The sequence below is a fragment of the Biomphalaria glabrata genome, chromosome 13 (assembly GCF_947242115.1).
Source record: "Biomphalaria glabrata chromosome 13, xgBioGlab47.1, whole genome shotgun sequence".
Lineage (NCBI taxonomy): Eukaryota > Metazoa > Mollusca > Gastropoda > Planorbidae > Biomphalaria > Biomphalaria glabrata.
This window is the reverse complement of record NC_074723.1, coordinates 20,277,262-20,421,440: the sequence shown is the minus strand read 5'-3', so window position 1 is coordinate 20,421,440 and position 144,179 is coordinate 20,277,262. Positions and strand designations below refer to the sequence as shown.

At 34.4% G+C, this 144,179-nt stretch overlaps 6 protein-coding genes and 1 long non-coding RNA gene across 19 annotated transcripts in view; 4 read left to right on the top strand and 3 right to left on the bottom strand.

Moving 5' to 3' along the window:
- The window catches only part of LOC106073038 (D(5)-like dopamine receptor), an 18,290-nt gene extending 7,282 nt beyond the window's left edge, over positions 1-11,008 (top strand). Inside the window, exons 2-4 of one of the 3 annotated variants that reach the window (XM_056007342.1) lie at positions 858-1,443; positions 2,555-3,717; positions 10,305-11,008. In XM_056007342.1, the coding sequence (XP_055863317.1) occupies positions 2,648-3,706 (1,059 nt within the window). In that variant the 5' untranslated portion in view covers positions 858-1,443; positions 2,555-2,647 and the 3' untranslated portion in view covers positions 3,707-3,717; positions 10,305-11,008. Of the gene's footprint in view, positions 1-335; positions 457-857; positions 1,444-2,554; positions 4,808-10,304 lie in introns of those variants that run through there. The other 2 variants (XM_056007343.1, XM_013233511.2) reach the window with 2 other exon arrangements.
- An 11,783-nt stretch (positions 11,009-22,791) lies between these two features.
- Positions 22,792-29,390, bottom strand: LOC129922274 (uncharacterized). The gene is made up of 2 exons (XR_008774242.1): positions 25,615-29,390; positions 22,792-23,430 (listed from the first exon to the last, which is right to left on the bottom strand). It is a non-coding gene; the product is annotated as an uncharacterized LOC129922274 (long non-coding RNA).
- A 1,968-nt stretch (positions 29,391-31,358) lies between these two features.
- On the bottom strand, positions 31,359-74,310 carry LOC106057473 (rho guanine nucleotide exchange factor 10-like protein). 7 transcript variants are annotated; one of them, XM_056007548.1, is made up of 26 exons: positions 74,236-74,309; positions 70,667-70,730; positions 67,058-67,133; positions 62,644-62,886; positions 61,315-61,634; positions 60,840-61,014; positions 58,331-58,455; positions 57,182-57,280; positions 54,238-54,393; positions 53,484-53,561; positions 52,553-52,726; positions 51,099-51,215; positions 49,487-49,579; positions 48,545-48,784; positions 47,581-47,666; positions 45,777-45,928; positions 45,044-45,177; positions 44,568-44,686; positions 44,240-44,447; positions 42,525-42,679; positions 40,938-41,054; positions 38,858-39,015; positions 36,225-36,367; positions 34,939-35,113; positions 34,130-34,256; positions 31,359-33,435 (listed from the first exon to the last, which is right to left on the bottom strand). In XM_056007548.1, the coding sequence occupies exons 3-26, from the start codon at positions 67,116-67,118 to the stop codon at positions 32,436-32,438; spliced, it is 4,455 nt and encodes a 1,484-aa protein (XP_055863523.1). In that variant the 5' UTR covers positions 67,119-67,133; positions 70,667-70,730; positions 74,236-74,309; the 3' UTR covers positions 31,359-32,435. The 7 variants fall into 7 exon arrangements, with proteins under 7 accessions (XP_055863523.1, XP_055863525.1, XP_055863522.1 ...); XM_056007550.1 differs by having other exon boundaries at positions 67,058-67,129; positions 70,666-70,730; positions 74,236-74,293; XM_056007547.1 differs by lacking the exon at positions 70,667-70,730 and having other exon boundaries at positions 67,058-67,129; positions 74,236-74,310.
- A 168-nt stretch (positions 74,311-74,478) lies between these two features.
- Positions 74,479-84,047, top strand: LOC106057475 (short-chain dehydrogenase/reductase 3-like). Its single transcript, XM_013214676.2, has 7 exons — positions 74,479-74,971; positions 75,248-75,370; positions 77,864-78,004; positions 78,549-78,687; positions 79,123-79,228; positions 79,472-79,597; positions 80,914-84,047. Exons 1-7 carry the CDS (start codon positions 74,771-74,773, stop codon positions 81,005-81,007), a joined length of 930 nt encoding a protein of 309 aa, XP_013070130.2. The 5' UTR covers positions 74,479-74,770; the 3' UTR covers positions 81,008-84,047.
- Positions 84,048-92,989: 8,942 nt separating this feature from the next.
- On the top strand, positions 92,990-110,712 carry LOC106057471 (uncharacterized). 3 transcript variants are annotated; one of them, XM_056007840.1, is made up of 6 exons: positions 92,990-93,672; positions 97,442-99,415; positions 100,121-100,254; positions 104,009-104,204; positions 105,830-106,045; positions 106,707-110,712. In XM_056007840.1, the coding sequence occupies exons 2-6, from the start codon at positions 97,465-97,467 to the stop codon at positions 107,012-107,014; spliced, it is 2,805 nt and encodes a 934-aa protein (XP_055863815.1). In that variant the 5' UTR covers positions 92,990-93,672; positions 97,442-97,464; the 3' UTR covers positions 107,015-110,712. The 3 variants fall into 3 exon arrangements, with proteins under 3 accessions (XP_055863815.1, XP_055863816.1, XP_055863817.1); XM_056007841.1 differs by having other exon boundaries at positions 92,990-93,676; XM_056007842.1 differs by lacking the exon at positions 92,990-93,672 and adding an exon at positions 96,910-96,927.
- Positions 110,713-111,122: 410 nt separating this feature from the next.
- On the bottom strand, positions 111,123-129,271 carry LOC106057472 (ATPase family AAA domain-containing protein 3-like). 2 transcript variants are annotated; one of them, XM_056007844.1, is made up of 16 exons: positions 129,125-129,271; positions 123,969-124,101; positions 120,345-120,421; positions 120,023-120,184; positions 119,504-119,573; positions 119,217-119,382; positions 118,706-118,775; positions 118,252-118,407; positions 117,004-117,060; positions 116,788-116,913; positions 115,609-115,733; positions 114,428-114,479; positions 114,262-114,332; positions 113,399-113,566; positions 113,171-113,279; positions 111,123-112,318 (listed from the first exon to the last, which is right to left on the bottom strand). In XM_056007844.1, exons 1-16 carry the CDS (start codon positions 129,140-129,142, stop codon positions 112,061-112,063), a joined length of 1,818 nt encoding a protein of 605 aa, XP_055863819.1. In that variant the 5' UTR covers positions 129,143-129,271; the 3' UTR covers positions 111,123-112,060. The 2 variants fall into 2 exon arrangements, with proteins under 2 accessions (XP_055863819.1, XP_055863818.1); XM_056007843.1 differs by lacking the exon at positions 129,125-129,271 and having other exon boundaries at positions 123,969-124,307.
- Positions 129,272-139,979: 10,708 nt separating this feature from the next.
- The window catches only part of LOC106057476 (SPRY domain-containing SOCS box protein 1-like), an 8,409-nt gene continuing 4,209 nt past the window's right edge, over positions 139,980-144,179 (top strand). Inside the window, exon 1 of one of the 2 annotated variants that reach the window (XM_013214677.2) lies at positions 139,980-140,185. The gene's annotated coding sequence lies outside the window, so the exon portion shown is untranslated. Of the gene's footprint in view, positions 140,186-141,892; positions 142,692-144,179 lie in introns of those variants that run through there. The other variant, XM_056008137.1, reaches the window with a different exon arrangement.

Below are 144,179 nucleotides of genomic sequence, written 5' to 3'. Positions count from 1 at the left end.
TAGACCAGAATTGTTAATTTTCTTGATGTATATTTAGAAAGATTTTTACTACGTTCATACTTTACGTTTTGCTCTATGGCCCTATTATTTGTCTGAACCAGTTGGGAATAGGGGAAGGGGAGAGCGAAGAAAGCTGAAGGTGCTACCGTGATCGCTTTTGAAATGCATCAAAAAAAACTTGTTAGCTCAAGGCTCAAACCTCCTCAGGGGGAACTAATTCAACGAATACCACCACATCTGTTAAGTACGATTTCTTTCCCTTGTTCGATACCAAACATAATAATAAATGAATAATAGTTAATTAATTTTTTTTTTTATGATTTTGGTTTTGTCAGGTACAAGAAATAATTCTGCGAAATTTCTACTTCATCTGAGATTGGGTGTGGGAGAAAAAACGTGTAGAAATCTCTAACCAGACAGACAGACAGATTGAGTTGATAGAAGCTTTGTAAAAAAGTAAATATGCTTTTTATAACACCATATTTCTATAAGGAAAATGATGTAAAGATCATCTGTTTCTGTGGCCCTCCAGGATTCAAACCCGGGACCCTTAGGTTCGGAAGCCAAACGCCTTACCACTCAGCCACCGCGCTTCAAGCAAAGGTTAAAATAATAAATTAAAAACGAACAAAAAAGTAAAAATAGAACAAAAGCTTTGAGTGTGTGACTTTGACTTCAACTCAGACTAAACTCACCCAACGTTTTATTTAACCTCTTGTTATTTATTATATAATCTGAAAGTTGTTTTTTCTTTTTATTATTTTAAATTAGTTTTGGTTACAAATTTGATGGTTCTAATTTTATTCTTTCTATTTCGTGACATTGCCTAATATAGATCTATTTTTTTCTTTCTTTAGATGTTCCTAGAATGAATGAACATAAAAGAAGATAATTAGACTGCTTTTTTTTTAAATCCCAAAGCTACAAGTTCAACGACAATCTACAAATAAAAAGGAAAAACTTAATGAAAAGCCATTCACAGAGACAGATAACTATAATGTACTTTTCATTCAAGGGAGATAGATTACATTAGAAAAGTCTCGCTGTATGGAGAGTCATAGTTATTACCGATGAACATGGCAGCGAGATCTCCATCCGCTCATTTCAAACTGTGGTGCTGAGCCACTCAGTGTGCAGAATTCCTCTGGTCGTGATTAATTTTACAGCAGCACGAACAATTTGTGTTCACGTGAGCAGTGATTAGCGTTGAATTAGTTCTAGGAACACAACCAAATCTACAACAAAATCGATTCAAACAACGGAGTTCGATGACTGACATTCGATATAGCGCCTCTGTCGGAAAGTTGTCAAAAGAAATATTTGTTTTTGACTAAACTATTGAGGTTGTCGTGATAATGATAAATTCTAAAATGTAGTCCCCATCTTGTGAGCACCTGATCAAGTTAGCTCCCCAAGTAACACAAGGATGGCATATAAATTACGGTAAGTCATTGGTTTTCATCATCATCACATTTTTAAAAAATAATTTAATTGCTTTTATGATACTTTTGGTTGGGGGTAGAGCAGAAATATAGTCAAATGTAATTAGTACAAGTATTTAAAAAACAACTCCATTCTATTGGATGATTGATTTCAACTGTTGGGACAAATAGGAACTCAACTTTTTTTGTCGTTATTATTTTTAGAACTAAGACAAGAGAATGAGAGAGATAGAGAACTAAGAAAAGAGAATGAGAGAGAGAGAGAGAGCTAAGACAAGAGAATGAGAAAGAGAGAACTAAGACAAGAGAATGAGAGAGAGAACTAAGACAAGAGAATGAGAGAGAGAACAAAGACAAGAGAATGAGAGAGAGATAAGACAAGAGAATGAGAAAGAGAGAACTAAGACAAGAGAATGAGAGAGAGAACTAAGACAAGAGAATGAGAGAGAGAGAACTAAGACAAGAGAATGAGAGAGAGAGAGAGAAATGAATAAGTGGGAAGGAGGAGACAGAAAAGGAGAGAAATGAAAAATGAGTTGGAGAGCAGGGCCGGCTTTATAAATTGTGGAGCCCAATTTATTGGATACTTGCAAGGCCCCAATTCTATTATTTTTTCTAACTATAACTATTACTATTCCATAGATCGTTATATCAATGTTTATAAATACATCATACATAGGAAGCAGCTCGAACACAATAGGCGCAAGTGGGTTAATTAAAGTTACGATATTTGTAAGATACACTGGATATATTAACCGCCTACATCTATTATAAAAGCCTGTGACAATAGCCATGACTAATAGTGATATCTTAAATGTAAATTTCGGGGCCTTTGCCAGGCGCGAGGCCCAATTAGAGCAATCGGTCAAATCGGCTTAAGGCCGGTCCTGAGTTGGAGAAAGTGTAATGGAGTGCAAGAAAATGAAACTGAGAGAAAGAGAGAGAGAGAGATAGAGAGAAGAAGAAGAAGAATTACGAGACTGAATGACCAAACTTCGCAGAAAGGAAAACGTCTGTCCCATGATATAAGAAAAAGTGAAAAAGTTAATACATGAAAGAAACCTGTTATATCATTATGAAAATTACTCATATATAAATATTGTTTTTCACAGTGACCATGTCCTCCCATAATATCAACTAGACATTATCTCACATAATGAAGGCAGGATTCAACTATTCGAGTTAAAAACAAGAAAACAAAAATCATGAACAATACAACGGCGTATGGTCAATACTCTACAGCCAACAATTCTTTGACTAGCCTGTATTTCATCCTGACCTGTTTGTTTCTTACAGCGCTGGTGGTCACCCTCGTAACGAACATCATCACGGTCATCGTGATGGTCACGACGGCAGAGTTACGCACCCGGACCAACGCCTTCATCGTTTCCCTTTCAATCAGCGACATCCTTTACGCCGGCTTCATGATTAGCCTGACTGTAGTCACCATCATCCGATACTTTGTTCAGCTTAGCGTGGACAACGTTGCGTTTCAGATGGCCACAACCTTTGCCTGGGGGATTCAGATTCATGGGAGCAACGGAAACCTGCTCCTGGTCTCCGTGGAGCGCTGGCTCTACATCACGCAGCCTTTTCTTTACCAGAGATATGTGACCACTAGAACGGTAGTCCTCAGCATCGCAGCTACTTGGACAGTCTCCCTGGCCGTGAACATCCCTTACCTTTCCTTCGGCAGGAACGACCTTTTCTCCACAAAATCCTACTTTATCATCTCCCTGGCCTACGTCAACCCGGCCATCCACACAGCATGCTGCATTGTGCTGGTGGCAATATACACTCACATCTGCGTCATCACATTGCACCATCTGAAGAAGCTCTCCAAAGTGAAACATCTCTCCGTCCAAGCTCCCAAAAAAGGAACTCGGGGGTCAGTCCCTAAGATTTCATCCGTCCACGCGGAAAACTGGAAGTCCATCAAATTGCTCATTAGCATATGCGGTATCTTCTTCATCTTCGTCAGCCCTTACGCATACTTTGTGGCCTACACGTCGGTCAATACAAGTCTTGGGTCATCGGTCAGCACCTGGCTCATGGTCTGTCTACTTCTACTGACCTTCTTTCACCTTTCGAACTTTTTTGTGTATTCCCTTGGCATTCGTCTCTTTAAGAAGGTCATCAAGAAACATTTATACAGACTAAGGTGCTGGAGGGGTTCTCGTGTTGGACACGTAGGTAGCACTTCGACGGGGTCCGCCTTAGACATGGAAACTAGAATACAAAATATTTCATATATTTCAAGTTAAAAAAAAAACAGGTAAATACAATTAACACAAAAAAAAACTGTTGAACAATATCTTGATTTTAAGACATACGAAATGTGTATTCCTATTAATAAAAACCTCAACTTTTGTGGTCAAAGATAAACACAATCCTTCCCTCTGAACTCAAAGCCGGTCTGTGAAGTCCGATCTTCACTTTGAAAAGCCGATCATACAAATGGCGCGATTGATTTTGTTCTGTTTCAATAGTGCCTGGTCTGGCTTTTCTTTCTTTACAGACGACTATCATCTTAGATTCGAACCGTGAAACACCAGAACTCATTGTACCAAGCCACTAGGAGATATCATAAGTTATTATGTCCCTGTACCAAGCCACTAGGAGATATCATAAGTTATAATGTCCCTGTACCAAGCCACCCACGAGGAGATATCAAAAGTTATTATGTCTCTGTACCAAGCCACGAGGAGATATCATAAGTTATTATGTCCCTGTACCAAGCCACGAGGAGATATCATAAGTTATTATGTCCCAATCGAATGTGTTCGTAATATATCCTTTGAGAGGAGTGTATATTAAAAGGATTTAAGTAAAATATTAGCTTATATCAACTCAGTCTGTCTGTCTGTCTGTCTGTCTGCTTGGTAAAAGGTTTGTATACGTTATTTTTCCGAAACCCAATCTTGGATCATCTGACAACACAAGAATCAATTTTAAAAATTAAACAATTATTTAATCAAAATCGGTAATAAATTATTTTTATTGGTATCTCGAACAATAGCGCTAAACAAAAGAATTGTTAAAAATAATTCTAATCGCACAGCTTTATTGTTGTTGGTCTAGATTTATTATAGATTTAATTACCATGATTGATCGAAACTAATTGATACAATTACACTTCATATAAGTGTTTTTTTTGTTTTTTTTTAAGTATTTTTTAAGTTTTGTCTTGCTTAGTAACAGAGATGTGTGGCAGAGTACGCTTGGCTTGACTATCAATCATTGGGGCTCGAGGTTTACTGAGCGCCTAAAGGCAGCACGGAAAACCTCTCCAAGATAGCACCTTTCCCCAGCTGGTTCACAAAAGTGATTGGACCATAGCGCCCTTCACTTCCAATAATCATGCAACTCGCCTCGTTATTCCATTGGTATATAGCCTCGTTATTCCATTGGTATATAGCCTCGTTATTCCATTGGTATATAGCCTCGTTATTCCATTAGTATATAGTCTCGTTATTTCATTGGTATATAGCCTCGTTATTCCATTGGTATATAGCCTCGTTATTCCATTGGTATATAGCCTCGTTATTCCATTGGTATATAGCCTCGTTATTCAGTTGGTATATAGCCTCGTTATTCAGTTGGTATATAGCCTCGTTATTCAGTTAGTATATAGCCTCGTTATTCAATTGGTATATTGTCTCGTTATTCAATTGGTATATAGCCTCGTTATTCTGTTGGTATATAGCCTCGTTATTCAGTTGGTATATAGCCTCGTTATTCAATTGGTATATAACCTCGTTATTCAATTGGTATATAGCCTCGTTATTCAATTGGTATATAGCCTCGTTATTCCATTAGTTTATAGTCTCGTTATTCAAGTGGTATATAGTCTCTTTATTCCATTGGTATATAGCCTCGTTATTCCATTGGTATATAGCCTTGTTATTCCTTTAGTATATAGTCTCTTTATTCCATTAGTATATAGCCTCTTTATTCCATTAGTATATAGTCTCATTATTCCATTGGTATATAGCCTCGTTATTCCATTAGTATATAGCCTCGTTATTCCATTAGTATATAGCCTCGTTATTCCATTGGTATATAGCCTCGTGATTCCATTAGTATATAGTCTCGTTATTCCATTGGTATATAGCCTCGTGATTCCATTGGTATATAGCCTCGTTATTCAATTGGTATATAGCCTCGTTATTTAGTTGGTATATAGCCTCGTTATTCCATTGGTATATAGCCTCGTTATTCCATTGGTATGTAGCCTCGTTATTCCATTGGTATATAGTCTCGTTTTTCTATTGGTATATAGCCTCGTTATTCCATTGGTATATAGCCTCTTTAATCGGTTGGTATAAGGCCTCGTTATTCAGTTGGTATATAGCCTCGTTCTTCAATTGGTATATTGTCTCGTTATTCAGTTGGTATATAGCCTCGTTATTCAGTTGGTATATTGCCTCGTTATTCCATTGGTATATAGTCTCTTTATTCCATTGGTATATAGCCTCGTTATTCCATTAGTATATAGTCTCGTTATTCCATTGGTATATAGCCTCGTTATTCCATTGGTTTATTGCCTCCTTATTCCATTAGTATATAGCCTCGTTATTCAGTTGGTATATAGCCTCGTTATTCAATTGGTATATAGCCTCGTTATTCCATTGGTATATAGCCTCGTTATTCAGTTGGTATATAGCCTCGTTATTCAGTTGGTATATAGCCTCGTTATTCCATTGGTATATAGCCTCGTTATTCAGTTGGTATATAGCCTCGTTATTCAGTTGGTATATAGCCTCGTTATTCCATTGGTATATAGCCTCGTTATTCAGTTGGTATATAGCCTCGTTATTCCATTGGTATATAGCCTCGTTATTCCATTAGTATATAGTCTCGTTATTCAATAAACTCGCTGAAGGCCAAGCGTTCCCTTACTCTGTCTTTATATTTCCACATGAGATTAAATTTCCTATAACATCTTTCGGAATGTTTACTTTCCTTCTCTGACCTCTATGATCAAAACCTTCTGATTGATGAAACAAAGATGAGACAAATTAAAACTTAACCAAGCCAAGAAACAGCGGGACTGGTTTGAAAGATGTCCCTCGAAAAGTAATGCAGACGTAGGTTTAAACGTTTTTTGAGAGGACGAGAATTAAGTGTAATTCTGCACGATTCGAAACAAAATTTTGAACGCTTGGAGCAGAGATTTTTAGCTTTAATTAAGTTACGCATGACTTGATATAATAGCATCGAGATTAGATTTTTTTTAAGTTCAATTTTTCATTTTGTATAGTAACAACTTGGGGAAAAAAGTAGGTCACATCTGGGTCTTTGTTATACGAATAGCACTGTTCTCGTTCTTAACCTTTAAACTTCAAGACAACGTCTTTCTATCACTAGGTAATTTGCATATTTTCTGTTTTGAAACTTGAAGAAGATGCTTAAGGAAAACATTGGATGAAAAATTTGACCAGCTGTGCATTCTGTGGAGATATTCTAGTGTGCAGCCCCAGGCCTCACGCCTTGAATGACGGCTGACCATGAAGTGAAACGGAACTATTTCTCTGTAACTTTATTTAAAAAGTTATGTGAACGTAATTGTAAGTTCTTGGGAGACCATTGGGAGTAAACTTTGTATAGTTGCAGCCTTTGCCATTATTACCACACAAGCCCAGACCAACAACTGAAACTGAAACTTACCAAGGACAATGTACATGATGGAAGCGATGTTACATCAACAACACTCTGTTGTCAAGATTCAATTGCAAAAATCTAGAAATTAATTTAGTATACCTGCTCCTCCCTTACCTGCTCCTCCCTTACCTGCTCCTCCCTTACCTGCCCCACCTCCTTTACAAACTTTTTTGTCTGTTCATTTTAGCAAAATTTGATAACAAAATAACAACATGAAAAGCCTTGCTTGATTTTATACAAATAATATCATTTTTTTTCTCTTGTTACTATCTACGTAGCATATTAGTATCCGTGTTACGTGCAAGTACCCTGTCACACTATTCGGTGTAGCGCTGAGAACAGACAACGAGCGATAACTGGCCAGTCAGGAAAAGAAAAACACTCTGCTATTTGAGACGTTCAAACTTCAAACTCAAAACATTGGCAGTCACTCGTGATAACTCTTTTCAACGTATTTCCTATTTATATTTCTTATACTTTTGTATTCACCCGTTCACCCAGTACCAATAATTGACCTCAGAAGGAAAAATATTAAACTGGTACTAGCATGTTATGGTAACCCGTCGTGAGCTGGGAAAGAAATGACCATGTCTATCAAGCGACAACGTGAACACTTCTGTATGATTCTGTTTCCTTCGCATTGAATTTTTTTTACAAATAGTTAGTCGTTTCTCAGTATTTACACATTAGGCCTATAGTAAAATTATATATATATATGTGTGTGGCTCCTTGTGTCTCGGAGGACAATGAATGGATGTTAGCCTCTTTGGCTTAGAAGATTTCTGTCAATAATAGTTGCTATAGCTATAAAATAATGGCTTCTTGAAAAAACAAAATCACAATCTGGGTTCTGTAAACACAAAATAAATGTTTTTAATTTTGTGATTGAATAATCTTCTTATCATATATAATACAGACGTTACTTCAAAAAAGAAGATGATTACGTCCTACGCGTCATGCATTTAGTCATGCATATTTACCAATGACCTAATTTCTGCCAAGTCTCTGTTGTTTTTTTTCGGGCTGGCTCAGGCAACCCATTCCATGCTTTAATAGCACTAGGGAAGAAGGAGCATTTGTATAAATTTGTATATGGAACGAGGAATGTGCCTTTATCTTTGTGTCTTTCTGAGTATTTTATTAAATTTTGTTTTTGTATTTGAAGATTATGGATCAGTGTTTTATGTATAATTGCTACTTTAATTTTGAATCTTTTATCCTGATAGCTTTCTAAATTTAGTGATTTTACTAAATGTGTTACTCTAGTCAAATGTGAATATTCGTTTGTTACGAATATCACTGCTCTATTTTGTGTCTGTTCAAGTTTCTGAATGATTTCTTGAGTAGAGTTCTCCAAATGGAGGACGCATATTCTATTATTGGCCTAACCAAGGTTAAATAACATTTTAGTTTTATTTTCTTATTTGATTTATAGGAATTTCTTTTTAAAAAAATTAGTATAAAAGATCTAAATAGAAATTTAGTTATACGACAAAACTAACATTTTTTTAAAAAGCTTTAGATGACTATATTGTTCAATTACCAAATAAGATTAGAATCATAGATTAAACATTCAGATTTCTTGGATTTCAGCATACTAATAGCAATTATTTAAAAAGTCATAAAAATCTATTTTCACTTTTGTTATTAAATTTATTTATTGTGTGTGTGTAATTTAGCGTGTCCGTAGAACTGTGACCTAAAGGTGAAATACAACCAGAAGCGTTTTTCCTTCTTCGCGTGACGTAAAATCCGAGAACAAGTAAAAATGTTTGTGACGCATACAAGAATCTCGAAGTAAATAAAGTTGTTTTCTGGACCGTGTTATGATGGATTGGTTTCTTTTACTATTTTTGTCTTGATCCAAAAGGTGTGTTTGTGTGTCTTTATCTAGCGTCGTTTTGTGTTGTTGTTTTGTTGTTTTTTTTGGAGGGGGGGGGTATTAGTGTATATGCGTGCAAACTAACAATTTTGCATGTTTACACAAAAGCGTAGTAACATTTCTAGAAAGATCTTTTTTAGCGGCTCCCGAAAGGGGAAAAGACGCTACTAGTTTTGTGTGGCCCGTCTGTTCGTCTGACCGTCCCGTTTAGATCTCAGAAACTAGAAGAGAAAATGAAAATCGGACATCATGATATTTTAGATCATTCGAAGTTCTGATGCAACGGCTATTTTTTTCTTTTCCGAAAGTGAACCATTTAATTTTAAATATTATTTATGCAGGCAGATTTTTCAACAAAAAATTGTGACGCATACAAGAAGTTCGAAGTAAATAAAGTTGTCTTACTGTCCGTGTTATGATGGATTGGTTATTTTACTATTTTTGTTTTTACCCACTTCTACAACTATTCACTATTAATAGTAACAAACACGGTAGGCTCTTTAGTAAGACAGTCGACCATTTACCATATTTTTAACACATTTATGCAAATGGTTTTAGATTTTTTTGTCAAAAAATATTTTTTTTACATTTGTATTGCTACGTTTAGTAAGTTCTGTCATACTAACTATTTCATTTGCACACAAAAAATGTTTACTTTTTTTTTTAAAGAAAAAATCTATTTAATATACATATAAGCTACACATAATTTCAAACAACAATTAATTACTAGTTTTTTATATTATCGCGTGAACTGCAGCGTACTGTGGTTGCTAGAGAGCAGAACACTTAACTAAAGCTAAAGGATTTTTTTTAGGATTTAAATAAGAGATTGACCCTTTACAAAACAATCAGATCAATTAGATATTCATTATAAGACATCAGTTAGGCCGGGTTCACATCTTACTTCACATTCACTTTCACCTATCCTTTAGTCTGCTGGTCTGCTGTGGCACCACACAAGATCTGTCAACCTTCTTTCTCCATTCTTCTCTGTCATTTGTCTTTGATAGAATTTCATTCTGATGTTCTTTCTGAAATTTTTGCAACCTGCCTTTTTACCTGCCTGGGTGGAACACTTCGGGGGCCGATTTTGAGTTTGTGTTTACATACAGTAGTGCTTATTTTGTCGCATGATAGACATGGTCATAATTGTTTACAAACTGTATATCTAATAACACAAAAGAGGAGGACTATTTTGTTTTATAGTGTAGGCTACTGGTTGAGGCTCTTAAAATGCCCAAGTTGGGTTGTAGATACCAGGGTTTCTTGTGACCATAAACTCACATTTTTTTAATTGTATTTTTTTATTTTCACAGTGACGCTTAAAATGTTGAACCTATATACAGAATGGGAGAAAAAAAGAAACAGACTGGAACAAGAAAGAGAACATAGGAAAAGAAATGATCTATTCTAAATATAGATCGCACTGCTACATGACTCCAATGAAATCCTAATGAGTAAAAGACTTAAGGTCTGAATTGACAGAAAATCTGTGCTGGATTAAATAGCATACTACAAACCAGGCTCAGATGGGAAATCAACCAATTGTATTCGCCATGTTCAGAAAAGAAAAGAATCTCTTTAAAACGTTCCACAGAATGGAAGACAGAGTGCTGCTATTATGAGATAGGTCTATACAAAAACTGTCATTAACCATATAATGAATATATTTTAATGTAAGAAGTGCCCAATTAGTAAACTAGACTGGACATGTGATGTCGTGAACATTTTACAAAAAAGGGTGTAAAGTAGTTATAAGAAGAAAAGTGTTGTTTTTTTTTCAACCCTAACCTATGTAACATATAATTTAATGTTGACATCTAGATCTAGTAGACCTATCTGAACATCGAAAATGTGATCACTCTCGTCTCATAATTATTTTGCAATTTTTAGATACATAATCTAGAAAGATCTATGCTATCAATCTATTTAAATGTTCATAAGATGATTAAAATCAACAGACGTGAATTATTTCCAGGGCCGCCGGTTTTGGGGCGGACAAATTATTATTCAAGGTTGCTTTTTTTTTTTTTAAATGTTTGGTTTAATAACAAAAATTGCAGTATTACTTAAATATTTTATACTAGACATATGTTACCCGCGACACGCGGGTCTTTATTTGCGCATTACTGTCGATAAAGTCACTGAGTGTTTTGTAAACAACTAAACGAAATAATAATGTAATAAGTAAAGCGAATGTGTCAATGTAAAAATAGTGTGAATGAAGCTATCAAATCAAAATAGTTAATCTACTTAAATCCATTTTTCAAATTAAAACATTTGCTTTTAGGCCTACATATATTTGATTAAAATTTGAGATGAATAGACTTAATTTTGTATGTTCATGCGTTAAAGTATAAAGTAGATCTTGAGTTAGACATAGATCTAAATCTACACTAATCTAAAGTTAAAAATTGGCTTTTATACAGTTCATTCTGTGTTGCGCATGCGTGACCTTTTTTCATGAATGAATATTAGGTATATCTCAACACGGCTACGCAGCATTAGCGAACGAATGTATTTAAAATGCTTTAGAAAAACAAATTTGAATGTTAATTTGATTAAAATATGAAATGAATGGACAATAATTAGTATGTTTATGTGTTAAAGCATAAAACTATCTTTGCGAAAAGAAGTTTTATCATCTTAGAGTTCAATAAGAGTTTTAGACTTAGGCCTAGGAATAGACTCAGTAGAGAGATGTGTTAATGTGTAACCACTTGGTAATGTCTAATGAAAGAATGTTCGCCAGGAAATCTGTAGTCACAGATATCAGGAACTAATTTATGTAAATAATGCTTTTGAAACACAAAATTGAAGGTTAATTTTATTATGTAATGAAATCAATGGATCTTCTTTTGTATTTTCATGTGTCAAAGTAAAAAACTATCTGCCAAAGTGTATTTCTTAAAATTAGATCTAGGTCTAAATCCTTTCGATCTTTTCTCATGTCAACATTGTTAACCATGGCCTAGATCCATAAATACTATAGCTTTAATAGAGTCGGACAACTTTATTTTTTTTGAGGGTCTTAAGTTTGTTTTAGGGCTACAATACATACACTACGGTCTAAGTTAGTACCCAAGGAACATTCCTGCCTAGTTTTATCAAGATTGGTCAAGCGGTTTTGATGTCTATAAGTAACATACATACATACATACGCCTCACATTCTACTTTATAATATAGACTAGACATATGTTACCCGCGACCCGCGGGTCTTTATTTGCGCATTACTTTCGATATAGTCACTGAGAGTGTTTTGTAAACAATTAAACGAAATAATAATGTAATAAGTAAAGCGAAAGTGTCAATGTAAAAATAGTGTGAATGAAGCTATCAAATCAAAATTGCTTATAGGCTTAAATCCATTTTTTTTAATTAAAACATTTGCTTGTAGGCCTACATATATTTGATTAAAATTTGAGATGAATAGACTAAATTTTGTATGTTCATGTGTATAAAGTATAAAGTAGATCTTGAGGTAGACGTAGATCTAAATCTACACTAATCTAGAGTTCTGTGCTGCGCATGCGTGACCTTTTTTCATGAATGAATTTATATAGGCCTATCTCAACACGGCTACGCAGCTTTAGCGAACAGCGAACGAATGTATTTAAAATGCTTTAGAAAAACAAATTTGAATGTTAATTTGATTAATATATGAAATGAATGGACAATAATTAGTATGTTTATGTGTTAAAGCATAAAACTATCTTTGCGAAAAGAAGTTTTATCATCTTAGAGTTCTATAAGAGTTTTAGACCTAGGCCTAGGAATAGACTCAGTAGAGTGATGTGTTAATGTGTAACCATTTGGTAATGTCTAATGAAAGAATGTTCGCCAGGAAATCTGTAGTCACAGATATCAGGAACTAATTTATGTAAAAATGCTTTTGAATAATCTAGTGGATAGGATTTAGATGTATGTTAAACGTAGCTAATGATCCTTTCACGTTATTTCTCTTTCGCTACGAAAATAAAATTAGTTTTGCGAAAATGGGTTTACCCGAAGTCGATACATTCTTATCTATTAAAAGCGAAAAGAGCGATAGCTTTGTTAAATGAATCTATATCATAAAGTGAACAATTAAACGAAATAATTTTTAGTTCGCGATTCATGAATGAATATAGATCTAGGCCTATCTCAACTCGGCTTCGCAGCTTTTGTGTATGGATGTAGCTTTAGAAAACCAAATTTGAATGTTTATTTGATCAAAATATGAAATGAATGGACTTTAATTAATATGTTTATGTGTTAAAGTATAAAACTATCTGTGCGAAGAGAAGTTTTATCCTCTTAGAGTTGAATTAGAGTTTTAGATCTAGGGATGGGATTATAAAGTAAACAATTAAACGAATTAATATTTAGTACGCGATTCATTACGGTATTGTCTAATGAAAGAATGTTCGTCAGGAAATCTGTAGTCACAGATATAAGGAGCTAATTTATGTAAAAAATGCTTTTGAAACACTAAATTGAAGGTTAATTTTATTACATAATGAAATCAATGGATCTTCTTTTGTATTTTCATGTGTCAAAGTAAAAAAAACTATCTGCGCAAAGTGTATTTCTTAAAATTAGATCTAGGTCTAAATCCTTTCTATCTTTTCTCATGTCAACATTGTAGACATGGCCTAGATCCATAAAATACTATAGCTGTAATAGAGTCGGACAACTTTATTTTTTTTTTTTGAGGGTCTTAAGTTTGTTTTAGGGCTACAATACATACACTACGGTCTAAGTTAGTACTCAAGGAACATTCCTGCCTAGTTTTATCAAGATTGGTCAAGCGGTTTTGATGTCTATAAGTAACATACATACATACACCTCACATTCTACTTTATAATATAGATAAATTCTAATAATTCCACTCATCTTTGAAAACTTACGAGAAAAAAAGATATTCATACAATAAGAAGTTATTTTGAAAACTTAAAAAAAATAAATAATAGAAATAGTGCGTCGTGTGTATGGTCCCATTGGATTAATAAATAGGGCTTGAATTTTCGCGGGCTGTTTGTAATATTTGTTTCGAGTCAAATACAAGTATTTACGACTATTGCACTTCCTTACAGTGACTACCTTTGTGTGACAAAAAGGTCTGCGACAGAGACCTCTTGCTTAACAAGAATATTTTTTTAAAATATCACTCCTATTACAGACGTTCGTGCGCAATGTTGGCTTAACTAGAATGTCCCTCGCCAGTGGCGTAGCATCCATGGCGCGAAGGGGCTCAATGAACCCGGGCCCACGACCGATAGGGGCCCACTGCGCTTGGGCCCATGATTCTTGACTTGTTGAGAACTTGGGGGTGACACCATGGGCGTAGCCAGGATTTTTTTTCGGGGGGGGGGGATTTTTTTTCTCCCCCCCTCCCCCCCCCCCCGCGGAAAAAAAAATATGTATTTATGTGTGTGTGTGTACATAATCTTTATTACATTATGACCCTTCATTCTTTCGGAAGACGTTTATTGTGCCCTAGAATAGGTTCTTCCATGAGTTAGTGGAAAAATTGTAGATTTCCCTCTATTACTAGCAAGGGGTCTGGGGGAGCGCTAGAAGCTCCCCCAGCGCGGGGCAAAGCCCCGCCGCCAAGCACTATTTCTGATATTGAAAACCAACAAAATGCATATTCTGAGGTATCTACAGTGCATTTTCCTGCTATTAAAAAGTTCTATTTCAAAAACCTAATGTGCTATTCTTACTGACTTAGACCCTCCCGCGCCTTTTGGCGTATTTGGCGGCAAGATGTTTCCACAAAAATCTGTCACTGGCAATGTCTGAAGCCTCTTCCCACCTGCTCTGAAGACCTCCATGAAAGTGTGGCGCTAAATTGTACTAGGATATCATTGCAACTCTTCTTATGCGCAATTCATTTTGTCAGAGAACATATCCAGCAAACCTCATGCGTCGCTCTCGCACAATCTTACTAAGGGGTCGACTCCCAGTTCGGCATAGGAGTTCCTTGATTTAGACCCGATCTCTATAACTGACTCCTAAAATCTGTCTTAGCCATCTTTGTTGAGCCATATTTAGTGTTTTTCAATTTCGGGAGATGACTATTCACTGCAGTTTATTAATGGAGCCCAGCCTCTGGTAAAAATGTGTGACTGCAGTTTGCTTTAGATTTTATATCGAAAAGAGAAATTTTATCGTCAAAATCATCTGTTGGGGGTTTTCCACCAAAAATGCTCTTTAGGGGGATCTTAAACTCAAAACCATCTGGAGGGGTTTTAAACTTTAAAAAAAAAGCCATCTGTAGAAGAGGGGTTTAAACTCAAAACCCCCGATTGGATTGGCAATGCTCAAATAATTTTAGTGTGTAATTTGCTTTTTTTTTATATTGAAGAGGTATTTTTAGCATCAAACCCCTCTGAATGGGGGTTTAAACTCAAAACCCCTTTTGGCAACGCTCATAACATTTTGAGTGCGTAATGTGCTTTTTTTTTTCTTACACTGAAGATGTATTTTTTATCCTCAAACTCGAACCCCTCTGGTAGGGATTTTAAACTTGAACCCCCCTTGGTAGGGGTTTTTAAACTCGAACTCCCCTGGTAGGGGGTTTTAAACTCAAAACCCCTTTGGTTGTGCTGGGGCAAGTGATGGTTTAGTATTAAAATCTCAACTAATTAAACAAAATCAAAGCAAAAAATAAGTCACTAAATTTCGACTCCCCCCCCCCCCCCGCGGGGGGGAATTTCATTTCGGGGGGGGGGGGGGTTTGAACCCCAACCCCCCCCCCCCTGGCTACGTCCATGGGTGACACTAAAGTGAAAAACTAAATTCACTTTTGTAAAAACCGATTAAAGAAAAAAGAATTTAAAAAGCTTCCTCAAACTTTCCTGTACGTTGTATTTATTCAATATCACTGTGAACTTCAAAACCGAGTGTTTGAAACTTTAATGTAAGGATTTCCTTTGCATCAGGTTTTGTAAATTGTAATGGTGGCTAAACCTAACCGTGCGTTTAGGGTTTAGCGTTTCCATATCGTCCTATTCTTTTTTTTTTCTTGTCTGTTCATAAAACCATTGGTAGTATTACAGGAATGGAGAGGGGAGGGGATGGGGAGAGTTTGGTTAAAAAACATGGATAGTCCTGATTGTCACTAATTAAAATTTCGATACAGCTGCAAATTATTCAATTTTTTCAAAGCTCAATATGTTTTTATTTTCTTTTGTATTTAAAATATGTATTATAAATTGCTTGTTTCTTATTGATATAAATATTTCTTCCCATCTTAGCGTTCAAGCTGATCAGTCAGCTGGTAAACGCACCAACAAAATCATTAACTATCAACAACTTTGGATCTTCGCTCTTTGTAATGAACATGAAAATCTGATCTTGTTTTGACCACTCGCTAATGCTCCTTTATCTGCGACTATGACTTTATATTTGATGAACTGCAGCGGGTATATTACAATGAACAGTGTATTTGATCATGAACTATATACAACTTCTCAATAACCTTGACTGCTCAACGTTGATGCGTTAACCTGCTTGTCTTGTTTGCTATTGTAAGTGAAAGTATAATCTGGTAGTCTGTCCAAAAAAAAATTAGTCCGACATAAAAAATGTGTCTGACATAAAGAAAAATTAGCCTGACATAAAAAACAACAACTATTGAATCCGAAGTTTACATTGTGATATAGTGTAAGACATTCAATCAAGACGATGTGTCCTCGAAAGTCTTCATGGCATTGTTTTGTTGTCATCTGTATTGTATACAAAATGTTAATGTAATCATTATATCATAATAATGATTAGATGAAATCTAAACCAAATAAAAATAACATTAAACATTTAGCAAGTCAAAGAAACATCAGAGTGTTAACATGGGAATAGTTAAATTTGAATAGGTTTGTACTATTGCAATGAATGAGGAAACTTGGGGAACAGGTTTATAACAAGATCTAGAAGATAGACAGATAACTAAATGTATCATGGAATAGCGTCTTTCACTGACCAATGCTTAGTATTTGGTTGAAACTTGGTTCATTGCTCTTAAAGAAATTTAACGCCATATATTTATACGAAAACATCAGAAAATTGCTATGAATGTTCAAATTTGACAGGAAATCAAAGCCCAACAGATTCAAAACGAGATCATAGACCTGTTGGGCAAAGCCGTTCTGGAAAAAATACCGGTACTATAGGATATCAATTCTGTACCATTTGTCTCTTTCATTGGTGGCAGCGCTCAAGACAAATAAAAGTTGATATCAAATTCGTATTATTTTTTTGATACTGTTCCGTTGACGGAACATCCAAAAGAAATAGAAATGAGTAATTTCTAGGTTTTCATATATGTGAGTATCAAACGTCAGCAGACTTTGCTGAACAAATGCTCCAAGTAATTAAAAAAAAAACAACAACATTTATCCTAAAATAAACTACTGGGCTAAAGCTATGAAGGTGCTTCCAATATGATTGGATACTAGAATGGCTTTTGGGCATTGTTTCTTCAGAAGAAGCCGCTCGCGCATTAAGAAATAGATGCACTGGTTTCTTACTTTGCTAAGGGGTAAGGGGGTACCGGTATCTGGGAGATGGTTTTCCATGCTACCTGTAGGCGCTCAGAAGATACACCCCCTTATTGAGGGAGGGCGCCCACCAATATAATCTTGAACCCTGGCCCACGGGTATCATGCTACGCCACTGTTCCTCGCATAATATTATTGGCCAGGTTAAAATTAGACTTTCTTTTCATTACATTAAAAAAGGCATAGGGGCCTAGTTAACATTGAAAATAAAACATCTTACAGGACATGGTGATACGAAAGCAATGCGAATATGAAAGGGAAAAAAAAGGAATGGTCTATAAAAATGGATTTAAATAAAAGAGCGCTTTTGGTCTTAATAAATTTTTTTTTTCTAAAAACAAAAAAAAAGGGGGGGGGCGGTATTTTAAAATTTTGCCCGCAAGCGGCCACAACCCTCGCGGCGGCCCTGATTATTTCTAAGATTTTTTAAACATTATCTCAATGGAAACTAACTGTAAATGGCTTTAATATATTTGTGTGAATAAATAGTTCTGTGATTAATAGCTCATTCTAAAGAAAATCCGAGAAATGATTTTGCATTATTTCTAAACTTTGAAAACTAAAGATCATTACTTTTCTAAGATATATATATATATGTGTGTCTATGAATTGATCAGTCGCAGATAATAATTAATTAGTTTTCGTTTTCCAGTCTAGATTTAGTATATATAGGTCTGTCATTGACACCTTTCAACTTTTGACTATTTAATGACAAAGTGCATTAAATACAAGTTGACATTGTGTTGTTGTTTTTTCTTTACCCGATTTAAAGTTAGTGTATAAAAAGCAAATTGTGTCAGTGGCTGTGTGTCACCCGAATCATGATGTAGCGAAGAGTTTAGATTATTTGAACATAAGTTTCATTAGTTTAAAGAAGACACCTATGACAAGCCCTTAAAGGTCGAAAGCGAAGAGGCCGCATCATTAGCAGCTTATTCTGTCATCACAGAATGCCTATCATTACGGAAGGCTACCAAACAACAATGTGACAGCTACAGAACACCCTGTGTGGAAAGCAAGCCAGAACAAGAAAAACTTGTTAAAACAAACACCTCATTTCTCCATCACATGGACACACGACTGAATAGTACTACGGTCATGTTGACTGATAGACTCCTGCTGGATCCTAGAGTACTATCCCGGTTCTCTTTGTCTGCTGCTACAGAGCAATTAGATTCCTGAATACCTGGTTACCAGGATCGTAGTTCGACTCCTAGATACTAAGGCTAGAAGAACCCAATTTCAACTCCGTGACTGAAGAAATGCGCTTCTAGATCTATATGCACCGGCTAAACACCTGGCTTCTAGATCTGTATGCACCGGCTGAACACTTGGCTTCTAGATCTGTATGCACCGGCTGAACACTTGGCTTCTAGATCTGTATGCACCGGCTGAACACTTGGCTTCTAGATCTGTATGCACCGGCTGAACACTTGGCTTCTAGATCTGTATGCACCGGCTGAACACTTGGCTTCTAGATCTATATGCACCGGCTGAACACTTGGCTTCTAGATCTGTATGCACCGGCTGAACACTTGGCTTCTAGATCTGTATGCACCGGCTGAACACTTGGCTTCTAGATCTATATGCACCGGCTGAACACTTGGCTTCTAGATCTATATGCACCGGCTAAACACCTGGCTTCTAGATCTGTATGCACCGGCTGAACACTTGGCTTCTAGATCTGTATGCACCGGCTAAACATCAGGCTTCTAGATCTATATGCACCGGCTGAACACTTGGCTTCTAGATCTGTATGCACCGGCTGAACACTTGGCTTCTAGATCTGTATGCACCGGCTGAACACTTGGCTTCTAGATCTGTATGCACCGGCTAAACACCTGGCTTCTAGATCTGTATGCACCGGCTGAACATCAGGCTTCTAGATCTATATGCACCGGCTGAACACTTGGCTTCTAGATCTATATGCACCGGCTAAACACCTGGCTTCTAGATCTGTATGCACCGGCTGAACACTTGGCTTCTAGATCTATATGCACCGGCTAAACACCTGGCTTCTAGATCTGTATGCACCGGCTGAACACTTGGCTTCTAGATCTGTATGCACCGGCTAAACATCAGGCTTCTAGATCTATATGCACCGGCTGAACACTTGGCTTCTAGATCTGTATGCACCGGCTGAACACTTGGCTTCTAGATCTGTATGCACCGGCTGAACACTTGGCTTCTAGATCTGTATGCACCGGCTAAACACCTGGCTTCTAGATCTGTATGCACCGGCTGAACATCAGGCTTCTAGATCTATATGCACCGGCTGAACACTTGGCTTCTAGATCTATATGCACCGGCTAAACACCTGGCTTCTAGATCTGTATGCACCGGCTGAACACTTGGCTTCTAGATCTATATGCACCGGCTGAACACTTGGCTTCTAGATCTGTATGCACCGGCTGAACACTTGGCTTCTAGATCTATATGCACCGGCTGAACACTTGGCTTCTAGATCTATATGCACCGGCTGAACACTTGGCTTCTAGATCTATATGCACCGGCTGAACACTTGGCTTCTAGATCTATATGCACCGGCTGAACACCTGGCTTCTAGATCTGAACCTAAAGAAGTATTCAAGTTTCCACAACTGTATTTCTGAATGAGGTCATCAATGTCCCCTCCTTGTTCATCACGAGTAGCTTGTGTCAGCCTCTGTTTCAGTATTTTCTTTATAGGAAGGCCTGGCGAATGATCAGATACAAAGACAGTTCAAATCTCATTGGTCGGAGCACAAGTCACTATCGTTGTCTCGCCCCATAATGTATACCCACGCTTACAGGCTTGATAAGCTAAGGCAACCAAGACAGGATAAACTGCTAACATAGAACATACACTGGGCACTGGAAGAACGAGCCAAGTTAAGGAAACAATAGGGTCGCACATATCTATAGCCTACTATCAGCAGCAACATTCGTGTGAGGAGTTCAGAACTAGCAGAAGATAAACTCTTCGGATTGATAGTCGTTTGTCGATCACTCTGCTTTATAAAAATGTTTCCAAACTAAGTTTGTAAAATATCATTATCCCTAAATAAATCATTCAACCGAGCGGTCACCAGGTATTATTTATAATAATTACAATTTTTACTTACAGCAGAGCTAGAGAGGAAGATCCTAGCAATGGAATTGAGATGCTACAGAAAGATCCTAGGTATCACATTTAAAGACCGCATCACAAACCAAGGAGACATGGTTGTTACAGCGATTGGACCCCGCGATGACCTGCTAACATTGTAAATAAAACGCAAAATAAAAGTCTATGGTGGTCATATTACAAGGTGTTTGGAGCTTCATGGAACAGTACCTGGAAAAGAAGAAGAGGCAGACAGAGAAAGCGATGGGAAGACAACATAAAGAATGGACGGGCCTGCCTTTGAAAGAGGTTCTCTCGACGGCAAAATACGGAGAAATGGAGAAAGACGGTCAACAAATCTTGTGTGGTGCCCCACGGTCCAACATTCTAAGGGATAGTTAAAGGTGACTTAATATCACTATTCATTACCATTTGAAACGAGAGTTTCTTAAGTGTCCCTTCAGACTAGAACAAAAAACGTTGCACATGACGAGTCATTTTACATTGCAGCTTTTGCGAAAAACTATTGGCACATTTAAGGCTTGGAAGAAAGTCTTTGCAGTGTAGCTTCTCAAAAGCTTACATTTAGACGTTTAATCTAAGAACATTTAATCAGAACATTAAAGCAGAATATTTGTCCTGCTCCGTATTCATTCTGGCTTTTTGAGAAACTTCTGAATTTCATGATACAAGATACAATTTACATGATATATAGTTTCATCTAACATCGAATGATGCCAAATCTCGAGGTTCTAAAAGTAAAGCTATGATCTATGTCTATTGGTAAAACGTGGACTCTGTGACAAATGAAATTGTCACACTTTTTAGGCCTCGACTTGAAAACGTTGCCTTGGTATTTTAAAGACAATGGACGCAATCATCTTCTTTATTGAAGTAACGTCTGTACTTTATAACATTAGATAAAGAAGGTTTCATTAAATTCATTTTCGGACATAAAAGTCTTGAGCAGTATTATAACTGTAAATGTAATTAAAACTTTGAATTATAATAATTTACTATTAAAATAAAATAGTATACTTCATAATAGGACTATGTTAGTTTTACTAAGCAATCTAAACTGAGAATAGTTAGTCAGATACTGAGAAAAGAATACTTGACATATTAGATTTATAACTCTCATCAATTTGCTATAAAAATTCAAATCCAAGTCTCAATACCTTATGAGGTCACAATAAATTCTGATAAGGGTGCCAAACTCAGTTGAACCATTTATCGACTACATATGGTTTTTTTTTACATAGGCCTAAAGGTGAAGCAAGTCATACAAATAGCATATTTTAAAACCATTTAAATCAATCATACAAATATCCATAATTACGACGTCTAAGCGCATAGTTTTTCACTTCTTCTGTTTATTTGTATAAATATTTGGCTACTTTTAAAAATGAGCATGCATCAGCATTCTATAATGTATGTGGTGTGTGGCTGAATAACAAAACCGCCTAGCTACCAATCAACGGGTTCAAGTTCCAATCCTGATTCAGGCCGTGACCTCCTCATATCACGTTGGCTGTGCTCAGGCAGAGCTGTGTTTGCTGAGAGCTTAAGGGCAGCACGGAAACCTACTCCCAAATCCCCCCCCCCCCCGTCCAAATAAGTGATTACACCATAGAGCTCTGAGCATGCTATAAGCATGAAAGTTGCGCTACCAAAAAGGGTATTCTCGATTGAAGTATTAAAGTGAAATTCATAAATATTTGTCGCTTTTAATTTATACCGGAGCTTCAACAATGTCTAAAAAAAAAATATATATATATGTTTCCACTTTCAAAATCTACTCACACTTTTTTTTTTACCTTTATTTTTGCTCTTGAAACTAAATACAAACCTTTTGTTGTTTTAGCTCTATCGTACGTGCACCACTCTTACAAACACTTATTATTGAAGAAATAAAATGAACTAAAATTTGCCGAGATGTATTTGATTATTGTGTTGTGCGTATTCAATAAATTGTCTTCACTTTATGAGCCGTTTTTTTTTTGTTTGTTTTTTTGTGTGACTTTTACTTTTGGCAAATAAGATTATTAAAAGCTCCAGTTTGTTTATTTTTTTAATCTAAATGTGACAGACAGACGGACACTTTGTCACAAAACTATTTGCAGTTTTTTCCCTTTCGTCGGACGCTTAAAAAAAAAAAAAAAGAAAAACAAAAAATAAACTGGGTACATGGAATTTAATTTTTATCTTTACATAAAATTATCTATTGTATGATGGAATGTTTCAAAATGTCAACACAGTGAATATATAAACATAATATAGGCACAAGAATGTTGGTGAAAATTCAGAGTAGATAATGAAACTTAAAAAGTGAGTTATATAGGAAAATATTACAATGCTAAAATAGTAGTTACATCTAACCTAGTGTTAACTCAAAGATTACAATTCTTCAAAAAACATTTTTCTTAGCACAAACTACCATAACAACAACAATGTTATTGTTATGAAACTTTTGTGTGTGCTATATCCCACTGAATTGAACAATTTTTTTTTGTTCTGAAAGGTTTCATTCAGTTTACAGTTTGAAACATAGCTCCTGCATTCTTAAACTATTTTTTACTCCCCCACGATCAATTCTAGTTCCTTACCTGCCAGTCTGATCTGTCAATCATTGTTTCTAATTTCTCATTTCCAGCCATGTCTCAAACACACAGCGATTGTTCTTAAGTTTAAAATAACTCATTTGCCCATTTCTAATAGTACTTGAAGTACATTGTTTTCTAACATGACGGACAGTTTAATATTTGTTACACCTGTGTCTTTACCCTAAGTGTTTATGAAGCATGTACACAAGCCACCTGAGTGAAGCATGTACACAAGCCACCTGAGTGAAGCATGTACACAAGCCACCTGAGTGAAGCATGTACACAAGCCACCTGAGTGAAGCATGTGCACAAGCCACCTGAGTGAAGCATGTGCACAAGCCACCTGAGTGAAGCATGTGCACAAGCCACCTGAGTGAAGCATGTGCACAAGCCACCTGAGTGAAGCATGTGCACAAGCCACCTGAGTGAAGCATGTACACAAGCCACCTGAGTGAAGCATGTACACAAGCCACCTGAGTGAAGCATGTACACAAGCCACCTGAGTGAAGCATGTACACAAGCCACCTGAGTGAAGCATGTACACAAGCCACCTGAGTGAAGCATGTACACAAGCCACCTGAGTGAAGCATGTACACAAGCCACCTGAGTGAAGCATGTACACAAGCCACCTGAGTGAAGCATGTACACAAGCCACCTGAGTGAAGCATGTACACAAGCCACCTGAGTGAAGCATGTGCACAAGCCACCTGAGTGAAGCATGTGCACAAGCCACCTGAGTGAAGCATGTGCACAAGCCACCTGAGTGAAGCATGTACACAAGCCACCTGAGTGAAGCATGTACACAAGCCACCTGAGTGAAGCATGTACACAAGCCACCTGAGTGAAGCATGTACACAAGCCACCTGAGTGAAGCATGTACACAAGCCACCTGAGTGAAGCATGTACACAAGGCACCTGAGTGAAGCATGTACACAAGCCACCTGAGTGAAGCATGTACACAAGCCACCTGAGTGAAGCATGTACACAAGCCACCTGAGTGAAGCATGTACACAAGCCACCTGAGTGAAGCATGTGCACAAGCCACCTGAGTGAAGCATGTGCACAAGCCACCTGAGTGAAGCATGTGCACAAGCCACCTGAGTGAAGCATGTGCACAAGCCACCTGAGTGAAGCATGTGCACAAGCCACCTGAGTGAAGCATGTACACAAGCCACCTGAGTGAAGCATGTACACAAGCCACCTGAGTGAAGCATGTACACAAGCCACCTGAGTGAAGCATGTACACAAGCCACCTGAGTGAAGCATGTACACAAGCCACCTGAGTGAAGCATGTACACAAGCCACCTGAGTGAAGCATGTACACAAGCCACCTGAGTGAAGCATGTACACAAGCCACCTGAGTGAAGCATGTACACAAGCCACCTGAGTGAAGCATGTACACAAGCCACCTGAGTGAAGCATGTACACAAGCCACCTGAGTGAAGCATGTACACAAGCCACCTGAGTGAAGCATGTACACAAGCCACCTGAGTGAAGCATGTACACAAGCCACCTGAGTGAAGCATGTACACAAGCCACCTGAGTGAAGCATGTCCACAAGCCACCTGAGTGAAGCATGTGCACAAGCCACCTGAGTGAAGCATGTACACAAGCCACCTGAGTGAAGCATGTGCACAAGCCACCTGAGTGAAGCATGTACACAAGCCACCTGAGTGAAGCATGTGCACAAGCCACCTGAGTGAAGCATGTACACAAGCCACCTGAGTGAAGCATGTACACAAGCCACCTGAGTGAAGCATGTACACAAGCCACCTGAGTGAAGCATGTACACAAGCCACCTGAGTGAAGCATGTACACAAGCCACCTGAGTGAAGCATGTACACAAGCCACCTGAGTGAAGCATGTACACAAGCCACCTGAGTGAAGCATGTACACAAGCCACCTGAGTGAAGCATGTACACAAGCCACCTGAGTGAAGCATGTACACAAGCCACCTGAGTGAAGCATGTACACAAGCCACCTGAGTGAAGCATGTACACAAGCCACCTGAGTGAAGCATGTACACAAGCCACCTGAGTGAAGCATGTACACAAGCCACCTGAGTGAAGCATGTACACAAGCCACCTGAGTGAAGCATGTACACAAGCCACCTGAGTGAAGCATGTACACAAGCCACCTGAGTGAAGCATGTACACAAGCCACCTGAGTGAAGCATGTACACAAGCCACCTGAGTGAAGCATGTACACAAGCCACCTGAGTGAAGCATGTACACAAGCCACCTGAGTGAAGCATGTACACAAGCCACCTGAGTGAAGCATGTACACAAGCCACCTGAGTGAAGCATGTACACAAGCCACCTGAGTGAAGCATGTACACAAGCCACCTGAGTGGAGCATGTACACAAGCCACCTGAGTGAAGCATGTACACAAGCCACCTGAGTGGAAAGATAATGAAGGGATGATGATTTCCAAAATGACTAATGTAAACCCCTGCCAATGTTTAAATTACTCTGACCTAAAGAACAGATAGAAGAGAGGACAATCTTGAGCTTCTCCTGATCAACTAAGAAAATTGACAGTGTGCATAAGAAACTAAAGACGTAAAAAAAAAGCAAGGCTCAGTGCTTGTAAAAACAAATGTATATAAATGTATGTCAACTCAAAACAAATATGGCTGCTTATTATTATTATATTGTGTTTCATTCGTTTCAGTATAAAAAAAATTGTACCTTAAGTTGAAAATTAATAAAGACAATCTCAATTTATCAGGACACTTCTTTGATGGAAAATAAAACAAAATTCCTAGGAATCATATTCTTCTAAATTTAAGCTAGTACAGCTTGACATACAAAACATTGATCTATCCTCACTACGACAAAACCCAAATAGAGTTTCACTTGAAGACATTTACGCTTCATAGATTCATTTAAAAATAGAATACGTCTGTGATGGCTTAAAGACATAAATGAGGTGTCAATATGTCTCAAGGGTCATCCCCACGTATGTACTTTTTCTAGAAAAGTCAATGACACTAAAAAAACAGGTTTAGTTTTTCTCACAGAGCTAATTTTAAAATTTATAGAGAGATTACATACACATCATAGGTATAACTACATCACTATATTAAAAAAAAATCAATTTTATAAAAAATTTTACAAGAACATCTTTTTCCAGCATGAAAATAAAATATGTAAGAAAAAAATACACCAAAGACTCATGTAGGCCTACAGATATCTGAACTAGAGTAAAAAAAAATAATGCAAGCAAAAAAAACCAGCAAAACAACACACACACACATTTAAAAGTTGCAACCCTATCATGTTAGAAACTTGTAATTCATCAAAACTTGTATTTTATAGAGTAAAACATTTTCAACAACTTTATATTTGGATGTTCAAGTGCATAGATATAGTGAATGGTACCTAAAGTTATTGGCATTAATATTAGTGTTGTTTGGATGCTGTCATAGTGACAATGATGCTGTGTTGATATATAGGTAAGTTGCCTTGCACTCCAATATTTACTAAGTTTGTATTTAGCCACACATCATAAACAGTTCAAACAAAAAACTTATGTTTTGGCATTTGAATACAAAATATTTTATTTGGGATCAAGGCAATAAAACCATTGTTTTATTTTGTTCATTTGTAAAAATCTGTTTAAATAAAAAAAAATGGATTTCATGTTATTTGAAGGAATAGAATAATTAATACTTTTTTACTTAGGGATTGTCATTTACACACTATCAGAAAATAAAAAAGCACAACTTAACCTTTAACCAAATACTAGAAACTCAGCAGAGGTAAAGGAAGGGTTAAAGTGGGTATGAAATCAAACAGATATGAAAGGCTACTACTAATACATGAGGTTGTTTAAAGCCAGCAGTTCAGAATGAGCAAAACAAAAGTGTTCTCAAGGGGGGATCATCTACATACTCAAAAAACAGCACAATGGATTGTCATTTCAACTTTTTTTTGACCAAATAGAGACATTTTTTTAACACAAAGACTTTATAATAAGACCAAATGATTTTGGCTTAAAGTCCCTGCAAGTACAAGTAATTGGTGCTGCTGGCCTTTAGATCTACTCTTCACACACAACAGAGACCACAAATTAATGACAGTTGTACAAGTTTGTTAACTGTTGGCCAGAGAAACAGATGAACACAGCATCATCTGCCCTATAGATCACAAGGTCTGAAAGATGAACTTTACTTTTTAGTTGTACAAGTAGTAGTGTACAGAAGGCCTCAGAGAAGAAAGAACACTGAATGTTACAGTAATTATTAATTCCTAATATGCATAAAGGGGTTTAGAGATTATTCCTCAGATCACAGATTTCAGTCAACCCTTAAGTAATTCTGATAGCTATATTCTAGCTCAACTTAATTAATGTAAAGGATTTTTGTATTTTTAGAAATATCCAAGGGCAACAAATACTTAACAATATCAATTGTGAAAACTTTATTCATAGTCTGGCCTTTTGTTTAGAATGTAAAGACCATTGAAGAAAATGAATTCTTATAAATGTAGTTTTTTTTCCCCTGGCATCTTTTGATCCTTGGCTGTCAAACAATTTACAGATTAATGTCAAATAATATCCAGAACACAAACTTTGAAAAATCCCAGACCAAAAAAAAAGAAAGGAAATTTCAACTGTACATTACATTTTTAGATGCAGCATTATGTGTTTGTATTTGTACAAGCTCATGTTGTTTTTTTTTAGTTCCCAAGAATAAAGTTGTAAACAATGAATAAGCGATACTTCATAAATGTTGTTTGTTTTTTTATAGAAAATGAAAATTAATGGACAAGTGTACAGAAATTATATCTTCCTGGCATTCCCTTCAAACAAACAGCAATCATACATGGACATTTTCCAAGTACAAATAAATATTTCACTATCATTTAAAGCTAAGGTTATAAACATTTTTTTTAACACAGCCAGCAATCAGCAATAACACGACTGATAGGGGAAAAAATGGAATTTTTCAGGAATTAAAATAAATAGAAAATGAAAAGGTTATAAAAAGTACATAGAACAGATTTCAGCGAGAAAGAAATGGGCAAAATTGCAACCAACAAGATGGAAGTTTTAACAACCAAATGGACCAACAACAAAGAAATAAATTTAGTTCTTGTTTGTTTTAAAAGACAATATAAAGTTACTAAGTAATAAAATAAAAATACATTAATAGTACTAATTAATATCGCTTTTCACAAAAAAAGCATAAGTTTATTATCCAAATAAATCAAACGAAACATGAATAAATATATGATTCTGATGTATTACGATGAATCATGTAAATGTGGTTTCCTAGATCAAGATGCTGAGTGTTGGAATTACAACTTCTAATTAGTACAATTAAAAGTCTCAAGTAGATAAACATGGAGTGAGTGACATGAAATGAAAATAGAATTATTGTGAATGGAGTTATTTACATCAAAAAGAAACAATATCACCAGTATTCACAACCATGAAACACAAGTAATTAAACATGGTGAAAAACTAAAAACATCTGTAAATGTCTTTCCAAAATATTTTTTTCTGCATCAAAAACAAAAACATCCTAAAGAAAAGATTCTGAACATTTGTAGAAATCTCAATAAATTATTGAATTTTTCAGGTGGATCTTAATCAATTAAAGTTATATATTATTCTATTGAGATCTCACAATCTCAAAATTTTCTCTAAAGCCACTTTCGCTTGGAAAATTAATGACCAATTTTACTAGTCAGCCGAAATTTGTGTTTTTTCCTCACAAAATAAAGATCCTACTTTAAAGTAACATGCAGAATTTATACTTCACAGCAATGTTGAAACTATAAAAATAAGCCTTTAGTATCAATAATGCATAATATCTTCTTTTTTTTTTAACAATGATTCTCATAATACAGTTTTTTTACTAAATTGTGAAAAAAACAACAACATTTGAGCTAATAGTGAGAAGGAGCAAGTGAGCAAAACATTTTGAAAGTTTATTGGCTGTTTCATGTCACATGGGATGTTAGCATCTTTTTTCTTTTGTTTTCTAATATTAAATCATTACATTGTAACTATCATCTACTTATAATAAATCTTACCAGTGAAAGAAGAAGAAAATGTTTCCATGGCAGATCTCATTTTAATAGTGATATTTATAGAATATAAAACATTGTTTTCAAATATCAATTAATTTAGAAAATATTTCCTTGATATATATATATATATATATATGTGTGTGAATTTTTGACCCAGAGAGCTCAGAGGGTTAGGGTAAACAATGTTATATCTAATGAACGCATAGTTAACACAGGGGCGCCCCAGGGGGCTGTAACATCGCCATTGTGGTTCATTTTGTACACCAATGATTTTCAATCCGATAGTTCTTGTTGCTCCTTCACAAAATTCGCTGATGATGCGGCTCTTCTTGCCCTGCTCTCAGAGAGCTCAGACGTAAATGAGTATTTCAAAGAACTAGAACACATTGAGGAATACTGTAAAGATAATTTTTTATTATTAAATGTAAAAAAAACCAAAGAAATGATAATCGATTTTCGTAGGGACAAGAAGGGAAATGATATTGTTTCTGTAGCTGGAGAGACTATTGAAATTGTGCAAACCTTTAAATACCTTGGTACTATCCTAGACAATAAACTAAATTTTACTGCAAATACTGATTATATCAGCAAAAAAGGGCAGCAAAGATTACGACTACTAAGAAAACTGTCCTCGTTTAATGTTAACGAAAAGGCCTTGGCTATGTTTTATCACGCTCACATCTGCAATATTTTAAGTTTCAATATCACTGCCTGGTATGGCAATCTGAGCATTAAAAATAAAAATAAACTTAATAGAATCCTAAATGCTGCTGGCAAAATCATTGGCAAAAAACAAACCCCATTTGGTCAGTTTTTTGAGACAAACATCTATAAAAAAGCTAACAAGATCCTCGAAATAAAGAATCACCCTTTGTGTCAGGATTTTGTGATTTTACCATCACAAAAGAGATACAAGACACCGATAGCAAAGACAAACAGACACAAACACTCTTTTGTTCCCCTGGCAATCAAATCATTAAATAAGAACAATCTGGTATAAACTTTGTCACATGTAAATTATGAGTGCGTCTGGTGTGAATGTACACTTTGGTTTCTTATAGTTATAATGTTTTTTGTTTGGTGTAATGCACAAATTGTAAGACAAATTTCCTTACGGATAATAAAGATTATTATTATTATTATTATTATTATTATTATTATTTGCTGTCTTTATTTAAAAACAAAAACATGAAATGGATCTACTTAACATATTTAGAGAGAAATTAGAATTTAAAAGTATTGCTACAGAAAAAAACATCTTTTTTTCTAAAGTAAATTTAACATTATAGCCCACTAAAGGAATTATTTTTAACCGATGTAAGTTAACTGGTCAACAATAAAATATTAAAAGAAACAAAACAAAGAAACAAAATAACTGTTGAATGAAAATCAAAAGTCACAATTACATGACCAATTTACCCACAAAAAGCTGTAATTATTAATATGTATAATTCAGGTTGTAAATAAAACATGTATGATCACCAAAAAAATTAGAGACCTACCCACATAATAAAAAAATACAAATTGGCAACTGCTAAAAAAAAATCAATAGAAAATAAAAGATGAGCAAAGAACCAAATATTTAAAGAATAACTTTTGAAAACAATAAAAATGTTACAAAAATGATCATTTCTAAAATGGCACATTACAGAAACCAGTGGCCAGGCTTTTAGCCTATGTAAAAAAAAACAAAAAAAAAAGCTTTAACACTTAACTCCATTTAGAATCAAGACTAAGATTTCTGGACCTGTATAATAATCTCAAACTGTGACATTATGTCATCTTTTGTTTCTATACCTAAAATGAAGAAAAATTGTTATAAACTTTCTGAAACATAAGAACTCCATCACAGTGAAGCTAGAAATGGACTTATAGCTAAAAACTAATGAATCTCACTACACGCAGAATGATCCTGATAAGGGCAGTTCTATAACCTAAGCTCTACAAATCAGTGAGAAATATTTGCTGCTCTGTGACAATTTGTAACAACCTTTTTTTTCTATAACAGAGGTTTTTCTGTTATAGTATCAATTAGCAACTCCTTGCAATTAGAAGTTGGTGGATAAGTTTGGTGCTTGCTAGCCCATTATTTGCTACCCTAGCCATAAAAAAACAACTAAAGGTTTTCTTAAGAAACATATGTTACAGAATGTTTTATTTTATAATGAACAATTCACAAATTAAGGCCAGCACTTAAACATTTACTTGGTCTTCAATTTAAGCATTCACATATTCCTTTACAAAACATGGTTGCCAGTAGCAGGAAATATGGAAATAATTTTTATTTTTTTTAAGATAACTGGAATACAAAAAATAGTGAAAGGCTCAGAAAGCAACAAATAGGGAAGAAAAACCAATAAATTAAAGAATAATGGCAATGATGAAACAACAATTTTAACAGAGAAATGTGCCATTGAGTGCCAATATCAGTTAAGACATAAACAAGTATATGTTTTGAAGTTTCTTATATGTACAATTGATAACCTTTCCACCAGCCACTTTATAAAAGCATTTAAATATTTTTTTACAATCCACAGCATTTCCACAGGAAAAAATAAATCAATAAGCGACACCTAGTGGAGACAAACCAACGATATAACAGATAAGTCAACTGAAATTTTTGTCTGAATAAACAATAAAAGAAATCAGTAACCCAAATAAATGCATAACATTCATTTAAATTTTAACAAATTTTAGAGGTTGTATTAGATAAACCAAGTACAAGTAGAGTTTATTTGTAAACTTTTATTTTAAATATGACCCATAACAGCCATAAAACAGACAAGATCTCTGCATTCTTTTAAACAGCTCTGTTGGAATTAGTTCCATTGTACTCAGACAATCATAAAATGGTCTCTCACTGTATCTGTAAGTGTGGTTTATTATAAGATTAACTTAGTTACAGTTCTCCTCTGTCTGTCTCTGACATCTTGCAGGCTAAAACCTTCTATATCATTTCAATTCAAAACTTTATCAACAACTCAACCCTCATCAATTACAGACTAAATTATTTTCAGTGAATTATCAAATAATGAGTATAAAATATTATTATAAAAAATTATAATATATTGCATTTGCTTTGATTTTTAAGATGACATTATATGTACATACAGAGGACTGTATTTCATAGCATCAGTACAGTCATAATAACACAAAATATTGGGAAAATATAATATCTAGTATTTGTAGATCCAAAGCATTACACTGGCGCAGTCTGTTTTACTCTGGCTTCTAGAACAGTCTAAATCACAACAGCCATCTCCTCCACTCAGTACGATCACAGCATTATTACTCACCTTTCGTGACAAAGTCCTTTTGAGACTTGTGCCCCTTTTCATTCCAGATGTGCCCAAATCTGTTGTTTCTTTTGAGCTATTGGTTGAGGATGTTGAGCTGGATGGGCTCAGGGTGACGGTCTTTGAGGAGGGCAGGGATGAGTCTGGGGACAACAAGCTGACATGATCCCCAGCAGTGCTCTCTGAATGTCTTTTCAAGGCTTGTTCACTTCCTGTAGCTGCACTGGATGCCTCAGGACTTTCATGTTCTTCTGCTCTGCCCATGCCCTCCTCCATAAGAACCTCATATAGCATTTCTACTTCATGTGGTTTTTCAAGAGATGGCAAATTCTGTTCACTTAAGTCCATCTTTTCACTAACCACTGAACCTGCTGACAGCCTCTTCTCTCCTTTCTTAAGACTATAGCTGCTCCTTTTCAAAGTAGACAAACTTTCTTCAAAAGATGTCTTTTGGTTGAGTTTACTACTCCTTGTGGTTTTCTTATCCTCTGAAGAATTTAGTTCCTCCCACTCCTTTATTGCCTCTGCCTCAGCATCTGTCAGCAAGTTTAGTGGTCTTGACTGATTGCTCAATGTGCGCTTTAAGCCCACCTTTGAAAAGTCGTTCATTTCATCTGTTGCTTTTGGGGGTGAGGGCTTGGTGCTGGCACTTGGCTCAGCATCTTCTGGCATTGATGGTTCCCTCTGCGCATTCTCTTCAGCCCTCTCTCTTTCCAGGTTCCGTCTGCTAGACCTTGTTCTCAGGACAGCCCTGAGAGAGCTAGCACTGTTCAGCTCCATTGTGCTGGTAGAGCAGTTCAGTGAAAGCAAAAACCTGACTGAACCTTTGTGGGCATGCAGGGAAATATTGGGCTTGCCTCTGTACAGAGGAACACCATCACTGTGAAACAGTAAATATGTGAACTTTAAAAAAACACTCCACACCAGAATAATCATAACCATAACCATAATTGTTAAGTGAAACTTGGGTGGTATGAACTCTGGACTGTCAACTTCATGATACTGAGTTTGAACCCTTCAAGCGCCACCCCCCCCCCCCCCCCAACTTGGAGGAGGTTTGGGCTCAAATGTAGTATTTTTCAACTCTCAAGGAACATAGAAGCAGAAAACATTACAACATGAGTTGCAATAAATAACATTAGTTGGAGGCCTACTTTTATTTCTGAGAATACGCATTGCAGCCAAATCAATTGCAAAGATGCTCTCAGATCTGATTTAAACTGGCCATAGTTGGCAGATCAATGCTGGCATCATTAATGCTTTAAAATATTTTTTGTCAAGTATGTTTTTAATTGCTTAAAAAATTTCACTTGATTATTTTCCTTTGCAAACATTCCAGATTTTCTTCTTTTTACAGAAATCCGAAAGGACATTTTTAAAGAGTGGGGGCATACAAATTAATTTGGGAAATAGTTCCACATTTTTTATGGACTGACTTAACATCATTGAAACAAACAACTTTACATCATTAAAACAACTTTACATGCGTGTCCAGAACTATGTCCTCCATCTAAGTCATAAATATGTTTCATTGTCTTAAGAAATGATTCAAACAAAAGTTGGTCACAACTCACCTCAGCCTGGGCAATGGCACAGTAAGAATCAATCCAGTGCTGGTTCCTATCCACAAAAGACCTCTGCTGATAGCTAAACAAGTAACCACCAAGTTTTCTGTTGCACCACTCAGTGACCAAAGCCGCTCTATTCAGAAGAAAATTAAATGATTAGCTTTTTTTTGTAAATGCATACTCTATTATCTCACTACAAGCCTGATCGTCTATTCAAATCAACTCTAGCCCAACTTCAAGAAATAGTGTTTTATTATATGTTACTATTTTTTTTAAGCATAACCAAATTTGTCCAAAATGTTTTCACAAAATGAAGATGAAAAAATATATGTGAGCATAATTTATCTCAGCATTGAGCTATTACAGCATAGATCTACAAGAGTCTTCAATCTTCTCATGAACTAAAATCTGTAAATAATTGTTTTGAGAAACACACAGAAATTATACTGAATCAGATCAAATGCTTTGATTGACAAGATGCAAATATTGTTAAGTGCACATTGAGAGTTTCTAGAACAGACAATAAAAAATAAGTCAGAATATTCAATCCATTTTAGTGAATCATATAGTTTTGTACAGCACATTTTGTATTTTCATTGGATTGTTCAATTGGATTCAATATTCAAGTCTAGTAAACTATACAAAAAAACTACACTACAGTTCATATTTTCTCATTTAATATGTGTGTTTACAAGATCAATTCAAAACTCACATTATGATAAAGAGATAAGACTACAATTATAGATCTACACATAACCCCATGTGACAACAACTTCACAACAAAAATGACTGAGAACAGAATGAAATGAACTCACCTGAACGTATTCTGTTAACAAAATTGCCCACACTCAGCTCCTGAAGGTTCTCCATGCTCTCAATGTGAAACAGTTTGATCACAGCACTCTCCTTGAAGGACACCCAAATGCCCACACCAGATTTCACAACAGTGTCAATGTCTGATTTGTTCTCTGTCATCAACACATGCCTGGCCTGATTGACACAAATGAGTACCATATTACTGACTTTCAATGAATGTTGCTGTGTACTAAACTCCTTTATAGCTCTTTTGCAAAATTATGGTAAACAATACTAATTTAATTCTTAATGTCCAAGATTTAGAGGAAATGAGAAGCTAGCTAAATATGATGCTGTCATTCATCAAAGTTCTCTATGTGTCTAGTTCAGATAACATTAGCTTTTAATAAGAATAATATTAGTACCTAGGAGATAGAGAAACATCCTTCAAAAACTTTGTAAGACACATAAACTAGGTTTATGAGGCCAAGCATTCAAATGTAAAGCTATCAAAATACCTATCATTTAGGCAGTTACAATGTTAATTGACTAGATGTACCCCCACAAAATATTTGTATTTATTGAAACCAAAACATCTGAGATAAATTTCAGAAGAAACAAGAAAATATACTAAATACTTTTTTTTAAAACCAAAGTTTATATTAAGCAGCATTGTATCAATTAGTTTGGATCAGTCATGTAATTCAATTTGTAATAGATCTAGACTAAAAATAATAAATCTGTGAGATTATAAATATTTTTACAAATAGTTTTTGTTTAGCGCAATTTCATGCTTTTAGCTTTCTCAATATGCTATGATCCTATCACTTGTCTGGACCAGTTGGGAAAGGGTGGGGGGAGAAAGAAGGGGTTATCTGGGTGAATATTACCATGATGGCTTTTTAAATGCATTTATTTTTAAAAATGTTAAAAGTTGAATGACCTGGATTCTGACTCGAGGGCTCTAGCCTCCTCATGCCAACTCAATAACCACAGTACCAGAGAAGTGCTTATGAAAATAGAAGATTTCATAGTTATCTCTTGTTAGTTTCAATTTTTTAAGCAAAGTATAAAGGGGACTAATTCAACATCAGTCAAGTTATATTTCTTTACTTGTTCAATACCAAACAAAATAATTAATTACCAATAGTTAATTAACTAATTGGTTAATTATTTTTTTTTTTATTGTATAAGTTTGCAAAATTTCAGCTTGATCCGAGATAGGGTGTGAGAGAAATAATGTGTACAAACCTTTTTCCAGACAGACAGAGTGAGTTGATATAAGCTTTGTAATAAAAAAAAACACCTTTTGTTGTAAGCTGTCTATCTCCATCAAGAATAGTTGATTTTCACAGGACAGGTATAAATCCTCTTCATGTACAAAATGAAACTTGACTTGACTGGTGCCAAAGTGAAAGACAGCAGGTGTAAGGATATCCCAATTGCCAGCTTAGAGAAAAGGTATTTTAAAATTATAAATTAATATCAAGCAATGCATTAATAGTACATTCCTACTAAGCAGGTCATATTCTGCACACTAAGTGTCCAAATCAATACAGCAGTTAGATTAACTTTATTCCAGAAATTTCAGGTCAACTATAAATTTCACATTAGCCACATGTTAATTAATAATGAACCATCAGATATTGAGGTCAAATCAATAAAGTAGGTGATGTCGGTTCTAGAAAATGAGAGAAAGGAGTAGAATCGTGAAAAGAGGATTCTGGAAGATAAAAATGAAAAAAGTATAATAGACATAGGTCAGAGTAGTAGCAAAGGAATTGGGGATTTAAAGTTAAAATTTTTTTTCCTTTTTTGTGGATCTTATGAAGGAATATTGAATAAACTATTTGCGTTTTTGTTCAAAGGAATCTTATTTAAGTGCTAGAATTATATGCTGGAGTTTCTTGAGTGCTTTATTAATTCATCAATCCTCAGCATACCTTTGTAATAGGGTAAATACACAGGGTAAATAAGAGTGGTTCTATATAAAAGCCAATTAGCATCATTTGAAGATATTGTTTCATGATCTCCAATGAAAGAATATGCAAAGAAATAGCAATCAGAGAGTCATTTCTAGATTTTCTGCAGATTTGGCTTACCAAATACTTGAACTAATAAAAAATCACCATTTCTCTGTAAATGGCCATGCTATGACAATGCTTCCCATATGATTGGACAGTACCAAAAAACCTTCAGGCATCGCGGCAGCAAATGCAGCATCTTGTCCATTTTGTTCATTGTGCTAATCACAACTTAAATTTGGTTTTAAATGATTCCATTAGCTGGGTTCAAGAAGTTTCAGATTTTCTTACTTGGTACAAAATATTTATGAGTATTTTTGCTCACAGCATATCAAGATGGGCGTTTCTGGAATCCAATAGGGAAAGCATAGTTTATAGGACCCTCACAAAAATTGTGCTCTACAAGTAGTCATCATTAAATAAATCTAGAACAGTAAAGACATTCAGATATCTTGATGTACTAAAAATTGATTTATTGAAGATGTTAATACAAATTACTTTGTGTTCCCCAAAGGAAAAAGAATGCCTGGATGCTGCAGCACATAAGGGAATATTAGAAACATTCGAAATTAGTGTTCTGCTTATTGTCAAGTGCAAAATTCTAACGTTGTGTCAAAACTGTTGGAATATGAGCAGCAAGATCTACATCAAGCTGTGAGTGAACTGAAGAAGATCTATAAGGTAGCAAGTCATTTGCTAAATGGCTTGGAGAGTATAAGAAATGAGACTGCTGGATTAACTCAATCTTAAGCTGTTGATCCAGTTTCTAGCTCCATACACTGAGGAACGTTAAAGGACAAATTGATGTGTTGATCTCTGTGAAGAGAAAATTCAATATGCCGATAGTACTTTCAAAATCAACATATTTTACCGAATTATAGACGTCATTGTTTCTCAATTACATGACATTTCATTACAACAATTGTCAACATGCTTCAGTCATTTATCCCCAGTCACTTTGCCTGTCACAGTTATTCAGCAGAGGGATCACTCTCCAAGTTTCCATTGTTACAAATTATTTAAGAAGTTCTATGACACAGAGCAGGTTCACTTGTTCTTTCCATTGAACCAGACACACACCCCTGGTCTCTGACTTTGCTACTCAGAAAGCCAGAATAGTACAATTGTAGTAAATAAATGCTAAATGTGAACTAGAACTGTGAACTGATAGACATAGAACTAGATTATAGTTTTTATCATAGATGTGTTTTCAGAAAGTTAAATTTTTATAAAGGGTAAAAGAACTGTAACATTTGTTTGTTGAGTTTTAAGACACTATTAGTTGTACAGAATAACATTATGACATTATTACCTACAAAAAAAAGGTACAGTGCTTGCATTGGAATGTCTTTTGGTAAATGTACTGATACATACAAAATACTTGATTTGTCTTATTGGTGGGGGGGTGGGGGGGGGGGAGCACCAACAAAATATTGAACCCAGGACCACAGGCAATGTGCTATGCCACTGTGTTTTGATAAATACTTGAAAAGCTGTATTATAATTTAAAAAATTCAGCTTTGAACTAAAAGCTTAAACATAGAAAAATATTTTTTCATTTTATTTCAAGAGTCATGGGAGGTAAATATTTTCATTACATATTTTTTCTCAATTCATGAGCTTCTACTTCAACTATATTAATGACATGAACTTCTGCTTCTAGTACTAGTTAAGTCCCCTTTAAGAAACCGCGGTCCATGCAAAGTATGGCCAACACAATCATCACTTACTTTATATCCTGGTTATAAGTTTGGTTACATTTAGGGGATGTTTTAAAATTCTAAAGTATTGTACTATTCAATTGAAACTAAACATATTCCATTTGTATAGGGGAAATGTGCATGATATATGATTAATAAGCATTAATAAGCTAATTGGAATTGAGCTTTAGCCATGGATTTAGAAAGTCACTTGCCTTCACTGCGAGAGAAGATTAACACTACGCCACTGTCCAGGCCGCAGAAAAATCTTTCATCAACAAATTTTAGAGATATGGCCGTTGATGGCAACTTGATTGTTGCAATAACTTGCCTGTGAGCTCCATCAATGTTTGTCAATGGAAATATCAAAATCCTGGCAAACAGTTTTAAAAAAATATATGTCTGTATAAAAACACAACATCAGGGCAATCGATTTTGTAGAAATAAACCTAAGTCCTTGGTTCATGATTTAAAACATATATAATAAAGATTATAAAACTGCTAATTATAAGCAAGTGATAAAAAGTAAAGCTGGTATAGTAACAATTTAGAATTTCCATTTGAAGAATCATTATTTAATCCCTCCCCCCCCTTTTCCCTAATGCACAGTCATAAAAGTCTCTATGATGTTGAAATGTCAAAAGTATAGACAATCTGACTTCAACATCTTCTTTTATCATGATTTATTTAAATAATGCTGAATGTATGATCTATTGAAGGCATGATCCTTTGTTTTAAATTAATACGCATATTTTACCCTAATATAAAAAAAACACTTTAATAAGACAAACGAAAAACAAAGCAAGTTTTCTTATGCAAATCTTAATTAACTCATATTACACTTCTGTCTCCACTGATTGAAAATTTATACATTGGCTTCTTATGGTAACTTTTCTTTCAAATGTTTATCTATACCTATGTACTTAAACTATTTCTAAAAAAAAAGCTGATAATGAGGAACTGGGGCATAAGATAGCCTAAAATGTGCTGATGTGCCAAAAAATCACAAATCACATGAATAACTGTATGGACTCCATATAAATAAAGGTTGTTACTATTATTGTAGTTCATCAGAAACATTAACACTTCTGGCCTAATTTTTATTTCATTTGATTCATCTTTTATTAACCCCATATTAAAACACTGAATATGTTTATATACAAAATAGAAACATATCCTTTCATACCATTACACTATCTATTAAGAATCATAAATTGTAACAACTGCAAAGCCTTCAGCCTGCACTAAGTATTTTTTAGTGAAAATTGGCTTTTGCATAAACCTATAAAGCATGTCTTCAAGTCAAAAGATTAATGAGGGATGCAGTATTTCCCATGGTTACGCAGCCCCAGCTTGGCCAGCCTAGGGCTAACCATTGTCCGCAGGTTGTCGATTAAGATATTTTTTCGCCATCTACATCTGTCCTTGGCTTCGGAATTTCTTTAGGTCTCAAATGTGTATCCTGCAGCTTTTCTAAGTGACCTCCAGCTGTCTCATTCTGAAGCCACATGCAACCAGGTGCTCTTTTCTATGTTAGTGTAAGCAAGTTGGTGTCTAAGATAGACTTGAAAGCGTTTCTGTGGGGCATCTCTGTTACATCGACCACCTTTCAGCTCACCAAAAAAAAGACTGCTTTTGGCATACATTCGTCCCCCTTACGGGATACGTGCCCTGCCCAGCGTAACTGTCAGACCATAAGAAGTCCTGCAATACTGTCCATACCGGCAATCACAAGGACATCACTGCTTGTAGTGCAGTCTTGCCACCATATGTCCATGATGGAGCACAAGCATCTTTCCTACACCTACACAAGAGTAGTCTTGATAATTAAGCCTATTGTGGACCAGAACGTTGCCTGCCGAGTTTGTGACAATGCAGAGTTAAAGGGGATGGGGGTTGAAAAGAAAAACACAGAAAGGTTTAGTACTCTATGTGGATGTATGCTTGACAGATAATAAACTGTTGGGATTGTTTGTTTTGAGGCATGGGTTTTAAGGACTACATATAACATAACATAAGACTGCAGAAAATGAATAGTTTTAGGTTTTAAATAGGTGTTTCCATAGACTGGTTGTCAGCCCAGAAAAAACCCAATCTGCAATAGCTACATGATGCTCTTATCAACCTTGGACTTCTTGATCTTACGACCAAATTGTGAGACATTTGCAAATGGATATTGTTCAAGGCTTGCCTGTAAAACAGTGAATGAGAATGATATGTTCATATCCTGTGTGCTCCTGTGTTATAGCATTATGACTTTAATATTTAATGTCAAACAACAACCAGTGGACTTACTCATTCATGACAGTTGACATCCAAACAGTGTCCTCTGCAAACAAATAGGATCCTAGCACAGAACAGCTTCCACAACCAGGAACCAGTTCCACTGCAGTTATTTCACAGCTACAGGCTCTGTCAACACAGTAACACAACAGATGCCAATATCTAAACATTTCTTGAACTGAAAATATGCTCTATGGTAACATCTAAATCATGTCATTTAGCTTCCCAACATACTGACATCCCTAAAATTTGAAATCACTAGCATCCCTGACATCTTTACTGGTTTTTTTTTATTACCACTAAAACATTTAATTTTTTATTTCAGATGTCTGTCAGAAGAATTCTCCAAAACTGTCCTCTTTATGTATAAAAAGAAAATATTGGGATTAATATGACTGACTTTTTATGCAATAACTGGCATATTTACTTTAAAATGTAATGAACAGAATTCAATTAGATTTATAAACAAGCAAAATACAAAAATATACTTTAAAAAAAAACAAAGCTTATATTCAGTGTATTAATTAGTTTGGATCAGTCATGTAATTAAATTTGTAATAAGCCTCGACACTCTATGAAGGGGACTACTTCAGCTTATACCACCACTTCAGTCAAGTACTATTTCTTTCCCTTGGGAAGGGGCTAATTCAGCTTATACCACCACTTCAGTCAAGTACTAATTCTTTCAAAGTAATTTATTACCAAAAGTTAATTAACTAATTTTTATTGATTCTTTGTGTTGTCAGGTAAAAAAAATAATTGTGTAAAATTCAGCTTGATCCAAGATTGGGTGTCAGAGAAATAAGGTGTACAAACTTTTGGCCAGACAGACGGAAACTGTGAATGACAGTCAGACAGAGTGAGTTGATATAAGATTTGTAAAAAAAACAAGCAAAATATTAAAATACATCTTTTTTAAGAAAAGACCAAAGCTTATCTAAGGGGAAGAACTTATTTTCAACTATATCTCTTTTAAAAAAATGTAGAATTTATTTCCCTTATTCCATATCGAACAAAACAGCTAATTACCAATTTTATTAATTGACTAATAGGTTAATTTTTAAAAATTGATTCATATTTCTTTAGATGGAATAAATAATTGTTTAAAGTTTCAATTTGATCCGGTAATGAGGTGTGAGAGAAATCAAGTGTACAATTATCTATGAATAATAAAGGATTAATTTTGCCTTATTGGTATCAAACAAAATATTTAATTACCAGAAATTAATTGACTAATTGGTTATTTTGTTATTGATTCATGTTCTATTTATGACAAAGGTTCAACTTGATAGGATTGTTGGAGAAATAACATGTACCAGCTTTTTACCACACAAACAGGCAGAGTTGATATAACCTTTGTAAAAACTGGTTATTTCTTTTGTTACTTGAAAAACATTGTGAAAGACTAAAATGTAACCTATAACTTTCAGGTATCATTGAAAGATAGTCAACTGAATTAACTTCTAAGTAGTTCAAGAAAAAAAAAAGCCACTTCATTGAATAACTTAGTTCATCAGTATTTTTTGTTTTTAAATAATGTATTTCCTATGCTATTTTCTTGATGTGGCTACAATCAATGACAGGAAGATGGTAACTCACTTGAAAGACTCCATGAGGGAAGGTTTAGAGTTATGTATTGACAGTAAAGAGATCTGTCCAAGCTTGTCATTGGAAGCACAAACCCATAAATGTTGGACACCAACACCAACAGAAGAGTTCTCTGGGTTCAAGAAAATGGATACAGCACATTTGATCTGAAAGGTGTAAAATAAAATGATGTTTAAATTACATTGTCTTAACCAAAATCTCTTTAGCAAGCTGTTCAAGTTATTTTAACTCTTTCTCACCTGATTAGCGACACCATCATATTAATGTTGGCCAACATATTAATACATTTTTTGGTTCATAAACTTTGATTTGTGTTATATAAAAAAGGGCATGCATTATAACACTGCCTGATTAAAAGAAAAACCTTATTGAAGTTTAACTCTAACAGGCTAATGAAATACAAATGGAAAAATGAATCATTTCTTCTGAGAAAAATAATTACGGAGAGACAGAATTAAAGTGTGTTGTTTAGTCCCATTTAAAAGCAAACAATATATAGCTTACTAAACTTTAAACAAAATCAATTTAATTATAGCAGTCCAGTAATGTTGAATGTATTGGAGCCTCTCTGTAATCTCCAAACCATAAGCTGGTAGAGCAAAGCTGCTGGTCAATAGCTAATCACTTCATTTCTTTGATGACCACAGAATGATGACCACAGAATGCAAAAGATTGTTACCTCTGTTCCATCAAATCAGAATACTTTTAATGCTTAAATGTCATATAAATACCTTTTATACAATCGCTTATCAATGTTATCATACAAATATTTTACTTAAGGTCAAAGTGTTGTTGTTGTTAACCTCCTTCAGTCGTGGAATGACTATAGAGTTGAAATGAGATGAAAGCCTGCACATAAGCTAGTCATTGTCGCCCACACAGCAGTTCCTTCCTCTCCTTGCAGCTGATCCGTCCAAAGGAACAGCACGTACCTGATATAGTTTGATCAGCGTGTCACAGGCACTGCAGTTTGTAGCACAAAGACCCAAGATAGCCTTCAAGACAGGATAATGTGTCTTTAAACAAGACACTTTTTTTAAAATGTCACTTTTTCAGCAACTGAACATATATACAACTAGCTTGGAAACACCCCACATTTTTTCTATAATGACACTAAAAATGATTAACTTCTACTGGGATACATTTTTGCAAGCATGACAACAGAAAATTGCTTACAATAAGCCAACTTAAGGCAATTTAAAGAGGAATCCTAGTTCACAGTAGGAGAACATGAATAGAATAGAAATAAAATGAAGATTTAACAGCCCACAGCAATCTAATTTGCACCACCCTGAAATTAATGCTATAGGAAATCTTGTTAGGGAACATATCTCTACACAAATAAAGTGACCTAAGAACGAAGGCAATACCCGGGTAATAGGACTTTACAAATAATATCTAGGAATCTGTTAAGAGACATTACAAGTACTACCCAGGTATCTATTGAATTTCACAAAAAGGTAAAATTCTGGTATAAGTTACATTGCACTACTAATAATACCAAAATACAGTAACTAACTATTTTTTCCTACTCTTTTTTTCCCTCATTTAGTAATATCTAGTATCATCGTTTGTAAAGCATTTCTTAAAATAAATTGGCCTGGGCCATGCTTCATGGTTAGCTATTCAATCATAGTAAGTAAAGCTCAATGCTAATCAGTTGAATAATGCAATAATATGATAATCAAGAAATATGTTTCAATTACTTGTGTATATGTTCTGGGGACATCCACTGCAAGATGCCTCATGAACACTGCTGGAATGGAATCATAGACAACATCACTGCTTAAAGAGCTGTCCCATGCTGGCATATTGGACTTGTCCACCGCCAGTTTGGCCATCAGGAAATCTACACACCACTCCTGTTTCAATGAAGCACTTTGTGTTTGTAGTACATAGTGGGGCTTGTCTGTCCTGTAGAACAGGAATATAATCATCATTTACCAAGCAACTAATTTGCACAATAAACCTCCAGAGAATGAGCAAAGCATTAAATGTATTTAAAAAGCACAACTAAAGTACATTATGACCTACTTGGAAGTATCTTCCAGAACTATAGAACAACTGTTGACAAGTCTGAGCTGTTCATCTTTTAGTTGGATCATTCTCTGCAAATCTCTGGATACTTCATGGATCAGCTCTTCATTTAGACCCTGACAACACCCCCCAAAAAAAAATATTTTTAATATAGTAAGCATTTCAAACTACTCTAATGAAGCTAGCTAACACAGTCAAAATAACTAAGTGCTAAAAACAGACAAAATTAAAACATTTTGTCTAAAATTCTAGATTAAAAATTATAACAACTTAAGAGCTTTTTTTGTACCAACTTATGATCTGGCCAGATATAGACAAAGCAGAGTGCACAACAAAATGTTACATGAATAAACATATTTTAATGTTTTAAAATAGAACACTCATGACTAAAAACTAATTTAGCATTCAAATCACATTTTCAGAGAAGATAATTTAAAAAATAACCTATTTACTATTATTTAAAAGAGACTTACATGGCCAACATAAGATCGCTTCAAGCTTGCAAGCAAGCCACTGATTTGACCCAGGATATTGTAGTCATGTAGCATGTCTTTTAAGTCAGCATAGATGTGGTAAGGATCTTCTTCAGGATGTTCTAAATATTGATCTATAAAATTAAATTTTTGCAGACTTTTATATATTTGTATGTGTTTATTGCCCATATTTTTTTTTAAGTTTATTTAAATATATATTTTTTTACATATATATATTTTAGCCCAAATATTATGACCTATTTTCCTTAAGTAGTTTTAAAGGCATAAAGAAGAGTGGGTCAAATGAATTTTAAAATTATGTCATTACATTTTTTTTAAGTGGAGAAATTTTAGTCTAAGTTATATTTTGGGTACTTACTGCTGTTCAAATTTTTCAATATTTCCAAAATGAACCTATATCACTATACATATTTTTCAGTGCTTGCTTATCGCATTAAGAAGTTAGTCAGAATCTAAAAATAAACAAACAATCAGAATCTAACCAAGTTTAACCACTGCAAAGGTCTGCCTCCCATTTTTTTATCATTCACTTGATGTGGCTTTATGTGAAAATTTTCAGAAATTTACAATGTGCATGAACCTTGAACAAGTCTAGTCTTGTAATTAACGTACAATTTACTAAGTTTTTCCTTTTAGATCTTGCGGTATAAGGCTCATCTGTTTCTATAGCAGATGATGTCTAGTGGTTTGTTGTAAACAAAAGTTAAATAACCTAAACGTGTGGAGATGATATCAATTTTGTCAGAATCTTTTTTCACAACACTCAGCATTTCAGGGGTGATTGCTGTGTCTTTGAGCTCAATGTCACTAAGGTTGGCAAACCAGCGCAGAGCAAGTCTCTCCACAACAAAGCCAGACTGCTCTCTGCAAACAAAAACCATTTTGTTTAAACATGCCCAAGACAATATTAAATACAGTTAATGAAAGATATTAAGAACATTTTCTAATAATAAGGATGAGAGAAAATATTGTGAAAAGGTTGATCAGGGTTACATGACATTCTTAAGTACATGGATCAAGGTTACATGACATTCTTAAGTACATGGATCAAGGTTACATGACATTTCAAGTACATGGATCAAGGTTACATGACATTCTTAAGTACATGGATCAAGGTTACATGACACATCTTAAGTACATGGATCAAGGTTACATGACATTCTTAAGTACATGGATCAAGGTTACATGACATTTCAAGTACATGGATCAAGGTTACATGACATTCTTAAGTACATGGATCAAGGTTACATGACACATCTTAAGTACATGGATCAAGGTTACATGACACATCTTAAGTACATGGATCAAGGTTACATGACACATCTTAAGTACATGGATCAAGGTTACATGACATTCTGAAGTACATGGATCAAGGTAACATGACATTTTAAGTACATGGATCAAGGTTACATGACATTCTTAAGTACATGGATCAAGGTTACATGACACATCTTAAGTACATGGATCAAGGTTACATGACATTCTGAAGTACATGGATCAAGGTTACATGACATTCTTAAGTACATGGATCAAGGTTACATGACACATCTTAAGTACATGGATCAAGGTTATATGACATTCTGAAGTACATGGATCAAGGTTACATGACACATCTTAAGTACATGGATCAAGGTTACATGACATTCTTAAGTACATGGATCAAGGTTACATGACATTCTTAAGTACATGGATCAAAGGTTACATGACATTTTAAGTACATGGATCAAAGGTTACAAATCAATGTTTATTGACTGGATGAGTTAAAGGGCTAGACTCTTGTGCTATTGAAAACATTTCACTTTTGAAGAAAGTAACTTTTTTTTCTGATTGTCACAAGCAATTTTCAACAGAGTCTGACATCAGGCACTCTGGGCTACAATGGGAAAAAAATATGCGCTCCATTGTATGGCCACATTCTTGTATACTTGCAAATCTTGGACAAAAGCTGCAGTCCTAGAGAGGAGAATCCTAGCATGGAGATGTCATCAAAGGATCCACAAAGAATGCATCACAAACAAAGAGATTAGAAACAGTGATGAACTGATTGATAACCACTGCAAAAAACACAAACTGAAACTTTATGGCATTATCAAAAGATCCTCAAGACTCCCAAAGACCAGTACCAGGAAAAAGAAGAAGAGGCAGAGAAAACAATGGGAAGACAACATAAAAGAATGGACGAGAGAATATGTATTAAACCATTAGCCCAGCTTCTGATTGGTCTAATAAAAACATCTCAAAGAGGAAAATAATAGGTCTAGTAAAATGGAGTGGGTTTTTCTTCTGTTTTTATAATAACTTGAAATGAGAAAAAAATGAATATCTGACTCAGCAGAATGAGGAATTTTTTGTGAATGTTTTCTTGCTTCATTGTACTTCTTTGTAGATATACAGATTTTTTTTATGTAGCAACAAACTTATGATAAAAAAAAAACAGGTGAATAATTATTTTTACAATGTCAATTTAAAATCAATCATCTAATGACTTAAAAGACAAGAAGAAATCAAAAACTTACTTTTCTAGAACTTTGACACACAGAAGTTTGTCATTCATTAGAATTATTCTTCTGTTCTTGCATTTTAGGTTGCCAACTTCACCACACTAAAAATGTAACGAATCCTTTTTAAATGGCTTGTATACTTTACTCAAATATGAAACTTTTCATATGAAACTAAATTTCAAAATGACAATAATTTATATATATATATATGTACTAGCACACAAATACCGACCCTTTTTAAGAGAAAATTTACTATTTTCAATTCAGAATCAACAAAATATAAATTAGGCCCAATCATCTCTTTTTTCAAAAAACTTAATTAAATCTTCATAGGAAAAATCATTATAGCACTAAAAGTATAATGCTTGAAAATCAGGCCAAGGGATCTAATCCTCTTAGTTTTTATTCAGAAAATATGTCTCCAAGGCTGTTGGACTTTATGCTGCCCAAATCCTGAGCAATGTTTCTCAGCCTCAACATGACGCTCAGGTAGGAAAAGTCATTAGAAGAGACTATTAGGCTAATAGGGAAGCAATATAGATCCCTTTGGGATGCCTAAGAACAAGTCTGTTGCGGGGGATGGAAGAAAGCCCTAACAAACATGTCACTAAACAAACACCATTCCTCAAGGGACTGATGTGGTACAGAGAAGGAATATGGTGTTCTCTTCTTTGGGCCTCACTTCTAGCCCAAGCATCTTGGGATACAAGCCATCAGTAATAGGAATGTGTAAACATTTACATCTGTTTGGATCTTTCCCAGACAGAAGTTTGCAAAGACAGGCAGATGAGGCAAGCTTCCAACAGCCTAGAGTTCCAAGAGTCTTAAACTCAACTCTTTGGGTAATTAAAAAGAAGAAGAAGAATGCTACCTAAATAGTACCCTCATAAACACACAAAGAACTAACCTGAATGACAAATCTGTAAGTTATTTAAAAATGTTAAAACGTATTTGTGCATCTGACCAAAAGGCAACTCACAATCTGTTCCATTAAGTCTGACCGCAGTGCTCTTCGTCTGGCGTCATGATTGAAATTGGCAGTCAACAAATGCTGGACTTTCTGCTTGACCAGCTTGTGGACAATCTGATGGGCTTGGAATTCTTGCTCACTCTGGCGCTTTCTTTCATTAAGCTTGTATGCAACATTCTCCAGCTCTGTCAAGGCCAGCTGCAGGGCACGTCTGTCAGGGTGATTTTGTGGAGTGTATTTGATCAAATCCTTAGAAGTAATGAACAGTTTTGATATCTCAAGGTTTAGAAGTTTGTGTATGGATCTATAGTGTTTGTCATTTCTGCGCTGTGGCTTGAGCAGATAAGTCAAATGGAGGTAACACTCAAATAACAAATCAAATAACACAGGCAAAAGGCCAATCATATAAGTTAGTCGAATGTTAAATAAGTACGAAGGGATGTCATCAAGCTAAATCTCTATGTTCATAAAACCTGTCTCTCTATAAAGCCCTCAAAATTAGTCTCTTTACGTTTCACTATTCTTCCTAAAATCCTAGTCATTGTGTCTAAGTTAAAACTTTCCCTTTCTATGAATCAAATAACTAATTCCTAATCCTGCCATAAAAATAGCTAATGAAGGATGTGACTGCTAAAGCTAAAATCATGAGGGATGCTGGGATATTTATTTACTGAAGATTTCTATTACTTCTTGTGTCCACTGAAAGGAACCAGTTGAGAAGCTGACACTAATAGTTTTTTATATCTAGCCACATATCAGTATCATGTAATCTGTGCATTCATTAATCATTCCAGCATTATATTGAATTAACACAATCTAACACAATTCTATAGATTTAATATTACATCTATATTATCATTATTATTTTCAGGCCAACTTATATCTCTCTCTAGTTGGTAATACTGCTATTATTATAATGGTTATATACTAAGTAGTTTGTAGGTCACTTACCTGAATAAACATCATAAACTGAGGAAACCTCTGTACTGGTTTCACCATCAAACCAAAGATGGAGAGTCTGTCAGGACCAAGTTTTTCTTGATTCTATAACAAACATAACTAAGAAATGTTAAAATTTTAAAAAATAGATATAGCTCAAGTACATATTGGTAAAGTTTTATTCAAACTCAACTCAGGTTCACAAAGAGACTTTATGTTTTAGGAGTTAAGAGCGCTTTTTTTCCCTTAAAATAATGGTTTAAATAGAAATACATGGTACACCTTCATTCACAAAGCGAATGACACTTTTGTCACTTAATATTCCTTGAAACTATCATCACCAAAATATAGATAAAATTTCTAAGAATGAATAAGCCTCATTTACTGGTACGCAGTTTGATAAAATGACTAAACTACACAATACTAATTAAAACTACATGATCAAAAAGATTTCCAAATATGCCATATTCAGAAATTCAAAATCCCAGTCTTCAACATGATTCGGAAGTGTAACCCCTAGTATATTAAATGCTCAATATTTCCATCAACAAATTTGAACAAATCTTCTAAAGCGAAACTAAAAACTTAAGAGAAACTCCGATGGTTTTGACAATTTTTTATATAATATGTGTTTTGATCTACAGATAATGAAAGTATTATTCTTTTTTTTAATTTGCAATAATAACTTAGTAATTGATGTTTTTCTGGTGTAATTTTCCTGCGCATCCAAAATGATCAGATTTTCACAGGGTTTCTATGTGACGTCACACTAACCTATTAATTTAATCTATTGACTAATTGTATAACAGGAGACCATACAGTTAAGTTTAAATTCTCGTAAAAGAAATATATCTTCTTCTATGCAGTTAGATCTAGATCTTGTAAGCAAAGAAAAAAATGCGTGTTGAAATTAGATTTACATGCATGACTAAACACGGCAGTGTGTATTTTCTCACCTGACCCCTCAACACACAAACATTATCGCTTAGTTGTATTTTCATGTATTTTTCATGACTACACGTAGTCTAGACTAGCCTTACACTGACCAGTTTGTTAGAATCAGTCAGACATACGATCTATTTACTTTTTAGGACATGGAGGGGCTTAGATGAAAATGTTACTTTTGTTCTCTAGTTGGTTATCCTAATACTTTTAGATCTCTCTATATATTTATATAACTGTATCATAGATCTGGATTAGGTTGTCACTAAGCCTAACAGCTTAGTAAAAATGAAGCGGTACGATTGGTTAAATGTAGTTTCTTTTTCAATATTGTTGAGGGAAGTGACATTTGACTGAGCTAAGAACAAAATCTCTAAGAACCCCGTTTTTTTTTTGGTTGTCAAGAATTTACTAATTTATTAAATATAAATATTTCTAAGCATTTAAATACAAAATGGTAAAATGTTTACTATTACAACTTTTTACGCAGAATTTAAATATGTCAATAACTCAAATTTGAAAAACCATCAGAGTTTCCCTTTAAGCAACACCACAGTACTGCTGCTGATTACTTACCAGCTCTTCAAAAATATTTGAAACGAATTAATGAAAGAGTTAAAATATATTCTTTGTTCCTGAGTCTAAAAGCATCAATATGAAAATCATATTTTTGTATCCTAACCTTCAATAATTCGTCAAAAGATGCTTTCTGCCTGCGCAATGTGCGAATCTCTTCCATGGCAGCAGCAAAGTTGTTCACATACATGCTGTAAGAGTCGACCAGCATCGATTTGGAAAACTGTAATGGAACAACACAGAAATAAAAGGATAAATTGATAAAAGTGAAAAATGAAATCTCATTTACTTTGTCTTCTTTTTTTTTTTTTACAATTATTTTATTGCTTTTATAAATCAAATTTTTCATGGTTCCAGCATGCTCAGTGTGCAATGGTCTTGTTTCTTTCCTTGACCAGTGGGGGAGGGGGTATCTGGGAGGTCTTAAAAATAAATTATCTAAATAATGCTGTTAAAAATGCTTTCATTTAATAAATAGGCATGGGCATGTGTAGAAATAGATTGTGTATTTGAGGAGCTTGACACTCAAATGAAAACAAAAAAAAGAGCTGACTTTCTTCTCACCAGGTATTATTGACATGATCAATTTAACAAAAGAACTTTTTTTTAATGAGCTGATATTGTTACTTGGTAACTAACATGCACAAATACAAATTACTGAATGCCATGAAAATTTACATCTAATGGACAAATACAGAGATAACTTTAACAAACAATTTTAGTAATTCACTTCTGCTACAAATAACTTGAGGTGATAATCAGAGATAAATTTCAAGCTATGGTTACTTATTAATGCATACTAGTGTCTGACAACACAATGGCCTCAATTTACAAGAGATTCCGCTTTAAGATTCAGAAACTGATAATGAATAAACTTATTATGAAAGTTTTTGAAAAAAAAAAAAAAAAAAAAAAAACTTAAAAAAAAAAACAGAAAAAAAAAATGTAAGTAGGGATATGGGTAATACATTTTACAATTGTTTCAAAGGAAGAAATAAGATGGCTATGGTCACACAAAAAGTAATTTTTTTTTATTTCTACCAGATTTCCATAATGAAGATAAAACAAAAATGCAAAAGTGTAAAATAATAATGAAATGCGTAATTTAAAACTAAAATATTATTTTTTTGCAATCAATAATTTTTTTCACAATCTGTATTTATGTCTTGATACAATGTAGAAAATTACCGAGTCAGTTATCTGTAAAATTAGGATGAACCCAGGACAATCAAAAAGTCAAAACGACAGGCCAGCGCGCATACCACATGACCAGGCAGCCATCCTTAAGATATGTGGAAAAACTGTGAAAGCTGGTCTTCATTCTTGATGTTTATTATTATAAGAAAAAAATGAAATTTATACTCCATAACTAAACCGGTTGTTTATGTATCTTATAATAGTGGTGGTCACAATTTATACTTTTCACATTTTGATACTACTCCTAATTATTAAAGTAGTCATTTTAAATCTATATGAATGAAAAAAAGGTACATGAAATCACTTCAAGGTTTAGCAAGTGTGACAAGTCCATTCACAGATTGCCTTTGACTGGAGACTTACTGAGGCTGTAAACGTGTCCCCAATTTTCTCCTCTTCATCCCACTTTCTGGCAATCTCTGAGAGCTCAATCTGGAACATTTTATGGTGTGAGACGATGTCTCTAGTCTGGGCAAACACATGTTTTAACTTGGACTTAGAGTTAGGAATAAAATCAAGTACTGTCTTCTCATAATCCTGGGGGAAAAAAAAAGGTAATTTTTCTCTTTGGCATCTTACATTATAATCTCAGAAACATTTTTCTTCATATTTTTTTCTCCTTATTTTATTGCTTTTATATGGTGCACCTATGATGGAAGATAATATTTAATTATTCCTATGACCAATGATTTGCAAGGATGTGATGTGGCAAGGCAATGATCAACCACTTTTACTTTCCACAGAGTTTGAAACCCAAGATCTCAGTTTTGAAGCAGACTGACTAATTCCACCATCATCCCTAAGTGTTAAAAAAAATGTAAAATATTTTTTTGAGGCTCTCTATCCTGAGAACGTAAATATAAATGTAAAGCTAGATGCTGAAACAAATGAATGATACCAGTACATACATATTCAACATAATGAACAACAGCATCAGGGACCCTGGTGCTGCTGTTCATTTATGCTCAATATGTATATCTCTATCCTGAGTATATAAAACAAACTGATATTTCAATGCATTAAATCTACAGAAATGATATTACGGTATTATTTAGATTTTTAATTTTTAAAATTTCTTAACAAGTTCTCCTTTCTTTGACAACAGCGGGCAATAAAATGTATCAATAATTTATTTTTTTTAAATACACTTAATGCATTCCTAGTATATGGTTTAAAAAATATGTAAGACTTGAGATCTATTAACAAGTTTGATAATTTCCTAATGACCAGACAGTTTGATTGTTTGTCTAGAAGAAAAGGTTATTTCTTAAATAAAGAAGTCTACCAAAATCACCTTTAATATCCTCTCTAAGGCCTCAAGGTAAGATTGTTCACTCTGAATGATCAGGCTTATAATCATCCTTCTCTTCTTCTGGTATAACAAAAAAAAAATGAAACCAAATCAAATAATATATAAGAGACACATAACAATAATTATATAATAATCTATTATGTAAATGTAGCTATATTCTATTTTATTCTCAATTTATTGTACTGATAAAGCAGTCTGCAGATTGACTTTTACATTATGTAAAATTAAAACAGCTATAAGATCATTTTATCTTTTTCTGATGTTCAAAATGTGGAATAGATTAGCATAAACAGTAAATGTAAAACTATATTTAAACATTTTGAGGGAAGAAAAAACTGTACACATTTAGCAACATGAAAATATTGCTGGATATTCAAAGAAAACAATATGCCAATAAATCCGACAATGTTCTGTGGCATAACCAGTAAAATTTGACAATTAGAAATCATTAGCTCTATATGGATGGAAAAATATGTTCAGCTTTTAAATCAAGCTTGTACACAATGAGAGGGCCTGTATTTGTACAGGGATAATTAGTGCACCACTGAAGATACTCACAGGGTGGAAACTAAAATTTTTAAGGATTTTGATTACATTTATGACTTAAATGCAGTTTGACTGCATGATAATATTATACAATTTTATTTTTTACAACTGATATAAAAATAATTAAGTTAAAAAATAATAAAAAAATATCATAAAAACAATTTGTTTTCTTGTCAAGTATTTCACTGACCTGGTTTTCAGATAGATATACAGGTTCTGGAGGTAAAAATGGTGGTGGATGCTTGTCTGGATTGATAGTTACAGGTAAACATGTGGTCATTAGTATTTCTTCAGTGCTGGGTTTTACACTCTCTACAACAGTAGATGATTTTCTGTTTAGGAAATTCTGAAATTGCAAAAACATCTTTGTAATTATAATACAAAGTATAGAGAACTATTCTGTTAGGTACTACAAAGTATAAAAAACTCTTCTTCTAGGTTATATACTAACAGTAACACTGATTAACAAAGTATAAAGAACTCTTCTGCTAGGTAACACACTAAAATAGAAAACTCTTCTTCTAGGTTATACACTAACAAAGTAAAGAAAACTCTTCTTCTAGGTTATACACTAAGTATAGAGAACTCTTCAGCTAGGCAATATACTAACAAAGTATAAAGACCTCTACTGATACACTATATACTAGCTTGCTTTAACTGACACTGAAGAGAGCACCTAGTTGCATGCAGCTTCAGACCAAGACAGCTGGAGGTCACTTACAAAGGCTGAGGGAAATACATTTGAGACCAAAAGAAAATCTGCTGCAGAGCACAGACGTAGACGGTGAAAAGAAAATATAAATCGTCCACTGGCCGACAATGGTTATGCCAGCGCTAGATATGGCAAAATATGTAGGTCACAACTGGGGCTTCATAGCCATGGGAAATTCTGCATTCCTCATTGATCTTCGGACTCAAAGACAAGCCTTATTATTATTATATACTAACAAAATGTAGAGAACTATTCTGTTAGGTTCTATATATGGCCTTCTTCAGTCGCGTAGTGACTATGGATCATCTCATTGAAATAAGCCCCTGGGAATTAGCTTTAGTCAAAACAATGTCACCCATACAGCAGTTCCCCCTCTCTCCACACAATTAATATATCCAAAGAAAGGGCAAGTGGCGATACAGTTTGGCATCAGCAGTCACAGGCTCTGCCAGGATGTAGCATTATGTGCTGCAAACTGCCTAAGGGTTGCTGGCTCCTGATTTTTCTTAAGGATGACTCACAAAGCATTTCCCATGTTTGGGTAAAGCTGCAAGGCAGCAGAGGTTTGAATTCAGAGTTTTCTTTCATCTGCTGGGTAGCCAGCCAAGGTTAATGAGACTCTCTTGTCCAAAACTTACTGGTTTAGGGGCTATTTACTTGCCTTTGCCCCTATTGCTGCTAGTAAAAATAGTTCTGTCGGACCTAATATCTAAGCCACATGTTAAGACCAGTAGTTGGACTGGTTCTCAGAGGCTATTTGAGACCCATGCTATTGGAAGCATTTTATAGGTAGTAGAGTGATTATGTCCATTACCACTTCCAATAATCACAAATTTACAGATCCTAACACATTATCGAGAAAAATATAAAAATACTTTAAAAAAAACAACAAAGGAATCATTGAATAAAATTGCATCAATTATTTTGAATCAATCATGTAATGAATTTTAATAGATCTATATTAACAATAATAAGTTTGTGTGATTGGAAATGTTTGTATTTGTTTTGTTTAAGGCAAATTTCATGATCAAAGCACGCTCACTTTTGTGGACCAGTGAAGGAGAGGGGGGGGGGAGAGAAATGAGAGGAGGTTTCCATGCTGCGTTTTCGAAAATAATTTAAAAGAAAAAAATAGTTGCTCAAGTCTGAATTCGAACTTGAGCCTCCACAATGGAAGGCTGATGTGTTTGCAACTGAGCTATTCAAGTATAAAAATAGAAGGTTTTATAGTCTATTGTTAGTTTAAATTTTTAGTGAACAACCTTTTTCTCTACACAAGGCTTATCTCCCCTTAATTTAGTACAAAAACATAATAATAGTTACAACTAATTGATTAACTAACTGTTGTTTTCATTTTTAATTGATACATGTGTTGTCATGGAAAATGAATAATTGTGCAAAGTTTCAACTTTACATGAAAAAGAGAGAATGGGAAGAGGACAGATGGAGTGAGCATAAGCATTTAAAAAAAAAACAAGGTTACAAAGACAGTTTGTGTGGAAACACAAAGTCAAGATCGGCCCCCGAAGTGGTCCACCCTGGCAGGTAAAAAAGCAGGTATCAATATTTTCAGAAAGAAAATCAGAATTAAATTCTATAAAAGACAAATGACAGAGAAGAATGGAGAAAGAAGGTTGACAGATCTTGTGTGGTGCCCCAGCGGTCCAGCAGACCAAAGGATAGGTGAAAGTGAATGTGGAGTTAAATGCGAACCTGGCCTAACTGATGTCTTATAATGAATATCTTATTGATCTAATTGTTTTGTAAAGGGTCAATCTCTTACTCAAATCCTAAAAAAACATTTCCGTAAAAAAAAATTTTAAAAATTCCTTTAGTTAAGTGTTCTATGGCTGCTGTATGGTGCTGGAGTTCACGCGATAATATGAAAACCTACTTTTTAATTGTTGTTTTTAATTATGTCCTACTTATATGCATAGTAAATGGATTTTTTTCTCTTAAAAAAAGTAAACATTAGTTTTAGGTAAATGTAGTAGTTAGTAGGACAGAACTTACATAACGTAGCAATACAAATGTAAAAAAAAAAATACTTTTTAACAAAAAGTCTAAAACCATTTGCATAAATGTGTTAAAAATATGGTAAACTGCCAACTCTCCTACTAAAGAGACTCTGTGTTTGTTACTATTAACAGTGAATAGTTGTAAAAGTGTATTTTTATGAAAAAAACTGCTTGCATATGTGATTTAAAAAATTAGATTTTTCACTTTTAGAAAAGAAAAAAATAGCCATTGCATCAAAACTTTGAATGGACTTAAATATTATGATGTCGGATTTTCACTATCTTTTCTAGTTTACGCGATCTAGACGGGATGGACAGACAGACATTTCACACAAAACTAATAGCATCTTTTCCCCTTTCAGGGGCCGCTAAAAATAGAAGAATAAAAGACAAATAGAACTGACCAGACCAGAAGGAACTTTGTTAGCTACTTTATTTTTTGGAGGCTTTGGTAAAGGCTTCTCATACACTGACTCTTCTTTGTCATCTGGGGTTTCAGGATCCTAAAATAAATAGAACACAGTAATTAGATATTACTATATAAATCAAAAGATGCTTTGAAACTTAATTATCATGTACTAACTACTTCAGAAGAGAAAACATAGGTCCGCAACCAACAGGAATAATATATAGCCAGCCCTGACATTGACTGACATTGCTAAAGCCTTCACACAACTGGAAGAATTTTCTCAACCAGCAGAATTTGAAATAAAAGACAAAACCAAGTGTGTTATAATGACAAGAGAAAATCAGGCAAAGAACAATATATTAAAATTACTAACGTTTGGAAACAGAAATGTTTTAATATTTAGGAAGGATGATACATTCAAAAAATGACCTAATGTCAGAAGTAAAAGAGCGACTAGCAGCAAGCAACAGAGCTTTCTATAACACACAAAACAAAACTTAAAAGCAAATTTATATATACGAAAACAAAGAAAACTATCTACAAAACAATCACAAGACCAGTAGTTATGTATACATGTGAAACCTGGATGCTGACAAAAACAACAGAAAATCTGCTAAATACTTAAAAAGGAAAATCCTCCGAAACATTTATGGTACCGTACACGAGGAAACCGGATGGAGGACTTACACAAACAAAGAAATATATTTATATGAAGACCCTTCCCTAGTAACAGAAATAAATAGGAACAGATTATGCTGGCTAAATCACCTTGAAAGAATGTCAGAGAACAGAGGAGCAAAGATTGTTCACCAGCAAAAAACAAATGGTAGATTTTCTAAAGGCATACTATGAGTATGATGGCTTGATGATGTAGAGGTACCCATTAGAGTTGGGTGGAGTCAGGGGCACCCTAAAAATTCCAAAATTCAAAACCACAAACTTCACCAATATTCGAACCCATAACCCCAGATTTGGAAGCCAAGTGTTTAATCACTCAGCCACTGCGCCCCCCACAAAGTATGGCTTAGGATATTATTGTTTTCAAGTAGTTAGTTAGTTTTTTTTTCAAATAATGACTTTCGATTTCCACAAGAAAGAGGAAAATTCAAATTAGTTTTAAAAAAATGTGTGGATAATTACTTACATGGTAAACATTATCATCTTCATCTTCAAATTCTGAGCCCCAGTCAAAGTTTTCCCCCTCACCCTCAGACTCTGTGGGGCAGCAGTATTCATCATCCGCTTCATCATAATGTCCATCTGGTTGATCTGTCGAAGTCAGGTGATAATGGATCCAGAATATATATGTTTTGGTATTAGTCTCACTCATTTAGTATGAAAATATTAGCATTGCAAGTTTACACTACAACAACTGATACAAGATCAAAGTCTGATTTAACATGGTTCTATTTTAAAAACAGCATCTTGAAATAGGAGGTGCGTGAGAGATGCAAAACCCACTTGACTACCTACCAAGAGGACGAGTTCTAATCTCATCTCGCTCATAATTATGTTTGCTGAGCACCTAAAGATCAGAGCACACTGAACATGCTTATTGCATGAGAGATTTGCTCTTCAAAAATAATTATTTCAAAAAATGGAATCTACTTTAAATAGAAAACAATAAAGACTAAATCCATACAAGGATGAAAGACATGCTATAATAATAATAATAATAATACTAATTACTAATAGACCTCCTTGTGAGTGAGATACGAGCGCCGCGTCATCGGCAAACAGCAGCTCCCTTACCAAGATACGACGCCTTTTCGTTTTGGCTTTAAGACGTGCCAGGTTAAAGAGCCTTCCATCGGATCTGCTATGGATGTATATTCCGTCTTCCAGGGATTTAAAAGCACTGGATAGTACGACTGAGAAGAAGATGCCAAATAGTGTAGGGGCCAGTACACATCCTTGTTTTACACCGCTCTTAATGGAGAATGGCCTGGAGGAAGAACTTTCAAACTGAACGGTGCCCTGCATATTTTCGTGAAAAGCTGACACTAGTTTTCTTAACTTATTTGGGCAGCCTTAGCAGCTGCTTGTCAAGAGTTTAGCCTTACTATAAGTCTCTCCAAGACCGAAATCCTGGCACAAGATGTCGCAGAAATACCTATAATACAAATTGGGAACCACACCCTTTAAGTGGTGCAGGAATTTACCTACTTGGGTTCAACAATTGTCAGTAACCTAGACTTAGACATCGAGCTGACAAAAAGGATAGGAAAAGCTACCACAGCATTGGCAAAACTCTCCAAGCGCGTCTGAGAAAATGGTAAATTGACCACAGCGACCAAAATCCTAGTCTACAACGCCTGTGTTGTGAGCACTCTCCTTTATGGCAGTTAAAGCTGGTCAACATACATGTACCAAGAGCACAGATTGAATAGTTTCCACTTGCGCTGCCTGAGACGCATAATGGACATCTCTTGGAGGGACCATGTCTCCAATCAGGAAGTTTTAAGATTGGCCAATATGAACAGCATGTATGCTCTCCTGACACAAAGAAGATTACGCTGGCTCGGACATGTCACCCGCATGCCAGATGGTAGAATCCCGAAAGATATCTTATATGCTGAGCTTGTGGAAGGAGTCAGACCCAAGGGCCGCCCAAGACTAACATATAGAGATGTCTGCAAGCGAGACATGAGAGCCTCAGACATCAGCGAAAGTATGTGGGAAAACATAGCCAAAGACCGGAGTGCATGGAGACAGAGTGTACGTGCTGGGACAACCCTTGCTGAGAACAAAAGAATTGAAGTGGCTTTAATCAAGAGGGATAAAAAGAAAGCTGCCCTGTCCTCTAGCCCTAAATCAGAGGCATACACATGTACGAATTGTGGCAAAGTCTGCCGTTCTAGAATTGGCTTGATTAGCCACACCAGATTCTGCCCCGTCTCAAGATTAAGCCAAAACCAGTGACTCATTTGGGCGCATCCATTGCCTTTCGAGACAAAAGGAGCCATATATATATATATATATATATATAATTACTAATAATAATTCTGCTAATAATAATAATTTGTGTTGAGTTGACTGCTTTTTTAAATGCAGCTTTAAATAAATGAGTCCTAAATTTTCTACCGTCATCGAAGTAAAGCATGCATTTTGCTACTGCTGTTTCTTCAGAAAGCACATAACTATGTAATATAGATATATTTTATAGGTCTTATCTAATCTTGACATTCCAATGTGACAGACAGACACACAGATAGACCAAAATAAACTAATAGCTGCATTTCCCCCTCTCAGGAGCTACTAATAAATCATTGATTAATTTCTTATAAATGTAATAACTGATAAGATGTAGAACTGTTAGGATAATTGTAATTATTCAGGGAAATAAATTTAAATGTCTATATATTGAGTAGCCATTACATTAAGAAAACCTGAAATGCTGGTGAATCTTATGACAAGGAATTTTACTAAATACTTTGAAAAAAAAAAAAGGACAATATGCAATATTTTCATAATAATTTAATATTTTCATGTTGCACGCATCTTCAGGTGCTGTCAAATAACATTAGAAAATGTGCTTCATTTAATTTAGATCAATATCTTATTTCAGATTATTTAACTAGCCACTTCAAAAGAACGAGGTGCAAACACCCAAAATAATTTCAATGTTTGAAGCATGATGAAATTCAACATACCTGTAGAGTTGTTGCCCGTATTCAGATTTTCAAATCCTTTGGCTTTCAGCTTCTCTATATCACTGTCACTAAGTTGTGACTCTGTACTTCTAAGGAATGCCAGGCTATACTCACCCATCTCACTGTTGCTTGCAATACTGACATTCTGAGGAGGGTTGATAAAATTTACTGGAACCTTTTGATAAAACAAAGTAGAAACTGTTATACAAAAGCTATTTTTTTCTTTAATTAATTTCATACAAGAAAATTACATTTAATAATGCATGCCATCAATTCCCTTTGCTTAAACAAGCACCTAAAATTAATTCTGGTGCAACACAGGATAACGTAATGTCTGCTGTTATCAGTAATTGTGATATGATACTTTTTGGTTCAATTTAATTATTGCAATTTCTCTGGCATTTTTGAGAGCTATATATATATTTCAAAATATTTAGGTCATTACTAAAACTAAATACAATGCTTTGTAACTTACTGGAGAACCAAATCCTTCCTGGCAACCTCTGTTGCCCACTGAAACACTAGATCTCAAAGAATCTGTTTTTTTTTCACCCCACTTTGGTGATAGTTTTTTGGGGGGTTTCTGATTTGGCTGTATTTCTAGTTCACTGGCAAGGTCATAGATTGGACCAACATTAGAATCAAATTCATTTTTACATTTTCCCCTCAACAAACTGAAATTATCTTCTGCCTGACTGACATCTTCAGTAATGGAAACTTTCTTTCCAGATTTTTTATCTGAATGTTTTATTTCTGTTATATCTTCTGATACAGACTTTGAATTCACTTTTCCTTCTGTGATAAGAAATTCATATGATAATTACATTATAAAATTATTTTGTTCTTAGATTATCATTTATCAGGCAATGGCATGCTAATAAGAAAGTTCAAAAGAATATGAATAAAGCCTGAAGATAGGTCAAGTAGATGATAAAGAAAATAAGTGAAGTTAAAAGAGTTCAAACAAAAACAAGTTAACCCTTAAAACATGTGAGGTAGTTTAGCCTCTAAACATCAGAATTGTAATTCCATTTTGTATGCACTCATTCTAAAACAGCTCAGGACTTTAAGGGTTAATTAATCACAAGCCACAGTAGGCTAGTATTAAAGATGAAAAGTATTAGCTCTATAACTGCAGACATCCTAAAAATGGTCAAACTAATAATTGCATTTCAATGAGCTCTTCTGTCAACATGAATTTGAAGACATCCAAGTTAATTGGAAACCAACCACACTGTTGTTGTTGTTTGTTATTTAGTCCTTTTATCATTTGTATTTAGCCAAGTAACAAACTAATTAACAGGTATATTTTTCTTTAGTTAACAAGCCTAAAAGACTTTACAAATGGATGATAAAGGATGATCTGTATAATATACCTTTCCTTGTTTGGTAAAAGGCACTTATATAATTGGAAGCACAAACAATAGGTTACACTTAACTCTTTCTCTCCTATTTGACGATACCATCGTTGATTTGACCCCATTAAATTAATTTATATTTTTTTTATTAACAATAACTTGTGTTATATAAAAAGAGCATGCATTCCCTTAAAAAATTCTATACCAAATAAACTATTTCCCGATAACAAAGTTCTAGAAGTTTAATCCTAACAGGGAAGTGAGCTATACATGAACAAAATAAAAAATCCGTCGGATCATGGAAAATAATTAGGAAGAGAAAGAATTAAGGCAGTTATATTGACTACTGACAGATCTACGACTATTATATTAATATTTTCTGTGAGCTCATTGATAGACATTTACACCATAAATCTATTCAACTAGATTAAAAAAACATGACTTACCAGATTTCCCTTCAGAGCTTTTGTCTTTGTTTAAAACCTCTATCAGGGACTGGATAATGGAGTTCCTCTTTTTTCTGTCTGTCTTTTTCCCTTTTTTTTTACCTTGCTTCTCTTTGGTTACAGTGCTATCTGTCTCCATTGTATCTTTGATCAGAGAGCTCCCATCTTTCTCTAACTCAAAGTAGAGATGATCTCCCCTTTTCGGCTGGGATTCACAGTCCTCAAGTTCAAATGGATTGATTTCTGTAAAACAAACACTCAAACCCATAAATACTTTCAATACCATAGATAAAAAAATTCATGTTCAATGTTCAAATTGGTTGTAAACCTTTCCTTTAAATAATGAAATATTGCAGGTAGCTCATGAATTATATAGTTGATATGATTTCCTGCTAAAAATAACAAGTTATTTTTTTCCTATTTAAAGCCTAGCGATGATCTAAATTAAAACCTTTTCTATGATCACTGGAATGTAAGGTATTCTGGTGCAATCACAATGACTGAGACAATGAGTCAAGCAAAGACTAAATGGCTAAAAATAAAAAGAAGGACCAAAAAAGGACAAAATAAAATTTAAAAATTAAGGCTAGCCTATAATGGATTTAATGAAACATGTCAATAAATCAGATATATACAACTATTTGAATAAGTATCTTATTCTCAGATGAAGTGACTTTTTTGCAGTAGTTTATCAAACATACATGATGAATTAGTTTGCAAAAAGAATGCCTCTTCCTGAATTAATGGAGACCAAGTTTTCTGAAAACGCTTGAAAATTTCAAACAACAGGTTTCACACAAACAGCATCTTGTAGATCTCAAACAGGTTTCACATGAACAGCATCTTGAAGATCTCAAACAGGTTTCACATGAACAGCATCTTGAAGATCTCAAACAGGTTTCACATGAACAGCATCTTGAAGATCTCAAACAGGTTTCACATGAACAGCATCTTGAAGATCTCAACAGGTTTCACATGAACAGCATCTTGAAGATCTCAACAGGTTTGACACAAACAGCATCTTGAAAATCTCAAACAACTGGTTTCACATGAACAGCATTGTTTGTGAAGGATTCTAAGTTGTAGAAGGCCTACTAGTCCAACAAGTGAACATTCAAATGAATACCTAGATAATATGCCAGAGTAAAAGCCTGACTTTTTCACATTTTAGAGTTTTTAGACTAATGCCTGATGGATGGAGGACACAACCTCAACCTCTTTTAGCTGGAAGTCTGGTAACTCTATACAAAATATAATGCCCACATAAGCAAAAACATTATCACTACAATATAAAAGGCAAAATATTATGACTTTGTAAATAGCAAGAACACAGCACACAAAGAGATCATTTTTAACAAAGACAATAAAATAGACATAATTGTGTTGGCAAAACCATTCATTTGTTTAATGATTCGATTGTTTTTCAGGAAAGTAATCAAAGAAAATAAAGAATGATACATTGAAATAAATTTCCCAGACAGACAAATGTAAAAGTAAGTGACACAAAGGGAAGACAATTTTTTTAAATAATTGTTTAGCCTGTTGTGCTGAGACAGAGTACCAACAGGGAAATAGGAGCAAGTAGCTAAATTAGTGCCATACAAGTTGTGATATCCAAGTATGAAGTTACTTAAGTACCACTTGAACTATAACTTCTTATGGAGTCGCTCACAGCTGCAATATGAATCACTGTTCATAATGTCATACGATAAAACTGAAACTAAGGTTCGGGGAAAGATATACAGTCGGAATGAGTGCTTCCTAAAACTGTTTTGTGTCTTAGCACACCCATGCAAAGGAAATAAATATTTATACTACCCACATTGTAACTGTGTATACAATTTATTTTTAGCCCATTAACAGGATGTGTAGGTTGTGCCATTACATCAAGTCTCTTCTTGATCTATCAGTGCTCTTAAATTTTCTAGAAATGTGCCTCTCTAACTGAAACAGAGCTGGGGGTACCTTTAGTCACTGTAAAAGTCTTAAGCTTTCATATTTCCTATAAAAAAAAAAATAACTTTGCTTGTACAGCCATATAAACCTCTAAATCATTGCAGATGATAGTATTCTTTTTGTAGTTGTGTTGCAGAAGTCATGTAGGTTTGTGTGTTGGGAAGAAAAGTAGCCCTTTTTTAACAACATGGACTGTTTTTCTTTGTGCCAATGTTGCAAGGAAATAAGTAGCACATTTTTTAATGCCAATCCAAACACCCTTCACTAAAGGAGCCTTTTATGGTACAATGCTACAAGATCCATTTATATTAGTTTGAGATTTAATTATTATACTAAAGATTACAAAGTAGGATGATATAATTGCTATCAATACCTTATTTTTATATTACAAATTTACAACACTAACTTTCATTAATGAATATATTTGTGGGGTTTTTTTTTTGGTTTTTTTTTGTCTAATTTTATTTTACTCTGATAATAACAGAAGCTGCTACTTGTGAAAATTAAAAAATTAACATGTTTATAACAAAGTGATTAGATATTTATCCTTCTTTACTATTAAATTAACATAAAACATTTTAAAGTCTTCGTGACCTAGACACAAAAATGACTACCCGCAAAGAAAGGTGTGCCGGTGATTAAAAGGCAAGTTATGGGGAAAAAAACAAACACGAATAACAATAAATGGAAAGCTGTCATCTGTATTTCTTGCAGTTCAAGCTACTATGCTACTTTTATTTGACATGTCATGTGAGTTTTAATAGACATAGAGCAGTAAAACATGACATCAGTCAATCAAATTGTTGGCCATTTCCTGCAGATAGTAGTGTTTTGTTCCCAGCACCAGCCCTGCTGTTCTTAAAAGAGGTGAGGAGTGGGTGGATTGCTATAAAGAGACAATACAACTATAGAACAGCCAGACGATGCCTAAAAGAGGAGACAAGAAAAGAGGTCAAGTCTGGACAGAACAAAAATAGTTTGTGAAAGCTATAATAAACAATAATGGTATGAATAAGCATGAAAATTAATCAAATATAAAAAAATTACTTTGCTTCAATTTTCTAATTTAAAAGTGTAGAAAGAATAACTTGTAAAGTTTAAATAAGAAATACTTACAACAGTCCCTAATTGACAAAAAAAAAATTAATTAAAATGATGATATCAGAATCCTTTATCATGTTAGGAATAACAAAACGAGAAAGAAAGAAAAAAAATTACTTAGCAAACTGGTAATTAGTATGACAAGAGGAAGCTAATTTAACAATAATATAGTGAATTCACCACTTCATGAGTCAAGTGCTGCCCTACCCTGATAACTGGTTGGATAGACATTTTGAAATTAACATCTAATAGAAGAGCAGGAGAAACTGATAAGAATAGTAATTTAGAAGTGGGGAAACATTTTAGGTCGAGACATAATGAGTTTAACAGGAGACAGCTTCAGAGTTAACAAGATAAAAAAAAAATTACTCTAAGAATAAAACTCAGGCACACGAAGGAAAACTTCTAACAAGTAGTTCAAGTCGGGTAATGTTTTCAAACTTAAGTTTTCACTAGAACAATATCCACCCCCTAATGTAACGACTTGTTGCCTACACATTGCCTAATTACTAGATTTTAGTGTTTTTGGTTTTATAAAATAAATAATTGAAAATGTTCATAAAAACACCCCAAAATGTCAATAGTTTTGTGGGGTTGACTTTTTAAAATCTTTTTTTTTTTCGTGTGCAGTTGCTGATGAATTTTTCACCAAAATCTGATGCAACAATCTCATAAATGTATAATGAAACAATATACCTGAATTATTTGTTTTCTATAGACAGTACAACTTTTGAGTTCTTTTTTCCTACACCCCCAACATGTGTCACACCATGACTTAGTACAATTGTTAGGACACAAAAATGCATTATTTGCATTTATCAGATATAGCCAAAGATTGTATGTCCAGATCCTAGCTACAAGAGAGCACAACCAATATATCCTCATTCAAGCATAGGAGAGTGAAAAAAGAAATAGTATGTAATTTGTTTTTCATTTCCATGTAAATTAAAAACCAACTGCAAATATTTCAGTACTTGAGCACTTTTTTTTTTAGTATTATGTTTAGCTTTAAGATGAGATATTAGTTTCTATACTTTATGGAAAAATGGTTTGAGTGCTGAAACAAGTGCTAAAAAGTCCATAGAGTCTGGGAACAGATGAGACACCCTGTCTGGGCTCTACTGTGGTGGAGGCTACCCAAGCTTACTTTGACTTTGTATTGCCCACAATAGTAGGATTTTTGGAAGACAGGATTTGAGCCTCTCAAGGCCTCTTTCACAGACGATGATGATATTTACGCGTGGGAAAAGCTCTAGATTCTACCATGTAGACTTTGGATCAAAATAATTGCTAAGCCTTCTTATGAATTTCTTTTTTTATTTTGTTCACAAATTATTATGAAATTAAGTTAACTTACCAACAGGATATTCTTGGGCAGTGCTGTCATTCTGTTGGCAATCACAGTTTGGCTTGGACATAGTGAAACCTACTACAAATAATCACAGAAAACTAAATAATAATAAATCAGATAAATTATAACAATTCGCTAAGACTAACAACTTAGTTAATGAACAAAAATCTTTTGAATTTAACTATACAAATGATTTTTTAAATGCTTTTTATTTTTCTTATTTAATTCAATGTTGCAGGTATTTTAAGAAACTGTTAGAATAAAAATGTATTATAATTATTATTGTCACTATTATGGGACAAAATATTCTAAGTTCAATTACCTTGTGAGTAAAAAAAAAAATCAACACCAAAATTTTTATCTTATATTTGTCTTGAAGTATGTTTGAAATTACATACTATTTAGAATTAATCTTTTTTTTTTTAAATTGTTTACTTTTTGTTTTTACCATAGTTGCAAGCTTTAAACCTAATTTGTGCACATTACTTCTTCAATATGGTAGAAGCTGATTGAAATAAAAATTTCATTTTTTTTTACATTACATATTGTAATATTTATCTTTGGTCTTAAAATTAAACAAATACACAATTAATAGGTAGAGAAAGATTTAACATGGTTCAAAATTTAATTATGGTAATAAATTTATTTCTGGCACTAAGCTTTAATCATCATGTAATTCAATTTACATTTTTTTTTCTAAATATATAAAAAAAATAATGAATCTAAAGATCTAAAGTACTTCCACCAAACTAAAAGATAAAAAGCTAGAACTAGGTTTTCAACAGAATCATCAAGTATAACTTTCTAAGCGGGTGATGGGTAAACACACTATTTCACTTAAATACACTACATGTATAAATAGTTTTAAATAATCTCAGGACGTAATAATGAGGAATCGTCTTTGATTCCAAAGATTAAGGATTTGACCATGCAAACCCAGTTGTGGCCTGCACATTTTGACACATCAGATGCAGATGCAGTAAGCCAGCAAGCCTCTGGACAGGGTCAGCCTTAGGCCATTGCAACCCATGCCCCTCACTTTCATAAAACTTCCCTTTTCGATATAACATTTAAAGAAAAATAGTCACCTAATTCCAAGATAGTAGTCAAGAGAAGTTACACGTGTCTACCAGTGGCTGGGCTTCATTAATAAAGTGCAATGAAATTGAAAAGCACTAAATGTGGCTCTACAAAGATAGCTAAGACGGAATTTAGGAGTCAGTTATAGAGATCGGGTCTAAATCAAGGAAATCCTATGCCGAAATTGGAGTTGACCCCTTAGTAAGATTGTGACAGAGCGTCGCATGAGGTTTGCGGGACATGTTCTCCAACAAAATGAATTACGCATAAAAAGAGTTGCAATGACATCCTAGTACAACTTGGCGCCACACTTTCATGGAGGTCCCCAGAGCAGATGGGAAGAGGCTTCAGACATTGCCAGTGACAGATTTTTGTGGAAACAGCTTGGAAGCAAATGCGCTGAACGGCGCGGGAGGGTCTAAGTCAGTAAGAATAGCACATAGGTTTTTGAAATAAAACTTTTTAATAGCAAAATAATGCACTGTATGTACCTCAGAATATGCATTCAGTTGGCTTTCAATACCAGAAATAGATCTTGGCGGCGGGGCTAGGGGAGCTCTCAGCGCTCCCCCAGACCCTTTGCTAGCAGGGCGAGGAGTCTGCAATTTTTTCCCTAACTCCAGGAATAACCCATTCTAGGGCACAATAAACGTCTTCCAAAAGAATTAAGGGTCAGAATGTAATAGAGATTAATTATTTACACACACACATCCATCCATAAAAAAACATATATATATATGAGCCCATGATAGGAGGTCATTGTTACTGGTTTCTTAATGCAGATTAAGGGTTGTTTCTTTGATGAATTAGTGACAAAGTACATAGTTTCAAAGTTGTAGTGGATTCTGTTGGGACATTTCTGAGAAGACACATGTTTGTTTGAAAACAAAACTTTTAGTTAGTTATAGGCTATTGATTAATCGTAAACTCTAGATTTAATAATCTACACGTTTCCTTTACCTTTGTTTTTTCATGTCAAAATACGTTTGCAGTGTATTTAAATGCTTCAAATTCAATTTTGTTCATTCCAGTAAGAAGACCAAAAACAAAAATAATTTTAGGCTAGCCACATGCAGAACACTAAAACTTCATCTATAATATAAACTACAACATCTAGATATATATATATATATATATATGAATAATAAATTACAACACACACATATATACGCCTTTACTTAAGGTGTCAGATGATTGGGGTTGACAAAAGGCTGGGCAGGGGATAGTTAAAATGAAAATGAACAGTGGTCACAATGATGAAAGCACATTCTGTACTGGAGGAAAATTAAAATGTCAAAGCAAAAAACATTCCACAATAGCATTGGACCTAGAATATTTGTTTCCTTGAAGTTAACACATTTGTACCTTGCTTTAATTTAGTAAATTATTTTTAGAACTGAATTATGCTTGGAGGTGAAGGTTGTTAGCTTACTTTGTCATATAAGGTCTAAAGTAAAACTGTAAGGAGAGAGTTTTAATAAAGTGGATAAAGTAAGATAATGTCTACATATATAAGAAGCCAGCACAAACATAAAACACATTCAGCAGTTGATTTAAACAAATCTGAGTAATATGAATGAAGTTTGGCTTTCAATCAACAATTATCATTTTATGTTCTACTTGTATGTTTATTTCAAACTAACAAAAGCAAATATTAATTAACAATATTAGCTTTAAAATATGTGTCTCAGTTAAACAAACTAAAACCTATTCAAATAATGAAGGTGTAGTGTAACTGAGTTGATCTTCTGCGTGCGTCCAGCGTGTCTGAAGGTCATGGCCATTGTTGTGTTTCATGTCCAGTGTGTGTGTGTGTGTATAGACTGCATCAGTGGTATGCTAGACGTGCTGGTTTCATTCACTGTTTACTGTAGTCTAATTTTGTCGAATAAAGCCATGTTATTGGTATTCTAGTCGTTATCATTTCATTACAGAAGGTATCATTGAATTACAATTAAATTTGTAATGATCTTATTATTTTTTTTTTTTTTTTAAAGGAATTTTCTTTAATCAGTATCATGTATAGAAATGTACAGTAATAAAGGAATGATTTACAAAACTATATATATTTTCTTAGTTCATGAGAAAAAAAATGTGATTCTGTTGATCAACATGTTTTTTAGAATATATACCATGTGTACACTTAATAACTTTTTTAAAACTTAAAAAAATGGCAGGATTCATAGAACACATGAGAACAAATTATTATTCCAATTCATTAGATTTGTCAGCATTTTTTGCATGTAATAGGCTGTATGTATTATTTTAAAGTTTGATCAGTTTGTGGTAACAAGCTGTATTTTGAATGTATTAAGATACAGTCATGCCATATGAAACTGGAAAGTCACAACTGACTTTTTTAAGTTTAATGGAGAAGGTGGAAAAGTTTTTATTTTCACATGGATATGAGAATGAAGAGGCTCAGGCCTTCAATATTCTACATAATAGTGTCACAAACTCCATTCAGATTACATGGGCTACAAAAGTATGCAATGAACAATAAATATGTCATTCAAAACATTTTTATTATGTACCTTGGATTAGTCATTTTTGTTACCAGCGGGAAGATAAACCAAGAAGAAAGTTTGTTTTTTTATTTCTGCAGATAATAATTTATAATGCATATAACATTAGTATTGAATACAAATTACATGTATGCTAAACAAGGAAAACATTGATCCATATAATTATATTTTATTTCATATTTTGTTTTGTTTTTTTATAGATCTTTGATCCATTTTATAATGCATATATTAAAATACTTTTTCTTTGATAACAATGTAATAATTAAGATTTAAATTTAGTTTACAAGGGTTACTGGTTTTGGTTTTTCATGTGGGTTACTGGTTTTGGTTTTTCATGTACAGATCTTTTTTCTTATCAAATTTTTTTTGTACTTCGAAAAGGAAAAAGTTTTGTGTGGTCTATCTGTCCATCTGATTTTCACCATATTTGATTTATATATTAAATAACTACTATCAAACTAATAGGTCTTGGGTTTGAATTTCAGTGAAGGCTGGTATTTTGAATTTTGGGATTTTTAGGATGCCCTTGAGTCCACCCAACTCTAATGGGTATCTGAATTAGATAGGAAAAGTTTAAGTGTTTCTGTCGTGGTGATAGCCAAAAGACACTCTTGGACACTTTGGCCAAAGAAACGGATGACTTTCAAATCATCTGTCCCATTGATCACAGAGGGTACTTTATTTTACTTAACATTTTACTATCAATAGGTCACTCACTATTAACATATTTATCAGTCAAAAACCAAAAGGGCTGCTATAAATTTATTTCACTCTCATGCTAACAATGTTGAAACATGCCTTTTGACCTGCAATGCTTACAAAATAGCTGATCCTATGATTTTGTCTAACACAAACTAACTTTATTATCTTTTATCCTGTGATATGAGAGGAAATGATGACTAGCATGGTTCAAGTTAGGATACATTGGGTACATTCTACAGGGCCAAGCAGGAGTTTTAAATTAATTAGGTTCAAGCCATCATGCTAAGACTTGTTGATAGGGCTTACTGCATGACTGATTTAACCCACAAAGTCAGCAATTTTCAGACAAAAACACTAAGAATATATAGCAGACTAATACTAACACTGAGTTTTTGTTTAATTTTAGACTCAATAATATTTTTTTTTCTGGGTTTTACGATGTCCTTGAATTTATTCAGATATAAGGTCAAGTGAAATGAGTTGATAACAGTAAAGAGTGTTGGTTGGTAAACATTTTCTATCTAGTATTTTGCAGTAGTTGGGCTGTTCAAGCCAGTAAGGCTCTTTTGAAGTCAGTGCTATTGGGACAACAGTCATGACCAAAAACCAAAACACAGTGGAAACAAAAACAAATTCATTTATTAAATAATTATGAGCTTAGAAAATTAGATCATTAGATGTCATCCTGTAAAAAGTCTGCTTATAGCAGTTTCTTCCAGAGCTGTCAGCCAAAAATCAATCAGCTAGCATCTAAACATATTACAAATCAACTCAAACCTAGCCTTACAGAACCAATACACAGATCTCAAACACATACTCAAAGATTGAAAGACATGTCAACATGACATTTGTTTTACATACAGTATACACCCTGAATGACCAAAGAAATAAAGGAAGCGATTCTATACAAGAAAAGAATGTTTAAGAGCAGTTCTTCTGAATTCACCTCAGCCCAAAAAAGCCCTTAAAAAAATTATTTGAAGGAAAAGAGAGATTCAAGGAAAAAATTGAAAGTTTTTTTTCAAGAAAAGTAACTCTAAAGCTTGTTGGAGTGGCTTGAAACAAATTACTGGCTACGTACCTAAGCGCGAACCAATGTATGTCACTGACAATAACAAATTTGTTTTACATACAGTATACACCCTGAATGACCAAAGAAATAAAGGAAGCGATTCTATACAAGAAAAGAATGTTTAAGAGCAGTTCTTCTGAATTCACCTCAGCCCAAAAAAGCCCTTAAAAAAATTATTTGAAGGAAAAGAGAGATTCAAGGAAAAAATTGAAAGTTTTTTTTCAAGAAAAGTAACTCTAAAGCTTGTTGGAGTGGCTTGAAACAAATTACTGGCTACGTACCTAAGCGCGAACCAATGTATGTCACTGACAATAACAAATTTGTCAACGAATTAAATGATTTCTACAGTCGTTTTAAAAGCCACAACTTTGAGAAAGACCACCATAATTTATTGGCATCATTTGACTACAGCAATTTAGACCAATCTCAATTGGTAAAATATTTACACAAGTAAACACTGCCAAAGCCTTGGGACCTGACAAATTAAGAGGAAAACTTGTCAAGAAGTCGAAACATGTCTCGACCCACACCAGTTCGCTTAGAGACTGTCAAGAAGTACATAAGATGCAATAGTATTCATGCTGGGTCATCTATACCATCATCTTGATACTCAGAGAAACTACGGCAGGGTATTATTCGTTTACTTTTCATCCGCATTCAACACCACAGCGCATGATACAAAAACTATCTAACTTGAACGTCAGCAAAAACATACAGGCTTGGGTTCTAAATTTTCTTACCAAACGTCCACAATATGTAAAAGTCAACAGGCATGTGTCAGGCACGAGATAGCTCAGCACTGGAGCACCGCAAGAGTGTGTTTTATCACCCGTATTGTAAACCATCTACATCTACACAAATGACATTTGGAGCCAATCAGCTGACACTCCCATCATAAAATTTGCTGACGACACAGCAATTATCAGCCTTATTGCAGGTGATGCAAATCTGTACCATTCAACAATGAACACTTTTTAAATGTTCAGAAAACTAAAGAACTCTAAATGATATTAGATTTTAGGAAACATAAAGGCCATCTTGCAGAAATTCAAATAACAACAACAACAAACTGAAATGGAGTGAACACTGTCAAAACCTTACACCAAAATTCATCAATGACTCTTCTATCTAAGAAGGCTAAGAAAATTTAAAATTGACAAAACAAAAATTAAACTTTTCTATATAATCTAGATATTGTTATTGTAAATTATTGTTACAATAGTTACTTTATGGTGGTCAATTGTAGTCAAACTAAATTTCCATTTGATTGGACCAATAAAAAATTATCTTATCTTATATTATCAAACACTACAGCACTGGTCTTACAAAAAACACTAGTATTAGTATATATACTATATAGATCTATAATAAGTCACTACTACTTGTAAGTATTAGTCTAGCTAGCAGCTAGAGTCAAGATTGAAGATCTATAAAAAGATTCTAACTAACAAACCACAGAGAAAAAATCTTACTTGGTTTTACAGTGATAGATACTTAGATACTAAGAATATTAATATAACTAATATAAATATAAGGCTAAGGTTTAATAAAGTATATAATAATAAAGTGATTAGGCTGGGATTTACTCGTCTCATTTTTACTATTTTTAGGCGATAATCATCATAAGCATCTCTAAGCTAAAGACACTAAAGTTAAAGTCAATAAAGTTAAAGTAAATTTATTCTAAATCATAGTAAATCTAGAAAAATAATATCTAATTAGCTGGTGACAATACATTAGATCTAATCTAGAGAGAGTTTAGATTTATTTCTAAGAATTCTATGTCCAAAAGCTAGCTTTCATACCTTTCTAGACAAGAGTATTTCAACAGATCCACCATAGTCCAAAGCCGAGGGATACCTGCATTTCCTGTTAATAGAAATCGAGCAAGCTATTTTAAGCTCCAAAACTAGGACACCAAGGCCGATTGGGGTCACCAGGTTAAATGATCGATCTAGATTAAACATAAATCTAGTATGGAAAAAAAAATAGACTAGACTTAAAGCAATTCAAAGTTATTTTCTTATTTATTTTAATTTCAGATCTTGATATAGATCTATCTAGACGTTATTTTGATTTGGTTAGGTTGGTTAGGTTGAGTCGTTGAGTAGTTACATAGTTTTAGTTTGTTTCGTAAAGTTTCTGAAATGTCACATGAAAGTGCAGTAATAATTTTTTAAAAGAAAAAAAAAAAGCAAAACAAACTAAAAAGATTTAGGTAAACTGTAAACACACTTTCTGTCAGCTGGTTGTAATTTACTTGAGAACGCTAAACTTCTATAATTTTTGTTCGGTAATACCGTTATCTAGAATTACGACTAGATCTTTATAGATCTAATAATGTTTAATTTATTTTGGCGTTTATTTGACATTGTGCTTTTAATTTGGCGTGTTTTCGTTATTGTGCTGAAGGACCTCTGTCAGTGGTTAGTTCCACCAAAACAGGAAACACTGCACGATGCTGTTATTCTGGTTACAGGTGGTGGTAAAGGCATTGGGAGAAAGCTAGCATTATATTTTGCAAAATATCACCCTAAGCACGTAAGTGTTTATTACAGTATAATCTATAAGTGTTTATAAAATTATTACAACTGCTTACTTACTCACACTGCCTTCTTTTTTTATGTTTTTTTTTTCTTTTTTAGTTTTTTAGAATTATTTTTTTACTAGATAGTTAATTAACTTAAAAGTCAAGTTAAGTTATTAAGCTAATAATATTTTATAATTATTTTTTTAAATCTTGTCTTCCATATATTTTAACATATCCTTCTATTACATTTTGAAATTGGCTTTTGTAAGTAATGTATTGTTTTAAAGATTATCCTCTGGGGACGAACCAAAACAGCCCTTTCTCAGACTGCTAAAAATGTACAAGATCTAAATGTTAATTGCTCATATATGATTTGTGATGTCACTTCAAGAGAACAAATTTATTCCTTGGTAAGGAAATTACCTTTTTTTTGTGTATAAAAAATGTAATATATATATCTGGCATTCATTAAAAAAAGAACTCACCTTTTTTTTAATTTTTCTATCAGTGTAAGGGCTTAATTTCCATAAAAGTATAAACTTTTTGTCTTTTGTTTCAATTGCATTACAGTTAAGATCAAGTGATTTTCTGAAAAAAAAAATGTGGGCTTGTAATTAAGCCAAAGTAATCCTTCAGTGAGTGTTATGAAGGATTTTACCCACAGACCAGGAATCAGAGATGAATCGTCACCAATTCTTTTGTGTAGAGGTTCCCCATCAACTAAATGATCATTGACAGACAGACAACATGCTTTACTACATTCAAGAAAGACATTAAAGACCTATCTGTTCCATTTTTTTTTTAGATTAGTTTGTTATTATAGCAAAGAGCATTATGTTTGTTAACAGTGCTCTATAAATAACATTTTTATCATTTCTTCTTCTTCTTCGTTCTCATTGTTATGTTGGAGTGTTCAGATGAGTAGACCAATACATGAGATGAACTGCACAGTGGTTTCCAAATCAGGGAGCTCTCCATATAGTTTCCTTTCTATTGGGGTGATTTGGGGCCAATGTCTTAAACGGGCCTCTTGGTATAGAGAGCAGTTTTGGAGGACGTGGTCTGCATTCTCTGGTGATACTCCACATGGGCAGATTTCACTGGTTCCAATTTTGAGCTTCCGGTACATGTGTTGTCGTATTCTGTTGTGTCGGTCCTGAGTCGAAAGATTAGACGTTGGTCTTGTCTTTTATCATTTAATTCCATGCATTATGGTGGGAGATGACTACTTGCCAATGAGGCTGGAGGCTGAGCCCACAAGGGTTTTGTCCAGTTCCTATAATGTACTGCGACTAGCCTTAAGAAGGCCATCACCAGCTGTATGACCCCAGTGAGGAAATGCGTGACAGAGGAGACAGTTAGTGGAGTCTTTATTTGATCCGCTTCATGTGTAATTCTTGTTCGGCGATTCTAAGGAATCCCAATAAAGACAATGTACTAACCCAGTTAGCCTGTCTGTCTCCCCTAACAGATGTTTCAATGGGTGTGCCACAAATAGGCTACTTGCCTTCATTGAAAGTTTCAGCTTACTTCCAGCATACAGTATTTGAATTCTTGAATTGAACACCTCAAAAACAAAACAAAACTTCCAGTTTTAATCAGTGATTTTGGTAAAAAAAAAAAAAAAAATTCTTCAAATTCGATGCTTAAAATAGTTTTGACATTAGGGTTGGACGTTATAATTAGGACTACTTTCTTCTTCTGCATTGACAATATAATGTTGAAGCGTTCAGTTTCCATATGAATGACAATGTTTTGATTCTGAAGATAAAGGATGAGTGCTGTTTCACATGATTATGCATACCCAGTTGCGGCCTGTATATTTAGTCATATCTAATGCAGACAAAGCCATTGTCCACCATGGGTCTGTTTTAGTTTTCTTTTCATCATTTGCACCAGTCTTCGGAAATGGATTTTCTTTTAGCCTCAATTTTGTGTCCTGCTGCCTTCATGATAGTATTCCAACTGTCTCTTTCAGTGGGCATCTTCTGCCAGCTACTTTCCTCTATACCAGTGAGTGCAAAAAAGCTCCTGAGTTGATCTTTATAGTGCTTCCAGGACTATAGAAACAATAGTTAACTATACAACCATAAGCTCTTCACTAGCAGAGTGGTTACCATGTTCACTTGAGAAGGCTTTAGCCCACAAGTTTGATTTCAAGTTGTTCCCTTTTTTTCTTAAAAAAGCTTTTTTTTTTATTGTTAGTCTAGATCCTTTTATAAATTAAATTACATGACTGAGCTTTTTAGGACAACATAAATGTTATTTATGCTAAAGTTTGCTGTTTCTATAGCAGCTGAGGTTTTAGAGGGTGGGGTCGCTAGCCCCTCTCCAAACCTTCCTCCTTTTTCACCCGGGCTTGGGACTGGCAGATGGCTAAGACTGATTTATAAAGATTCAGTCTCTAACAAGGAAATCCTATGCCAAACTGGGAGTTGACCACTTAGTGAAGTTGTGACAGAACATTGTATGAGGTTTTGCGGGACATGTTCTCATCAAAATGAATTACGCACACCAAAAGTTGCAATGGCATGGAGGCCATTATGAGAAAAGCGCAAGCAGGGACATCCTCACAGTAATTGGCGCCACACTTTCATGGAGGACCTCAGAGCAGTGGACACTAGGTGAGAATAAGCTTCAGATATTCCCATTGACAGATCTTTGTGGAGACAGCTGGCCGCCCAATGCACTAAACGGCATAGGAAGGTCTAAGTCTAAGTAAGTAAGTACTAATATGAAACATAATTACCTTTGTTGATATTATTTTGAGCAAATAAAAATAAAGCCCTCATACACAAAGACCTTTGATTTAAATATTACTTAACTTATAATTTCATATACAGGCATTTTTTATAATTGTTCTTTTCCAGGATAACTATTGATTCAATTTTGTTAATCTTTAGGCTAAAGAAGTGGAGGCTAAATATGGTCAAGTTACAATGCTAATCAATAATGCTGGAGTAGTTCATGGAAACTCTATTCTCAGCAGTGATCCTGCTGATATTGAAAACACTTTCCGCACAAACACACTAGCTCATTTTTGGGTAAAAAAATTGTTTCGATTAATTTTGTTTATTTCACTGTAAATAAAAAAATATATAATTTTAATCATATAATCACTGATATAAAATGACAAAAAAGATTTCTGTTAGCCACTTAGTTTCTTACTAAATCCTTATTAGATTCATCGAAGAACCTTGGTTACTACCTTTCTTACTAAATCCATTTAAGAGCCCTGAATTGCAACCATATTTTCTTAACACTTTTTTGTAAGGTTCCTTTAGTGGAATTGTATGTATTAGAGTTTTAGGTTTGATATGATTTTCCCACTTACAACTTAAATTACTACTTTGTCCTGAAACTTTTCCTTAAAATCTCTTGAATACTGTGGAATCTTAAGATATATTTAAACACTATGGAGGTTGAAAAGAGCGGACCCGGTATAGATATACTTTTTATGTGTCCAACATTATTAAAGAAAGACATTAAAAGTTGATGATCCCTTTAACTAATTTGATGACTGAAAATAAGGAGCAAGAATAAGTGAATGAATAATTTATTATTTTTTATAATAAATTAACTTCCCAGACTGTTAGAGCTTTTCTGCCTGGAATGATCAACCACAACTGTGGTCATATTGTCACTGTGGGTTCCCTGTTGGGCCTGACAGCTCTAAATGGTGCTGCCGACTACTGTAGCTCTAAGTATGCACTTACTGGGTTCACAGGTTGGTGAATATGCCTACTTAATTTTGCTGAATTAATCCATATTCAAAGTACAATTTTAAACTGTCTGCCTTTGTCATCTCTGCTATAGACCTAGTTATCAGCTGAAATATTTACCTATCTACTCTAAGCTCTAGTGATATTATCATATGAATTGAACAGATGGCTAGGACTAATGTGCAGGCTGTAAAATGGTAAGAAAATTGTAAATAATGGAAAAAAAAGGAAAATGATGCAGAAAAGAAGGCTACTATCCTTAAGTTACAGACATTCCTTCAAGAAAAAAAAATTATTATATTCTCTGTCTGTTCCTTTGTAAACTTAGTCATTGGCGTTAATAACTTAAGACTTTAAACGCTACTAAGTTATTGGTTTTCCAGGCTGATTCATGCAATGTGTTCTTTTTTTTTTTTTTTCCATATATTATTTCTTTACAGAAAGTTTAAGAGAAGAATTAAAGAGTATGAATTGTACAGGAATAACTGTCACCTGCGTTTATCCTTACCATGTGGATAATGATATGTTTGCTGGCATAACTACAAGGTCTGTATAGTTTCATTTTAACATAAATAGGAATGCACTATAACTGCTAATTACACACACAGGTTCTCTCTTTTATTATTGTTTCAATATGTGTTTATTCTCAATGTCTTCTTTTTTTCATTTTCATTTTTTTTTTTAAGACAGTCTGTAAAATAAATATGTGCATAAAAAAATGCCTTAAGATTTTTAATAAAATGAAGTTATTGAAGCTATTTTGAAAATGTTTGCTTCATTTCTGTCTAGATTCCCTTCCATTTTTCACCCTATTAATGAAGATTACCTTGTTGGCAAGATTGCCGATGCTGTTTTGACAAAGAGAGAGAAAATCATTGTGCCCAAACTCATGTACTTGTATGCTCTAGCTAGCAGGTAAAAATAATTTTTCCTTGAAGTTTTCAATGGTCAGGTCTGGGATTTTTGCTTGACAGTCAAGCTCTCAAATTTTCTATCACTTGCTGACTGTCACTAGTTACTTTTAATATGTGTTGGCCATGTAGTAAAGCACTTGGTTTATGAAACAAATGGTCTCAGGTTTGAATCACTGTTAAACATGGTGGCTAAGTGGTAAAGTGCTTGGCTTTCAAACTGAGGGGTCTCAGTGATTTTTAGGATGCCCCTGAGTTACCCCCACTTCTATGGTATCCTGGCATTAGTTGGGAAAAGTAAAGGCGGTGAAAACAAATAACCTTTACATCATCTGCTCTGTAAATCACAAAGCCAGAAATGGGTTCTTTACTTTACTAGACTCTTATGGACATTTTTTTTTTTTTTGAGAAGTAAGGAAATCTTTTTTAGTCTGCCGACACATCATTAAAAACTGAGCTGTTTATTAACATGTACAAAGATAATGAAGATAAGCAACACAGAACCCTTTACATTGGATTGCTATTCCTTGTAGAAAGTAGAATCCTTTACCTAATTAGGTAGAATTAGAGATGATACATGGAACAGATAATGTCTAAGCAAGGGGCACCTTCATACAGCTCAAGAAAATCTGGACAGAAAGAGGAATTTCCTTGGCAACAAAAGATTTGCCTCTTTAAGTCTAATGTTAAGGGCCTTTTTGCTATATGGAGCTGAGACCTGGATAAAAACAAAAAATGCTATTAGAAAAGTGAAAACTTTCATTAGCAGTTGCCACTGTAGAATCTTTGACATTTGCTGGTTAGACACCATCAGCAACAGTGACCTCTTGCAAAGAACCAGCCAGATACTCCTGTAGAAGAAGAAATCAGAAGGTGAAGATAGGGCTGGACTGGGCACACTTTTTGCCAATCAACAACTAGCATCACAAGGCAGACATTGAAGTGTAACCCACAAGGCTAGAGAAAGAGAGGGCATCCTAGAAGTACCTGGTGATGTGAACTAGAAGCAGTATGTTTCATCACACCTGAAATAAGATGGAAAGAATGGCCCAGGTCAGGGAGTTGTGGAATTGTTGGCGTCCCATTCTCCATTAGGGGTGACAATCTGTAAGTTAAGAAATCTTGGAGATGGTTTGGTTATGCCTCAAACCTTCTCTTATCTTGGATACATCACAGTGATAAAAGTCATCATCACTGCCCTAAACAACCTTCCATAGGGCTCTAGGATTATTTTAACTATGATACTTACTATCTGCTATTTATTTTTGTGGGTAAACATAGATCTAAAGTAAGTATTAAACTAGTCATGTTTTTTCTTAGCATCACCCCAGTTTCTGCTATTTCATCAATCATGAAGTTCACTGGAGTTCACAAGGCTATGGATCAATTTCGTCAACATCGTAAGAAACAGTAATGTCTACAGTGATCTCTGCTGACAGCATTTAACTGTGTTCATGACATATGTCAATATAACTGCAGACAATTATTTTTGTAACTTTTATTTTTGTTTGTTAACCAGATTTCTTAAATCTCAGGGTTTTATTATTTTAAATGTGTTATTTACTTTTGTAAATATATATGTGCAATTATAATATTTATTATAAATTTCTGCCAAAGTGTATATATACATCAAATATCAAATGTATTACTTTAATTTGAAATAATTTGTTGTTTAGAAATTGATGCATCCATTTCCACTATGACTTAATCAATAGTCACAACTATCTTATAAGTTAGTGGGAAAAAATGTCATCTTAGTCATTACTTTTTTTTTTTATTTCCACCTAGTCATTTTAAGGCTTGCAACATAGTTTGATTACTCCATGCAACTTTTTAATAATAATAATAATAATCTTAATTGTCCGTAAGGAAATTTGTCTTACAATATCTTTTGTATATCTTTTAGCTTTAATAAATGCCAAATAGTATTAGGATTAGTTTAAGTATTTAACTCTTCTTCACTTTTAATCATTAGTGTTACCCATCTAACACATTTAGATCTGAAATGTGGATTTCACCTTCCTCCTACATGGAATATCTACACTGAATACTGAATATCTATTATATAAAGCTGAATGTTTGGCGTATGTATGTATGTCCCCATATAGAAATAAAAACCGCTTGACCAATCTTGAGGTACCAACTTAAACCTTAGTGTATGTATTGTGGCCCTAAAACAAACTTAAGACCCTCAAAAAAAAAAAAAAAAAAAACTCTATTACAGCTATAGTATTTTATGGATCTAGGCCATGTTTACAATGTTGACATGAGAAAAGATCGAAAGGATTTAGATCTAGATCTAATTTTAAGAAATACACTTTGCGCAGATAGTTTTTTTCCTATACACATGAAAATACAAAAGAAGTTCCATTGATTTCATTATATAATAAAATTAACCTTCAAATTTGTGTTTCAAAACCATTTTTTACATACATTAGTTCCTTATATCTGTGACTACAGATTTCCTGACAAACATTCTTTAATTAGACAATACCCTAATGTTACACATCTTTCCATTTCTAGATCTAAAACTCTAAGATGATAAAACTTCTCTTCCCACAGATAGTTTTATACTTTAATACATGAACATACTAATTATCGTCCATTCATTTCATATTTTGATCAAATTAACATTCAAATTTGGTTTTCTAAAGTATTTTTAATACATTCGTTTACAAAAGCTGCGAAGCCGTGTTGAGATAGGCCTATATCTATATTCATTCATGAATCGCGTACTAAAAATTATTTCGTTTAATTGTTTACTTTATTATCCCATTCATTTAACAAATCTGGTAAACACGTTTTTAATTGTACTATTTTTCTATTGCTCTTTTAGTTTTTAATAGATATGTATGTATCGGCTTTGGGTAAACCCATTTTCGCACAACTAATTTTATTTTCGTAGCGAAAGAGAAAAAACTTGAAAGGATCATTAGCTAAGTTTAACATACATCTAAATCCACTAGGTTAGTAAACACAAACTTAGACCTGCAGACTGCGGGTAATGTCAAGCTAGTATATATATTTGTATGTACGCAAATGATTTGTATAAGATAATTTTATTGTCCTAAAAAATGAAAATTCAGTTTGACTCCGATTGTCCACCGCAGCATAACTACTATTATATTAATAACAATATAGATGCAAACATGAAAAACATTCACACACACTCAGTCAGTGCTTTATTGAATTAGGATGCTATGTACTTCTTGGTTACCTTGCAACCCTGGCTGAAAGTGGAATAAAGTAGTTTTTAAATCTTTCTTTTTAGCCTTAATGGAGAGGATATGATCTTTACATCCATATTTGATGTAACAGTGGTTTAATGGGTGCAGATTGTCTTTAAGAATTGTGTGTGTTTTAAATAGTCATCTTTTGTGAAAACTTCTTTTAAGAGATGGTAGCTGTATTTGAGTGATATATGATGTTTTTTTTTAAATAAGTCTTTAGTTGATGTCTTTGTGAAGTATTATACCATCACCAGCAGGTGATGTCAAACGTAATTAGACTGCTGATGGTTGCTGTATAAAAAAAGTTTATTATTATTTTGTCGCTTTAAAATTTTTTTAGCATTCTAAGATGAAATTCGTCATCAATTTAAAATCGAACATTTATAATTAGAACGTGGTGATTACATCATTGGTAAAAAGTGTTAATTGTAGAATGGCCACCTGCAATAAGGCCAACAATGGCTGTGTCGTGAGCAAATATAATAATGTATGCTATTGAAACTGTAAGGTATGTTGTATCCTAACATTGTGATGTTTTATTTTCAAAAATGAATTTATAATAACATATTGGTTTAAAATTAAACATTTTTTTATTTGAATAATTCTGAATTTCCGAAACATTGAAACATTTCCTTCATTGATCTTTGAGAAGAACAGATTTAGAATCTTCAAAATGTCTAATGACCATAACATTTTGTTTTCCATCTTGCTGTTTTTCTCAACTATTCTCTTGTTCTTGTGTTGCACTTATCTTTTAGTTTCTCCTTCATTTCTGAAAACATGAACAATTGACTTTAAGATGCCTCTCCAGCTTGATAAAACTTTGTAATTAAATGTTGCATTCCAAGTTGTTGTTTTTTTTTGTTTTTCTTTGCAAACATTTTTTTAAACAAAAGTTTTATTATAATTGATTGATACAAAGAAAATGGAGCAAGACAAATGAAGCAATTAAAAATGTTTCAACTGCAAAGATGGCAAGAAATTATTTGACATCTTCGGCTGTATTTCAATTTCCTTTTTCTATCTTTACTTTCTAAATATAGAGAGAAATTATAATTATTTAATTTTAACCCAGATGAATTGAAATGTAATATATTGATATTAAATTCAAATATACTTTATTTTTTAAAAATATTTATTACATATGTATACACAGTTTTTACAACGATGAAACACTTGCACAGCAAAGATTTTATTTTAAAGTAAATATTTATCTAACTCATGCATTTTTCTTTCTTTCCTGTGTTGCTTCTTTTAATATCAATGTAGTGTTCTTGTTTTTTCTTATTTGCTTCTTATTTATATAGTATACATTTGTCAGATGAGGTTTTACATTTTAATTAAACAGAATATATGGACAACAGAAAAATTTTTAATTAAATTTAAATTAAGTTAAATTTTTTAGCGGCCCCCGTAAGGAGAAAAAGCCGCTATTAGGTTTGTGCAAAATGTCCGTCTGTCACACTCAGATCTCGAAAACTAGAAGAGATATGAAAAATATTATTTCACCATTAAATGCGGCTTGAAAAGTTTAGGAGCAACAGCTACTTTTGGTTTTCTAAAAGCAAACCGTTTAATTTATAAAATTAATTATGCAAGCAATTTTTTCATAAAAATACACCAATTATAAAACAATAACGTAAATGTAAGGGAGGCAGTGTTACAATATGCTAACAAAGATGGCCAATGTATGTGTATTTTCAGTATCACTAAATCAAATATGTTTATAAAATGTACAAGAAATGTTTACAACAAATATAAATAATAGTTAAAGGTGGTTTTTCTGGTCAACTAGCTGCTAAAATTAATAGAAAACATTTCTGTTTGTTTATAAAGGCTAATAATGCACTTTGTATGTAAATGTCAATGCACATTTTTTAAAATAGACTTTTTATGCAGCGACTTTCGTGCAGTAGCGTAACGTTGCAACATGCTATGGTGCTAAACCAATTCCTTAAACTTTTTTTAAAAAATCAGATTTTATTTATTTTTTGTTTAGTGCCCCTCATCCGAATAAAAGAAGCTTATTTTTGTGCGTTTTGTCTGTTGGTCGGTCTGTCCGTCACGATTAGATTAACAAATAACACCAAAGGAAGGCTATTGTAAATCTGATTTAACCATTAATTTTTCATTCAGGAATATTGCAATAGTTTTAAGTCTCTATAATAGATTGTTCTCTTTTACGAAAATTGGTTGTTCCGGATTTTTTATGAAAAATATTTTAACTCTATTTATGTAAAATCGCACTTCTCTCTTACACTACATTTAACTTTCTAACTTTCTAGCTAAAACGTTAGAAAATCTTATTATCGTTAATATTATGTTCCGATTTTTAAGGAAAACAACTTCTTAACACCAAAGTATGGTTTGAAAATGTCTCCATAAGGCTATGTTACATCTAATTTTCATAACAGACCATCCCACAAATTTAATTAACGGTATCTCACTATAAATACATAAACATCCGGAACAATCTGTTATAGAAACTTAAAACTAATGCAATATTTCGGAAGGGAAATTAAATTTTAATCAGATTTTCAATAACTTTTAGTCTTTTTTTTTCTCACTATTAACATGACAGACTGACAGACAAAACAAAAAAAAAGCGTCTTTAATCCCTTTATATATATGTTATATACATATTTAGTCTAACTAACGTGTGACGTAATGGAATTTTTTTACTTTGACGTCATATGGAGTTAATTCTTTAAATGAAATGCTAAAAGAAATCACTCGGTGCACCAATGTCTATGAACTCTCAACAAGCTGCTCGTATAGATGATATTTTTTAGTCTAACTAGGCCGTGTGACGTAGTGGATTTTTTTCCTCTGACGTCATATGGAATAAATTCTTTAAATGAAATGCTAAAACAACTCGGTATAATAATGTTTATTAAACCTCGTAATGTGACTCGCATTTTAAAAATACAATAGCTAGATTTAGATCTAATCTAGATTTCTTATACTAGATCTAGATTTTTTTAAACACTAAAACTAGATTTTTTACACTAGAGCTAGATTTTTTTTTACACTAGAGCTAGATTTTTTAAAACTAGATTTAGATTTAAGTTCTAATTAAAATCATTGTAGAATCTAGATCTAGAATTTCTTGGTCTAGTTTAGAATGTTTGTTGTTTTACATGTTTCGGATGTTCCTTCAGAGTTGTAGTCCAAACCTCCCTCAAGATGACGGGGGATGGGAGCGGGTAGGGTTTGAACCTGGGACCATCGATGAATCCAAACGACAGTCCAGCGCGCAAACCGCACTACCTGACAGCCATGATTTAGACTAAAAAAAAAATTTTACAACGTCAAATGAATCTTTGAAACATTATTACTTTTAACAATCAAAACAAAATCACGTCTTGGATATTCCTTGCGATTATGCGGATCCGACAGGGATCCGTCTCCCACGGGGGCCGCCTCTGAGTTTGTGTGTCAACACAAACTCTCTTTGTAATCTTGTTTTTTTTTTAAATATTAAAGTATATTGAGACAAAACTTCTACTTATGCCTTTTTTAAAAATAGTTTATGACAGTTTATACACAGATAGTTTATGGATGTCCGCCAGGTCATGTTTGTGCTTTGGACTGTCATCCCAATGGTCCTGAGCTCAAACCCTGACCACTATCATCCTCATCGTCCTGTTGGTGGTTTGTGGTTACTTACTTAGATACTCCCGCTCTGTTCGGCGCATTGGGCGGCAAGCTGTCTTCATAAAGATCTGTCACATGCCATGTCTGAAGCCTCTTCCCAAGTGGTGTCCACTGCTCTGAGGTCCTCAGTATTGTGTTAAGTTATACGAGGACGTCACTGTTTGCTTCCTCGTATTAGATCATCGCAACTTTAGGTATGCGTAGTTCATTTTGTCGGGAAACATATCCCGCAAACCTCACTAAGTAGTCGACTCCCAGTTCGGCATAGGATTTTCTTGTTTGAGATCCGATCTCTATAACTGACTCCTAAAATGCGTCTTAACCATCTTTGTTGAGCCACATTTAGTCTTTTTCTCAATTTTGTCAGATGACTTCCATGTTGTTGGGATGACGATTGTGTCAAGTAGGTGTATTTTTGTTTCAAGTCAAATTGCTTGGCTTGTCCAAATAGGCCGCAGGCTTTTGAAAATGCTCCCTGCCTTTCCTATTCGGCACGCTATGTCATGGTAGGTATCCTCATCGTTTGTTATGATGCTGTCAAGGTATGTGAACTTGTCCAACTCTTCAAGCTTGACTCGCTAAGTCTGACGGGGGCAGCATTTGTCTTATATCCCACTTGCACAATTTTAGTCTTACCCAAGATTGTGCGGAACCTCACTAGGCTCTCCGTTATTTCTTGTATGCATTTGTTTTGTAGACCCGACTAGTGCAACGTCGTCGGCGAAGTCCGACTCCATCATTCGGTTTTGTTCACGTCATGGAGTACCAAAGGCAGTCTGGTTCATTGCTCTCCTCATTGTGTAGCCGATGGCTAGGTGGAAGAGGAAGGGGGACAAGATGTCTCACACCTGTTTCGATGCTAAAGAACTCGGTTGTTACGAAGTCTGTTTTAATACAGCAACTAGATTGACTGAATTGTTGTCCTAGAATCTTGACGAATTTTTCTGGGATGCCATCTTCTTTATTTTCAATAGTGATTCTCGATGGACACTATCAAACGCTTTCTTTCTCTCTTAACGATCAGTTTCATGGACTTTAAGAAAGCGATTTTAACGATCAGTTTCGTAGACTTAAAGAAAGGAAGGAAGTTTGTGGTAGAATGTCTGAAGGAACATCTCAAAAATGCAAAACAAAAATAATAAAAGTGGCCCTTCATTTTTTAGCCTATAGAAAACAGCCTAAAAGCAAATTTAAAAAGATTGTGTTCATTTCAAATTCTTGTTTACAAATACTCTTTGGTCTTGCAAACTTAAATGGGTCATTAAAATATGCTGAGGGACAAAGGCTGCAAAGCCGGCCTTATAGGCATTGGTTATCTAGGTAGCCGCCCAGGGCCTCCAATTGGCGGGGGCCTCGCACATGACTAAAAAAAAAACAGAGAAAAGATTGCGAAACTTCAATCAGACTATGTTTACTAGTCTAACTCTTCCACGGAAATTGCGAATTTATCATATATGAATTTCAGTTATTTATCGATTTAAATATACATAGGCAGGTTTCTAATTTTAAAAGTTTTGTTTTTTTTTCAATGTTTCTTTTTAATTTTTTAGTTCATTCACCAAATTCACTTCGCATAGGGCCTCCGATTAGAAGCTGTTATAGAAAAGTAGAACTACTATCCAGGTTCTTGTAGGCTCTTGAAGAGCTTTATCATTGAGAATTTTTTAAATATGTTTGATAATTTGGCATTCTCAGGAAAATTGCTGTCTTTGAAATTGCGTTTCCGATGATCAACTCTTAGTGGACGAAAAGAGAGTGGGCCGAACAGACTTTCCAGTAGACGTCTCACTGTTATTTTGTTTAGTTTTTTTTTTTTTTTTTTTTTTCTAGTAGGCTAGTGGTTTACAAGTAGGCGCGGTGGCTGAGTGATAAAGCGCTCGGCTTCCGAATCGAGAGTTACGCATTCGAAAACTGGGATTTTGAATTTCGTGATTTTAGGGCGCCTTTCAGTCCACCCAGCTCTAATAGGTTAATGACATTAGTTTGGAAAAAGTTAAGGTCGTTGTGCTGGCCACTAGCGGATCCAGAACTTTGGAGGGGGGGGGGGCAATTTTTTTCCAAACCCTAACCCTAACGCCCAGTAAACCCTAACCCTATGCATAAACGTGCGTACAGCATATATATTATTATATATATGGCTCATTTTGTCTCGAAAGGCAATGGATGCGCCCAAATGAGTCACTGGTTTTGGCTTAATCTTGAGACGGGGCAGAATCTGGTGTGGCTAATCAAGCCAATTCTAGAACGGCAGACTTTGCCAAAATTCGTACAAGTGTATGCCTCTGATTCAGGGCTAGCAGACAGGGCAGCTTTCTTTTTTTCCCTCTTGATTAAGTCCGCCTCAATTCTTTTGTTCTCAGCAAGGGTTGTCCCAGCACGCACAGTCTGTCTCCATGCACTCCGGTCTTTGGCTATGTTTTCCCACATACTTTCGCTGATGCCTGTGGCTCTCATGTCTCGCTTGCAGACATCTCTATATGTTAGTCTTAAGCGGCCCTTGGGTCTGACTCCTTCCACAAGCTCAGCATATAAGATATCTTTCGGGATTCTACCATCTGGCATGCGGGTGACATGTCCGAGCCAGCGTAATCTTCTTTGTGTCAGGAGAGCATACACGCTGTTCATATTGGCCAATCTCAAAACTTCCTGATTGGAGACAAGGTCCCTCCAAGAGATGCCCATTATGCGTCTCAGGCAGCGCAAGTGGAAACTATTCAATCTGTGCTCTTGGTACATATATGTTGACCAGCTTTCACTGCCATAAAGGAGAGTGCTCACAACACAGGCGTTGTAGACTAGGATTTTGGTCGCTGTGGTCAATTTACCATTTTCCCAGACGCGCTTGGAGAGTTTTGCCAATGCTGTGGTAGCTTTTCCTATCCTTTTTGTCAGCTCGATGTCTAAGTCTAGGTTACTGACAATTGTTGAACCCAAGTAGGTAAATTTCTGCACCACTGAAAGGGTGTGGTTCCCAATATGTATTTTAGGTATTTCTGCGGCGTCTTGTGCCAGGATTTCGGTCTTGGAGAGACTTATAGTAAGGCTAAACTCTTGACAAGCAGCTGCTAAGGCGTTCACTAGCTTCTGTGGACCTCCTTGTGAATGAGATACGAGTGCCGCGTCATCGGCAAACAGCAGCTCCCTTATCAAGATACGACGCCTTTTCGTTTTGGCTTTAAGACGTGCCAGGTTAAAGAGCCTTCCATCGGATCTACTATGAATATATATTCCGTCTTCAAAGGATTTAAAAGCACTGGTTAGTACGACTGAGAAGAAGATTCTAAATAGTGTAGGGGCCAGTACACATCCTTGTTTTACATCGCTCTTGATGGAGAATGGCCTGGATGAAGAACTTTCAAACTGAACAGTGCCCTGCATATTTTCGTGAAAAGCTGACACTAGTTTTCTTAACTTATTTGGGCAGCCGATTCTCTCTAGTACAGGAAACAGACCGCTTCTGCTAACAAGGTCAAAGGCCTTAGTCAAATCAATAAATGCTATGAAGAGGGGCTGCTTTTGCTCTCTGCTCTTCTCCTATAGCTGCCGCAGAGAGAAAATCATATCGGTTGTAGATCTACCTTCCCTAAGCGACACTGCGACTCTGGATAAACACGATCTGCCAGGATCTGTAATCGCTTTAGTAATACTCTAGAAAAAGCCTTTCCGACTATGCTAGGCAGTGAGATGCCTCTGTAATTGTTACAATCAGAGCGGTCGCCTTTATTTTTTATAAATTGTAACTATGTTGGAGTCTTTCAATTCCTGGGGGACCATTCCTTGTTCCCAGCACAAGCTTAGCAGTTCATTGAGTGTTTTGATTAGGGCATGTTTTCCAGCCTGAATGACTTCAGCAGGAATGCCATCTCCTCCGGGTGTTTTCCCATGTGCAAGAATGTCAATGGCTATGCTCAGCTCCTTTACTGAGGGCGTTTCGTCTAATTCCGTCAAAACTGGAAGTGATGGGAAGTTGGAAACAGCATTTGGTGAGATGGCGTTTTCAATCTGGTAAAGTTCTGCATAGTGTTCTACCCATCGCTCCATTTGCAGCGAACGATCACTGATGATTGAGCCATCTTTTGACTTGAGCGGAGCACACTTGCTGGTGTGAGGTCCAAAGGCTTTTCTCATGCCCTCATATAGTCCTCTTATGTTACCACAGTCGGCACAAGATTGAATATCTTCGCATAGCTCCTGCAAGTATTTGTTAGCACACTGTCTCGCTACTCTTTGGGCATTGTTACGTGCAGCTCTGAGCCTTTTTAAGTTGCTTGGGGTAGGATCCTTCTTGTAGATTAGCATGGCTGCTCTCTTGTTCGTAGTGGCAGTTTCCATTTCTGGTAGACTAGCTTCAAACCAGTTTTCGCTTTTCTTGGTTTTGTTTCCAAAGACCAGTGATGATGTTTGGTAGATTGTATCACGCATAAACGTCCAGTTTTTTTCTACCTCAGTCACAGAGAAGTTTTTAAAAGCTTCCTCTAATTTGTTCTCAAATTCGGTGCAAAGATCAGGATTTTTTGTGCTAGTGGTATTCAGGCGTGTTTTTCTTTTTCCCTGTGATGTGTGGATCTTAGTTGGCAGCAGTCTTGTCCGGCAGGACACTAAAGTATGATCAGTATCACAATTCGCGCTTTGGTAGCTAGCCTACGTGTCAGCAGTATATTTCCAATGTCCTTTTTTCGTGTCAGTATCATATCCAGCTGGTGCCAGTGCCCAGACCTAGGGTGCCTCCATGAGACACAGTGCTGTGGTTTTGTTCTGAAGTATGTGTTGGTAATGCAGAGCTTGTGGTATGTGCAGAATTCAAGCAGTCTTTGACCGTTCTCATTCATCTTTCCGATTCCAAAAAGCCCGATTAAAAAAAGACAGTATTTCTCAGCCTTCGGCGGAAAAAAAAACACAAAAAAAGTCATGTTGAGGCATTTCTCTTGCAGACTTGGGGATCTGGGGTAGCGCTGTAAGATTCCCCAGTGGGGTTCGGGGCGTGCATTTTTCACTGCAGAAACGCATTCTCCTAACATCTACAGCTCATCATTCATCAGTGGAGTTCGGGGCGAAGCTCCGACGCCAAAAGCGTTTTCTTGCATTTTTCACTGCAGAAACTCATTCTCATAGCAGTACATGCGATCGCTACCCCCTTATCCCACCGAATCGGCCAAAATACCAGAAGAGGAGCTACAATATAAAATGTATATATTAATTGAACTAATTTTGTTCACAAACTATGATTTCTCCATAAAAGTAGGACCGCTCCCCCCCCCGCACTCAAAGAGTTTAGATGGGAAGGGCAGTAGAGGTATTCGCCCCCCCCCCCCCTCAATTGGCTAACAGGGGAACAACATAACATAAAGATCGGTTAAAATATCAATAACAAGTTTTAATCATATAGATATTTAATTGGTTCTGTTAGCAAGCTGTGATTTCTACAGATAAATTGGACCGCCCCACACTCGAAAGTTTATTGGAGGGGGGGCGGGTTTGATACCATTGCCCCCTCCCGACCCCACCAAGACGGCCAACATGCTAGAGGGGGGGGGGCGAAATAATATAAAAATAGGCTGAAATATAAATAATTAGTATATTTTAGTAACATAAGTAATACATTCGTATACAAATTGTGTGAATTCTATACTAAAATTCGTCCGCCGCCACCCTTGGGGGGGGGGGGGTCGACCGAGTGGGGGGTGCGATCACCCCTACCGCCCCCCCCCACTGGATCCGCCAGTGGTGCTGGCCACATGATAGGCCTACTCTCGTTAACTATGTGGTGAAAAATATGTTGGCATAATTTTTGGCCTAAAACTATTTTAAAACAAAATTATATGTATAAATATATACAGAGTAACATAAAAAGCATCCATAAGGTAAAAAAAACACAAACACTATTTTTCATAATTTTACTCTTCGAGTAAGAAGCCTCATGGAAGGGCTTATTGGGTGTGGGGTAAAAAGCCCTATTTCAAATTCTTAAATTTTATGCCATAAGTTTTAAATGCCTTGACACAAAATCATTTTTAAAACTAATTTGTAAAGAAGACATATTGCACTACATGAATAATAAATTTAAGCCTCAAATGTATTAATAACCTAGCTTTAACAGGCCACAGAAGCTTAGTGGGGGGGGGGCGTTTTCCCCCACCTTACGCTATGAGATAAGATAAGATATGCCGCCAGATAGCTATGCGGAAATTAATTTCGCACAAACTATAAACGTGAAAAAGTCCAAAGTGTCATAAGTGTAAGTAGATCTACTAGTGTTATTGGTAATATATGTATTCGTTTCTAATAGAAATGATTTCAAGTCTTTTAATTTCAGTTGTGTATCTTTTCGGTGATGTGGCCCACAACACGAATGTCGGAAATTTAAAAGGCCTGTGAGAGTCAAAATCACAGACCTATATATATACTACATAATAGAATATAGGTACTTTTTATGTCTATAAATATAGGTCTATGCTTAGAACTAGGATTTAGAATCTAAGGCCGATTACTCTCATACAACATCCGTATAAAACTTTTGAATTGAAGATATAAAAAAGGAATGTTTACGTTTTTCAGTAGTCTATTATTTTAACTTAAGACTTCATTCTAATCTAGATCTATCTAGATCTCAAGATCTTAATGCTTAGGTCTAAATTTAAGCTCAAGAAATTTATTGGAGTCTAAGTCTAGGCTCTAGAGTAGTATAACCCATAGATCTAGTAATAAATAAGTCTGTACTGTCACTAAAATAATAAAAATAACGTGTAACTTTTTTAACACTCACTCAGAGTCACTGACTCAGTTGACTAAGTAAAAGTTAAAACTAATAATTATAAAAACACTAGATCTAAGTTTACTAAATGAGTCTAATGATTTAAATTATTTAATTATTCTAATCTAAAACATTTTATTTTAACTTAGACGACTTAAATTTAGTCTCTGTCTTTGAGTAAAACTACATCTAAAATTAATTTTTTATCCAAGTCCAAGAGATAAAAAGAATTTTAATTTAGAAACTTTGCCTTTGGTATACCGAAATTTTTAGTATCTCTCTAACTCTAGGATCTAGAATACTCTAGACTCTAGATTATATTATTACTAGCCTAACTAGTCTCTAGAGATCTAGATCTATCTCAGTATCACCAATCACTGGCTGGGTATCTGTCACTCACTCACTGACTCAGTGACTGTTCATCTCAGAATCTATGACTACGTGAGTATGTAGCTTTTATAAGTTTTATTTTTAAACTTAAAGGGAAACTCCGGTGGTTTTTCAAATTTGAGTTATTGACATATTTAAATTCTGCGTAAAAAGTTGTAATAGTAAACATTTTACCATTTTTTATTTAAATGTTTAGAAACATTTATATTTAATAAATTAGTCAGTATATATGCTTGACATCTAAAAAAAAATGGGGTTCTATGAGATTTTGTTTTTAACCATGTCAAATGTCACTTCCCTCAACAATACTGAAAGAGAAACTAGATTTGACCAATCGTATTGCTACAGTAGCTGTTAGGCTTAGTGACGCCTAGTCCAGAGCTATGATACAGTTATATATATATATGTATAGATAGATCTAAAAGCATTAGGGTTTAATAATCAACTTGAGAAAAAGAGTAACATTTTCATCTAAGCCTCTCCCTGTCCCAAGAAGTAAATAGATCGTGTGTCTGACTGATTCGAACAAGATGGTCAGTGTAAGGCTAGTTGAGACTACGTGTAGTCGGTCATGACAAGACAACAAGCGATAGTGTTTGTTGTGTGTTGAGCGGTCTGGCGAGAAATACACACTGCCATGGTTAGCCAAGCATGTAAATCTACTTTTAATACACGCATTTTTTCTCTGCTTACAAGATCCTAGATCTAACTGCATGGACGAAGATATATTTCTTTTACGAGAATGTAAACTTTGCTGTATGGTCTCCTGTTATACAATAAGTCAATAGATTAAAACGCATTTGTGACGTCACATAGAAATCCGGTGAAAGTCTGACTGTTTTGGATGCGCAGGAAAATTACGTCGGAAAAACATCAATTACTAAATTATTATTGCAAATAAAAAAAAAAGAATCATATATTCATTATCTGTACATCAAAACACATATTATATCAAAAATTGTCAAAACCATCGGAGTTTCCCTTTAAGAACATGTCATGACTGTAGCAAGACTATTTTTATGAGGGCTCAGGGGGTTGAGCTTGGAGGATGAAGGAGGGATTCTTAGCACATTTGCACACACATAATCATGATAATGAGCCATGCATGATTCATATTGAATTAAATATATCTACGTTGTGACATAAATATTGTAAATTTATAATTTATTAGTGATGGGAATTTTCCAGAAATTGTCAGAATTCTGAAAATGTCTTCTGATCCATTTTTCTAACAAAAAATCTTATAAAGTTATATTTCTTTGACAAAAAAGAAATCTGATTTTATTATTTATTTATTTTTTGGAAGAAAGTGAAATATTTATAAGACATACTTTTAAATATGCGCACACATGATATCTGTCAATTGAGAAAGTTAGAGTTCTTTTTTTTTTAAATCTTGTTTTCTATAGACCCCAGTCCTAGATCTAGAACTCAAGTCTATATCTAGATGTAAATTTGAATACTTTTGATCTAGATTCTAGATCTAATCTTTGAATGGGCAGTATCTGAGTTGTGAGAGTATGCCCGCAGCTAGATCTAGATCTATATGCTTTGCCCTGCCTGTTGTTAGGATGGCCCTAGCCCACATTTGTTCCCTGCCTGCCTGCCGTTCTCCAGGAGTTTTCTGAAGCAAATGGGAATAGAAGAGATCTAAGGTCTAGATCTAGATAGATTTAGTAGGCCTACTTTACAAAATTGGACTTATATTATAATATATATGTACTTATATATATAGCGGAAAATTGGACTTATATTATAATATATATGTACTTATATATATAGCGGATCTAGATCTTTTACTCTAGTCTATGTCGAGATACATATTAAGATTATAAGTAGATCTAGAGAAAGAGATCTAGATCTTTTACTCTAGAGTCTAGATCTAGATCTAAATCTAGATACATATTAGATTATAAGTAGATCTAGACATCTAGAGAGACAGAGAGTCTAGAATTACAAGATTGTCTAGATCAAGACGATCATCATCTAAGTCTAATGAAATGATCTTCAGTAGAAATTGATAGTTGTAGTGGTTACGCCACTTCTTGCAAACCACTTTAGAGCTATCTGAATGAAAGTGAGTCACACAAGCAAGCCTCATATGCAATTTTATTATTGAACATTATCTCCCTCTAAAACATTGCTCATTTGGTTGTTCTTGCATAAGAACTCAGTAGAGATACTGATACTCAGTATCTCAGATACTTTTTTAAGCATTTTTAGTGACCCAAAGGAAAGTTCCTTTTTTAATTCATGTACAGTTTGATGACCAGTGAAACAAACATACTTTTGAAGCATTAAAAAAAACTCAAGCATGTTTTCATTTTCAAACACATTAATTCTTCACAGTTCTTGAGAGAGAGAAGTTGTCACAATACCTGTAAAGCAATTATATCTATTATAGAATGCTCAGACTGCCTGGACCAGAAATAAAGCTGCAGAAAACTGTCATAGTCCTCTTATCTAAATGTACAATCAATAGTGCTTTGCATGCATTTTGTGTGTATGAGTGCAGTTAAGCTCCTGCAGTATAATTTATATCCATTATTTAAAGAAAATATTAAAAATAATTAATTCTTCATAATTTAAAAGAATTCAGCAACTTCTTATTTGAATATATAAAATCATTTTTCAAGCATGTAACATACACAAAATGCAGCAATCCAAAAAGTTAACACAGCATAAAGTTATATAAAACATTCTGTACATTTTTAAAAGTATTAACACATTTAATGATTTAAATTCGTCATGGACTTTTCTTCAATATGTTAGAATATTGGCAATGATTTTATTATCATAATGCCTCTAGTGTTTTATTCTTGATTCCATAATAGCACCAACAGAAAATTCACTTAGAAGAATGGGACTTTATTTTAGAAATGAATATAGACTTTAACCAGATGCAATGGTTTACTTGGCTGGATCAGTGACATCTAATTTTGTTAATGGGCGATTTCTTTACAATGCAGTCACTGGAAATATTTTTTGAAAGAATTCAGATTTTCTTCTTTCAGGCCATTCTTTGCAGAGTCAGCAATTAAAACATTGTCACCCTCTACAATCACTAATAAAAAGAATTTTAAAAATTTGTTTTGTGACAGATAATCCTTATTAGTCATTGAACTTGTTTCTAATATAGAAGCTAGGCTATTGAGTCTTCTGAATATATAAACTCCCTAGCTGTTGTAAGATAAAACTTTTTATTCTGGGTTCGACTAGACTAATGTTTGAAGTTGTTTTTTTTTTAGATTCGTGTTGAAGGAGGGCGGAAGGAATAAAATATTTAATGCTTTTTTTCTTCAGAAGGTAAACTTTTCTGTTGTAAACAAACTTAGCCTTCAATGTCCCTGATTTCATTCTTTGAATTTAGGCTTTCATCAGGTGTAAAGGTAGCTTTAGAGCTGGCTACTTTCTGTAATTTTAAAGTCAGAGCCCATCAGTTTGACTATTTAAAGGTATTTTAACACTCAGACGGAATAGTAGGCTACTGTCCTGAATGTGAAGTACTAGACTTTCCAAACATTGCAAACACATAGGCAGAACTTTTGCACTGCACACATCTATTTTATATGGAAGGTTGGAGGATTGTAGTTATTATGCTCTTTATTAGCTAACTGATATTTTTGTATTAAAAATAATATTTAAAACCGCCTTTTTATCTGCAGGGGATTAATTTGAATTTGTTTCACACATACTCTCTTTGTAATCCTGGTTTGTTTTTTTTTAGTAAAAAAACCTAGACATTTGTTGACAATATTTTTTTAGAATTCAGTTAACTTTTAATTTCAAAGAGAATTTAATTATATTTTCTTCTTTTCAGATCTAACTCAAGATATATTAATAATGGGAAATAATCAATCTGAGCCTAGTGATGATGAAAACCAAAAATATTTGTTTCACGAAAAAACACTAAAAGAAGCTGAAAATGACTTGAACGTAATATTCCCCCCATGCCAATCAAATGAAGACGAATATTTTAGTGCAGACGAAGGTGACAGTGTAAGGAGTATTACTCCTCCACGAACTCGGCCTGAATCATCCTCAGAAGAAGAAGTCTCTGATAGTGGAGATAATGGAGAAGAAAGTTGTCTGGCTGAGCAGCCAAATTCTGATTTGGACATTAAAATAGCAGCCAAGTCAAACTTAAGATCAAAAAAGAGCTGTGGCCAATGCAATGTTAGTACTTTCCAGGAGCATGATAGCATTGGTCCTGAGATAGCAGCCACCAGACGAGCAGGCAGAAATTCTGCATATTCTGCCCAGAATCAAAGTGCTAATGCCTCACTTCCAGTGGGCATTGCATTGTCTTCTGAAATATCACCATTTAAACCCATTACATCAGATTCCTCAATTATTGAAGATAGGTCTACCTCAAAAGTAGGTAGCCGCCATAAAATTAATTGTAGTAAACGCAAACGTCTTGGATATTTTGAATCTGATTCTGAGGAAAATGAAGAGCAGGAAAACTCAGGATCACCAGTGGATGAAAAAAAGAAAGCTTCCAACAAAAAAGTAAAACAGAGTACTTCAAGTTTCCCAGTAGTGGTGACCACCAAGAAAGCACTTTACCTACAAAGAAATCAAGATACTGACAGTGAGAACTCTGATTCTGATAAAGCTGATTCAATAAATAAAAGAATTCCACCACTAAGGAAACGCCCCCAAGGGAGGGGGTCTTCAACAAAAGAAACACAGGCATATCTGGGTCAAAATGTTTTAGCTGTTGCGAACATAGAAGGAAGTCCCATGGATCATGGGGCACAGAGCTCTGAAAATGTAAATGAGGATGTGATCTCATCTAAGCTGATTCAAAGGGAAAGTGAAAAAAAGTGTGCTGCATCTACGAAATCAGATAACAGGCATAACAGAAATCCTCTTGATAAGGTGGTTCCTAACAGTCAGAGGGTTTCTTCAGACTTGATAATTGAGGGTTGTAAGGCAACTCCTTATTCTTCCACACCTCCCATGGTATCACAGCTGACTAATTCAGTTGCTACCAACACTGTAGTTAATTCTGGTAATTCTGCTTTTGTCTCAACTCGTCCTGAGGGCATCAGAAGGCCATTCCCAACCCCACGCCAACAGCCTGAGAATTCTGCTAACACATCTACTACTTCTCATCACAGTGTTGACAAAGTTGAAGACTCTAAGTCACCTTTCAAAGATGTTGTTCTCACCCCTACTAAATTGGCCAATAGAAATGACTACAGATGGTCAGCCATGAGGGACAGTACTGCTGGCATAAACTGTCAGCAGCAGTGTTTGAGCTGCGAAAGTGATCTCATGGAAGTAGATGACCAATCTAATTCAAATGTTTACTGTCCAGATTATAGGAACAAAAAACATAACAGTAACTTAACAGCAGAAAATTTTAAAAGAATCTGGTCCGAAAAGAAAAAAAACATCAGCTCAAATTTCAAATCATTTATCAAATCTTTATCACCCTCCACTTCCCTTAACTCAAAAGATGATAATCAAAAGTCATTTGTTTCAACACCACCAAAGCCAGTCATAGCTACAAATGAAGCATTTGTATTGAAGCAACCACAAAATACCATAACCACATATGTGAGCAGTGAACGGAAACAAAGATCTTTTGTAAGCTCTTCACCCCATGAAAGCCGATCCCGACAACATTCCCCAGCCAAAACAGACATATCACCAGCTCAGAAGAACTCTCCAATAAGTGCACTCTCATGGCCTAAGATGTCACCAATTTCTTCATCTCAGACTCTTCAGAAAACATCAAATCAGAAAAATGATGAAACTTTTCAAAGTCACAGCTTTATTTCAGGTATAGACAATATTTCTCTTTCTTAACTTAAATATTATCTATTGACATATAATATGCACATGTATATGAATGTATTTCAAAGTACTTGACCATTAGGCTAGAATTTGATTTTAATACATAGACACCTGATTGGCAAATGCCAACACTACAAGACAAACCCTCTTCTAGAACCCCAAAGGAAGGAGGGGTTGACCCAGAAATACATGATGCTGCAATTTGGAAACAGATGCCTAGCAGATCTACTTATTTTGGCAATTTCTGATCTCAACTTCTGCTTTTCAGATGTTAAAATGGACTAACCTCTTCAAAGTTTCAATGGGCCTAAATTTGCCATGATATCAAAAACATTTAGAGATCTACTGAGCTTGCCATGCTTTGTGGACATTATACCAATCTTTCATGCTCTTTACAGAAAAAATGTAAAATGTTGACCTGGTCTACTTTGGATGATCCAGCAAAAGAAGATATATATGCAAATACTAACACACTATCCCTCCAATAAAAAGTTTGTAGAGGGTAGACAAATACATCCCTATTGCACTGTAACAGTGATAACTCAACCATCAACAAAAAAAATGTCATTATCATTAACTCTTAAACAATGTATATATATGAAAAGAAATTATTTACAGCATATTCATAGATGACTCAACTAGAATCAATTATATATATATATCTTAATTGGTGTTGTTATTATTTTCAAAGAAAGTTCTGCAAGTTCAGAAAGAGTTACCCGGGTCTCAGGATTATCTACTCCAGGCAGCAGCTATCAAAATACTTCATTTGATTTTCTGGATAAATTAGCCATCAACATACTTCCTAATTCAGCATCAAATGAGGTAAATAACTTTTTTTTGGTTTTGAAATTGTAAACAATTTTCATACATAGTTTTGACTCCATAACAATGCTCCCATTGTTGATTTTGTGGAATAAGAATATGTGCACTGGATGAGAAATGTCAGCTGTCTGCAATAGGGAGTGTTGTATGATCTTAACAAGTAGTGGATCTTACAGAGTATTCAGTTGGGTCACCCCCTGCACTGTCTTTGATGAAGCCTAATGAAAGGTCTTTCAATAAATGTTGACCATGTAATACAGTCTGGATGCAGATTGTATTATATATCTGCTGTTCTAGATGTCCTAGGTTTGAAGTTATGTTCAGTTCTTAAACAAAGGACATTTTCCAGCTGAGCCATTTCTCAGTTATGTTTCTCATCTATAGGGAATTATAAAATTAGCACAGGATACCATTTGGTCATATAGATTGAGAAATTCTTAACTGATTTTCCCCTGCCATATTACTCTTGGTCTTGGAAGACAACCAGATTTTTTTTATATTAAATCTTGTACTTATTTATTGAATTCAGCAATTCTAGAGTCAATGTCTTGCATATATGTAACTTGCTATAAAATAATTATTTTTAACTTTTACAGACATTTCTTTAGTATAAATGATTATAAAACAAGTAATGTACATGATAATACTCTCAGTCTTGGATATTGAAACTGCAATAGTTTGTGAGTTTTCTTGGATACTTCTGGCACTTGAGCTATTTTACGCAACAGCTAGTATTAAGAATTAGATTATATTATTTGAGTTGTAGAGATTTTCTTCTATACAATAAAAAGAAAAAGATAATAACATCCTTCTTCTTCTTCTTCTTCTAGCCAGCTTTATTGCTGCTGAGCTGTGAGCTCTTTTGCAGACTGTGCCAAGGAAAAAAAGTGTGCTGTTTTCTTCAGTTGTTCAGCACTGCCGTACAGGGTGTTGGTTATGTTGGGCTGTAGTGGAAGTAGGGTCTGCCTAAGGTGGATTAGGGAGGGGCATTCAAAGAGGATATGGTTTACGGTTTCAAAGGGGTGGGCGCAATGTCTGCAAAGGGGTAGTTGTGTGGAGTTTATTTTGTTCAGGTGGTAATTTAATAGTGGTGTGTGTCCTGTTCTTAGTTGGAAGATTGTAGATTGTTCTTTGCGGGGGAGGAAGTTAATACTGTCCAGTTTGTTAGGCGTAGTCATTTCTCTGTACATGGCTCTGCCTGTGTTTCCTGATGCCCATTGGTTGAGCCACTCCTCTTTGTGATTGTTGACTAACATTGACCTTAGGGTGAGGTAGTTAACAGGTCTATCTGGTTGTTCCATAGTTGAACCTGCCTTTGATAGCTTATCTGCCTTTTCATTTCCCTTGATGCCAATGTGTCCAGGGATCCACTGTAGTGTAATATTGATATTTAATTTTGATATCATCTGGTGGATTATCACACTGAGTGTTGTCAACTCTCTTGGGCTGTTTGGGGTGCTCTGTTAAGTGCTTGCAGAGTAGATTGGGAGTCTGTAAAGACAACAATATCTGATGGTGGTTGCACTCCTTCATATAATTTGTTTTCCACTGTCTGGAGTGCTATGGTAATTGCCTCAATTTCGGCTTGGAAGTTTGAGCAGTAATCACCACAGGGTGCGCTTATCTCAAAGTGTTTATTTTTAGGGAAGACCAGGAAGGCACCAAGACCAGCATTGATGGTAGCTTTGAAAGCCGATCCGTCTGTATAAATATGGATAGCTGTTTTTTGATAGCTTTCGATTGTTTCAAGCGTGCCTACTTTGAGCTCCAGTGGATTTGATTCTTTTGTTAAGGTGTTATTTAGTAAATGTGTTTTGATGGTTGGTTGTTTGTAGTTTAGTCCGGGCGTAATGTTTGAAAACCTGGTAATTTTTTCTCTGTTATTGGGTAGGTGGTGTTTTAGGGCTAGTTCGTCAGTAAGTTGGATCAGAGTCCTTTGCTTTTTTTGATTGTTTTTCCTATTTCTCTGTGTTAGTAATTTATTTGGATGATCGTCCTCCAACCTTCTGTATCTCTCAATAGCTTCTAATGCTGCTCTGTTGCGCCTTAACTTAAGAGGTTCAATATTGGAGTCTATTTCACAGGCTGCTGTGGGAGTAGTTCTCATACCTCCACTAATTAACCGCAAGGCTTGGTTTTGGATTGTATCTAATGATGATTGATAGGTTTTGTTGGCAGCTACTTGTATGGAGAGACAGTTATCCATTACAGATCTGACATATCCAGTGTATAACTGTCTTAAGGTTTTCTTTTCAGCTCCCCAGGATGTTCCTGCTAGGTGTTTTATTACGTTTAATCTTTGTGATGCCTTTTCTTTTAAATCTGCCATAAAGTGTTTTAGAGACAGTCTTTGGTCTAGTTTTACACCAAGATATGTTGGATTTTCTTCTTTATTTATTGGCTGAGAGTCTATTTTTAGGATGTAGTTTCTTTTTGCTGTTTTGTTGCTGTGGCTAAAGATTGAATAAACTGACTTTTCTTTGTTTATTTCCATTTTCCATAATTTTGAATATGTGGAGATAGTTGTGAGGGCTCTATTTAGTTTGGATCTAGTCAGCACTGGATATTTCTCTGTAGTCCAAATTAAAAGGTCGTCTGCATAAAGTGCCTTATTGACCGAAATGAGGTCCGGGAGGTCATTCATGAAGATTAGAAAGAGAGTGCAGCTAAGGGCTGAACCTTGTGGTAGTCCTTCTTCCAAACTTTTTTGACTAGAGATGGCACCTTCGAATCGGGTTTGGATGGTTCTGTTTTTTAAGAATGCTCTGATCCAGCTGTACATTTTTCCATGGATGCCCATTTTTTTCATCTTCAAAAATAGACCTTTTCTCCACACTCTATCATAGGCTTGCTGCAAATCTATAAATACTGCTGTAGTGTGCTTGTTTTCATGAAACCCTTCTACTGTGTCCTGGATAAAACGAAAGAGGTGGTCTTCTGTTCTACTTGCTTTCCTGAAGCCAGCTTGTGCATTGTGGAGTGAGCAAGTACTTTCTAGCCACCAATAAAGTCGGTTATTGATCATTTTTTCTGCAATTTTGCCAATGTTGGATGTTAGAGATATTGGTCTATAACTTTTATAACATCCTAAGAGGATGTTATTATCTTTTTCTTTTTATTGAAGGAGCACATTTCATTTGTAAAATGATATTTTTCTTCTAGCCAGCCTTTTTACCATTGAGATGTAGGCTTTTTTGCATTCTGGGGCAATAGCACGCTGTTATTTTCAGTTTTTCATTACTATAAGATGATGTAACTGTTTTATATGTATTAATTACATTTGCTTCACTTTTACTTTTCTGTCCTATAGAGGCTTTATATAAAAGTGATTTAACTATTGATATTTGTATTAATTGCCACTGTTAATTTTTAATAAGTCTTCTACATATTGTTACATTTCTTACTTTTTAGGTTGCCCATCTCTTATTCCATAAGCTAGGACTAATTCATCCCAATGCTCCTTCTTTCTTGGTGCGATTAGATAAGGGAAAGGGTTGCCTGAATCAGCCAAGAAAACTAATGACTTAGCAGAGTTGAAGTCTCTAATTAACATGTATGACTAGATTAATTATGGAAACAGGACATAATAATCTTCTTTAATGAAGAATAGTCTGTAATTTATACAAGGGTGAACTCAGAAAATTCCAGCTGAATCCTTCTCCCCCTCCCTGTTCTGGCTTTACTACTCAGTGGTCAAAGCCTTCAAATGTTCTTGTCAAAGTTATTAATAGTTATTTTTTTCTTGTATCTTCAGGTCCTAAGTTTTAAGCTTGCTGGCCTATTTGCTGTCCGCATAAGTGTCAGTGATTTGTCAGAGCAGTCCACCGTCGGCATCGTTAATTGGACTGATGGAGGACTTACTCACACAGTGACTCCGTGCAGCCAGAAGATAGCAGCCAAAGCTGGGGCTTTGATGAGAGCTGCTTGCAGTGATTACATTGAAAATAAGGGTTAGTTGTGGTTTAGTAATCTGTTTGATCAAAAGGTGGGAAATATTTGGGTTTTGAACTAAAGTTGGCATGATGATGTTAATTTCTAGGTCTGTTGGGTTGTAGCTCCAGACAGATAATCTAACCTCACCTTGTGGGCTATAAACTTGAGCACAGACTTTAGGACAATCTTGAAATTCTCTTTTATGAACAAAAAAAAAAAAGACTAAACTTAGTAATATTAGGCTTTCAATATTAGGGTAAAACTATAGAAATGGAATGTAAATCACCAGATAATTAAGATTTTTTACATATGTCTCAACCCATTCAAATCTACTGTTGTAGCCATTCAATATTCACATTTGTCTCTATCTTTCACTAGCCCTTTCCCCCCTCTTTCATACCTGGCACATGCAATAGTATCTTAGTCAAAATACATGTTTTACAGCAGTCAATATTATTCAACAATAATTGACAACATCAATGAAAAGTTTGATTTGATGATTTTCTAGCTTTAAGGATGTATTCTGCTATTCAACAAAAAACAACTAACATTTGTAAGCTATAAGACCTGCAGTTTGTAAATCCTTAATTAAATTAAACATTGTAGTGATTGTGAATCAAGAAATATATTTGAAAGACTGATAATAAAAAAAAGTAATAATACATAAGTAAGGGATTAACTTACATATGAAGTATTAAGATATGGGAAGGATTAATAGCTATAGTGGACAATAGGGTTTAGGAATATTAATTTCTGTAAATAACTTAATGTCTAATGCTACATTTATATACAAGTTTGTTTGTGGAGGTATTTTTTTTAAGACAAAGTTATAGATTATTTTTAATATCTTTAAAAAGAAAAAAACCAGCTAGTACTTTTAAATAAGGTTTTGTCTTATACATGATTATATTTGCATTACCTAATTTTGGATAATTTATTATGTTTGGCAACATTTGATCTTTGTAATCAATTGACTAAACAAATCTAGTTTGTACAATGTAATTTAAAAGTTAAGTTCCCTTTCAGACCTTTTAATCTTTGGGAAAGATGATGTCAAGGTCCTTTATTTCTGTGGCCCATGGTTAACAAGGGTTTTATGCATCCAGCACAATGACCAACCACCTTTACTTTTCCCCAACTAATGCCAGGTAACCATTAGAGCTGGGTGGATTCAGAGGTACCCTAAAGATCATGAAATTCAATCTGACCTGCAACAGTTTGAACATTGTTTTGCTTTGTTTTAGACCTTGCGATCTATGAAGCAGGTGATGTAAAGGTCATCTGTTTCTTTTGCACACCGTTAATGAGGGTGTCATGTGGCCAGTACAACACAACAATCAACCGCCTTTGCTTTTCCCGAACTAATGTTAGGTAAATTAAAAATCCCAGTCTTCACCAGGATTCAAATCCGGGACCCCTTGATTTGACAGCCAAGCAATTAACCAACTCAGTCACCAAGCCTTGTTTGCTGAGCACCTAAAACCTTCTCACTGTTTAAACCCCCCCCCCCCCCCATTCCACTTCACAAAAGAGTTGGGATTCCTGCGCACTGACCCATACAAAAGCATGAAAGATGCACTATACACAAGTGCTTTTTTTTTTATTATTGTTTTCCCCTGAATTCTTTCTGATGTTTTTGCAGGAAGTGATTTAGAGGCCCCTGACGTACTGACTACTCCAGCAGGTGGACAGTTTGATAGATCAGTAGAGGCTTTGTTACATGTAGTAGCCCCCCACTGGATAGAGGGGAATGAGACTATCAACAAGCAAGCTCTTTTGGAAGTGTATGCCAACTGTTTAAGATTTGCTGATGAAAGGCTTGGCCTGGATAGTTTATCTTTCCCAATCATTGGAGAAGGTGTGTTTTTTTTTACCTATCATGCATTTATGATTAGCAAATGTAATTCAGATTTCATTTCTTTACTCAAAGACAATAAATTAAGTGACATGGAGTAAAAACATTTCCTATAATTTAAAAGGAGAGTATTTTTGTGAGCGTCACTGTGCCAATCATTGTTTACTTGTTTCAACTAATATAAGATGCTTATTGGAGATTAAAGTCTTCAATAGTTAACTTGACTTTTACCCAGTGTGTATGGTTCAGTTGTTAAGCATACACCAATCTATCCCATATATTTGTCAAAGTAAAATTAGAAATCTGAAGTCCTATTATTTCATGAATATTATTGGGTCAATACTACAATAAGCAACAACATTTTATGCACCCCAAATGCACACACATGTAATATTTGACCTGTAAAACATTTTTATCTGAAATACATTTCTACCTCATCAATCAGGACTTCAGACTTTACTAGAAAAGTTATGTCAACCATGTACTTTATTTTTTGCAAAAGAAATTTATCTAAGGATTTTAATAATAATTTAATTCATATTGTGTTGTTATTACGTTTGAATTATCAAATTTTTAATAATGACATTTCTTTGATAAAATTTAAATAAAAGTATTTTTTATTTAAAGTTTATTATTATTAAACTTTTATTATACCATTTATTAGATTATTATCCTGTGGATGTGTGCATCGAAGCATTCTTTGATTCTCTGATTGTCTACTTGGGAGAGCATACCTCATCACCACCCAGGCTAACTTTGATTCAGCTGATAACGCCCAATCCCGATGTGGCTCAGTTTGCTGCAGACTTTATAGTGCCTCGGATGAACGAGAGGTCTTCAGGTGACAGTTCAAATGTGGCCAGTGCTACAAAGTGTCCTTCCGCAAGCACTCCTACAGAGAGATCATCAGAAGAAAACAATAGAGATAGAGCTCCATCTGGCCGCCTACGAGTCAAAAGACCACGATTGTAAAAAAAAATATTTTAAAAATGCGCATGTGCATTTTAAAATGTACACTGTAATCTACTTGTCTAAATGTATAAATTTAACCTATGTATAAAACTTAAGTCAATTAGGTACATTACCTATTATAATTTTTATTAGATTTTTTTTAGTATTTATCCTTGAATGTCAATTGTCATAGTTTTATATATTTTTTAATAACCCTGAAGTCTGAGCTGAGCTTTTTTTTTTTGTTTAACCTATGCATGATGATGGCCCACAGAATGATACTGGTATGTGGTTTTAAGATTTTGATCTTTTGTGAAAACATTTCTATGGGTTATTTTTATTGTTGTTAAGTAATCTAAAATTGGGCAAAAAAGATCGTATATAACTTTTGGTTAAAGGAAGTATATTTGCTTAAAGGTTCTGATAATTTTTCCTAATCAAATATTAAAATAAACAACACATTTAGAAAGACATTTTTAATATTCATTGTTCACAATTGTGATACATATTTGTAAAGATATTCTAAATTTAAAAATGAAATTTTAACAGTAAAACATTGACTTTCAGTTAGTAATCATTATGGTTTAACTTTTGCACTGAACTGTGGGCCAACATTACACAATTACTTACTCTCTAAATTAACATGCAATTTTTAATGGGAAACACAGTTTGACAATATTGCATATTACAACAATATTGCTTATTTTATGCTGCTTAATTTCTAGTAAATTTTTATCCTTTTATATTGTTCCTTACCATTATATATGTAAAGCATATATTTAGAACTATTGATATGTAGGAAAGGGTTTCCCACTGTGCACTTCAGATAAGTGTTATATGGTAGAGAGAAGTATCTGTAAATATTACTGAATATAAGCTTAAAATATGTTATTCAGATGTTTATGCTGCTCAAAACTACTTGCCAGCAAATGTGGTGCTCTAATTACTGCAGGCGAATCCCTTGGCTTTGACATGGATTGTTTTAGGTGAGAACCTGGTGGGAGATGAGAAGAGGAACCTAGGATATTCTTAGTCAACAGACATTCATTTAGTTAACTCTTTCTCTCCGTAATTATTTTCCACGTTCTTACTGTATTATTCATTTTCTCATATGTATTTCACTACCCTTTTCTTATTAAACTGTAATAAGTTTTATGCTTGTTATCAGAAAATGTTATATTTGGTATAGAATTAAATGAGAATGCATGCCCTTTTTTAAGAAAACAAATTGATGTTTATCAAACCAAAATAAAAGTTTATTCTGGATAATGGTATTTAAAAATAAAAACTTACCCACTGTGGAAAAGTCACTTTAGAAGTAGATCTAGACTAGATCTAGGCAATATTTTATGATCCAAATTGAGCTAAATGTATTCTTTAATGATAGTTATTCATATTTAAAAAAAAGTATTATATTAATATATAACCTTTCAGTTTATTGTCTTTAGGTCACTATCCCATATTACCACTCCTGAAAAATGCATATAAAAAAATAGAGCCTTTTTAAAGCCCCCACTCTTTAATAACATTGTTTTTGGTAAAAATACATTAAAAATGAAAAGAAAACCTTATTTTTTTTAATAGGGAAATTATTCAAAATAAATTATAAGCAATTAAAAACATTTGGGGAGGAAAGAAAACCAAACTGACATCAATGACAATATCATTGATTAGGCTGCAGAATGGAGTAAAATCAATGATGGTATCATCAATTAGGAGAGAAAGAGTTTAAGCAGTAAAATGTTTTATATGTTTCCGATGTTCCTTCAGAGTTGAAGATAATTTACTTTCTAGTCCAAACCTCCCACAGGATGACAGGGGATGGAAGCGGGCAGATTTTGATCCCAGGACTATCCTTAAGTCCGAACGACAGTCCTGCATGCAAACCACACGACCAAGCAGTATTTCCCGAACTTTCTCAACGGAACACTTCGCATATTTGGAGAATTTAGCTGAACACTTTGCTTATATTTTAAACTAGATTATTTTCTGTTTTTTTAATAAAACAATAAAAATAATTAAACCATTTTCTAAATTTAGCTTTATTAGTTTTTTTCAGATATATAACTAGGCCTATAATAAAATACATACAAAAACTTGTGAAAAAAATAAGGTTGATTAACTTAGACCCTAACCATAACTTTTTTATTATCACGATATTGGTAAGAGAAATTCTAAAATCTGATGTGGCATTGAGCCTGTTTGTAGACTTTTACTTTTGTGCAACATAATCAGAGAATCCTACATTGCACAAAAAGGTGGTAGACAACTGAAACAAGAATGGCTTGTTTGAAATATGAGGTGCTAAGGCTGGGTGGTCATTTGCTTGGATTCTAAAAAGGGGATCCTGAGTTTGAATCCTAGTGAAGACTGAGATTTTTAGTTTCAGTAGCTTTAAGGTGCCTTCGAGTCCACTTAGCTCAAATGCGGTTGGCCGTTGTGCTGGCCACATGACACTGTGCTCATTAATTGTGGCCCGCATGATCTGAAAGGGGAACTTATTTGACACATTTCCATACGGTAATTAATTAATATGTATATCTATTCATTAATTACTCCATAGTTCATGGAACAATCATTCAGGAACACAGTTTGGGAAAGAAACACAGAGTTGTAATTAAATGATGTAAGTTGTCTGTAATGCTTAACCAAGAGAATCTGATCATTCCACCAATGCAGAACATAATGATTAACAAAATTTAATACATTAGTTTCACTATGAAAACTAAAACTTAATAAAGGTGGTGTTTTTTTTTCTTATGATTAAGACACTAAGCATATATGTATTAACATTTAGTTAAAGCATTTTTAAATAAAGTAAATTTTTAAGATCAATGTGTAGTTGTGTTTTATCGCAATAAATGATTTATAACTATCTATCAAATTATTCTTGTGGCAGAACTGTTCCTTCAGAAAGCAAGATTAATAGAATTATGCCATAGTTCTGCAGAATGTCAGAGTTTGATCTCACAAGTTGGAATCTTATAACTCTCAGCCAGGCAGCTATCCTATACCACAATCATTTTAGTCATGAGGAAAGGTTGGGGATGTCTTACTTTAGAATAATCAGTTGGAATTAAAAGCTAATTACTAAAACTAAGTACCAGTGTTGGTACTTTATGGTCTTTAATGTGCTGTAAACTATAAATATGTACTATCAACTGGTAGAAGAATGTATGTGACCAATATAAGTTAGTGATTGATGCTGTACCAGTAATCGATTGTATGAACAGGAAACAAATTAGCAGTGAGACCTTGTCCTATCCCAACTCATTATGTTAAAACACTTATCCTTTAGTCTCTGTTAGAGCATATGATCTGGCTACCTGTAGTATTGTCTTATGTTCAATATAACAAAGGTTGAATACATACATTTGTTTACAAATTATTATATGAACAAAATAATGTGAAAATAAAACTTGTGCTGAATCTTTAGCATTGATGTTAGGCATCTTGGTGTGTATGTGATCAAATTAGTACTGGTATAGAAAATTCTAACATATGGAGTGTAGAATCCATGCAATGCCTACTCTTTTCTAAATTTACATCAGGATTTTTTTTAGCTTTTTAATATAAGCGAAGAATAACATTTATAACGGTCCAACAGACTAAGGGATAGGTAAAGGTAAACATCTTTCTGTAAGCATACAATTGTGAAAAAATGATTAACCATAAGATGAACTTTATTTAATGTACAAGAAATAAAACATCAATCCATGTGTGTGTTTTGCTTTAATCCGTAGAGTTTCAGGTGAAACTGTTTCAGTTGTATGTGAAACATACAAGTTATCCTGAGTTTCTAATACTTTAATTATAATAGCTGTATAAATTAAGAGCCCTGTAGTAAATGAGTTCTATTCCTAAGTTGAGAGCAGTGGCAACATTGATAACTCATCTAAAAGTACAACCCTGTCATACAAAGTTACTAAATGGAGATACATCTGGAAAGAAATAATATAGCTTCAATTTATATTACCCTTTTTAGTCTAAAAGGTGGTGTCAGCTTTAAGAGAAGCCTGGATAAATATGCCAGACAATGGGTTAAATATACCAAACAAGTGTCAAAGAAACCTAACCAAATAATTTGTACCTATATAATAAATAAAAAAAAACAAACAACTAGGGTACAAAGATTTCTTTAATTTATTTTGCTGTAAATTGTTCAGATCAAAACATTAATTCACCTAAAAATAAAAGGCAAAACTTCTTAAGATTTTGGACTAACCTTATTTATTTATAATATAAAATTACAAAACAAAATACTCAACATTTCACCATCACAGAAGTGTAGTTAACACATGCATCTCTCTAAAATAACATCAGACATTCAATACTGTATTAAAATTGAAACATGCCTGCCAGAGGAAATACATTCTTAACATAAAGTCCATTCTGTCATCATCATTCTTCATTTCATTGACAAGAACATCAAAGTCTATAATGCTCACCTACCATAACACCATCACTACTCAAAGTTCATACATTTTTTACATACACTCAACCAGGTCAACAGTAATCATAGTGCATAGCTAGATATTAGTAAAGCTGTTTTATTTTCAATGAAGATTATTACCTTGGGACACTCTGAACCACCATCGATGACTAAGTAGCCACCTAGGCTATAGACCCTAAGCCTAAAAAAAGAAGCCCAACCTATACTTCAAAAAATATCTAAACAAAAATTACAAAACACACATGTAGGTCATCTGGATTTTTTTTTTTCTATTAATACATGCACTGATGTAAATACTTCCATTTTAATCAGTATCTTAAATAAAAATGTGTTCAACACACACAAAAGCCAATAAGTTAGTATAAAACATTTCCTTTAATTTCCACATTTGGTTTATCATTTTGCAGTCAACCATTGGATCAATTGATGAAAATCGCTATGAACAATAAAAATGTCAAAATCTACACATTAATGGTCTGCCATTTACCAAAGCTTCAATTAAAACATGAAGATCATCAAATGTTCAATCTTGACCAACTGTGAGCCAGGTCAGCATGCATCCTCGGCAAGACAAATAAAAAAAAAAATAGCACAGCTCTAGCACAAAACTGTTGTTAGGATGGTGGGCAGTCTTGTGGAGGGGATGGAGATTGTTTAGTTTCTTGTACAGACGAGCTCAATGTAGACTTTGACACCTGTGGAGGGGGCATTATCGACATGTGCCTGTCTTTACTGGTTCTGTAGAAAACATCTGTTAAGACTTCACCATGTTGCCAAGCTACTTTTTTGGCATGTTGCTGAACAGAATCATTCACTATGTCATCAATCATTTCTTCAGTCAGGACACCTTTTTCTGAAGCATAGGCCTTGGCCTGAAAGAGAATGTAAGCTTCATGAAAGCCTAGAAATAGTTAAATGATGCATTAATCTTATATAGTACAGATGTTACTTCAAAAAAGAAGATGATTATGTCCTACGCTTCATTTCAAATTAAAGTGAAAAGTGAAATTAGAAGACTTATACAGATGATGCAAAGCTTTGATAGTCAATAATGGTGCTCCCCAACCTCATTCTAGATGAAGAGAAGAGACGACTTACAAAATCAATTAATTGCCACTAATCGATTAATTGGTTAAATTTTTTATTGATTCATGTGATGTTATTGAAAATGAATAATTGTGAAATTTTTCAACTTGATATGAGAATGGGACATGGGAGAAATAAGGTGTGAAAGAATCCTCCCAGAGTGAGTTATAAGATTACATAACTGTATTCAAGCTCACAACTATTTGCTAGATAAGATATAGATCTATGCAGATCAGTTGTTTATACAATAATAGAATTATGAATAATTAATATGCTTGATTTTTTTTTGGTACCAATTTAAACATTAACAGTAATAAGCTAAATATTTTTATTTTGACAATTTGAAAAACAGACGAGTTATACAAGCTGACAATTATGTATGTCTTACAACGCTTTAACTATCAACATATTTGAATGATTTTTGTAAGTTATCTCACTTTGATTAGGGGTTACCAGATATACAAGTGAATCAGTTGAAGAAGCTTTTAAAAGCCACAATATTTTTATCCATTTACATACCTAATAATTAGAAAACAGTACTTGCATATTTTGTATATTCATGTTCATTCAAAATCGTACACTAAAAGACTTCTCTATTAAGATATGCAACAATGTAGGAAAACAAAAATCAAGCTAACCTGCCAGGCAACAGCTAGTTTGGATATTTCTCTCCCAGATAAACCTTCTGTCTTTTCGGCGATTTCCTGACATTTCTTACCATAATCAAATTCTGCTACTCGTAAACGCCTGAAAAATTTACATTGAGTGAAAAATCTTAAGAAGACATACATCTCAAATATATGAATTTCAATAAATATGAAATGACACGACTATATTTACTCCATATACGATGATCATGGTCTTACCCAGATTTAGCAGTGGCAGGATCTAGGACAAATTTTTGGAAGTAATGCCGAACAAGTCTCTCCCTTTCTTCAAATGTTGGTATTTCAAATTCTACCATCTCATCAAGTCTGTCATTAATGGCCCAGTCAAACTGTTCTGGCTGGTTACTAGCCAACACTAACATGAATCTGTATATTTGAAAATGTTAATGAAGTTAAATATGATATATAATAATTTTATCTCCATTTAAATAAGAATAGCTTCAAGGCCAATAATGAGGAAAAATAATGTGGAAATTAGAAACTTGGGAGCTTAATCAGAAATATGAAAGGCGTGCACACGCACATTAATACAATTCAGAAAACTTTGCATCCAATAATTCAAAAACACTGCTGCTTGTTGCAAACAATAAATAACATTTTAAAATAAAATACCTAGATTTGTAAATTTACTATTGGTCATCCAATAAATGATATATGAAAATGCTGTACTTGTAAATCATGTGAACAGAAAATAATGAATTCCCATAAAATTTATCTAATGTAATAGACAACTAAGTAATCAGACTTAATATCTTAATTTCTGTCTTGGCCTTGTATAGCATAAGCTTGTATCTACGAACTGATCAAGTTTCTATGACTGTTACTATGCTTTTGCTGCCAATGCAGCAATAACATCTACGTAATTGATATGGTTATTAGTATAGTTATGATAGCACTTTTAGACAGTAATGCCATTTTTCCCTATCATACTATACGAATTGCAAATAATCTACACATTTAGAAGAGAGTACTTAAGGAGCATGAGTTAAAACTTACAAGATACAACAGATTGTTTGTTCTTAAAGCTTTATTACATATGCAATATCTCTCAACAAACTTACTTTTGTGACTGCTCTCCTGTTCTGTACAAAAAGGCATTCAAAGCAGCCCTCATATCTTCACTGATCACTTCCTACAAATAAAGAATGATGCCTAATTGAAGACAATGGCATTTAAAATAATAGAAAATCTATAGCTGGTTCTTTAAGAAATGCTCAGTTTACTTACTACACTTCTTTTCCTCAGGAAAGCATCAGCTTCATCCACAAACAGAACAACACTGTCAAACAAAAATAGTTCAAAGTTTATTCTTTTATGTTTTATCTGTTGAAAGAACACGTTAACTACGTTGCTTGCGTAACGAATAGGGACAATATGACTATATATAGGTATTTAAAAGAAAGCACTAAATTTACATGTTTTTATAAAGTAATAAGTGTAACAGCCTGATTGAAGCTGAGAACAATAAGTACCATCAAAAGAATATCTTTTATAATTCTTAAAAGTGATTTTTTAAAATTATTTGTGGGCTAGAGTAGAAACTCCATTTTAGCAGAGTTGTATTAGCTGGGCCCTGTGAAAAATGCGCTAAACAAAAGCATTCACAAATGGTCTTCTTGCTTGACACTGTGCTGCGGCTAGGTGGAGTTGTCAAATCGGAGGGTCCAAGGTTGATCCCTTTATCAATGTTGTCCCATATTTTCATATCTGAATCAACATTTTCTTTCAATAAAATTTGGTCCCTAGTGTTGCCTTTCATATATATATATTCGTAGAATGCCAGTAGGTTGACTTCCACAGGACATCCTGTATGGCTATCTAATAGAAGGCAGGAGGGCCGCTGTTCGCCCACTTTTACGTTATACGGATGTATGCAAACGTGACATGAAGCTCTTCGAAATCAGCAATAGCAGCTGGGAAGGGGTGGCACTGGATAGATCCACATGGAGAGAGAGAGCATTAAGGAAGGGTCATGGATTGCAAATGCCATACACAACAGAAGCAGAAAGAAGGGTGAAAATGCAATGGCGCCTGGTGATTATATATGCCCAACCTGCGATCGCAGCTGTTTATCAAGGATTGGTCTCTTTAGTCACACAAGAAGTTGCAAAGGGAAAAGATTGTCTCTCGAGACGTAAAATGCCACAGATATATATATATATATACATATGTAATATGTATGCCTAACAATGTAATGAAACAGGAAAAATAATGCATCCAATGTATTCTTATCACATAAAAAAAAAAAAAACTAAGCAAAGGAAAAAAAAAACCACTTATCCAGATTTTGCAAAATTATTTTATCTCAGAAACCACAGAAAAAAAAAGATATTTTTTTTATGTGATGGTTCCAGGAAGTGTGGCATGGTAGAAATACTTTATTTTAAAAAAATGTATGTTTTGCTTACCCTTTACTACTGGTATGTGCCCAATCAAAAACTTTATGCATCGCTGTGACACCTTCTTTACCCATTGGAGCTATATCACCACCTGTCATTATAGCATAGTGCATGCCGGAATGTTTGGCTAGACTCTGAAATATCACAAGAACATTAAAATACTCAACACAGCTTGTTAAAATTAATTAATATAGCTTTAAAAATCCATTCAATGTTAAACTACTAATATACTTAAACCATAAAAATGTTAAGCACATTGTTAAAGAGGTAATGTCTTCAGGAAAGTCATTTCGAAATTCGAAGGTCATGTTGCCATACCTTGTAAAACGTATTGAGATACCACAAGTAAACTTTAGTATTTGCTTTAAGCTGTTGCCTTAGTTCAAAATATTTCTACAAAGCTTATCAACTCACTCACTCTGGTAAAAAAGTTTGAACATGTTTTTTTCTCCCACTTTCCATTCTCAGATCCAGTTGAAACTTTGCACAATTATTCATTGTACATGACAAGACATGAATCAATTTAAAAAACTAACCAAATAGTTAATTAATTATTGGTGATTAATTACTTTGTTTGATATTGAAATAAGGGGAATAAATGCTACTTCACGAGAGATGTGAATGTATATATAATTTTAATCCCCTAATTATATTTTGCCAGATTTTTTCCCTGACTTCCTATTCTCAGATCAAGTTGAAATTTTGCTGAATTACTCATAGTCGATGACAATACACAAAACAATACAAAAATTAACCAGCTAATAATCAATTACTACTAATTAATTAATTATGTTTTATATAGCAGAAAGGGAGCTCGACCCTGCCATATTGAGATTAATGGCAGTTATTAGTGGTTCTGTCCCTTAGACTATTTTCTTCTGCACCAGTAGAAGGTCATTTATCTGGACGTGAAATATGCACACAGCCTTTTTTTGTTTTACAGCATGGTATATAAGTGGTCTTGCTGATGTGCAGCACAAGATCAGCGATTATTTCTCTCAATAATAGTACAACACTTTGATCCTGTGTATATTTTACTAAGTGCAATAATTTTGAATTTTCTTTACTTTGTTGGTGAAATGAACCGTTTATAATATTCCACATCTGGTTACATGGACAGACCCATTTCCTAACTGATCTGGGTTATCAAGGTTCTACTGTGTTGATCTAACGTCAAAGAAGTCTTACCTTGGCGAACATTGTTTTGCCGGTACCTGGTGGCCCATACATCAAAATATTTCTAAAGTAGCCATTATTTTTCTTGGTGTGTCTTGTCGCTATGGCTATATCTCGAAGTTTCTCTTCAAGGGAAGGCTGAAACAAAGGCATAGGTTGCAGTAACAACAACTTTAAATAACTTTACCACTTCTTTGATAAATAAAACACAAATGATTTATCACATACCTTTAGAATGATACCTTTAAGTGGATCATCTGGCTTTCTAATCATATTTTTTACAGTCTAATTCAAAGAGAAGAAAACGTTTGTTAAAAGCATGTTAATTAAAGTAAAAACATGCATAATTTTAAGAGTTTGCCACGCATACTAATGGTAAACAAATGACATTTTAAAAAATAACTAAGTTGATCACAGTAATTTTTACACTTTGTTTAAAATTTGCTTTTGATATATTCACATAAAAAACATTTTTAAGCCATAAAATGTATACAGTAAAAGAGAAGAAAAAGTGACATGAAAAAAGGCCAAATAATGGAAGAACTAAGAAAATGAAAAGACTGCAAGTGATTTAATGGGTTTGAATCTAGACTAAGAATTTTTTTTATTTTTTAGGATGTTCCCCCCCCCCCCCCCCCCCGAACAAAATCCTGATTGCAACTATGATGTATTTCAATTTCAGAATTAAATATAGGTATAAAAATATATCAAGGAACATAAATGTAAATATAAAATATAATTAATGCTAGCATTATACACTGGCTATACACATTAATTTGCTCCTAGGCTATTGGCCTATATTCTTTATGTTGTCATGGATCATCCTCCCACACACACGTTTTAGAAAATAGTCCTATATATAATATCCGAGCATTCTTTGACTTTTTGTTGAATTTTTTGAAAGCCCCCTTGATGTTTTCAAAAACCATTAATTTTTTAATCAAGCATTAAAACTCATTCAAGGTTATGAATTCTGTTCCAACTTTTATATAGATCAAATAATTAAAATTAAATTAACTGTATCAGGATCAAGGTTATAAATTCCATTTTCAAATTTTATGTATACCAAATTATTATGCAAAAAACGCCATTTAAAAAAAAAGTTGATGAGCCATTATGGACTTTTGTAAGTCTTATGCTCTAACAACTGAGCAAATATGTATTATTTATAGAAGAGGGCAAAAACCATAAGAATTTAAGTACTTGAAATTAAAAGTATAATATAGCACTTTTCAATAAGTTAGATTAAAAAAAAAAATTGCAAATAAAAAATCGTTTTTGGTAAATTTAAACTGCTGTGGTTTTTATCATAGTTGTCATAGACCAAAGGTAAGTGATAACAGGTTAAATTTTTATATTTTTTTCATCCATGGCAAGTGGGAGAATCAGTGATGAGTGAGTGAGGGCTTTTAAAAATGTATAAAGAATATAAAGATTCTAAGCAGAAAATAATATAAATGAAAAACATATCCTGACCTGAATAGGATGCTTGAATGCTCTACCAACAGTAAATCTTGATGTTTCTCGAACTAGTGAGGGTTTACCCAGCCTGGACTCAACAGCTCTGAACACTAAACCAAAACTGTGTTTCACACCATAGTAGCCTCCAATAACCAAAGTAGCTCCTCCTGCCTTAGCGAATTAAAAGAAAAAAAGAATGAATATACGCCATACATACTCAAAGAACAGTATAAAATGTTAAAGCTTCCTTTTCAAAGGGTACATTTCTATTCAGCAATAATATATATCAGTGTTTTATCATCTTTAGAAAGAAGGTTGACAAGTTTTTGAAATTAGCCATAAACCAACTTAAAAGAAAGCTGCATATATATGTATATTCTTAATAGTCTCTTGGTAGACACTTTGTTTTAAGCTGATATTTCTTAAACTGTCTTAAAACATCATACAGTGCTGCCACTGAACAACTTACAAAAGCTGTAATCATGTTCCAGTTATTAAGGAATGTTGATAAGCCAGTGCCAAGTACTTGGCCATAAGTGCTGAAAACAAAACAAAATGTGTGATAGATAACACTGAAAGTGTTTGTTAAAGTAAAAATCTAACAAGAATACATTTTTAACTTAAATAAACAAAAACTTCCATTTCGTAAAAATCTTTATAAAAACAATCTTCTACATTTCAAACAGTCAAACCAAATGACTTATTTTAACAGAATCTCTAGAATTTATGAATTTAGTTATTACAAAGTACAAAATGATCCATTAAACAAAATTTAAATACATTTTTTAAAATGCATATTAAAAAATGAACAGCAATGTGCATCTAATAAAAGAAAAAGTTCTAGAATGTTAGATCATTAGGTTGGTATTTCATATTTAAAAAAAAAAAAAGGTAAAACTCCAGATTCAGAGTAGCCCTAAATCGTCTAACACAAAAAGTGCTAAGAATCTAAATAATATTTTGTTCTTTTAAATACATACTTTATGGCATCAATTTTAGTTTTCCTATCTTCCTCAGCTCTAAGCCTTATTTGTTCTTTGATTATGTCTCTATTTTCTCTTTCTACTTGACCCCTGGCTCTCATCTCAGCTTCTATTCTCATCAAGTCATGTTTGTGACGAATTTCTGCTTCTTTTTCCATGGTAGCTGTTTAAGAATGATGATCACTGTTAAAGCCTTGAATTTATAAACTTACTTTTAAAAAATCTATCATCCTGGTACTTTAGTTTATAAGATTATTAAAAAAAAAAAAAAAAAAAAAAAGCACCTATTCTCATAGCTTCCTGCTTCTTCACAGATTCTTCTTGCTTCCTGAGATTTTCTTCATTCATGTGTGCCTGAAAAAGAAAAAAGTAGACATTAAAGTTCAAAAAGGTACCAAATTTTAAAACTTTTTATAAAAGACTAAAATTACAAGAGATAGGGAACTTCAATACACATTTTTGTACAAGTTCTTCAAATGAATGAACTAAGCAGATATTTTTTTTACATTATCTGTTTGTTAACTCAGTACGTATTGTTCTGGAACGAACAAAAATTTGTTTTATATAAAAAAAAGAGCATGCAATTCTATTCAATTATACACTAAGCAGAACATTTTCTGATGAAAAAAGTAAAAGAAGTTTAACCTTAACATAAATGAGTCAAGTAAATAATTCCATTAGAATGTGGAAAATAGTTACAGAAAGTTAGAAAAAAGTAGTCAAATTATAAAGTTCAATAAACATGCAATTGGTCATCAGTAAACAAAAAGGAAAGATGTTCTATTTAATTTTCTCATAATAACCTGTTGAGCTAACTGGTCTTCATAACGTTTCCTAGCCAACTGGTCATCATATTGAGCCTTGTACTGATGCTGCTTGGTTTCCTCTGACATTGTTTTTCTACGCTCCTCTGCTACAGCTCGCACTTGCTCAATTTTTAACTGCTCTAAATGAGCCTCATATTCCTTAAAACAAAAATATCAAAAATTAAATGTAGCCTTATATTCCATCCTCTCACCCTCTATCTTTCATTATATATATATATATATATATATATATATATATATATATATATATATATACATATGTACACACACACATAAATTCCAGCAAATAAGAAAATACCTTTATTTGTTTCTGATGTTCAAGAGCTTTAGTTCGTTCTTGTTCTTGAATAAGAACCAATGCTTCTTTGGCATGTTCTGCAAATAAACAATAGATTAAATGTAGTTTTAATTTCAATATCTTTTCTACAATCTATATTTTTATTAGATCTAAATGGGACGGACGGACAGACAGAACACACTAGTAGCGGCTCATTCCCATTTTGGGGGCTGTTAAATAACTTATTTTATAAGAGATTCTAGATCTGACATAAAATTTTAGAAGAATATTAGATATATATAGATCTTTATAACAATTTAAATACTCAAAATTATTAGCTGATCATTATAGTCTAGATCTACACTTTAAAGAGTTAGTAGAGCCAGTCCCCTAGATAATAGCAAATTATAAATAGATTAAGATCTAAATCTAGATCTACACATTCTACACTCTATATATAGTCATTTTTGTCTCACGAACCCCCCCCCCCCCAATTTTCTGATATTAGCATATATAACATTACTATTTTGCCACAAATCATTAATGCACTACAAATTTTAAAAAGACAAAGGAAATCAAAGTGAAAGGCTACTTTAAGCAAAAAGTATGCTAAAAAAATTAAAAAACAAAGAAACGCAGTGATAGACACAACCATGCACTCCCTCTCTCTTATTCTGTCTCTCCTTGGGGTCATAATTATTAATCAACCAGATACCGGTAGGTCCGGTTTCCTTACCCCGAACAAAGCTTTCAGCATGCCAACAGTGCATAAGTACCTTCTTGGCATGTGACCCTACACAGTTACTACAAGCAGCCAGAGAGACCATCGCATCATAACCAGCAGGACTGTCAACCATTTACAGAGACAGATCTGTGTAGATGCTCAGTAGCACTGTGAGAGCTGGGTATGGGGCGGTGGTTCGACTCTCTAGCAGCCCGAAAAAGTGGAGCTGATGGGACCCTGTCACGGGAAAAGTAGCCTTGGGACTGAGAAGAGATGCTAAAAAGAAAGCAATGGAATTGGTGGAGGAAAGAGTAAGAGATGGATTAGCGCCAGCTGAGGACGTAATCATTTTCACTGATTCGATCTCCCTCCTAGAGACCCTCAAAGGGCAGTGTGCAGGTGTCAGAAGGGTAGAAGCGTTCTTCACAGTTGAGGAACATCTTCTACAGCTCAATGTAAATAGATCTATGAAGTGTTCATTAAGTTATAAAGCAGGAGGTACAGTGTTAGTTAATGTCAGTGCTGAACTAACCCTGACCCTCTTCGATATCATATTTTATTGTAACTATGTTTCTATGGTCTATGCCTAACTATGCGTAGCGAAACAAAACATAAACATAGTGATGGATTCAGATAGATCTAGACTATTTTCATTGACAATAAATGATGACTTTATAGATGTTTGATTGTTTGCATTTTTTTTCCTAGGACTAACCATTAGGCTTAGCCATTTACTAGATCTCTAGATATTTAGAGTATAGATCTAGATCTAAAAGCTCCAGACTTTTGTTAACAGATGCCTACGCCGGATATTAGGAATTAGGTGGCCAGAAAAGATTACTATCGATTTGTGGGAGAGAACTAGACAAAAGCCCATAACTGGCATAACCCAAGACATCACAAAATGAAAGTGGACTCTAATGCCAATGGAGCTGGTTAGGACAAACCCTGCGAAAACCAGCTACCAATGTTGCAAGGCAGGCACTTGACTGGAACCCACAAGGAAAGAGGAAAGTCACAGTGGGCAGACCCAAGCAAACCTGGAAGAGGTCAGTCATAGGTGAAGCAGAGGGTACTGGGGTCTGGAATGACATGGACATGGGAGCAGATGAAGAAAGCTGCTCAGAAATGACTTCGGTGGAGAGGTGTGGATGCAGCCCTATGCTCCCCTCGCCAGACATGCCTACCCCCAAGACCCAGAATGTGGAACACTCAGGTTGAAAATGTGGAATTTTGGGCCCCAATGTGGAACATACACGCGTTTATGTTAGTCAGCCATACTGTACGCAATATAAATAAAACTTCAATTATATTACTTTAATAACAATACTAGTTTGCTTCTTATAAATTAGATGTAAATAGTATAATATAATTAAAACTAAGAAAACCTTTAATTCATAATTATGTCCTTTGTTTGAAATCAATAGTTCTAACTCCTATATGATGAATTCTGAAAAAAAAAATCTATATTCTAATGACCTAGACTCAAATGTTACTATTTTTATTTGTTACTACTAGATCTAAATGTAATGACTAGATCTAGATTATTCTAGATCCTTTTCTAGGGCTCTACTCTAGTCACTCTAGAAGTTGTCTCTAGTTCTAGATCTAAAATAATTTAAGAGTCTGTCTACCAGTAACTAGTAGTACTAGTCTAGGACTAGACCTACATCTAATACTAATAAGTCATCTAAGAACACAGATTATAATAAGTATATTAATAGATTTTTTCTAGATCTAAATATTTATGTCTAGATCTATGGACTTATTGAGAACTAAATTTATTACATATGATAATGATACATAGAAATCTAGAGATCTATCACCTTCTAAGTCTATTTCTCTAGATACTAAGATCTAGATTTAGTATCATCTAGACCTAGTTATCTAGTGCTAGATCTAGATTACTAGATACTAATTTAGACTATGTAGATCTAGTATCTAAGTATGTAATATTAATAAGTAGACTAGATATAGCCTTATTTAGGCCTTAGCCTTACTCACATGACATAACTCAGCCTTATTGTGTCTAAGTTAATTAATTACATTTAGGTCTAGATCTAGATCTTTAATAACGTATTTGAAAAAAAATCCTTTTCTTAGATAAGATTACTAATATTTAAATATTATAATTAGAATCTTTATTTATTTTATAATATTACTTAGACTTAGAAACCTAAGACTAGTAAGACGGCTAAGAGTAAGAAACCAGACGAGTTAGTCACGTTACGTCGTTAGTGTTAGAATAGCCGCATAGCGCCTTTGTCAGGAAAAGGGATTTGAATGGAAAATTTTGCTTATTAGCACTTACTAGATTCTAGATTCTAAGAATAGATCTAGTATCTAGACCTAGAGTACTAGATCTAGATCTATGTCTAGATCTAGATCTAGCTCAACCATATCTTCGTAAATTTAGGACACACCGGTTCCGGGAGGAGATGAAATGTAAAACAATAAACACAGACCTAGATATATTTTATTTTGCATTCAGTATTTTCATTTCGCATTATTAATAAATAATGAAAATCGGCGATTTTTTTTTTTTGTTGTGTCGGAATTCAGACTTGGCGGAACAAAAAATCGGGAATGCGGAACGGCGGAACATGTGAGCTTTTTTGATGCTTTTGCGGGACGGTTCCGCATAATGCGGGACTGTAGGCATGTCTGCCTCGCCCTCACCCCTGGGAGTACAGAGGATTAAGTCAAGTCTAGACTCTACTGAGCTTCTCATTCTCAGCTTGAGCTTTAATTTACTTTAAAAAATTCAAAGGCAAAAATTGTGGCAGCAGGACTTCTACTAGATAAGTTCTGTCACTTAAGTTTAACCTTAATAAATAATTATAATGTAGACTACTTAGTAGATCTAAACAAAGAGTATAATAGATTTAAGGGTTCAGATCTAGATTAGATAAGTTACTAACTTGAAGATTCCAGTTCTTTGGCTGCTTTGGCAGCTCTTTCCAAAGCAGACGAGTCGAAAGAATATTCCATTTTCGAATTCCTCTTCTTTCCATCATCACCATCAGAACCTCCGGCTCCGGGTGGCGGTGGTACCTGAGGAAACCCAACGGTTGATGGTGGTTGACTTTTTGAGCCGAATAACCACGACATTCTCCAAGTTAAGAAAGTAACTAGCTATATAATGTCATTTAACATAAGAGCAACAGACTAGACCTAGACTAGATTCTATGTTGCCGGCGACTTTCACATTGAAGTTGCACCATGCAGATTTTCACGTGGGGACCTTCTGCGCATGCGCCATTGTTATTTTTAGTTAATTTTATAAAAACATGAATTGTTTTGTACAAAGTAATCGAAATCATCACAGTTATAAAACCACAGACCTATATATTTATATGCCTATGTTAGTGCTCTTGTCTGCTAGTGTAGAGGTTCTCAACTTTCTCAATTCGGGGGCCTCCATTTAACAAGCCATACAATATTAGCGGATCCCCGACGCAGTCTGGTTTGTCTGCCATAATCACATATTACTATAGCCGCTGGGATAATTTAACTCTCTGATACCCTGTGTGCTTTTTTGCTCTGTGCTGTTCGCAATGCCGTAATATATGGAGCTTTAAGAGCTTTTCATTTTCTGCTGTCGCACTGCTAATAATTGTATTTGGTTTGTAATTGTATTTTCTACTCGACGTTTGAAGAAATCAACTGGTTTTTCTTTCAGTTCATTATGGCAAGATGACTTTCTAATTTAGCAGATTTCTAGCTTTCGTTCAATAACACACATTCAAACTAACGACACATTCAAACAAATAACACAGCCAAACAAATAACACATTGTTTCAAGCAAATGTCACATTGAAGCAATGATACATTGGGGGGGGGGGGGAATCAGTGTTGGATTTGTTTGGTATAAATTTGAATTGTACATATCCTGGAGCATATTTACGTAGTTTTGTATTACATGGTGCGGCCTCTCTTGTGGCATCGTGTCTCAGTTCATTGCCACTATTTCCACTACACTCTTGCTCTTCTTCTTTTGCTTCAAATATTTATCCTTAATCTAACGGTTAGACAAGCGTGTGAAAAACAATTTAACAAACACAAATTACCACTTTATAACTAATTAATTTAAAAAACAATGTGCACGATTTATAACCATACTGATGTCGATGTGTTGTGGAGTCTCAGGGTAGTGGGTTTAAAAACTTTAAAATGAAGCTTGGCTTTATTTGAGTTAAAGCGAGGTAAAATAGCGATATTGAAAGAAGGACGTTGATTGCTATGTAAAATAAGAAATTTGATATTCATGGGCAAAATAAAATTCTCTCACAGGACTGTTAACAATCATTGTTGTTTTGTCAAGTTGCGTCAACAATGACGTCGTCACAGAGTAGTTCGTAATAGACATATTAAACATTAGTGAGGAGCGAGTTGATTTGCTATACAGATTATCCAAAAGAAACAGATAACCTTTACATCATCTGCCCTATAGACCACAAGGTCTGAAAGGGGAACTTTTATTATTTTTACTTAGGCCTACAGATTATCCAATCGGATAAACTGGCTTTTAGCAAAGAATGCATTGTAATTGTTTACAATTTTTATCTTTTTTTTTCATCACCATAGACGGACAGACAGACAGACAGAGTTGATATAAGCTTTGTGAAAATGATTTTATATTCGCAATTTCTACCAACAAATTTCTGAAAGTCGATATTTTACTGTATTAAGTGCAAAACAATAATTCCTTCCGATTTTAAGCAATTATAACACTTCTTTTTTTTTTGGAGCGTAACTTTCTTATATTTCATTTTTTTTATCTACTAGCAGAACGCAAACGGAACTCATTTTAACGATCAACCTAACACACTTTTTTTTTAGATCGTAACTATTACAATGAAATTTCAAGGCCCGCTCTCTCTTTCCTAAACACCCCTTCTCTCTCTCTCTCTCTCTGGAATCCCCATTTTATTTTGTTTTTACCTGCGCATCGTGATTTTGACTTGATTTGGAAAGGCCCGCTTCATAATGCGCCCCCGACACGCTCTCACATGTTGGGCCCGTTCATTTTAGTAGCACTTTTACCCAGTGGCGTAGCATCCATGGCGCGAAGGAGCTCATTATGCTTGGGCCCATGTCTCAAGGCCAGTTGGAGCCCACATTAAAACATTTGTTTGTTCATTTGGAACACTTTTAAGTAGTTTAACTCTGTTAAGAAGTTGTAAAAACATTGACTTTTAAGACACTATTACCTATATGCAGTCCTAAATGAATCAAATGTTATGACATAATTACTTTTTTTAAGAAAAAGGTAAGATCTTTACATTGGAATGTCTTTACATTTAGTTTACTCATTTTTGTCACACACTAAATTTGTCTTATTGGCTGGAGAGGAGCCCATCAAGATGTTCTTGAACCCGGAGTACTAGTTTGATATTTACTTGTGTAGGTGGTTACGTCCTATAGTCCTCGCAGTACTGGTGTGATATTTATTTGTGTAGCAGGCAGTGGTTACGTCCTATAGTTCTCGCAGTACTGGTGTGATATTTACTTGTGTAGCAGGCAGTGGTTACGTCCTATAGTTCTCGCAGTACTGGTGTGATATTTACTTGTGTAGCAGGCAGTGGTTACGTCCCATAGTTCTCGCAGTACTGGTGTGATATTTACTTGTGTAGCAGGCAGTGGTTACGTCCTATAGTTCTCGCAATACTGGAGTGATATTTACTTGTGTAGCAGGCAGTGGTTACGTCCTATTGTCATCACAGTAATGGTGTGATATTTACTTGTGTAGCAGGCAGTGGTTATGTCCTATAGTTCTCGCAGTACTGGTGTGATATTTACTTGTGTAGCAGGCAGTGCTTACGTACTATAGTCCTCGCAGTACTGGAGTGATATTTACTTGTGTAGCAGGCAGTGGTTACGTCCTAAAGTTCTCGCAGTACTGGAGTGATATTTACTTGTGTAGCAGGCAGTGGTTACGTCCTAAAGTTCTCGCAGTACTGGAGTGATATTTACTTGTGTAGCAGGCAGTGGTTACGTCCTACAGTCCTCGCAATACTGGAGTGATATTTACTTGTGTAGCAGGCAGTGGTTACGTCCTATTGTCATCGCAGTAATGGTGTGATATTTACTTGTGTAACAGGCAGTGGTTACGTCCTATAGTTCTCACAGTACTGGTGTGATATTTACTTATGTAGCAGGCAGTGGTTACGTTGTATACACCTACAGTCTCTGGCCATCACCTAAATTAAAATTTAACTTAACACTAATAGTCCATTATTTAAACTACATGCTTACATATTACTTCTTAATGTGTCTTAAAACGAATAGATATTAATTAATAATATCGTTTTATCCCGTGCTTTTAACGAATGTGCGCTTATAATACTGTCTCTAAATCAGTCACAAGAAAACTGGCACTTGATTTCCAACATCAATTCGGTCCAACACCAAGCCGTGTTTATGCCATCTCCCATTTAGCTCGAGCCTGTTACACAAGTCCTGGGTTGGATCCCCATACTAAATGAAATATAGATGTTAAATGTTTTCTTGGAGGTTCAGCGAGTGCCTATTTAAATTATTCCGATAGCGGATTCCAGCGGTGGTTGATTTTGAAACCAATACGATGCCAATGCCCATACATTCTCATCGTATGACCTCAAAACCATCCATTCGAAGTTTGTTTCTTTGTTTTCTTGCGGTGGTACACATCCCCATTCCCCTTTCTACATTTATCTTCGTATTTTATTATCTCAATAAAAGATATCAATTTGGCTTTATTAATTTTAATCGTTTATTTAATCCTTTTTGAATGTAGAAAAATGACAATAGATCTAGTATCTAGATTTTCAATGCTATTAGGATTGAGTGTTTTGTTGTTGTTGTTGTTGTTTTTGACAGTGGTACAAAGTACGATTCCTGCTCTCTACCCCCCCCCCCCCCCAACTCTCTCTAACTCTCTCTCTTTCTAGATCTATCGAAATAAAAACAATACAAACTCTGGGGCCATTTAAAAAAAAAATCAAAACAATAAACACATCAAAGAGTTATAGACAAAAAAAAAGTATATTTATTTGCAATAGGTCTAGACTGTAGAGCTAGATTTAATAAATATTCGTGCAGTATTTTTTTAGTCTATTTTGAAGGGAAGTGGAAATGATGTAAATAAGTAGAGTTATGGGGAAAAATGCTTTAAAAATACGGAATTCGTGATATTCTTAACGCTTTCTTTCCTAACTGCCGATACCAGCGTTGATTCCACCAGAATGTGGTAAATAATTACGGAGAGAAAGAGTTAAAATGCTTTCTATGTAGTCTGCGGCCTTTTGGTGGAAACACCGAAAATAAAATACATAGGTTTGATAGAACGCTTGTGGTTTTCCGCGAATACCGGTCCAAAGGTTGAGATTCTGTCAAAAACCGTTGTTAGTTATCATCTAGAATTTAAAGGAAAGTTGTGTACGAAATTTCACCTGAATTTGAACTCAGCCCCCCTGGATGACAAAGTGGTCATCATCGAACCACGATGGACGAACTATATATATATATATATGTATTGGACTACCCATTTAGAATAAGCGGATTGATTAATCTGACAGGACTGCATGTATTTTGTCCATCCTGGAAAATGTTTGGTTGGATTGGATATCTTTTCGATCTATGTGTGTGCGTATGTGTCAGTGTATTTCCAAAATACCCCACTTCCAAAAAACAGACGGTAGGGTAGAAGAAAAATCATGTTAATCATAACAGTGTAAACGCTATAGATTTTAGAAGGTCTTTATTGGAAAGGTTCCCCTTTCGCATTTTGTGAAGATCCTCGGGAAATAATCCATTATTCTTTCTTTTAAATAATTGTAAATCACTGCTTATCTCTTCCCCCTTTTTGTTTCTACGAAAGAGGGTGTCCTAAGATATATATAGTTTGTGTCTCTTATTTTTAAAAGTAAATCCAGCGCTGTACATTGTATAAGATCTAGATCTAGATTGTCTAGAAGACTAGTAGACCTAGGATAGGCTACTTGAATCTTGGTTTAACCGTTTAAGTGTAATCTAGATTCTAGATAAACATTACAAATCCAAATCATAATAATTAACACGCGTAAATGTGCACTACCTGAAAATGTATTGGCATTTTATAATTTAACTCTAGCTGTTATGGTTGACGTTTGATCATGATTTTGATCTAAGTTTACTTCTATATCCAAACAGAGTATTAGTTTCGTTTCCTTACAATATTGGCTCATTCTAGCAATCAATTTTAAAGAAATAAATGAACTAGCAAATTTGATCATGGAATTGATATGATCTTTTTGTATTGGGGATTCTCACGCTAAATATAGTAATCTCTTTGTTCGCTTTTCATTTTATTTAAAGATCCGATTTATATTCAGTAGCGTAGCTAGGGATTTAAGAGCCGGAGGGGCCCCTGCATTTTGACATTCGACATCATGACATGAGATAATGTGGGCAACTTAGTAAATATATGTCTAAACTCCAACTGGTACAGTAGGCCTTTATAGGCTAAGTAAAATTAACAAAAAATAATCATTAAGACTTTTTTATTGAGTAATACCATTGTTTAATGGCAAAATAATGCACAAGCTACAAATATCAATTCAAATCGCCTTGCGTCGTGCTTTCCGAGCAGCAAAGGCATCTATAGCATCATCTAGATTAATTCTAGCTAGATCAATGTTATCTAGTATTTTTTACTCCACCTGAATAGCAAGATTACATGGCAATGGCGTAATATTTAACATTTAGCGAAAAAAAAAATTAGAACATTCCTTTAGGAGCTCCCTCTCAAATAGGATTCCTCGTTCTCACTTTTATGTTGGAGCGTTCAGATGACTAGACCAATATATGAGATGAACTGATCAGTGGTTTCCATTCCCTCCATGTAGCTTTCTTTCTATTGGGGTGTTTTGGGGCCAGTGTCTTGTACGGGCCTCATGCAAATAGAACAGTTTGAAGGACATGGTCAGCATTCTCTGGGGGAGCTACCACCTTCTACCAAGCGCGTCCCCAGGTGGCGGATAAGGGAAGGACCCTTGGATACAATGGTTAGCTGTGAATACCAAATAAACTGCCGCGGAACAACTGGTTTGCAGTCATGGAGGATGAGGTGAAGTATTCCAGTGGTTAGAATATTTACTAAAAACATCTAAGAGATCCAGGGAAATGATTGCAAAAATTGAGTATAGGGCGCTCTAACTCTAAACCTGGGTAGATGAAGCTCGTTAGCTAGGGATAGCAGTTCATCTAGGAGAAAAAAACTCCGAAGATAAACACCTGCTGCCTTGCAGATGATCTTGGATGATCAAAGGCTATGGGAGCACACCCAGAAAGAAAAGCAAGCCGAAGTCGGAGTCAATGGGCCTCCTGGCGCATAACACATTGACACGCAACCTCCCGCCACTGTTAAGTTTGCAGTAAAATAGAAAAGTGGTAGAAAACAACGATGTTGAGAAATGTGGTGGCGATATAATGAAGTCTAATGAATAACGCAAGGAAAATAAAAATATCGAAATTTTATTACTTTACGTGGAATTGTATAAATTAGTTTGGATCAGTCATGTAATAAGAAGCGTAGTGAGATGGGAGCAAGGGGGCACGATGCCCCGGGCGATTCGATGACAGAGTGGCTAGTGTATTGGCTTGAGAAGGCTGAGGATGCTTTAGTTCGAATTCAGGTCGTTCACCATTTTTATATTTATAGATGCATTTAAAAAGCGATCACCAAGATACCCCTTTCTGTCTCCCCCTACCCCTTTTTCAACTGGTCCAGACAAGTGATTGAGAAAGCTAAAAGCATGAAATTGCGCTAAACAAGAACAATCGGTAAAAATATCTGTAATCGCATAGATTTATTATTGTTTATCTAGATCAGTGGTCTTCAACGGGGGCGCTAGAGCCTCTTGGGGGGGGGGATTTTCGTGAAATTGGGGGGGGGGTGACGGACTGGGATAGGGGCGATAGGGGGGGGGGGCGCTAGGCATAAAAGGGGAAATAGACATGGAAGAAAAAAAACTGGAGGAGCACTGAAACAAAACACATCCAAAAAATGTCTTCAAAATTCACTCTAGGGTATCTATTGTCTTTAATTCTTAGCTCGCGTAAACGTTTATGATTCGATAAACAAACTAGGTAGGCCTAATAAGCGTAAATTTGTAGATTATAGTTTATTTTATTTTACATATGTTAATATATTAATATGTAAAAGTTAATTTTTAAAAAAAGGATAAAGCTAAAATTCAAATAATTTAACCCCCTTCTTTTTTAAACAATGAAAACATTGACAATAGCACCAAAAAAAAAAAATTCCAATGCTGTACTTTGAATATTTTCCGATGAAGTTATGAAACCAAATCGGCTTCACAAACATATAGCAACATCTAAAACGTTATTTAAGAATATTCACGAACAATTAAAATACATTCTACTATTCAACAATATTTTTTTTAAAGTCAAAGCAGAATATGATTTTGTGGCCTCTTAGAAAATTTCATATTTGTTTTTTTTTTTCCAATAAAAAACAACAACAAAAAAAACAACAACTTAAGTCTTATGAAGTTATTATAAAATTGATTAAAACTAAAATTAAAATTGTAAACTTTTTTGTATGTCTGTGACACAAAACGACTTTTTTTTTTTTTTGGTTAGTGATGGGATATAATTTGAAAAGTGTGTAGTTATCTAGCTTATTGCGACTTATGTGTACCATCAGTGGTTGGACGCTACAAAGGCTCCATAAGTAATAAAGAATGAAAAAAATCAAGATCTATATACTATTCACCTTGAGAGTTGTGATACACAGGCAATATCTTGTTAAAATGTTAACACACAATTTCATTTCTATTTGAATCTAATGATAAAATTTGTAAGTGAAATACAAACCCATGCCGAAAATAAGCGCATAATATCTCTCAAACATTTTGTGAAACAAATGATGAGCAAATGAGCAACATGTTAAACTCTTTTTGTCAACTGAGGTTCGCTAGATTTCGAAAGGGATTTATTTTGCTCTTTTTGTTAAGCTCTTAATATAGTGTAAACTTTGTTGAGAAATAGGGAGATTCATCGGTTTGGCGATGACTTAAAGTAGGTTAAAAATAAAGATTTGTTTTTAATGTTAGGCGTCTAAAGTAAATGAATGAAACCAACCTCAGACTGCAACGAAAAAAATTGACTTTCATTGATTAAACCATATTCTCTTTTATTGAAACATTAAATTTATTTTAAAGGGTTTTACATTCTCACATAACTTGTTTGTTGACGAATTACTGCCTAAGACATCGATTTCTATGCCAATGCACCTAACAATGCCAATGCACCTAACAATACCAATGCACCTAACAATGCCAATGCACCTAACAATACCAATGCACCTAACAATACCAATGCACCTAACAATGCCAATGCACCTAACAATGCCAATGCACCTAACAATACCAATGCACCTAACAATACCAATGCACCTAACAATACCAATGCACTTAACAATGCCAATGCACCTAACAATGCTCTATGAGAACTGACGATTCGCTTCTAGGAAATAATAAATTTAAAAATGTAAATATAAATGATGATTTTTAAACGTCCGTTACTGATGTTCAAATTTAGTAAAAGAAAAAAATACATTTACAAAAGTATGTCTTCAGTAAAAAAAAAAAAAATGTAACACTGGAGGCACAAGAGAGATATGGCTGCACTTAAAAGTTCCTGTAAAATTTCAAAACTGTGGTCAAAATTGAAATTATTTTTTGTTTTTCCCTCAAAATGTGTGGTTAAACTGGATTTAGGGCTTCAAAAACTTAAGGAGTAGCAAAGAAATAGACTGAATGTAACAACTAGAAAAGACCTTCGTCTTTCTTTTGATAATTTAAAGCTTGGCTTTTCTAATATTGTTAAACTGCAGTATGCACAAGGTTCCCATTAGCTTAATTTTATTTTTAGTGAATTCAGCAATAATAATATTTTTATAAAAACTAAAACTAAATGTACAGTGAAACCTAAAAATAGTGGGCCCTAGTAGTCAATAACTTAAAAAGGGATTTTTCAAATGATCTGAATCAAAGCCATGACAATGACGTAATTTTTGTATAATATATATAGTTATAAGATTAACAATATGTTATTGACAACATTAAAATTAATAAATAAATGACATATTTATTTAAATTTGCTTTCTCACGGCTTCTTTATCCTATACTCTTAAGCGAGCAATTCTTGTATATATATATATATATATATAAATATATAAATTTTATTTCGAAAACGGCTCTAACGATTTTCTTTAAAATTTCACGGTATGTGCATAATAGTGAGAAAAAAATTCTCAACTCATTGGCCACATCGGGAAAACTCGAAGTCGACCGTTATATCGGTTTCAAAATGGCTCATTATCGAAAAATTAAGCTCACAGCAGTACACTAAGACTTTTCTTCGCAAACAAGAAAAAGTTTTAATGATTCTATTAGCGTAATTAAACATTTGCGCACCATCTTATTGTACATTGATCCATTATGAAACTATGGAAGAAAAATAATGAAATTAAATATCTTTATGTATGATTAGTTATTGTGTTTTAAAGGCTTTATAAATTGTTTACATTCTAATTGCGTACACCCGTAGGTAGCTTTTACTTTGTTATTATTTTGCTGGTGAATTATTGCAATGTGTTTAAGCTTCGAAGTCTACTGTCCCATACCAAAACATAGGAAATGGTCATAACACAGCTTATCTATGCCCTACTTGCACAACCAGGGCCGGCCCTAACATTTGCGGGGCCCTATGTAAAATGGATTGCGCGCGGACCAGTAAGGGTAGGGATAAGGATAATAAGTGAAAATAAAGATTTTGTATTAGAAAATAAATTCGTATTTGCATTACATCTTTATTAAATGAAAGCTGACGATGCCGTTTTTTTATATCACGCATAGGACTGGCGTTTACTATATTGATTGACACCCCCAAAATGACAATTTTGTCTTTATAAGGACATTTTTATGAGTTTCAGGAGATTTCCAAGAGCTCCTTGAAAACAAGGAGACCACAGGAACCCTATTATAAATTATAATGGTTTAATTTAATAATTTACACCTAGAATTAGTGCGGGGCTTTTGAACCTTTGGGGTCCACTGCGGCAACATAGGCTTAAGGCTGGCCCTGATGATATCCAGCTCGCGGTCAACGAATTTTCATCACGCTGCTGCTTTTTTTGGTTAACCTATAAACCTCGGTAAAACAGAAGTCATGTTCCAGAAGTCACCCAATAAAACATACTCAGCCCAAAGACACCGCCATAATGAATATATTAATTGCAATATTAAATGTCAGAAAGTAACCATTTTAGAAGTTACACTGAAAAGACTTTTTTCCAAGCCAATAATAGCCCAATAGTTTTACGCGAAAGAAGCAATGTAAAACGTTAAGACGTGAGCTGTGGTTTTCTATAGGCATACTGTTGGGGGGACTTTCTATTCTAATCGCCATGTACAATTACATTGAGAACTGACAGAACGAAAAAGCAACTCTTCGGATTGATAGTCTTTACCCGATCGTTCAATTTTTGTAATTACAACAATATTCCCAAAATGACTTCGGGTATATATCCTTCCTTAACAAATTATTCATGCGAGCGAGGCTCGGTCACCTGATATTTAGTATTATTCTAAGAGGGGGGCGCTAGCGGTTTTTTTTAACGAAAAAAATACGAAAAGGGGGCGGTCGGCCAAAAAAAAGTTTGAAGACCACTAATCTAGATCTATTAAAAATTTAAATACATGACTTATCCAAACTAATTGATACAACTACATTCAATATAAGCAGTACCAGTGGCGTCACTAGGAGGGTGAGGGCCGCACCGGGTGACAACCACAAAGGGGGGGGGGGTGACACCCAAGTCGGAAAATTACACTTTTCCAAAATGCAACTGTTAAGAAAATAATTACTCACAGTTTAGCATAAATATGCCCCAAACATTCTTAATTGAATTCTATTTGACGTGTAATTTTGCTATTATGAGAAGAAGAAGACGTTGTAGACGACAGGAGAAAGAGTTTTTGAAGCTCAGAAATGTAAAAAAAAACAAAAACGCTTGGCCTCAGTGGCTTAGCCCCGGACAACTCTAGGTGAGCTTAAGGCGCTCCTTTAAACATCTTTTCTGATCAGTTGAGTGGCATCTACAGCTCATTATTCATCCTATTAAAAAGGGACCTTTTGAATAATGTTTTAATTGAAAAATATACTAATATGAATTTACTACAATGCAAATACAACTGGTTTGTTCATTAAAACGTTAAGATACCCCACATATTTAGATTAAGACTTTGAGGATAGCCGCCGGAAAAAAATTGTTCGAAAAATATTTTTTTAAAAAGCTCATTTGTAAGTGATACATTTTGTTCAATAGGCATGCTTGATCAGAGTGTGTGTGCAACATAATAAACAAATGGGTTAAAACATCAATATGTAGCTTATATTATATAGAAATTCAACTAATTTGTTTTCACAAACTATGATTTCTCCATAAAAATAGGACCGCCCCCCCCCAACTCAGAGGGCTAGAGTGGGGAGGGCAGTAGACGCAATCGTCCCCCCCCCCTCCACATCACCGAATCGGCTAAGATACCAGAAGTGTAGCGACATAATATTAACTAAACTATTATTTTTAAATAAAAGTAGGACCGCCCCCCCCCCACTCTCAAAGGGTGTAGGTGGGAAGGGCAGTAGACGTATTCTCCCCCGCCCCACCTCACCCAATCGCCTAACAGAGGAACGACATAATATAAAGATTTGTTAAAATATCAATAACAAGTTTTAATTATATAGATATTTAATCAACTCTGTTAATAAGCTGTGATTTTTACACAAAAAATTGGAACGCCCAACCAACTCGAAAATTTATGGTGGGGGGGGGGATTGATGCCATCGCCACCTTCCCATCCCACCTAATCGGCCAGCATATTAGTGGGGGAGGCGAAATAATCTAGGAATAAGTTAAAATATAAATAATTAGTATATATTATTAAAATAACTAATAAATTCGTATACAGATTGTGTGATTTCGTTACTAAAATTGGACCGATCGCCCCTACCGCCTCCCCCCCCCCCTGGATCTGCCGGGGCTCAATATGCATAACTTTGAGGGCGTCATACATTTAATTGTATTTCAAAGTAATGTTATGTCGTCTGCAAAATCCTATTCGGTTTTGTTTACGCCATGGGAACCCGAATGCAGCCTGTTTAATGTATTTCTATGACATCGTCGATGGCTGCAAAAAAGAGAAATGTGGATAAGATAAACCCATAGACATAAATAACTAACTATGAATAAACCATAATCTCATATCCGTCTCGATGTTGAAGAGTTCCGGCGTCTGTTGTGACACAAAAGCTTGATTTGCTTTAGTCATGTCGCTGAATCTGGACAAATAGTTGCTAGATGCTTTATTCTCTTGCTACTTTCCAGAATACTTCAGATGGACGTTATCAAACTTTTTTAAATCTACAAAACTGATCAACATCCTTTGTTGTTTCGTAGGACGTAAACATGTATAATGCTTGATTTGCCTTTTTACGGAAGCCGCTGAGAAACACGAGTATAATTTAAAGAATTTTCCTTTTATGGAGCTCTTAAATAATCTCTAATATAAATTTTCAACTCAATGTTTCTCAAATCGGTAAGTGTACAGTTTAAGTGTATGTAATCACTTTTGATAAAACAAAAAAAAAAAAAAAAGAAACCATATTTTAAAATAGAATTGAAAACCATTATCGGGTGTAACCAATCAATTAATTAGCTTACAGTTTTATTGTTCAGTATAAAGAAACAAATAAAAAATTGTTTGTTTTTTAAGGGGGGAGATTACTTTTTTCCTTGGGAGGGGGTGACACCCTGAGCTTACCGAACCGGGTGACACCCACCCTAGTGACGCCACTGAGCAGCACTACTTTGTTTTTTATTTTTAAAAGTATGTTTATGTTTTTCTTGTTAAGAGACAATTTTGTATCTGTTTCTGAAGATGGGAGTAATATGAAGTCTGCTTATAACAATGATGTTAGAATAAGAATTAGCTGTGCAGGTCATAATCTAAACTTAGCTTTGAAATTTTCTGGTGCTGATTTAATTCACGATATGATCAAGACTTCAAAAGAAGTGATGGAGTGGGTGATTGTGCAAAGAAAACAAATTTGCCCCCCCCCCCAACCCTCCCGAAAAAAATCCTGGCTACGCCCATGCTTTATTTGGCGTGACCATCGTAGGGTTATTTTGTTGTTAATCGAATCTCTACTGCTTGTAGCAACAGAACTATTTGGGTGCACAATGCGTCAAAAGAACGAAAATTCGACGATCTGGAAATATCGTACGACCATGTTATGACTCAAAACTGGTAGAAGGTGAGTTTTTTTTCCGAGTACATATTAAAATGTCTGCTCAAAAGGAACCTTTCGAATAATGTCATTTTTACTTGATCAATATTCATATATGAATATGGCTTATAACAACACTGCATAAACAAGTTTTTTTTAAATATTTTTTTTATTTTGCCCCTAGAAAAATAAGATACCTCGACAACCCCCCCCCCTCCCCACACACACACACCCCTCCCGTCCTTCTGTCCAGTCAGCAATGCGCACCAAAGATGATTTAGATTCGATTAAGAGTCTGGAGGGGGCATTTTAAGTATGTAAGTACTTTTATTATGTGTATATTAAGCAGTTTAAGGATACATCAGCAAAAAAAAGGGCAGCAAAGATTACGACTACTGAGAAAACTGTGCTCGTTTAATGTTAGTGAAAGGCCTTAGCTATGTTTTATCACGCTAACATCTGCAATATTTTAAGTTTCAATATCACTGCCTGGTATGGCAATCTGAACATTAAAAAAAAAAAACAAGGCTACAAAGACAGTTTGTGTGGAAACATAAACTCAAAATCGGCCCCCGAAGTGGTCCACCCAGGAAGGCTTCAATATTTTCAGAAAGAACATACGAATGAAATTATATCAATGACAAATGAGAGATAAGAATGGAGAAAGAAGGTTGACAGATCTTGTGTGGTGCCCCAATGGTCCAGCAGATCAAAGGTGCAAGTGAATGTAAAGTTAGATGTGAACCTGGCCTAACTAGTTCCCCTTTCGGACCTTGTGGTCTATAGGGCAGATGATGTAACGTTCATCTGTTTTTGTGGCCTACGGTTAACGAGGGTGTCATGTAGCCAGCACAACGACCAACCGCCTTTACTTTTCCCCAACTAATGTCAGGTACCCATTAGAGCTGGGTGGACTCAGAGGCGCCCAAGGATTCCGAAAATCCCAGTCTTCACCAGGATTCAAACCCGAGACCCTAGCTAGCTCGGTTCGGAAGCCGAGCGCTTTACCGCTCCTCTCCTGGTCTAAATGAAGTCTTATAATTGATGTAATTGTTTTGAAAAGACTCGATCTCTTATTGGAATACTTATAAAAAAAATATTTATACTCTACAATAAAAAAAATTTAAGAAAATGCAGTTTACAAGATTACTATTCGTTTTAAATTAGGTCTAATTTATAATGCATACTAATTAGCTTTTTCTCTTTAAAAACTACTTGCATAAGGGATTTAAAAAATTAGATTTTTCGCTTTCAGAAAAAAAAAGTAGCCGTTGCATCAGAACTTTGAATGGTCTAAAATATTGTGATGTCCGAATTTCACTATCTTTTCTAGTTTACGAGATCTAAACGGGACAGACGGACAGACATTTCACACAAATCTAATAGCGTCTTTTCCCCTTTCGGGGGCCGCTAAAAATAAATAAACTAAATAGAATCCTAAATAGCTGCTGGTAAAGTCATTGGCAAAAAACAAAACCCATTTGGGCAGCTGTTTGAGACAAACATCCATAAAAAAAAGCTTAGCAGATTCTAGAAATAAAAAATCACCCTTTGAGTCAGAATTTTGTGATTTTACCATCACAAAAGAGATACAAGATACCGATAGCAAAGACAAACAGACACAAACACTCCATTGTTCCCCTGACAATCAAATCATTACATAGAAATAATCTGATAGGCCTATAAACTTTTCACATGTTAATTATTATGAGTGAGTCAGGTGTGAATGTACATTATGGTTTTTCATAGTTGCAATGTTTTGTTTAGTGTAGGCTAATGCACAAATTGTAAGACAAACTTCTTAAAGGACAATAAAGATTATTATTACTATTAATTTAAACTGAGTGATATAGGCCCAAAGTTATTTTTTCAAAAGTAATGGTTGGGAAAAGCGACTAGGAAAAAAAAGTATGCTTGGTCAAGTCTCATTAATTTGTTCAAATTAAATAGGCCTAGTAAACAGACAGATATCTTGTTTTTTTATGGAGTGTTTTTATGTTTTCTTGAGCTGAGCGGTCCCAAACAGAGAACGCGTAATCTAACAGGCTGGTCTAACAGTCTAACGCTCTAACCAAATAAATAGCATCTTTAGCAATTTAGTTTTATGTTTCTGTTTGATTTGTTTAAAATTCTACCACTAGATCTAGATTCTAAATCTTGAGAGATAACTGCAGATATGAAAACAGCATAACTAGGTCTTTACAGTAATACAGTCTATACTGCTTTAAGTTTAAGATAATACAACGGCGGTCGAGGTGTTTTTTTTTTCTAGTAAGTCTCAATATAATATTATTTAATATTAATATTGATCTAAAATAATTCTAGATCTAGATCTAGAGATACGAAACGATAAACAAAAAGTGCGGGATAATTTTAACAAAAGTCAAAAGTAGATCTGAATCTACACCTTTAATGCTTCAAAAAAAAATTCTAAACGATTTATGTATACATAAAGAATTAATAAGAATAGACTATTATTCGATTATAGCGATCAATAACCGGAGGTCTCAAAAATTAATATTAGCTCGTTCGACCATGGATGGTTCGACTAATACTGCGTCTGACGTACAAAGCCAGTCTGATCACGTGATACACTAGAAAGCGGCCATATTCTCAAAACTACAATGGCCTCCAGTTAGAATTAGATAGCAGTTTGTGAGTCATTCAACCGAAGATTGCTCCCCCTGTTAGGTTCCCAATTATTAAATTGTAAACTTAGGCTACTGAGTTGTCATACGCTGACCTGACAAATAAAATTTAATCAACTTTATGATCAAACGAGATCCCCTGACTTTCTAAGGTAGAGTATGTTTTTGTTGTTTTTTTTTTTTGAGTCGTAACAAACCAAGAAACATTCGTACCTTTTAAGTTTAAAAAATAAAAACGATAAGACGCAGCTGGTTTTTTTTTTTTTTCGGCTTTGTAGTGTCGGTTTCATTTGTTATTGTTCGGTCGCCTAGATTTCGAAATGTCAACACTGTGTATAAAATAGTCTATTGCCATATTTTGATATTAAATTGTAAATCTTGATTCTTAGTTCTGTATCCACTAAACTCTTAGACCTAGATCTAGACCTAGTCTAGTGTAGTCATAAATATCGATCGTTGCCATACACTGTCCCGACAATCGTTACAAAGACTGCTATCAACGACCAGCCTAACACTGAACAAAGAGATTTCAGTCACAAATGTAGTAGCTTTGGCGTTTACTCCCTCTTTTTTTTTTTCTTTTCTTATTTGGTAGACTCTAAGTCTAAGACTGTTTTGTTTTGTAACTAGTTTAGTATAGATCTATATCTATATATATATATATATATGTAGATCTATATAATATATATAAATATATTTGAGTATTAGACTAGATTTGACTAGAGTCTAGATCTAGTCAGTGTAAGAGTAATGAATCATTAATGATTAAATGAGATAGATCTAAATTCTAAGAGTAGTTAGTAGTAAGAGAGTTAAAATAAGTTAAAAGCTAGAATCTAGTCTAGATAAGTACAGTCTAGATATATTCTAGACTAGATTTATTTATATTTAAACTAAAGACTAAAGATATTCTAGAGAAGCTTTTAGTCTTTCTAGTCATAGTCTAGAATAGTGTAGTCTAGATTCTTATCATTCTAGATGATTTTTTTTCTAGATTTAAGATTATGAATTTATTCTAATCTTGATTCTAATCTACTAGACGTGATCTATCTTGTATTTTAGTATCTGACTCATCAGAATCTGAGTATAGAGTCTAGATCTATTAATCTATAGTAGACTAGATTCACTAGATCTATATAGTATATATAATATATATATATATTATATATATTTAATATATATATATATATATAGATCTAAATAGAATTTTGTCAAAACTGTCAAAAGCAATTTGCCATACACTTTCATCATATTGAAGATTCTTAGTCCTAGAATTTAGATCTAGATCTATAACTATAATCTATGTATATATTGACTATAAAAAAAAGTCTATAGATCTAGAATCTAGATTGATTATCTAGAAATAGATCTCTAATTATTGTCATAGAGTACATAGAGTCATAGACATTCTAGATATTCTGACATCTAGTGGCTCTTTACTCTTTAGATAGTATAGTCATATTATAATAATAATAGTAGACTCTAGACTCTAGTGCTAGTGAAGGCAAGGGTAACTACTAAACTAGGCTTATAACTAGGCAAGTATATAAGTGTCACATGATGATTACCTAGAGTCTATACACATATCATACAGATTCACAATAAGAATCTAGATCTAGAAATCTAGATATAGACCTTGTCTAATAGAGTGGCTTATAAATAGGTACAACTAAGTCATCTTAGGGTCTTAGTCTTTAAAAAGTTTTAATTAAGATATATATATATATATATTTCTTTTTTAATGTTTTCATTTGTTTGATGATTCATTACTTTGAGAGAGCTAAAAAAATATTTTATATTTAAAAAAAAAAAAGGAATTCGAGATGGTTTGGTATCATCAATAGATAAAACCAAAGTCTATACAGTATTAGCAGTATTATTTCATTTTTACTAGCATCTTAATTTGATTCTATAAATACTTACAGTGAAAATTATAAATTTATGTCTAGTCGTTTAATGTCGGACTCCTATTATATTAGGCTGGATAATCTTATTCAATGACTTGTTTATAAACATCTTGCCTGCCTTTTCCCTTTAGTCTAGTTTGAAAATATCCTGTATTTATGGACATAAAGGATATAATATGTCTCCTAGGTTGTTCTTCACACAAACCTGTTAAGAAATATTTTCATGTTAACACTCTAATACTAATTGACTTAGCTGTGGATCCAGAAATTTTGAAGGGTGGGGTGATTTTTTTTCAAAACCCTAACCTCTTTTACTATGGCCAATGGTTAACGAGGGCATCATGTAGTCAGCACATTGATCAACCACTTTACTTTCCCCAACTAATGTCAGTTATGCAGAAACAGATTTCCTTAACATTATCTGCCCTATAGATCACAAGGATTAAAAGGGGTACTTAACTTTAAAAAAAAATCATAACCTCAGGTATCTTTGGGCTCTCCTTAGATAGCTAGGGGTCTCTATGAGCACTAAGCTCCCCCAGCAGTGGCAAGCCATTTTTTGCCATCTCAGCTGTTCAGATGCATTATTAGAAGGTAAAATTAAGTTAATTAAAGTGTCTAATTATCAAAAAATTGATGTGTGAGTGTAAACATTTAATGACCTGGAAAATTATACAACTATTGGAACAATATTTTACTATCCAGATTGAAAAGCTGAGAGAGAGGCAGTAAAGTGGAAACGCTTAATTAGGTACCACCTCATCTTCCCATTTTAGATTTATCAATGATAGAATTATTAATTAGAGAGGGGGTGATATAATATATAAGAATGTATTAAAATATCAATAGATGCCATAACATACTAAGAATTTGATTAAATTAAAAAAAAAATGTGCATTAATTATGTAATTTCTCCACATATATACAAGTGCTGGTCTGCTCTTCCCTCCTCCTCTCAAGACGTTTACCTGCCCCATTCCAAATGTATCTGCCTGTGTTACAGTCACTGTACTCTTTTATCCTCTCATCAGAAAGGAGGGGTGGTTATAAAGAAAACGCCCAATTCTACCAATGTCAGGTACTGAGGATTGGAAAGACTTAGAGAGATCCTATAATTCTAAATTACAAATCTTACTGGAATTCTAGCTGGAGTCCCGAAGTTTGAAAGATAAGCTAAAGCTTATTACTACACTGCCAGCATGCCTTAGTAAAATGCTGAACTGTTGTATTAACTTTAAGTACAGAAATCTTTATAATTATTTTCTTTCTCTTCATTGTAATTTTTTGTTCTTTGTTGATCAGATTTTCCCCTCAACCTATGTACATGTCTTTGTACTCATCTGTAAATTCTTTGAAATATGTTTTAAACAAATGGTCTGAAGCACTCAGTGCTTAGGTTAAGTGTTTTTTTTTTTTTTAAATGTCCCCCAAAAGGGAAAGTTGCTATTAGTTCTGTGTTACCAAGTATTTCTTCTTTGCTTCCATCAGCACTGAGTATGGGAGATACTGCGTTAATAGCATTATAAAATATTTTTGAGTTGTTAATGTCAGCATTATGTTTAAATTTTTTCTGCTTTCTTGCTGAGCCATGACTCAGGACTGCTCTTGAGGACCGGCAAACTACAATGTAGATATCTCTCAATTAAGTGCAATGATGGGGCTTGCAGATGAAGGTTACAGAAGTCTGAGCAGGGGGGAGGGGGAGGATTGTGTAATGCAATTGTGATTGATTATTATTATTATTATTTTGTAGTTTATAGGAATAGCATCCAAGCAGGATTAGTTTCTATGAACAGAATCATGATCCTTTTGACCAAATAATTATTTCATTTTATCCATTTTTAACAATTACTTACACATTGATCCATTTATGCTACAGTAATATGATACACCATACATAAGATATAAACTTAACCCACTCTTTAGTACTGGAAAATATAAATGTTGTCATTTCATTATCATTTAAAGATTTCAATCTACCATAAAGTTTTTGTTAATTGTTTCAAACACTGAAACAAGCCAAAATGTCCTCTTCAGCAATCAACACAACATTGAGTGGTAGATGGCTAGTTGATCTTTTTCCTTTTCCCCAATAGCCATGAACAAGTACATCTTATATGCCATTTTCATTATACAAATATACAAACTGGATGGTCCAGTTGTTTGTTTGCTAGGTGGAGTTGTCGAAGGGTGTTAGGAAGGTGCATGGTTCATTCCCCTGTCAGTGCTTTCCTTATTT

Coding starts and splice junctions, on each gene's coding strand:
- LOC106057472 (XM_056007843.1), bottom strand. CDS start 124,158: ATGTCGTGGTTATTCGGCTCAAAAAGTCAACCACCATCAACCGTTGGG. Junction 115,734..116,787: donor GCAAAACAATGTTCGCCAAG/GTAAGACTTCTT, acceptor GTGATATTTCAG/AGTCTAGCCAAACATTCCGG. Junction 113,567..114,261: donor ACAGGAGAGCAGTCACAAAA/GTAAGTTTGTTG, acceptor TCAAATATACAG/ATTCATGTTAGTGTTGGCTA.
- LOC106057473 (XM_056007547.1), bottom strand. CDS start 67,118: ATGTCCAAGCCAAACTGTGATTGCCAACAGAATGACAGCACTGCCCAA. Junction 57,281..58,330: donor AAGATGATAATGTTTACCAT/GTAAGTAATTAT, acceptor TATTTATTTTAG/GATCCTGAAACCCCAGATGA. Junction 48,785..49,486: donor AGTTTATGATGTTTATTCAG/GTAAGTGACCTA, acceptor ATTACTTCTAAG/GATTTGATCAAATACACTCC.
- LOC106057475 (XM_013214676.2), top strand. CDS start 74,771: ATGTTTAATTTATTTTGGCGTTTATTTGACATTGTGCTTTTAATTTGG. Junction 74,972..75,247: donor CAAAATATCACCCTAAGCAC/GTAAGTGTTTAT, acceptor ATTGTTTTAAAG/ATTATCCTCTGGGGACGAAC. Junction 79,229..79,471: donor TTTGCTGGCATAACTACAAG/GTCTGTATAGTT, acceptor ATTTCTGTCTAG/ATTCCCTTCCATTTTTCACC.
- LOC106057471 (XM_056007840.1), top strand. CDS start 97,465: ATGGGAAATAATCAATCTGAGCCTAGTGATGATGAAAACCAAAAATAT. Junction 100,255..104,008: donor CTAATTCAGCATCAAATGAG/GTAAATAACTTT, acceptor TTGTATCTTCAG/GTCCTAAGTTTTAAGCTTGC. Junction 106,046..106,706: donor TTTCCCAATCATTGGAGAAG/GTGTGTTTTTTT, acceptor ACCATTTATTAG/ATTATTATCCTGTGGATGTG.